General features: G+C 42.6%; 1 protein-coding gene and 1 pseudogene across 1 annotated transcript; one reads left to right on the top strand and one right to left on the bottom strand.

The window, feature by feature from the left end:
• The first annotated feature begins 36376 nt into the window (after nucleotides 1-36376).
• LOC149457932 (ankyrin repeat and SOCS box protein 9-like) lies at nucleotides 36377-91968 on the top strand. Its single transcript, XM_089682977.1, has 7 exons — nucleotides 36377-36814; nucleotides 70433-70512; nucleotides 71576-71683; nucleotides 80737-80887; nucleotides 85386-85520; nucleotides 87218-87409; nucleotides 91727-91968. Exons 1-7 carry the CDS (start codon nucleotides 36715-36717, stop codon nucleotides 91849-91851), a joined length of 891 nt encoding a protein of 296 aa, XP_089539103.1. The 5' UTR covers nucleotides 36377-36714; the 3' UTR covers nucleotides 91852-91968.
• Nucleotides 91969-136327: 44359 nt separating this feature from the next.
• LOC149457931 (U2 spliceosomal RNA) lies at nucleotides 136328-136443 on the bottom strand (annotated as a pseudogene).
• Nucleotides 136444-144179: the final 7736 nt, after the last annotated feature.

Here is a 144179-nt window from a genome sequence, read left to right as displayed (position 1 = left end):
GGCACGGGCTGGGGGGGAATACTAAGAGCTCAGTTTTGGAAAGGTTGAGTTTGAGGAAGTGGAGTGACATCCAAGCCGATATGTCTCTTAGTAGGCTAGCGATGCGAGTGGAAACTGAAGGGGTGAGGTGAGGGGTAGAAAGATAGATTTGTATCTGTCTATAGTGTATATTTCACATTTAATTTTATTAGTGGAGCGCGACATATTTGTATCAGTTTTTGATTATAGTGACACACTTGTATGTTGTAGGAGACCCACTTACTTGATTTTTATTCATTAATATTACACACACAATTATATTATTTAGTACATATTTCACTTATTTATATTTTTATAAATTCATAGTGGTGTTTTTTAATTTCTTTCACTCACCTTACAAAGACATGTATGCACAAAATACACTATAGTAGCTCACAAGAATCATGTTTTTATATCTTTCACTACGGTAATGCACGAGGAGAGTGCGTCCTTTTGTGTTTTCTTTTGTTAGTACCAAGATTCCCCGATCTTTAGAGGGGTGTACCCAGGGGAGGACTGACAACTCATGGGGCCCCAGGGCAATAGAGGTTCATGGGGCCCCGTGTCCTTGCCCAAACTCAAAAAAAGCCTATGAAAAAGGTACCAGGGGCATCTCATGGGGCCCCCTACTGACCCCAGGCCTTTGGGCAGTGCCCAAGTTTCCAAATGATCAGTCCGCCCCTGGGTGTACCCCAGCAAATGACTGCAGAGCATGAAGATTTGAGGGCTGGTGATGTTTTTATTTTGATGATATTCTTTTTTGTGCTTAAAGAAGCTGCATGAACAAAATACGGAGCAATTTTAGATAATCTTCTAATAGTTATTGTATTAGGCTGTGTTAGTACGATGGTTTTGGAGCTTGCACCTTTAAAAACTAGCTGGAGTGAGCTATGGCTCCCACTGCATGTCTGATTCACATTTCTAGTGTTTGTCAAGCATGCAATACCAAAGTCCTTCACAGGATGGCAGCAAATATACTGTACTTGAATGTACTATACAACTGCACAGCTCCAGTCACCTCTGGTCAGACTTAAAGGATTAATTTGAGTAGTTGCAGGTGGTGCAATGAAAATGATTGCTTTTGGTGACATGGATGGATATAGGAAAATCCAGTCTGCTAGCTGTCTTTGTGACCTGAAATAACTTCTGTTTCAGAAATTACTAGAATAGCATTCCTAGCATTGGCACGTTTGTGACTTTGCTACAGAATGTACACAATGTAATCAAATTATTTTTTAGTTCCAAAACAGACAATAGATCCTTGTATAGGTATACAATAAATTATGTGAAGTGAATGATACAAATATGTGAAAGTGAAAAACTGCACTGTATGCGTGAACAATGTATAAACCACAAATAAACAAATAAAAACAAAATGCTGCTACTTCAAAAGCTATCAAATATAACACATACATGATCTCTCAAAGGTGATCCAGTAGCACATGATTATATATGTGAAAAGGTGTGAAAAAAAATATATAAAATGAAAAATAAAGAGAAGTGTATAGTCCCAAGAAAAGTCCATGGTGACCCTGTACTAGAGGGGGGTGATGAAGTTTTTTATTTTTTTTTTTTACATTGATTGCTTTTACACCCATAAAGGCTGTAAAAGCAATTATTTCTCCTCTCTGGCTGCATTCTTGCAGCCATTGAGAACTACTGTGTGAGCTGTGATTGGTCACAACTTGTCACATGGTACAAGGCTGTTGTGAATAGCCTTGTACCATGTGACCTCTGTGATCATTCACAGGTTTCACACGTAGTAAGCAATGTCAGCAAGTGACATCTTGCTTACTACTCTGCATGTGATCACTGATTGGCCAATCAGTGATCAAATGATTGGGACCTTGCACAGAGGTCAGTTATGATGATCGGTGTTCCACTGTGTCTGGAGGACACAGCGGGCACTGGATCGCGGTGCTGCACGCTCCTAGGGAGCGTGCACAGTCCATAATGGCGGGTGCTGTTTATGAACGGCAACCTGCGCCTGGACTGCCACTGTCCAGTCGTCTATATACAATGGTCGGACAGCAAGTGGTTAAGACTTCGTTCACATTTACGCAAATTGCTTTTTTGCAGTTCATTTTGCGTTTTTCTGCATGCATTTTTTTCAGGTTTTTTTTTTTTTTTTTAAAAGTAAAATTTTTTTTTTGCTGGGCAGAATAAAAATGCAAATGCAGAAAAAACACACAACCATGCATTTCAGCAGATTCTCCAATGAACTATATTGAACGTGTTCCATAGGAAACCATGTTAAATGGACTGTAGTGCGTTTCTGCAAAAAGGACTAAAAAATGCATTGGTGTGAATGGAGCCTAAAGGTCTCTCCTGGTGAGCCACAGTGTGATAGAAGGCCTATCAGTTGAGTTGGAAGCATTCATATCAAAGTCTGTTGTTCCCCTTGTCAGCAAAAAGATATCTGCTGATGCTACCAGAAAAAAGATGCTTACAGCATGATTGTGTGTTTAATGCTTGAAATTTTCAGAAATTAGAACTACCCGTGTTGCTCATAGTGACATGTTTTAAATGTAGGCAGTACTATTAAATGAAAAAGAGCAGCTAATGAGTTGCTATAGGCAAAAGAGCAAACGTGCATATTAACCACTTGCCTTCCAGAGGATTTACCCCCCTTCCTGACCAGGCCAATTTTTGCGTTAGGCTTTGCGTTACTTTAACTGACAATTGCGTGGTCATGCAATGCTGCACCCAAATTAAACGTCCTTTTTTCCCTCCAAATTGAGCTTTCTTTTGGTGGTATTTGATTACCTGTGCATTTTTTTATTTTTTGCACTGTAAAAAAAAAAAAAAAAAAACCGACTGACAATTTTGAGAAAAAAAAAACAATATTTTTGACTTTTTGGTATTAAAAATGTAAAAATTAAATTTCGTTGTAAATTTAGGCGAAAATGTTTTCTGATACATGTCTTTACTAAACAAAAATCCCAATATGTGTAAATTAATTGGTTTACGTGAAAGTTATAGCGTTTATGGAGGTGTATATATACTGGGGTTTTTTATTTTTACTAGTTATAGCGGGACTGCGGTGGGCATTCTGACACCGGGGGGAACTGACTTGGTGTCACTGACATCCCCAGTGACACCAACACAGTGATCAAGAAAAAAAAAAAAAAAAAAAAAAAAGCACTGAGTGTACTAATTGCACTGGGCAACTGGGCAGGAAGGGGTTAACATGAGAAATGATCAAAGGGTTAACTGTGTGCATTTTACTATGGGGCCGTGTGTTTGTGCTTCACTGTAATCACACTGCTTTGCATGGCTGTGCTGTGCATAGCCACCCAAAGAAGTGTGCATGACCTGACAGGGAGGAGAAATGTTTTGTTTACAAACAGTTTTCCTCCCCATCGGAGATGCTGGGCAGTCACCGGGTGCTGGCGAGTAATCATCGGCCGGGACCCAGTGATTGACAGCCGCGAATGGCGGCGCGGATAGGGCGCGCTCTCCCTACATGCAAAGTCACGTGTATATACATTATTTTGTGCACCCGTGCCACCCTGTAGCAGTATTTCTGCTATAGGGTGGTTGGGAAGCAGTTAAATATCATTCACAGGTGCATATATTATGTGCTATCACGTATGTCACAGTACAGGAATAAGAGGACACGCTTTACTTCCACTTTTAGTCTAGGTTCATATCTACTGTATGAGTCTTCCGCAGCATTTTGCGCTCTGCAGAAACACACAGCAGTCGATTTAACATGATTTCTTAGGGGACATGTTCACATCTCCGCATTTTCACCCGGTGCGTTTTTGGTTCTGGAGACTCCAATGGAGAAGCTACAGAAAAGCATGTAGTGCCTTTTTGTTGCATTTTGATCTGCCTAACAAGAAAAAACCCCCCCGTAAAACGTATCAAAAATGCTGCGTAGGTGTGAACCTAGCCTTAGGAGGCGTGTGTTTTTACCAACCTATCTGGGAGGGTGCTACATCTACATAACCCTGACTGTATATTATCTTTTGCCCGGGTCAATGTGGTGACACTGGATAGAATCACTTTGTATAACGCATGTAGGAGTGGGAACGCTGCTTATATCAGTATGTCGATGGATTATGGTGCTAAACCAGAGCGGGTTTTTCCTCTTCATGAAGCAGTCATAAGAAGTAACATACAGTAGTTAACCGCTTGCCGCCCTGCCACTGTGTATATACGTGTGCAGGGCGGCAGTGGAGCGCAAAACCACGTTTAAAAACGGGTTCCGCGCTCCCGACACTTTCGCCGGCAGGGGGCGCACGCGCGCGCTCCCGCCGACCCGCGGGTGATCCGATTCGATCCAGGAGGGATCAATCATTAGATTTCAGCCAGTGATTTCTGGCTGAAATCGGATGATCGGTCCCTGTCCTATCCTGTCCTGTGTTGATATTTACACAGGGCAGGATATGATGTCATTCTTCTCTGCCTGGACACATTCCGTTCCAGACAGAGAAGAAGAGACATTTAAACGTGAGTAAAACAGCACACTGACAGTTAGAACACAGTCTAGGACACATTTAACCCCCTGATTGCCCCCCCCCCAGTTAACCCTTCACTGCCCTGTCACCAGTGTCACTGATCAGTGAAGCGATTTTTATTGATCACTGTATCAGTGTCGCTGGCGACTTCCAATAGTGCTAGCGCCCCTCCCAGATAGCGCCAGTTTGCCCGCCAGTACACCAATAAAGCCATTTAACCCCTTAATTCCCCCCCCCCCAGTTAACCCCTTAACTGCCCTGTCACCAGTGTCACTGATCAGTGAAGCGATTTTTACTGATCACTGTATCAGTGTCGCTGGCGACTTCCATTAGTTTTAGCGCCCCTCCCAGATAGCGCCAGATTGCCCGCTAATACACCAGTAGTCCCGTCTAACCCCTTGATCGCCCCCCCCCCCCTGAGTTGACCCCTTCACTGCCCTGTCACCAGTGTCACTGATCAGTGAACCAATTTTTACTGATCACTGTATCAGTGTCGCTGGTGACTTCCAATAGTGTTAGCGCCCCTCCCAGATAGCGCCAGTTTACCCGCCAGTACATCAGTAATCCCATTTAACCCCTTGATCGCCCCCCCCCCCAGTTAACCCCTTCACTGCCCTGTCACCAGTGTCATTGATTACAGTGAACAGATTTTTACTGATCACTGTATTAGTGTCACTGGTGACTTCCGATAGTTTTAGCGCCCCTCCCAGATAGCACCAGTTTGCCCGCTAGTACACAAATAATCACATTTGACCCCTTGATTGCCAGGAACACGCTTACTTGCACGCTAAACCTTCATTGCTAGTATAGTGTCTGATTGGATCAATATCTTTGATCAGATCAGCGCTATACCAGCATTCACATTACTTTAGTATCCCCAAAAACGCAGTGTTAGCGGGATCAGCCCCAACACCTGCCAGCACCTGCGTTTAGCCCCTACGCCCCCCCCCCTTCTCCCCCAGCAAGTGCAGTGTCAGTAGATAACTGTCACTTGATACATATTACACACAAAACCGCAGTGTTCACAGAATCAGGCCTGATATCTGTTAGCACTTGTCGGTAAATTTTGTGTAGCGGTTCAAGCAGTCCCTGACAGCCAGGCGCTCTTTTTCCCGTGAGTCGCACTAGGTACCTGTAAATTTAGTGGCCAAAATGTCTAAGCAAAGGTACACTAGTGAAGAGGCCTATAGGATTCTGAGCATGTCAAGTGAGAGCGAAGGGGAAGACTCACTGGCAGAACCAGGCTCAGAATACGAACCTATAGACAGCAGCGGCACCCTGACAGCTAGCTCAGACGACGAGGAAGTGGTCCCTGCTAAGGTCAGGCGTACCCGATCCCATTCACAGGTTGCTGAGGTGGTACAAATGCATGATGACTCTCATATGCAGCAGAGTGCCAGTACTAGTGCCGCAGTATCTTTTGGTGAACTGGCGAGCACCAGCGGCCTAGTACGTCCTGGTCGTAGGCATACCAGCACTGCAGTATCACTTGGTGACGTGGCGAGTCCCATAAGTGCAGTACAAGCTGGTGCGGTGGCGAGCACAAGTAGTGTCCCGCGGCCACCAAGAATTCGCGGACAGGCCCGTAGAGCCCCTAGTGTCCTTCTGGATGTGCTTGCAAATCCCGATTGGCAGCCCACAAATTCTGCAGCACCCGTACTTCCCCCATTCACTGCCCAACCCGGAATTCAGGTGGAAACAGCAAATTTAAATACTCCCCTTAATTTTTTTGAGATGTTTTTCACAGAAGATCTTTATGCATTGATTGTGGATCAAAGCAATTTATATGCACGACAATTTATCGCCGCCAACCCAAATTCAAACCTTGCCAGACCATTCGCATGGAAACCCATTACGGTTTCCGAATTTAAAGTTTTTTTGGGCCTAACCCTCAACATGGGCATTAATGATAAAAATCAATTGCGGTTGTATTGGTCCACCGACCCTCTTGTTCACATGTCCGTGTTCTCTGCTGCCATGGCCAGGCATAGATAGGAGATGATAAGGCGTTTTATGCACTTCTACGACAACTCAATCAGTCGTCCTCGGGGTGACCCTGAATTTGACCGGCTCCACAAAATTCGGCCCCTCGTAAATCACTTTAACCAAAAATTTGCACATGTGTATACTCCCCAGAAAAACATCTGCATCGATGAGTCCCTCATTCAATATTCTGGCCGCCTTGTAATCAAACAATATCTCCCCAGCAAGCGTGCCAGATATGGGATCAAGATGTATAAGACCTGTGAGAGGGCAACAGGCTATACATGTAAGTTTTGGATTTACGAGGGAAAAGATAGTTACTTGGAGCCCCCCGGATGCCCAGACTACATGGGGAGCAGTGGCAAGATAGTTTGGGACTTGGCGTCATCCTATTTCCATATGGGGTACCACTTATACGTGGACAATTTTTTTCAAGCGTGCCACTATTTAGACATTTGTTCAATTTGGGAATTTGCACATGTGGCACTGTGCGATCTAATCGCCGAGGTTTTCCCCAACGGCTTGTAAATACCCGTCTTAAAAAGGGGGAAAAAGCCTGCTTGAGAAATGAAGAATTGCTCGCAGTGAAGTGGAAGGACAAACGGGATGTTTACCTCCTGTCTTCCATTCACGCAGATACGACCGTCCAAATTACCACGGCAGCTGGTGTTGTTGAGAAGCCCCTCTGTGTCCACGATTATAACCTTAACATGGGAGGGGTGGACTTCAATGATCAGATGATGCAGCCGTATTTAGTTTCCCGAAAATCCAAACGCTGGTACATAAAAGTGTCAGTTTATTTATTTCAATTGGCTGTATATAATGCTTTTGTTCTCCATAAAGCAACTGGACATAGTGGATCATACCTAAATTTCCAGTTAGAGAACATCAGGGCCCTTTTGTATCCAGAAGGTGCTGCGCCCCAAATCCCTCTCCCAGATGCAGTTAGCCGTCTGCATGAGAGACATTTTCCCGACACCATTCCTGGTACCCCAACCCAAAGAAGAACCCAAAAAAGATGTCATGTCTGCAGCAAACGTGGAATTAGGCGTGACAGCCGCTATTGTTGTCCCTCCTGTCCTGGCCAACCTGGCCTCTGCATCAAGACCTGCTTCCGCCTCTACCATACACTAATGAACTATTAGTATAGGGTACAGCACGGCACAGATCAGGGCTCATTTACACAGGGTCTCAAAAGATGTTAGGTAGTCAGGAAACTGGCTATCGCAATTGGAGAGACCCTACCAGCTGTTTAAATGTTTAAAGTTTGGAAAAAAAAAAGTTAAAAAAAAATAAATAAAAGTACAAATACCCCCCAAAAAAATAAAAAAAATGTAAAAACCAAAAATAGTTATAGTTTTTTTTGTTGTCATTTTTGTGATTGTTCGACTTTCACTGGTTTATTGTTGTTTTATTGTTAACCATTTCTGTTTGCAGGAATGCTTTCAGCTGTAGCGCTGACCTGTTTATTCTGACAGCAACAGGAACTTGCTCTCAGAATAGACATAAGTCAGCGTGGGCAGCGCTGTTGGATGAGATTTTTCATCCGCAGTTATAAAAACAATATATGCGAAAGCATGGGGGCCTGGGGTGGCCAGTGGGTGGATGGCCCCCATGCTTCGGCATATATATTTTAGATTTGTTGGCACATTTCATATGTGCCCACCATTAGAAGTGGGTGGATTGAGGGAGGTTTCTAATGGTGGGCATACCACCACACACTTTTTCTGGCAGAGATTTCTTCTCTTTTTTTTCATTCAGCCCACAGGCTGCATAAAGAAAAAAAGAACATAGCATATACACCCAACAAGGACCAGTGACGTACTCGTACATCACTGGACTTTGAATGGTTATATCAGGGTGATGCATTCCTAGTGGTTAATTAGCTGCAGAATTGCCTTTACAAGCAGCGGGAGAACATGGCCACCCCTCCCCCTCCCTGAGATAGCATTAAAAGTGATTAAAAAAAAAAAAAATTAAAGGGACAGTGTAAAAATAATTAAATAAATCAGAAAAAAAAAAAAAAAAAAAAGACCCTCGTCCATCCGCGCACGCGCACACCTGTGGTCGTGAGCGTTGACCCTTTCCCAGTATGGAAACAGCGATTGCACCATGCATGTGAGGTATCGCCACGAACGTCAGATCAAGGGCAGTAATTATAGCTCTAGACCTCCTCTGTAAATCTAAAATGGTAGCTTGTAAAGGCTTTTAAAGCGTTGCCTATAGATATTAAAAATGTATGCAGTTTGTCGCCATTGCACAGTGCATGCATAATTTTAAAGCATGTCATGTTTGGTAATCTATTTACTCAGCATAGCATCATATTTTATATCATACCAAATAATTGGCCAATATATTGTGTTTTTGTGCATTAAAATTAAAAAAAGTGTATATTTTTCAAAAAAATTGCGTTTGAAAAATCGCTGTGTAAGTAATATGTGAGATAAAAAATTGCACCACCCACCATTTTATTTACTAGGGTGTCTGCTCTAAGAAAATATATAATGTTTGGGGGTTCACTTTAATTTCCTAGCAAAAATACAGATTTTTTTAATGTGAACAAAAAGTGTCAGAAAAGGCTTGGTCTTCAGGTGGTTAGAAGAGTGAGTGATGTGTGGCATAAACCTCTAATGCTGGGCATAAAATGCCCCCACCCCTCAAAATGACCCCTTTTTGGAAAGTAGACACCCCAAACTATTTGCTGAGAGGCATGTTGAATCAATAGAAGAATTTATTTTTTTACCGCAAGTTTTTGGAAAATGAAGAAAGAAAATAAAAATATATTTTTTCTTTTCTTTTTTATATTTCAAAACCTTGTGAGAAAAAATTAGATCTGCAAAATACTTACCATGCCTCTTTTTAAATTCCTTGGAGTGTCTACTTTCCAAAAAGGGGTCATTTGGGGGGGTTTGGTGCTATCTTGGCATTACAGGGCCTCCGAAACTGATAGGTAGTGGGGAAGTGAAATGAAGAAGTTACGCACCTTCAGACTTTCAAAGTGCTCATTGGATTTCAGGCTCCTGTATGTGGCTAGGCTTCCAAAAAGTGTCACACGTGTGGTATCCTCATACTCGGTAGAAGTAGCAGAATGTATTTTGGGGTATAATTCCACATATACCCATGGCTTGTGCAAGAAATAAATCATTTAAATGACAATTTTGTGTAAAAAAAAAAACAAAAAACAAAAAAAAACGTTTTTGTCATTTTCCAGAAACTTGTGGAAAAAAAATAAATCTTCCATGGACACAATATGTCTCTCAGCAGATAGCTTAGGGTGTCTGCTTTCCAAAAAGGGGTCATTTGGGGGTGTTTGTTCTATCCTGGTATTTTAGCACCTCAAGAGATGTGATGGGCGGTCAGAAAGTAAAAGCTGTGTAAATTTCAAATTATCTATACCATAGTTTGTAGACGCTATAACTTTCACACAAAGCAATCAATATACACTTATTGGGATTTTTTTTACCAAAAACATGTAGCAGAATACATTTTGGCTTAAATTTATGACTAACTTTGAGTTTACGATATATTTTTTATAGCTGAAAGTAGAAAAAATTGTTTTTTTCTCAAGATTTTCGTGTTTTTTTGTTTGTAGCGCCAAAAATAAAAAGCGCACAGGTGATCAAATACCACCAAAAGAAAGCTGTATTTGTGTGAAAAAAGGACGTAAATTTCGATTGGGTGCAGCATTGCATGACCGCGCAATTATCATTTGAATTAGTGCAGCGCTGTATAGCAAAAAAAGGCATAAAATACAGTATCTATACCATAGTTTGTAGACGCTATAACGTTCACACAAAGCAATCAATATACACTTATTGGAATTTTTTTTACCAAAAACATGGAGCAGAATACATTTTGGCTTAAATTTATGACTAACTTTGAGTTTACGATATATTTTTTATAGCTGAAAGTAGAATATATTGTTTTTTTTCAAAATTTTCGTGTTTTTTTTGTTTATAGCGCAGAAAATAAAAAGCGCACAGGTAATCAAATACCACGAAAAGAAAGCTCTATTTGTGTGAAGAAAAGGACGTAAATTTTGTTTGGGTACAGCATTGCATGACCGCGCAATTATCATTTGAATTAGTGCAGCGCCAAACAGCAAAAAAAGGCCTGGTCATTAAGGGGGGTAAATCCTCTGGGGCTCAAGTGGTTAACATATGGTAAAGCTAGACAATGTTCGTTTTCCTTTACTAATGGAAAATTATCTGCTGATAAAATACAATTTCGATAAGATACAGAAGACAAGGTTGACGTATAGATGTCCAGCCTCCAGTTGAATGCTAAAGACCAGACGTTGTGGTCCACATAGGCCTGACATTAGCACTGTAGGACTATCAAGTAAAGGCACTCATACAAATCCTGCTCCCCACAGTACCTTACAACTTTTTATCATTGTTGTATGAACAACGGGACAAGGAGGCCATATATCTTCCTCATCACCTCCTCCCACGCTCGCCTCCAGGACTTCTTTAAAGCCTCTCCTATCCTCTGGAACTCCCTACCACAGTATGTCCTGTCAGCCCCTACCCTGTCTGCTTTTAGGCGATCTTTGAAAACGCACTTCTTCAGGGAAGCCTACCCCACCTCCACCTAAGAACTGTACTTGAATCACCTCCGCCAGATCATCCCCCACAGCTATCACCTTTTGTTTCACCTCACCCTTCTTTTAGATTGTAAGCTCCATGAGCAAGGCCCTCCTAATCCTTCTGTACTGAAATGTATTGTAATTGTACTGTCTCCCTTATATTGTAAAGCGCTGTGCAAACAGTTGGCGCTATATAAATCCTGTATAATAACATATTGGTTAAAGCACAGCAATGGGCAAACTACGGCCCGGCGGACCTTTTAATCCGGCCCGCGGAGCTAGGCTCCCGCTAGGCTCCTCTCACAGTCCGCCCTGAAGACCGGTGTAGCATGAAAATCTGTCTCCAATGAGGATCTGTCCCCCTCGACGTATCTGCGCATGTGCTGGAGATCGCCGATCGGCTGCTAATGCCTGAAACTGGCACATGCGCAGATACGTCGAGGGGGACAGATCCTCATAGGAGACAGATTTTCATGCTACACCGGAACGGCACGGGAATACGGCGAGAGGAACGCGCGGAGTAAAGGTAAGTGAATTGACACGGGGGGGACTTAATATGGGGAATGAATTACTATGTGGGGGATGAATTACTATGTGGGGGATGAATTACTATGTGGGGGATGGATTACTATATGGGGGATGAATTACTATGCTTACTATGGGGGAATATTACTATACTTACTATGGATGACACATACACATCATTCATCTACTCTTGGTCCGGCCCCCGGGTCCAATATATGAACCCATTGCGGCCCTCAAGTCAAAAAGTTTGCCCACCCCTGTTAAAGCATCAAGAATGACTGATTCAGAGAGTGCTAAATGCTCCTTACTGCATACAGAGATTTTACAACCTTTACTATACTAGATCTATTCTACGTTCTGCAACCATTATTCAGCTGACTGAGAACAAGAATACAGTGGATCTAAAAGATGGATAGATTTGTTGGCACTCATCATTCTCGATGGGCATACTTCTCCCAAGACTGATGGGAATATTTGCCTTAGATCTGTCTTAGAAAAGAACACTCCAGCACTCATACACATAACATTGCTTTGATCCAACTAGGTGTTATTTGACCCTTACCTGTATAGAAGAGGATGAATTGCGTCCTGCTTCCTTCTAGATGTTCACAGTTCTTAAAGAATCCTCTGTGGGCTAATGAGCACCTGTGATAAGCTGGAGCTCCTGCCTGAGGGAGGTCACAGGTGTTCTAATTATCACCTTCAATCACAACTATTGCTTGTAATAAAATGTCTGCCTATGGCTACCCAGAGGCTAGGTCCACACCTATGCAGGTTGCGTTTGAGTCATTTCTGCAATGCGTTTTTGCCACATTTTTTATGCTTTTTTTTAAAAAAAAAAATTTTTACATTTTTTTCTTGTTGCTAGGCGGATTTAAAACCCAAAACGCATAAAAAATGCTTTCTACAGCGTTTCCATTGAGGTCTATAGAAACAAAAAGGCAGCTTTTTCCATTCAAAAAAGTCCCTGACCCTTTCCAAAAATTGCACCGGGTGAAAACGCGGAGATGTGAACATGTCCCATAGGAAATTATGTTAAATTAGGTGTGAAGCAGGCCATACATGTGTCAAATTCCAAAAGAATTTTCTTTCAAAAATCTTTTCTTTACACCTATGCAGGTTACGTTTGAGCTGTTTCTGCACTGTGTTTTGCATTTTTGCACTTGTTTTTGCTGCATTTTTGCTGCGTTTTGTATTTTGCTGAGTTTTTTTTACATTTATATTTATTTTTCTTCTTGCTAGGCAGATTTAAAACGCAAAACACATGAAAAAACACAGTAAAAATGCAATATATGCTTTTCAATCACAACTATTGCTTCTAATAAAATGTCTGCCTATGGCTACCCTAAGGCTAGGTCCACACCTATGCAGGTTGCGTTTGAGTCATTTCTGCAATGCGTTTTTGCCACATTTTTTATGCTTTTTTAAAAAAAAAATGTGATTTTTTTCTTGTTGCTAGGTGGATTTAAAACCCAAAACGCATAAAAAATGCTTTTCTACAGCGTTTCCATTGAGGTCTATAGAAACAAAAACGCAACTTTTTGCATTCAAAAAAGTCCCTGACCCTTTCCAAAAAACTCACTGGGTAGAAACGTACAGGTGTGAACATGTCACATAGGAAATCATGTTAAATGGACAGTACTGCATTTCTGCAAAACACAAAACGCTGCAGAAACGCTTAGGTGTGAACCTAGCCTAAGGCTAGGTTCACACCTATGCAGTTTGTGTTTGATCCGTTTCTGCAGTGCATTTTGCTTTGTGTTTTTGCACATGCATTTTTGCCGCATTTTTTATGCATTTTGTTTTTTTTTCAATTTATTTTACTTTTCTTGTTGCTAGGCAGATTTAAAATGCAAAACGCAGCAAAAACGCACTACATGCTTTTCTGCAGCGTTTCCATTGAAGTCTATAGAACCAAAAACTTAACGTTTTGCGTTAAAAAAGTCCCTGACCCTTTCCAAAAACCGCACCGGGTGAAAACACGGAAATGTGAACCTGTCCTATAGAAAATTATGTTAAATGGACTGTAGTGTGTTTCTGCAAAATGCAAAACGCTGCGGAAAACACTTAGATGTGAACCTAGAGTAAGAATTTTCATTCTAATGTTGCACCATTAGTGGGCCACGGCAACGGACGATTTTCTATCGACCATTGAATTTGAGTGATCAGGCATGTTGAAAATTTTTTGAAAAACAAAAACAAACGAATTTCTAACCAATGGTGCGAAAATCACGAGAGAAATGTAATTGAAAAATGATCATGAGCTGTGACCTGGAAAGAAAAGAAAATTATTGGCCACAAAAATTCTTTTCTGTAGCAACATAAGGTGAAATTAAAAGGCTTGGTTGGTCGAATTTCAAAATCAATGGTGGCACCATCGGGTTACAAAATGCACAAAATTTCTGATTTTCTAAAGAAAATTTGTTTAGAACTCAACCTATGTATGGCCTGCTTAAGATCTATCATCCTTCTGCTTTTGAATTTGAATGGGCTTCCCTGCATTGAAAAATGCAGGAAAAAGGTCCCTGTACCTTTCCAGAAATTGCAGCCTGCACTGGGAGACTAGTGACACCCACCCACACTAGTGTGAAACAAGCTTTACACCCCGGTCACATCGGGTGTGACTTTGCATGTGATTTGCATGCAATGCGACTTGCAAATTGTATGCCAATTCGCACCCTATTGTCCACTATCATAGCGGTCATATCATTGCTGTTCCGACTTGGTCAGAGCCGCACCAATTTCTACAGTAGTGCATGCACTACTTTTGTTTGCAGTTTGCAAAGACACAGTTGTCAGATGTCTTGCAAATCACAACTGAAATTGGCAGGTCATCCGATTTTGAAATTGTGCGACTTCACTGCAAGTCGCGCAATTACAAAATTGGCTTTGATGTGACCAGGGGCTTAGTCTAGATTCACCCCTATGTGTTTTCCATTACGTTTTGCAGAAACCTACAGTAGTCCATTTAACATGATGTCCTTTGGGACAGATTCACATCTCCATGTTTTCACCCGGTTTTTACCTGGTGCGTTTTTCAGGGACTTTTTTAAATCAAAACGTTGCGTTTTTGGAACTATAGACTTCAATGTAGACACTGCAAAAAAGCATGTAGTGCGTTTTTGCATTTTATTCTGCCCAGCAAAAAGTTGAATAGAAAAAAAACTAAATGCAAAATGCATCAAAAACGCATGTGCCAAAAAAGCACTGCAGAAACAGATAAAACACAAACTGCATAGGTGTGAACCTAGCCTTAGAGAGATTGTTAGGGGATGGCATATGTAAACAGCAGTTCAGGACACACTGAAATGTCTTACATATGGGAGTGTCTACACTAAATGCATTTAAGGATTGGTAGGAACTTGTGGAAGGAGATCATTATGCTTGATAAAATCCTGTTCATGTCATACTGGTTAACGTTAGTAGCTTTATTATTGGGGATACCTTATCAAGTATTATTTTACGTTAAGCAATGTTTTTCATATTTTCTGATTGTTACAGAATTGTTTTCTTTATTCTCCGTCACAGGTTCCCAGCACAGGAGTGATTTCCAGTGCGTGTGGGAAATATGATATACCTGTGCTCAAATCCCAATAGCTTTTACATATATATAATTAATCAGGTGCTAAAGGAGTGTGACCACATGTTAACACCAGAAATTCTGGATGAACCCTCTGCACATTGCATTAAACGGTATATACAGTTCAGTCCATATACAGGTGAAATTCGAAAAATTAGAATATCGTGCAAAAGTTAATTTATTTCAGTAATGCAACTTAAAAGGTGAAACTAATATATGAGATAGACTCATTACATGCAAAGCAAGAAAGTTCAAGCCATGATTTGTCATAATTGTGATGATTATGGCTTACAGCTCATGAAAACCCCAAATCCACAATCTCAGAAAATGAGAATATTACATGCAATCAATAAAACAAGGATTGTACATAGAACAATATCGGATCTCTGAAAAGTATAAGCATGCATATGTACTTAGTACTTGGGCCCCTTCTGCAGCAATTACTGCCTCAATGCGGCGTGGCATGGAAGCTACCAGCCTGTGGCACTGCTGAGGTGTTATGGAAGCCCAGGATGCTTCAATAGCGGCCTTCAGCTCATCTGCATTGTTCGGTCTCATGTCTCTCATCTTTCTCTTGGCAATGCCCCATAGATTCTCAGGTTAGGGGAGTTTGCTGGCCAATCAAGCACAGTAATCCCACGGTCATTGAACCAGGTTTTGGTGCTTTTGGCAGTGTGGGCGGTGCCCAGTTCTGCTGTAAAATGAAGTCAGCATCCCCATAAAGCTCGTCTGCGGAAGGAAGCATGAAGTGCTCCAAAATCTCCTGGTAGACGGCTGCGTTGACCCTGGACTTAATGAAGCACAGTGGACCAACACCAGCAGATGACATGGCTCCCCAAATCAACACAGACTATGGAAACTTCACACTGGACTTCAAGCATCTTGCAGTGTGTGCCTCTCCATTCTTCCTCCATACTCTGGGTCCTTGTGCCTCTCCATTCTTCCTCCATACTCTGGGTCCTTGGTTTCCAAATGAGATGCAAAAGTTGCTCTCATCAGAAAAGAGGACTTTGGACCACTGAGCAACAGACCAGGTCTGTTTTTCTTTAGCCCAGGTAAGATGCTTCCGACGTTGTTTGTTGTTCAGGAGTGGCTTGACAAGAGGAATACGACATTTGAAGCCCATGTCCAGAATCCGTCTGTGTGTGGTGGCTCTTGATGCACTGACTCCAGCCTCAGTCCACTCCTTGTGAAAGTCCCCAACACTTTTGAATGGCCTTTTCCTGACAATCCTCTCCAGGCTGCGGTCATCCCTGCTGCTTGTGCACCTTTTTGTTCCACACTTTTCCCTTCCACATAAGTTTCTATTAATGTACTTTGATACAGCACTTTGGGAACATCCAACTTCTTTTGCAATTACCTTTTGAGGCTTTCCCTCCTTATGGAGATAAACTTTTCTCTCAGGATCAGCGTGCTCTGAACTGACAGAGAGCAGAGCTGCAGTGTAAACACTGCAGTCGTGCTCCCTGTCAGTGGGTGCCGGTAATCACCGGGACCCGGCGGGTAATGCCCGTCCGGGACCCGGTGATTGACACCCACTGCCGCGATCGGTGGGATGGGTAGGGCGGGCACGCACCTTACGCGTGCCCCCTACCTGTTTTGCAGACCAACATTTAAAAACGGCGTTCTGCGCAGCGGTGCTGCCCTGCCTCAGTAAAAACACTGTGGCTGGTCAGCAACCAGTTAAATGGTTTATCCTGCCTATACATAAACCAGTTTAGATCAGTTTAATAACTCAAAAAAATAGCCTCGGTAGGAGGAGCAAATAACCCTCTAACCCAAATTTTATCCCCAAGGGGGGTTAAATGGTCTGACAGGAAACTCTGCATGCACCATGACTATACAGTATACGTGTATGCAGTCATGAGACATTTTGTCTATCCCTTGCATAATGAGGAAAGTGTATGTTCAATAAGCTTAGCAAAAGTTTGAATAACCAATCATGTGCAAATTAAAGTAAATACATAAGAAAATTATAAATATTTACACACACAGTACTGTACTGTATAAATACGCTTCGTTTATTTACTTATCTAATCGCACATTCACTTTGCAAGGTGAACATACATTTTAAGTGAATAATCTCTATTTCTTTAGTAAATCAACCTGATTGAGTGAAGGTACTGAATGTCACTGTCATTATCAAGGGTATAGCCAGGCAGACACAAATGTATTAATTATACCTGTTTGATTCCCTGGTTAGGTGCGGATGTGAATTGTGGGAAACCTATAGACACACCTCTCTATTCTGCTGCTTGCAAATCACGTGAAAAGATAGTCAATTTGCTTATTAATGATGGGGCCAATGTGAAGAGTAAATATATGGAAGTAAAATACCCCATAGAACTGGCAGTACCCAGGAAAGCAGTAGAAAGAACATTGCTCATTGCAGAAAGTATTTAAAGTAAATGAGTAACTTTTTTAAAGATGTGGATTAAGTGCAGAAGGGTCAGAACTTGTGTTTGTTTACAGCTGCCTACCTCCAATCTGATCCGCTAAAAAAATGTAAGGGGATCCGCCTAGGTTTGCCACTTCATCCCATTAAAATTGAACACATATTAATCACACAGGTTCTGGGGCTAATTTAATGCAGATAAGGCACCAAGTGAGTGTAATTACCACCTTAACCCCTTGGCGCTGGCGCCTCCCGGCCCTTTAAGGGTTCCAGATGCTGGGAGGCAGGGCAGGGTTTTAGGGTCATGTGACCGCCGTGATTTGCTATCACAGTGGTCACATGATCAGGAAAGGCCCCGATCGAAAGAGGAGATTGGGACCTTTCCGTGAGTACCGAACGTGTGTGCTGGGAGCACGCAGGGTGCGCACTCTCAACACATATGTTTTTTCTTAATAGAACGCAAATGTGTGGCCGCTCGGCATCTAGGCCCAGACACTGGGAGGCCGCACATTTGCGTTCAGCCGGCGCCAAGAGGTTAATCAGCCACAGAACCTGTGTAATCAATATGTGTTCAGTTTTAAAAGGATATGGTGGCAACTCTACATTCATCCCCTTCCATCTAGATGGCAGTTGCCCATAGAGCACTTCAAGCTGTGTTCGTGTCTGCTCTGCATAAACTGAGCGGACACAGACCTGTCATCCGCCCGCTCTGCTCTGATCAGCAGGGGATCAGCGGAGAGATCCCCTGCTCAGTAAAATGGAGTCCACACCCTGGGAAAAGGGTCTTACAGAATCCTGGTTCACAACAAAGCACAATATAAACAAAGCCCAGGGAGGCTGGAGGCTATAGGGCAACAGTCCTATCTAAAACGTACCCGATCATTCTGGCTTTTTTCAGTGACTGCAGGGACAAGTAAAAATTACACTTCTCAGTGACACTTGTAATGAAAGAAATATGTAGCTGTCATTGCTGAACTACTAATGAAAATACTAGTTGTGTTGGTTTGTCTGTCTTCAGTAAAGTAGCAATAAATCACTGACCCGGTACAAGCATGCAACAGGTAATTTATAAATCCTGGTATACAGTTATCTTTTCAGAAGTAGATCAGCTTCTTATTTCTACATAACTGGTTTTTCATGTCATACATTTTAGCTGAGTGTAGCTGTAGGCTACATGCACGTGGGTGGTCTGTCCCATTATTGTCACATCCCAGCATACAGCCCTAAATGTATTGAATTGTAACTTTACTGTCTGCCCTCGTGTTGGCATTGTATAAATCCTGTATAATAATAATAAATGTGAATCCCGCTCTCATGCGTATTTCAGCCTGCCATCGATTTTGACAAGCTGCTAGCAGAGGGGCTGGATGCTGCACCTTTGCCTCCAAGACAAGGATGTGAAGCTTACAGGTCAAAACCACCTGTGTGTAGGAGACCTTAGACTGCAAAGTAGAAAGTAATTGATTCTTTGCTCTCACAATCTCTAAAATCCCACAAGACCTCTGACACCCCAATATCACTGCAGACTGACGGGAAGAAGGGAGATCGCAGGCATCGCACATCACATAACAGTCACACTAGAACCTCTGGCTGTCAATCAGTCCATCATACTGACTTTTATAAGCTGTAATAGCAATATGCATTCAGACAGACTCACCACTATACATCATAAGTAATAGTTTTTCTAACTTGACCTTCTTCACGTAGCCTCAGAAGCAAAAAATACTATTAGAACATCATTTTTAATGCAAGGTCTGCTTTAACCACTTTCCCTCCAGAGGATTTACCCCCCTTCCTGACCAGGCCATTTTTTGTGATACAGCACTGCGTTACTTTAACTGCCAATTACGTGGTCATGCAACACTGTACATAAATTCACACAAATATAGCTTTCTTTCGGTGGTATTTGATCACCTCTATGTTTTTAATTTTTTGCGCTATAAATAAAAAATCTATTTTGACAAAAACAATATTTTTTACTTTTTGCTATAAAACATCCAGTAAAAAAAATGTTAAAAAATCAAATTTCGTCATAAAATGTCTTTGCTAAAAAAAATACCAATACATGTAAATTAATTGGTTTACGCAAAAGTTATAGCGTCTACAATTGGCAGTATATATACTGGAATTTTTTTTTATACTAGTAACGGCAGCGATCAGCAACTTATAGTGGGACTGCGGGACAGCAGGACTGTGGCGGGCATTCTGACACTGGATGGGAACTGACTAATTGCCACTGACATCCCAATGACACTAATACAGTAATCAGTGCTAATAAAAATCACTGACACTGTACTAACGGCACTGGGTAGGAAGGGGTTAATATCTGGGCGATCAAAGGGTTAGGTGTGTGTTTTACTAGGGAAACATGCTGCTGTGTATTTCTCTGCTGTGCAGAGAAATACACAGCAGCATGTTCTTACTGGCAGGAGAGAGATTTGTGTGGTTTACACACAGGTCTCTCCCCTGTCAGTATTACTCGGCGGTTGCCGATTGCTGGTGGGGAATCTCCGGCCCGGGACCCAGTGATTGACATCCGCAGCCACCAATGGCAGCGTGGGTATGGTGGCGTGTGTATTCCCCCTACCCAGAAATGCAAATCACGTGTATATATACGTGATTTTGTGCAGCCCTGCCACCCTGTAGCAGTATTTCTACTATAGGGCGACAGGCAAGCTGTTAATAATATTTCGGAATTAAAATCCTGCATTTTTTTTTTTAAAACTTCTTTAAAGTGGTATAAACCCAACACAAAAAAATTTCATCTATTGCAGTAATTCAATTATTTGCTTAGTCTTTGTTTCATTTATTTTCACCTGGAGATCCTGACAATAGTCTGTTATTTTTCAGCTAGCTTTAACAGACCAAGCTGTTTAGAAAAAATGGCACTTAGTGCTCGTTTATTCGTGCGGTATCCCTTGCCGCTCATCTGAAAAGCGGTCCACAGTAGTTTACTTTATATAGAGGGGTTTGACAGGTGGCTGGGAGGCTCTTTTTTTTTGCTCCTCGTTTTAACTCTCAAAAGACCGCACCACTATGTGCATAGCACACTTTTACATGGTAGTTGCTCCGCAGTTCCCCTAATGTGTGTTGAATGTGCTGCACTCAGTGATGGTACTACCCACCAAATGTGACAAGGTTTAATTTTTGCCACAGGGCCAAAGCCCTGAACAGCTGCATGTACTTGTTCAGATGGGCTCCACCACCTGCTTTTATTGCCCCCTGTTCGCACATATGAATGAACTCTTAGAAGGATGAGATAAACCGCTTAGCACTGACATGGGTGCTTTCAATGGTCAGCTAATTTGTATTTATGCACATACTCGGGGGGGTGTACAATTAGGGGAATCAATGGTGTAGAAGGATCTGAAAGTTCTGGTAGATCACAAGCTTAATAATGGCATGCAATGCCAAGCTGCGGTTTCTAAAGCGAGCAAAATCCTTTCTTGTATTAAAAGAGGTATAGACTCCAGAGAGAGAGATATCATATTACCCCGGTACAAATCATTAGTAACACCTCATCTGGAATATGCAGTTCGGTTTTGGGCACTAATTCACAAAAAGATCATTGGGGAACTGGAGAAAGTACAGAGAAGGGCAACCAAACTGATAAGAGGCATGGAGGAGCTCAGCTATGAGGAAAGATTAGAGGAACTGAATTTATTCTCTCTTGAGAAGAGGAGATTAATAGGGGAAATGATCAACATGTATAAATACATCAGTGGTTCATATAGTGAACTCGGTGTAGAGTTATACACCTTGAGGTCACCACAGAGGACAAGGGGGCACTCTTTATGTCTGGAGGAAAAGAAATGTAATGTCCAAACACAGAAAGGTTTCTTCACAGTGAGAGCTGTGAAAATGTGGAATAGACTCCCTCAAGAGTTGGTTCTAGCCAGCTCAGTGGAATGCTTTAAAACTGGATCATGATCATTTTTTATGTTGCACGATATTTGCATAGCTATTAACCAAATGCCTATTATCAGGAAAAACTAAACTAAAGGGGATTTTAGTGCAAACAAAAACAGTATTAAAATGTACATTGCTGTCAGGTTCATTAGTTGTAGAGGGATCGTGGAATAGGGAATAAATGTTCTACAAACAATTCCTGCTCTCACTGCAGGAGCCATTTAGCACACTCCTAGGCTCCCCTGTTCCTCCAGGGAGGTGCTGCTGGCATCATATTTATGTGAAATCCCTTCGCTGGCTCTAAAAATCCACCCCCCTCCCAGTATACCAAGTAGTTTTTTTGTGTAAATATACCTTGGTAGACAAAGGGTTAAATGATAGGCCCAGTGATTAGAAAAGCTACTTGCCCAGACCTTATGTACACACTGCAAACGTAGGAAGATTTCATTTCTGTGGCTTGCATAGGAATGCACATTTTTTTTAGCCCGCCATTATTATGTGTACTATCACATACTACCAGTAATGTATTAAGAATTTGTGCTAGGCAACACAAAAAATACACCGCCCACCAGCCACCCCCCCCCCCCCGGACCCCACCAGCCACCCCCCCCCGGACCCCACCTGCCCTCCCACATGTGACATCCCCCAGCACCACACCCAACGGCCCCCGCAAACCACCCCCTTGAAAAGAAATTCCCCATCCCTGTGACTGCCTTCTCGGAATCTAATGGCCGCTCCCAGGGCTCTCAGGAGAACGGCCTGCGTCTCTCTCTTTAGAGAATGCCCATTATATTCTATGGTTGGTGCATGCAAAAGTATATCGGAGTACATATATCATACTACTGCTGGTGGCAGGCTGTAAACGTTTCCTGACCTCTGCAGGTTGCAAAAATGCGCCTTGTGAGTTCTGCAAGTATATTTGGGGTTTTGAGAAGATTTGGGATGTTCTAGCATAAACTGCACCTATCTGCTAAAGGAATCCTGTAAAGAGAAACATGTACAGTAGCTTACCAGTGGTGACCTCCTTGTGAAATTGCTAATTGAGGTTCTTCATTACTTTCTAAGTCACTGATTTACTAAAGGAATACAGAGTGATTACTTAACAAAAAGAAGCTGTATGCATTTTATTCAATCAATCACATGCAAGCAAAATCCTGTCTAATTATTCTTACCAGGGCTTTTATTCTCAGAGAATGGGTGCAGGAACTCACCCCTTGTCTCCGCCCCCTACCCACCTACAAGAACCATCCTTTGGTTCCACTGCCTACAGACCTACCAGTACCACCTCTTTTATTGAACCAAGTATCATTTTGTGGTGTGAAGTAATTTGTATGGAATTTACTAAAAAAAACATAAAAAATAGTAAAAAAAAAAAAGATCCCCTGCTGCCAGCAACCAAATCACCACCAGCAACATAGACCCCCTCCAGCAACAGTAGATCTCTCAGCATCCAGCAACAACAGACCCCTCCCTCAACAGTAGATCCCCCAAGCAACAATTGACCCTTCAGCAACAATAGAACCTTCCCTCATGAAGACCTCCCCAGCAACAATAGATCCCCCAGCAGCCAGCATATATAGACTCTCCAGCACACCCCAGCACTCCTTGCCATTACATACTTTCAGTGCTGGAGGTGCTGCGTTCTTGCTAAAAGAAATACCTGATTCTTACACATGATAAGGTATTTAAAGTGAATGCAGCTTCACCTGGCTCTCAGCAGCAATGCACCTACTGTGGGGGATATCCTATAGATGCAGTATTTAAGCAGGAAGGCTAAGATGTTTAAACTGCAATCCCCATGTTCACTGTGCAGTTCTGCATTCGTGTTCACATGCATTTGTAATGCATTGGCAGTACTTTTTTGGCTTGATTTTTTTCCTTCACAACAAGAATCTTAATTTAGCATGCAGACATCTTTTTTCCTTTGCATTTATGCACATTCTTGTGTGAAAAAAATGTATGCAGCTGTACTTTGTACTTTTTTAGGGATACTGCATTGCAAAGCAATGATGTGAACTAGGCTCATTGGAATAATTGCTTTTTTTACTTTATATACATTTGGAGTATATTTAAAAATGCAGCCAGCTGCATCTGGTGTGAATGGGCCCAAAGTGATTGCAATAAATTGCAGAGCTCCCTTTAGTAATGTATCTACATTTATCTATATTTAATAGAATAGCAAAAATCTGGAGGATCAGGCTTGGAACAAATTTGTGTTGTTTTTTTCTGTTTCAAATAACTTGGTTTTCTTTCATTTGTTATTGCCTGTTAGAATAAAAGAGGAAGGCATGTCACTGTGAATGAGTCTGTAATGTAAATTACCTCTAATGAAGGGCGTTTTCGTTCACAATGACCATGATAACATCCCACTGAAAAAAATCCTGCAGGGCTTGAATTGATGAGTAAATGTTGGTGAACTCTGAATGTGCTTGGTATAATTACATGTTTTTGTAGTTCTATTCTGCAAATGCTTATCTCTTTAAAACCAGTTTATAGCAGGTTGCAGAAAGCATAGGTCAATATATGACATATGCCTGTCCTAACACATAGCTGCCCCTGGTTTTGAAGATTTGGTGCCTGGGGTGTCTGACTGACAAAAATATTGACTTCTGTAGAGTGTGAGCAGCTACACATGGATCGAAATTCAGCTGTTTCCTGCTGAACCGGCCAAATTTCAATCCATCTATGTGTAGCACCCTCCTAGATAGCTAGGGGGAGCTAAAGTTAATTGCTAGTTAGAAGGGCTGAGTAGCAGCCTGGATGTGATAGCTAGCAGGGTCAAATTTGGGTCAGGGCTGAGAGGCTCTGCAGACTAGCTCTCTGAGACTTTCCCCTGCACTAGAATTTTGTTTTAGAAGCAGTGGGAGGGGGGAAGGAGTGGCTAGTCTGCACTATCAAGGGATCCTGGCCAATCCTTAACAGGAAGCTTGGCATGGGGCCAGGACAGCACTCTTCAATTAAGAGTGATTGAACCTGCTCAGTAGCAGGAAAGTTCAGGTGGAAGATGGAGAGGAAGTGAAAGGCTTGAGAGCAGGAGCTTGGGAGGGGGCCAAGAAGGAGAGTGGCTCACCTACAGGCAGAGGATCTTGGAAGAAGAAAAGCTTGGGACTTCACCGGCCCCCAGAGTGAGGACTGTAGCAAACTTCCGCATCAGAGATGGACGCAGATTCCCCCTTTTATTAAAAGTATTCATTTATTCTTTATTCTCCTTCCCCCTCCCTTTCTGAGAGGCACAGTGACAGATGTGTGTGTTAAAAGTGTCACAGGCCAGATCCCAGCAGGGAGCCACGTGGTGCTGCTCTGCCAGAGAACATGTGTAATTTCTCACCTCGTAACCAAGATAAGGCAGCTTTTCCCAGGAATTGAAAGAGATTGTAACCTCATAAAACCTAGCAGCATAGGTGACAGAATTAAATGAACATTCCTCAAGTCAGCTTTTCCCATTTCATATCTTGAAATATGGAAGACTTACATAAAAACTGGGCACCTCGTCAGATGGCCAACGCGCAGACGGACGTTCTGATAGGTCTCTTCATTCATTTTACACGCTCAGGGAAGCAGAAACATAGATCTCGTGAACCGTGCGGCCTACAATCTCATAATTCATATCTACATGATCCTTAGACTTATTTGCATAATAAAATACCTGCGGAGAGATTGTCGCTTGTGCAGCTGGAAAGTTATAGGCCAAAATATGGATTATGAAAGATGTTGATTCTAATTCAGAGTTCCGCCCGACAATCCCTCCCTAAACAGAGTATTGGTCAGTTACTCAGAGCCACCCCCGTGCTGGAGGACTTTAAAAACACAGGCTAGCAGGCCTAATAAGTAAGTTGAAGACATCTCCCATTTGTAACATCAATACCACCTGGGGAGACCCTTTCACTCTGCAACTTGGATCTGCTTACATCAAAGGCTTAAATGGCAAGTAACTTAACCCTTTGAGTTCTCCCTGTTATCTCTTTGCTGTGCTATGGTTCTTTGTGTGTATCTATATATATCTTAGTTACATCTTTTTCTGTAAATATTTTATTGCACCTGTTTGACTCTTTTAGTAATAAATCTTTCTTTCTGAAAGTGTTAGACTGTTTCTAAAGCGCTTAATTGCAATTTACGAATACCTGCCTCTAAAGAGACGCTACTGTGTTTGTCTAATCCTCTGCCCAATCGGCCTGCGGTAACCGTATAGGACAGACGATTTTTCAACCATTATAGTGTATATTTGATAAAGAGAGTTTCCTTTTTCTCTGTACAAAAAGGGGTGGTGGCAGTGAAGGGTTAGTTGCGTAATTAACCCAACCCAGTAACAAGCGCATCCGGGCTGCAGGCACAGATTGAAATCCATTCGCTAGAAAATCGCTGTGTAGGGTGCAGCTGGGTGTGGCATTGTTACGCACGTCACATCGCAGTCTGGATCGGCCAGTCCTTCGGTCACGTGTTTGGTGAGAAGGTCTGGGGTCTGACGCCGCGATCGTGACAAGGACCACCTATGCAGCAGGGAAGGAGTGACCCAGCAGAAGGCCTGAGAGCAGCCACCGACCCAGCAGCAGCATTGGAGAAGGACTGAGTGAGTAGATCTGCACTTCCTGGGCCAGTAAGAAGAAGGAGCACTCTGGTGGGAAAATGGATTTGCTGTCTTACCCGGGATTGTTTCACACTGCAGTGGCAGGCACTGAATCCCCTTCCCAGTGATTCACCCAGTACACCTGGATGAGGAGAGGATTTATCTGGGTTCTGGGGTGGTACAACAGGGGATGCTGGCTAGCTCTCCAAAAGAAGATTTTTTTCTGTAAAGACTTGTACAGTTGCTAAGTAGTTTGTCCTCTGTTGCCATTACCCTTCGGCATCCCATACACCCCTTACCACATCCAAGTTAAATCTCCTAATAACATTTAAAAAAAAACCCACCAAAGCTCAAAGACTGGTTACTGTCTAATGGATGCAAATCTGTGTGGAAAATGCATGTTCCCTGGCTTTGCAGGACTATAGGGAGACCCAAATCTCTAGCGACTTCTAAGAGGGTAGCACTACATATGGTCAGTTTAGGGTTGATCTGGCCCAAATATTCTCATCCCATGGCTGAACTCTTCCTTTTGTGCTGTTTCCTCCTGTGCAGTCAATCTCCATAGGCTTTAACACACCATCCTCTGATAAAGGAGACCCTCAGAAGAACAATGTAAGACACTAGAAAGAAGTCAAAATTCATATGCATTTTTTTCAACAAATATGTTTTTACATGTGTGTACAGTGAAAGAACATTGAAGTTTTCAGCTTAGGCTACATTCATGCTTGAGCGTGGGAGGAGGGCAGTTGTAAGGTGCAAAATTTCATTAAAAAGAAACTTTATAGGGTTTACTTACTAAGCCTGGAGAGTGCAAAATCTGGTGCAGCTCTGCACAGAAACCAATCAACTTCCAGTTTTTTTTGTCAAAGCTTAATTGAACAAGCTGAAGTTAGAAGCTGATTGGCTACCATGCATAGCTGCACCAGATTTTGCACTCTCCAGTTTTAGTAAATCAACCTCTATGTGTGTTTTCAGGCATTCCCCTTTAAATCTATTGAGGCCAAAACATGTGATCATGCCCCAAATAAGCCCCTGTACTTTTCTTGAGCATATTACACAGATGTGAATGGGCACAATAGAATAACATGGAAATCTGAGTGTGTAGCTTTGAAGTGCATCTGGAAACATGTTTCAAATGAGAATGAGGATTTAGTGTAAGAGCAAAGGCCCAAGAGAGGAGAATATCCTAAATTTACATAACTTTTATCATGTGTTGAGTTTGAGATGTGGACTAGTAATGCATCAAAGCAAATGTCAATGAGGATAATACTATAGGCTAAGTAGTGATGAGAGCTGTATAATTCAAGGTTTATCAGATTAACTGGTGTTTAAATTCATCTCTTGCTACAGGTAAAAAAGGACTAAGGGGGAATACAACAATCGATGGGCATGTTCCTTAGTGACCATTGGGGTATTAACACCTCTTTATTTATAATTTACTCCCTTATTGTGTAGCATCCGAAGAGACAAATTAACTTTGCATCATTGAATCAGTATGTAATCAAGCTTCTCTGCTCTCCTCTGATGTTGTTATTATAATGTCAGTGCTCCATCTCATTAACAAGTGAATCAAGACAGTGCAGATTAAACTTCGCTCCATCCAAAATCATAATGCTGTGCCACATAGAAAAAGAAAGTCACTTGTTGGGCCATAGTCATCCACCAAACCTTAAGTAATGTCAAGTCACCTGCGTATATAATGTTTCATCTAGTGTCAGAAGAGGTGGAGTGCATGTTGTCCATGGCAGCCAAATCCAAGCTGTCATATTTCTAAGTCTGAAAACTGAACATCATACTAAATAATTGACCAAACTGTGCAGATAAGCCTTGACAGATCCCAATTTTCTTTTATAACAATGATCTTCACTACTCCCTGTCCACCATTCTCAGTCAGAGATCAGTTATCTGCTGGGCAGCCTAATAGCAAGAAGAAAAAAAAGTAAGTCACAGGTTACCCATTCCAAGTGTTTTCACCTGGTTGTCTGCAGTACAATCTAGCTTAAAAATACTTGCTGATGTCCAAAATACATTGCAGCAAGTGTTTTTGTGTCCTAATAAAAGCTAAAACTGTGGACAACCAGTGTGCTTGATATCTAGACTTTCAGCACTATGTCAAGTAAACTGTTTGCAGAACCTGAAATGACAAAGGTGGCCTCTTGTACAGTTTCTGTCTGAGCACCCCTGGACTTTGAGGCAGGGTCTGCATGGTTGAAGGAAAGGCACAAATGCCAAGGTGTAGACACTGTGAGCTGGAACTTTGCAGGGCTGGTATCTGATGAGCAGAAGTACAGCTGGCAATGCACTGTGGAGATTCCAAGTCCACTTGAGGGTGAGTCAGGCCCCAAACCTTGTCAAATGATAGTCGAGTGGAAGGGCACAAGGGAGTGAGCAGAATCAGAGTCAGGAACAGGCAGAAGTCGACAACAACCAGGCAGTGAGGTACATATTTACTAGGTAAAAACAAAGTCTGTAGTCCAAGCTGGGGTTGGTAGCAGAGGCAGACAAAGGTAATCTGATAGCACAGAGAGGAAGCAGTTTTAGTATTTCGGTCCATTTAAAGGGACGAGAGGCGGTGGCAGGAAGGGGTTAAAAATATAATTGAAATGGAAATGGCCAATTGTAGCCTCCATCAGCAGCCCATGTAACAGAGTGACCAGCTGGAGCACAGAGACAGAGCTCCTAAATCTCATTCTGTTCTGGTGGGTGCTTCTCCATTCACCAGGATAATAGTATAATGAGTAGTCCACACACTGCTTGTCATATTCCTCAATGACCTTATTAAAAACCAGTAAATACCACCTTCTTCACAGTCAATGGACCTGACATACTTTACACTAACAAGCACTTAGGGTACCTTTAGTGCTTAAAAGCAATATCACATAGCCCTCTATGTGCTTTAGGTGCACTTTAAATGCTCCTACACCATAAAGGTGTAAACAGGCTCTCAATCATATCTGTGAACAAAGGTAGCCATTTCATCACATATCCAGGAACATTTATATTTTTGTAGGTACCTCTATGACTCTAGCCAATGGTCTCAGTTGATCATCATTGGTTACCCCAAGAAAAGCTAGCATTCAGAGCACCATGCCCTTCATATGCACAAACATGGTATGCTTAAAGCTGAATGAAACCATCTTATCCTTTACAGCCAAAGAAGCTGCCATCATTGCCTCTATTTGATATTGCTATGGTATTGTACATGTTCTTAGGTGTGACACCAGCTATTTTATTGCTTGGTAGTTTGGTTGGGAGCACAAACAATTGAATTAGATATCATACACAGAATACTACTTGCATGTTTGTAGTAAGATCTATCATTAAAATTACCTTTGGCAGCCTGTTCATACAACGTATGTGTATAGTTGTCCTGCTACAATCTAATGTTCTGTAGGCAGTTGAAGTGTTTGTGTAATAAATGTCCAGCTTGTCACACAGTGAAGATGAATACATTTTCTAATATTGTTTTCAATCTTAAATATTAAAAGACTTTTAGTATAGAAGTTGCAAAATTAAAACAGAGTTTACATACAGTGCTTTGAAAAGGTATTCATACCTCTTGAAGTTTTGCACATTTTGTCATGTTACAACCAAAAATGTAAATGTATTTTATTGGGATTTTATGTGATAGACCAGGGTTTCTCAACCAGGGTTCCTACAAAGGTTGCCAGGGGTTCCTTGAGCAATGAGCAATTTTTTGCTTCTCAGTTAAGTTCCCACTGACACCATTAATCTTTTTAGCTATCTGTAAGGGGATAATTCTTCCCAATGACCACAAGTGTAAGGAACATTCTTACCTCTGACTATCACACTAATGTATCATGAATTGTAGATAAAGCCATTTTCAGCAGGGGTTCCCTGAGACCAGAAATATACATCAAGGGTTCGTCTGCGTTGAAAAGGTTGAGAAAGGCTGTGATAGACCAACGCAAAGTAGCACATAATTGGGAAGTGGAAGGAAAATGATAAATGGTTTTCAAAAATTTTTACAAATAAATATCTGAAAAGTGTGGCTTGCATTTGTATTCGCATTGTATTTGCATTTCTTTTACAATGGAGTTTATTGGTAGTGTCAACAGAAAATCCAGAGACAGAAAGTATGATAAGGAGGAAATAAACATACAATTCCTCCAATTAACAGACAGCACAATAAATGCACTGATTTACAAACAAAGAGGCAAGCAAGAAGTGCAAGTACAAAATGTGAGTAAAGGAGAAGATACAGTTGTGTTCAAAATAATAGCAGTGTGTTGACAAAAGTGAATAAAGCTCAAAATCCTTCTAATAGCTTTTATTTCCATACACACAAATGCATTGGGAACACTACACATTCTATTCCAAATCAAAACATGAAGAAAAATATATCAAATTTGTGTTGTTCCTCTAAAAAAAATTGAAGAAAAGTGATTAGACTGAATAGCAGAGTTTGTATTCTTCTTTACAAACTCAAACATTCACTATATAAACTGAAAAATGTTTGAAGATTTTGCTTTCCTTTGAATCACTTAATTAATATTTAGTTGTATAAGCACTGTTTCTGAGACCTGCTGTACGTCTGTGTTGCATGGAGTCACCCAACTTCTGGCACCTGTGAATAGGTATTCCAGCCCAGGATGATTGGACTACATTCCACAGTTCTTCTCTATTTCTTGATTGGGCTGGCCACTCCATAACGTCAATCTTGTTGGTGTGGAACCAAGATGTTACACGTTTACTGGTGTGTTTGGGGTCGTTGTCTTGTTGGAACACCCATTTCAAGGGCATTTCCTCTTCAGAATAAGGCATCATGACCTCTTCAAGTATTCTGATGTATGCAAACTGATCCATGATCCCTGGTATGCGATAAATAGGCCCAACACCCAGTATGAGAAACATCCCCATATCATGATGCTTGCACAACCATGCTTCACTGTCTTCACAGTGTACTGTGGCTTGATTTCAGTGTTTGGGGGTCGTCTGACAAACTGTCTCCGGCCACTAGACCCAAAAAGAACAATCTTACTTTCATCAGTCCACAAAATGTTGCACCATTTCTCTTTAGGCCAGTCAATGTGCTCTTTGGTAAATTGTAACCTCTTCAGCACGTCTTTTTTTCAACAGTGGGACTTTGCGGGGGCTTCTTGCAGATAGCTTGGCTTCACATAGGCATCTTCTAATTGTAACAGTACTCACAGGTAACTTTAGACCTTCTTTGATCCTGGAGCTGATTGTTGGCTGAGTCCTTGCCACTTTGGCTATTCTTCTATCCATTCGAATGGTAGTTTTTCACTTTCTTCCACGTCTTTCAGGTTTTGGTTGCCATTTTAAAGCATTTGCGATCATTTTAGCTGAGCAGCCTATCATTTTCTGCACTTCTTTATATGTTTTCCCCTCTCCAATCAACTTTTTAATCAAGGTACGCTGTTCTTCTGAACAGTGTCTGGAACGACCAATTTTCCTCAGAATTTCAGAGAGAAATGCACTGTAACCAGCATGTACAACATTTGCTGCCTTCCTTCCTTAAATAAGGGCAATAATTGCCACCTGTTTTTCAAAGAATGAATGACCTCACTAATAGAACTCCACACTGCTATTATTTTGAATATGCCCCTTTCAATGAGTGATTCAATTACACAGAATCAGCAGCATGCATGTCATGACTGTTGGGTCTGTTGGATTTCTATTACTCTACTACACCTGCTAGTAAATTATTTGCCATGTAGAAATATAATTTCTACCAAAAACAGTGATTGAACAGGTTAGTGATGTCTGACTGCTATTATTTTGAACACAACTGTACATTACAAAATGCAGTATTGATTAGCATGCGAAAACCTATCATTCCTCGGGTAAGTCCATAGGTGAACCTAAAAACCGCATATAAAGCATAATGCATAAGCCCATAGGAGAAGTGTGAATATACCAATCCCTTGGGCCTAAAAGGGTCCAGTGATTATACAAAACACTTCAACTGCAAAACACAGAAAAAATCACTCGCAGTGCAATTACAGAATGAAAGAGTAGAGCAGAAGGGAGAGGAGAGTAAAAAAAAAAAAGGAGGGGGTCCCAGGGAAGCACAGTAGAAGGTCATTATAGTGACAAAAGGGCATTGTCAAATCTGGACAGCTGGGCTATGTTAAGCCAGGGTTGCCAAACCCGGAGGAACTTTGCATGTGTGTACAACAGAGCTTTCAACCTCTTATGAACCATTATAAAGTTCATCTGATTTTTGACTGCTTCAAAACTGAAGAGGGGGGTCTTCCGCGCTTTTGCAATCGCCAATTTGGTGGCTGTGAATAAATGTGATGCCAATTGTCGTTCGGGACGGAGTAGACCTTCCAATGGTTTAAACAACAGCGCCTCATAAGGGTTGCATTTAATATTTTGTTGTATTTGCATTTCAAGGGGTATGAATACTTTTTCAAGGCACTCTACAGTTGTGCTCAAAAGTTTGCATACTCAGTCAGAAATTGGAAATATGACTAATTATGCAAAAAAAAAAAAGTCTTTTTCTTTAAGGATAGTGAGCATATGAAGCCATTTATTATCACACACAGGTTAAAATGGCAATTAAAGGTTAATTTAAATTGCAGTTAGTGTCTGTGAATAGATAGTCAATGAATTTGTTAGCCCTTGCATGGATGCACTGAGCAGGCTAGATACTGAGTCACGATGAGCAGAAAAGAACTGTCAAAAGATCTGCATAACAAAGTAGTGGAACTTTATAAAGAAGAAAAGGACATAGAAAGATATCCGAAGCCTTGAATATGCCAGTCAGTTCTGTTCAAGTACTTATTAAGAAGGGGAAAATTTGGGGATCTCTTGATACCAAGCCAAGGTCAGGTAGACCAAGAAAGATTGCAGCCACAACTGCCAAAAGAATTGTTCGGGATACAAAGAAAAATTCACAGGTAACATCAGGAGAAATACAGGATACTCTTGAAAAAGATGGTATAGTTGTTTCAAGGAGCACAATATGAAGATACTTGAACAAAACTGAGCTGCATGGTCGAGTTGCCAGAAATAAACTTTTACTGCACCAATGCCACAAAAAGCCTAGTTACAATATGCTTGACAACACCTTGACATACTTCACAGCTTTTGGCACACTGTAATCTGGAGAGACACCAAAATAGAGCTTTATCTTCACAACTATAAGCTTTTTGTTTGGAGAGGGGTCAACAAGGCCTATAGCAACAAGAATATAATTCCCACTGTGAAACATGGTGGTGGCTCACTGATGCTTTGGGGGTTTGTGAGCTCTAAAGGCACAGGGAATCTTGTGAAAATTAATGGTAAGATGAATGCAGCAGGTCATCATAAAATACTAGCAGACAATTTGCATTCTTTTGCATGAAAGCTACGCATGGGACTCTCATGGACTTTCAAGTACAACAATGACTTTAAGCACAAGCCTCTAGTGTTTACAGCAGAAAAAGATGAAGGCTCTGGAGTGGCAATCACAGTCTCCCAACCTTGATATCATGGGGCCACTCTGGGGAAATCTCAAATGTGTGGTTCATACAAGATGACCAAAGACCAAAGACTTTGCATGAAATCTAGGCATTTTGCCAAGATGAATGGGCAGCTATACCACCTGCAAGAACTCTGGGTGTCATAGACAACTATTACAAAAGACTGCACGCTGTCATTGATGCTAAAGGGGACAATATACAGTACAGTATTAGGAACTAAGGGTATATAGACATTTGAACAGGAGTCATTTCATTTGTTTACTTGTTGCCATGTTTTGTTTTATGATTGTGCCATTCTGATATAACCTATAGTTGAATGTGAATCCTATAAGAAATAAAAGAAATGTATTTGGCCTGCTCACTCATATTTTCTTTAAAATTGGTACATACCAGGGGCGGACTGACCATTTGGAAACTCGGGCACTGCCCGAGGGCCCGGGGTCAGTAGGGGGCCCCATGAGATGCCCCTGGTACCTTTTTCATAGGCTTTTTTGAGTTTGGGCAAGGACACAGGGGCCCCATGATCCCCTATTGCCCAGGGGCCCCATTAGTTGTCAGTCCGGCCCGGTACATACTGTATATTACGAATTCTCTAAGGGTATGCAAACTTTGGAGCACAGCTGTATATATAATGTGCTGACATAAGTAATGAGTAACACATGGTAGTGCTTGATGTGCCCATTGCAACCAATGTAGAAGATAAAGAGGAAAGGGAGCACTGTAGGATCAATAGGGGAGAACATAGGGGAAACTGAGAAGGGGCAGGGGGATGGAAAGTGAAGGGTAGGGCACGGTTCAAGGAGAAGGAGGAAGATTGGACAGTGGGGACTTTTGGTAGCCACACAGAATAGCAAGAGGCGAATTTGTTCATTAGAGTTCGAGTAGGTGGTAGTTGAAACCGACTGATAGGAGATGTGAGACTCATGGCTCCCAGACCCTATGGATCCTTTGCCTTCAGCTTTTCATTGATCAACATCCAATGTAACCTAGTTTTGACCTCAATCATCAGCAAGGTTTTGGAGAGACACACTTTAGCAATTGCCTGATTCATTGCTGGAATTTGTCTATTTTTAACCACTTGCCCTCCAGAGGATTTACCCCTCTTCCTGTGATACAACACTCTGTTACTATAACTGACAATTGCCCCACAAATAGAGCATTCTTTCAATGGTACTTGCTCACCTGTGTGATTTTTATTTTTTGCGCTATAAAGAAAAAAAGACCGACAATTTTGAAAAAAAAACAAACAATATTTTTGACTTTTTGCTATAAAACATGTCCAGTAAAAAAAAATTTAAAAAATCAAATTTCAACATAAATTTAGGAAAAAATGTATACTGCTGCATGTCTTTGCTAAATAAAATCCCAATACATGTAAATTATTTGGTTTACGTGAAAGTTATAGTGTATACAAATGGCGGTATATATACTGGGATTTTTTTTTCTTTTTTTATACTAGTAATGGCAGCGATCAGTCACTTATAGGGTGGCTGTGGGACTGCGGTGGGCATCTGATACTGGGTGGGAACTGAATAACTGCCACTGACATCCCAATGACATTAATACAGTGATCAGTGCTAATAAAAAGCACTGACACTGTACTAATGACACTGGACAGGAAGGGGTTAACATCTGGGGTGATCAAAGGGTTAACAGTTCATATAGTGAACTCAGTGTAGAGTTATTCACCCGGAGGTCATCACAGAGGACAAGGGGGCACTCTTTACATCTGGAGGAAAATAAATTTAATCTCCATACACGAAAAGGTTTCTTCACAGTAAGAGCTGTGAAAATGTGGAATAGACTCCCTCAAGAGTTGGTTCTGGCCAGCTCAGTGGATTGCTTCAAAAACGGCCTGGATTCTTTCTTGGATACACAGAATATAACTGTTTACTATTTATAGGTAAAGTTGATCCAGGGAATATCCGATTGCCTCTCAGGGAATCAGGAAGGAATTTCGGATCATGCTTTTTTTGCCTTCCTCTGGATCAGCTGTGGGTGTAGGAATATTTTTTTTTTTTTATGGTTGAACTGGATGGACTTTTGTCTTTTTTCAGCCTGACTAACTATGTAACTATGTAACCTATATGTAACAGTGTGCTGTGTGCTGTTTTACATAATGTGCTGTGTGTGTACTAGAGAGACATGCTGCTGTGTATTTCTCTACTGTACAGAGAAATACACAGTAACATGTCCTTGCTGGCAGGAGAGAGACCTGTGTTGTTTACACACAGGTCTCTCTCCGGTCAGCTTTGCATGGTGATCACCGGGTTCCAGTGGGGAATCTCTGGCTGCGACCCAGTGATTGACATGCCTAGCCAATAATGGCGGCGCGGGCAGGTTGGTGCGGGCAGGGTAGTGCGCGCATGCACATCCTCTACCCAAAAATTAAAATCATGTATATATATATATATGTGCTATTGCGCAGCCCTGCAGCAGTAATTCTACTATAAGGCGGCGGGCAAGCAGTAAAGTTACACGATCTGTGGCCCAGTCTGGCCTTGACCGGAGAGTGTTGATGTTGAGGGAAATAAAGGAAGGGGACAAGAAGGTGAAACATTATTATAGACTTTCTAAGTATGAAGAAATAAAAAAATATATTTTTTGCACAAGAAAATGCTTCTCTGATATGAACAGTATTAAATGTATATGTATACACAACAACCAGCGACAAAACTATATTTCAAACTTCGATCATCCTGAGTGAATTCTTTATGTATGGGTTTTACCTTAGAGGCGATATTTGCACTCTTTTGTTAAACATTTTTTTTCTTCAGCTTTCTGTCTAAATACCTCAGGCTGTTTTTTTTTTTTTTTAACAGAAGTTGCCTAACTGGATTACTGTGTTCCGTCCTCCCTCCCTCTCTCTCACACACTTTTTTTTTGGCAGATATATTTCTGTATTTGAATGACACAAAGTACATGCCAGTTATATTCTACAGCTGACCGATCGTAGCTTTTGAAAGGATGTGACATCAATGCAGCTTTTATGTTGGGGAACGGCTGAGTTTCTCTGTTACAGTTGGGACGGACTGATGAATTTCATATTCCTGAATTCATTTTCTCGGGTTACACAGGTAGGGCTTGGCTCCACAGGTCTGTGACCTGAAGCATCCAACAAGACTGCAGGTTTCCCCACTGGTTTCATACGTCACATATGTAGCTAGGCATTCACGTTCTCAGAGGAATCCACACTCTGAAGGTGTCGCGGAGATCTTCTTCTCAGGTTGCAATGGATGCTGAAAGAGGGAACCGAAGTAGCGATGCATCTCAGAACATTAGAGGCCAGTTTACATCATCAGTCGCCTACGCTTCCAATCCTTTGATGAGCGGTGAGTATCTTTTATCTCTGTTGGCAAAGTCATGGGAACCTAGACATATGCTTACATTTATGTGTACATACTTTGCATATCTACCTCAAGAAAAGCCTTGTGGTGAGAGATCTGCCACTCCTTACTTGATTTGCGTATTTCCAGGGTTTGTGCACTCATTCCTGGACTATTCGCAGGCACAGCAAAAGGCTTGTACCTTTCTGCATGGAGAGAAGGGAATGTATAGCACATGGCTGCAATGGTTTCCCAAGATTTTATTATGTTATTAACCTGTGCCTAAAACAATTATTGTAAATTTATCTCAAACTCTTCTTGAGGTTATGAGGCTGTTGAAGTGTATGATCACAATAATGTTGACTAATTGGTCAAGATTGATTAATTGATTGATCAGATGACTAATCAGTCAGAAATTCAATTGTCTCAAATGGTCTTTTGCTCAAACACAAGGTCGTTAATTTACTAATGGCATATTGGCAGTGCATTTTGCAAAGTGAATTTTTACTTAGTTTACTGAATGAGGAGAAGTTGTGCTGATTTCAATCATCCAATCATGTGCAAATAAAAATTTTGTTTTTTTAAACTTTCCTTGCGCATGACTGGGTATTCTTTGCAATGTGAGCCCGCTATACTCCAATAGTTAATCTACCCCAAGGACATTAAAACATTTTTGGGTAAAATGTAACAGAATTTTCAAGCTAAATCAATTGTTTCTATTATTGATTGAGTCCTACATTAAGTGCAAAAAATAGTTTTGAGAGATACAAAGCTTTCATCCAAATGATTGGTATACTGCACAATCTTAGCTTTATGGTGAGTGTAAAAAATTAGCATTTGTTTGGTTTCATATAAAGCTGTACCTTACATGTAAGGGCTCATTCACATGGGCACACCCATGTTTTCTGCATGAAAGAAAGGTCTTGCTGGCAGAGCTGGAAAATCCTGTGTAAAATCCTCACCTACAGTACTCACATATACAATATGTAAGTGTGTAAAATCTGCAGCTGTCCTACTTTTTTTGCATGGGACTAAACGCACCGCACATTTGTGTACATAGACACAGCTGTACATATGGGCTCATTTGTTTCTAGTTTGATTACTATCAGTGTTGTGTTTAGATGCAAACAAAAAACTGTATATGCCATATGCATCTAGTTGCACTGGTTTTTTTTCTGCTGTTGTGAATAAACTCTATAGATAGTCCCTGTTTTATTTTTCCTGGAAATGTCTCTGGTTTTTAAATCTAATCCTTCTTTTTAGCTGTATGCAATTTTAAGCTCTGGGTTCACATATATTCGAACTGGATTCTTTAACTGCATCCAATTCGCATGACATGTGAGCCAAACAGGCTTTCTATGGAGCCGGTTCACATATGTGTGGGCCGACCACAATGCGATTTTAAAAAGAATCAGGTATGATTTTCAGGATTAGATCTCTATGAGATTTTCACTGCTGTCTGGACTTTCTTTTCCAAGTGACCCCCATTCCCCCTATTTCTTTCCCTGGTGTCACAGATTTAACAAATAAAAGGGAAATCTCTACTTTGAAAGTCACAGACAGCCATACACCCTGACAGTATTAACCTTTCTCTTACTCTATTAAAAAGTAAAATCAAAAGGTTTTGGGTTTTACAGTGATGGTAAAGTTGTTCTGTTTATTACCTATTGGTAAGCCTACAGTTTGGCTTACCTGTAAGTACTGCAAATATATCCTAAACATGCACCGTTTAGGAGACATTTACTTCTGTAGAAGCCGGTGACGTCACATACCTGTGCCATTCCTTCAGAACTTCTTGCCATGGCCAGGAGTCCCGCGCATATCTCTGGGAGTGACGTCATCGCGGCTCGGCCAGTCAGACGGCCGTAGTCCACGAACCCAGAAGGAAGACAGGGTGAAGATGGAAGCCCCGTCAGTGGTGACAGTGCACCGATGGAGGACTTTGTTTTAAGGAAAGTATTCTTTGTGATTCATGCTAGCACATTATAACATTGCCTTGCAGGGGAAAAGGTTTTGTTTTTTCTTTTTGTTTTTTTTTATTTACTACTGCTTAAAGTTTCATTTTATTCTATTAACTAATACTCTCTTTATTTTTTTATAACATTTTTTAAAGGAAAACATAATGAAAAACTATGTCCACATTGTTATAGGTTGCATTTACAGCTAGTACAAGGCAGTTATAGTGCAGTCAGGATTATGCACAGTGCATTAGCCCATATTAACCAATCATATCTCATTTTTTGTCAATTTAAACATCGGCTGACATACACATATTCTATACAGGAAAGTCTCATCAGTGCATCGCTAAGAAGCATGAAGTACAGGACAACCTACTTTAAGGATATATTTATAAATGATAGGCAAGAATTAGAACAATATTATAGGGCCCACTGGCTTTTATAAGGCAGAGTTTGAATCTTTCACTGATTACCTGATCGAGATTGGACCTTACTACTTACCATCTGCCTAGGTCTGTGCAAACAGATCAGGTTGCTTGCAAGCATTTTTTCATTTAACTGGCTTTTAACCCCTTAGTGACTGAGGGCGGTAAAACAAATGTTAATGCCAGAACATAATTTTGCAGCTTTGATATGTGTTAGTAAAACCATACATATCATTGCAACTACTTGGTGGATTATATCTCTTTTTTGTTCAGGACAAATTAGACTTTTTCTGGTGGTAAATGGTAATGGCTATCTCCTGATTTTTTTGGGGTTTTTTTTATCAAAGGAATATTGGCCCAAAATAGTAAAAACATTTTTTTTTCGAATGTATCTGTATATTTCTTGCACCTACCATACCCTACAACCAAAGAACAACCTAAAATAAATTATCCTGCTCCTGGCAATCGCAGTGATACCACATAGGTGTATGTTAGTTGTCGTTTGTACCCATAGTATGGCCCAGAAACAATATTGTGCATTTTGCATTTTACCTAAAACCTAAAACACACTGACACTAATTTAAAAATCTTGCCCAAAATAAACTGACCATGACCTTTGACCCTTAACCCAAACACTAACCCTGCCACAGACCTAGATCAAACCTTGATTTCTTTTTTTTTTCTTGTTTTCTTTTTTTTTCATGTACTTTTATTTCTTTCTTTCTCCCTGCAAGGGAACATATCTCTCCCTCCATTCAGAGAGAAAGAAAACACAGGGACGGGGTGCACAGTGACTGATCACTGTAATAGCCAATTAGATGCTATCACAGAGATCAGGTGACCAAGAACCAGGATTCCTGGGTCCCGATTGTTAGTACGGAACCAGGGGCTCCCAGTGAGAGTCCAGTCTCTGTACTGGAAGCTCGCTGTTTGGAGCTCTCTCAGCACAAAGATACGTACGCGTATTTGCGGCCCGAGGAATGAAGGCCCACCTCAGTGAGGCCGAGTATATGTTGGAGGGAAGGGGTTAAAGTATTACCATTTATTATATGATAACATGTACTTAGGCTACAAAAAGAAGTCTATATAATATCCATAACCACAGTTGTATCTTTTTGGTCTTTTGGCAGCTGACAACATAAAAGATTCAAATATGTAGTAGCCCTCTACTATCTGGGAGCAGTAAGGGACCCCCAGTGGTCAGGCAGGCTGACATTTCACCTTAGGGTAGAGTCCTTGACTTTTAGTGGTCTTGAGAACTGGTTGGTGGTAGTCATTTTAGAGTCAAAGTTTAGAATTTAGTTGCCATCATAAACCCGAGCACAGGGCACCCAAACAATCACAGGGTTCGAGCCCGGACACCCAAAGAACATTGCAGACTCCAGGAAAATCATACACACAGCTGTCACAGGGAAAGGACCTTTAAGCCAGAATTTTGTGTTTCTTGAGCATTAGAATGTAGCTCAAATCCAGCACAGACTCCCTGGGTGGGACACCAGACTTCCTGTGAGGTCCAAGCCAAATTCCAGTTTCTCAGGCATCCCCAGTTAAAGTTTCTTCCTGGTGCTCCTTTCTAGGATTATAAAAAGAAAAAACAATGTTTAGTGTCAAACCAATCACATAAACTAATACATAATAAACAAATCAATGTATAGCTACTCACGATCTCCACAGCAAAATAAGCATGTCAAACAGTATGCGGCACTGCTGGATCTGGCTCCAGCGTGCGCAGTGATGTCAGTACAGGCTCCGCCCCAACATAGGTTTCATCCGAAGGGACATTCTGAAGAATCGCTCCACTCTTCCTTGAAAACCACCTCCAATAAGGTAGTGCAAGCCTAGGACCCAGACCCAGGCCTTGTCTTACAAACTCATGGTTGCCGTTTCTAAGCAGCCTAGGAGAATGAGACCTCCAGCACACACCCTCCCTCAGGCAGGAGTCCAGGGGGGATGAAAGCTTTACAAGGTCATAGCTTTTGGCTTGTCATATGCTTTAAAGTGGTTGTGTTAACAATCCAAAGAGGTCTGAATCTGACTTTATTATCTGGGGAAATGAAAAACAAAAGAAGTTTGATTGGGTCCTATAGGGAAACTCTGCACTCAACTGGAACTTCCCTTTCACGTTTAAAAATGGCAGTAAAACAGTTAACAGTTTCCATCGCTATTTATGAGTGACTTACAACTTTTTTTCCTGAAAAAAATCAGAGTGTTTGCTGTTTTAACAGATGCACTATTTATTTTACGCGCTGCTAATCATTCTGTGTAGGTAAACTATAAACTCATGTGACAGCTGGTACAGTCAGCAGAATCAAGGAAAACAGACTTCCACTGGAGCAGCTGATAAGCAGATTCAGAGTGTACATACAGTATCTTCCTGTGAACTACTTGTTCTCATCAACTACAATTAAATTGCTACATCTATGATGAAAAGTTTTGGTAAAAGCTACAGTTGGCTATTTTTCTCTTAAACTGCAGTGTAAGCAATCTTTCCCAGAAATGCAACTCCCATTTAGTAAACAAAATTCGATTTTAATACTTAACTCTTTCATTTTTTCTTTATGCAAAGTGGGTTCCAAAGAGACATATAATTTTGCTAAACCTGCAGTCACAAAAACTTTCATTTAAATATAGTTTTTCAACATTCACAATTGATATACTTCCCCTTTGTGTGTATTAAATGCCTTTGCAAATCAAGTTAGTACCTTATAAAAGTAGCAGTGACATCACCACTGTGTTGTACAAAGTGCAAAGCTGTGGGAGGGACTCAGCAGGCTCCACCCACCACAGGCTGCCTACAGAAAGCTACAGGAGGAGGAGGAGGAGACAAGACCAGTCACTGTGCACAGGGAGAGAGAGCAGCCAGGGGCGGACTGACAACTCATGGGGCCCCCAGGCAATAGGGGATCATGGGGCCCCTGTGTCCTTGCCCAAACTCAAAAAAGTCTATGAAAAAGGTACCAGGGGCATCTCATGGGGCCCCCTACTGAACCCGGGCCCTCGGGCAGTGCCCGAGTTTCCAAATGGTCAGTCCGCCCCTGAGAGCAGCAGTGACCGGTCTTTATTACAGGAAGTTTTTACACAGAGGTAAAGTTTCTCACTGAATTACTGCACAGATCTAGAAAAATGCAGAAACACACAAGATTTAGGAAGAACTCCATGGGTTAACTGCTTTTTTTTTCTAGGGGTGAACACAGAGCTTATACTCACTCGACCATTCGATCCTCCGGTAAACCGCGCTCCCCAACATCCAGCAGTGGGCTGTTCCTGCCGTCCTAACGTGTAGAGCCGGTCTATGGGCGTGATGACATCAGGAACAGTCCACTGCGCAAGGCCGCTAGACCACAGGGGGGGGGGGGATGTAGAAGCAGCAGGGACCAGTCTTGCGCTCGGAGGATCAGTGGATTAGGTGAGTATATCTTGGCTCTTTAATCCCCTAGACCAAAACGAGCAGTTAACCCATGCAGTGCGGGCACAGTTCTTTAAGTAGCAATATACATGACTCTTATTTGGACAATAATTGCTTATACCAGAGTTCAGCTTTAAAGATGATCAAATGGTTGTTGCTCCTTAAAATACCACTAACTTCAGGCTGGCAATAACTAGAAGTTTTAATGAGGCACCTATAGGGGAGAGGACGAAGAGGAGCCCTATGAGGTAGCAATAAAATAATGCTTTGTGAGATGTAATAGCACTTCCGCCTGGCAGTACTAGGGTCGTTGGTTCGAATCTCAACCATGGTACCACCTGCCTGGAGTTTGCATGTACTCCCTGTGCCTGGGTTTCCTCCAGTTTCTTCCCACACTCCAAAGACATGCTGGTAGGTTAATTGGTCCCTGTCTAAATTGGCCCTAATATGTATGAATGTGAGTTAGGGACCTTAGATTGTACACTCCTTGAGGGTTAGGGACTAATGTGAATGTACAATATATATATATACATGTAAAACACTGCATAAATTGACAGCGATATATAAGTACCTGTAATAATGATTTATGAGAAGGATCTTTTAACAGGCAACAGTCCATTTCATGCAAATCTGTAATTTGTTTAAAGTGGACCTTGCGTTTTCCTGCAAGGTCCACTTTGAAGCTAATTTCAGGGCAGCACAGTGGATAAATGATTAGCACTCCTGCCTGGCAGTACTAGGGTTGTTGGTTTGAATCCCAACCACGGCACCACCTGCCTGGAGTTTGCATGTTCTCCCTGTGCCTGCTTGGGTTTCCTCTGGGTACTCCGGTTTCCTCCCACACTCCAAAGACATGCTGGTAGGTTAATTGGATCCTGTCTAAATTGGCCCTAGTATGTGTATGTATGAATATAAGTTAGGGACCTTAGATTGTACGCCCCTTGAGGGTTAGGGACTGATGTGAATGTACAATATATATGTAAAGAGCTGTGTAAATTGATGGCGCTATATAAGTACCTGAAATAAATAAATTCAGGGCTAAATAAATATTGTCTAAATACAAGAGGCATGTGTATTCTTACTTCAGTATTGGTCTTCTTTGTGTAAGGGCAGCACGATGGTTAGCTCTTCTGCCTAGCATCACATGGGTTGTCGGTTTGAATCCCAGCCATGGCACCACCTGCCTGGGGTTTGCATGTTCTCCCTGTGCCTGCGTGGGTTTCCTCCAGGTACTCCAGTTTCCTCCCATGCTCCAAAAACATGCTGGAAGGTTAAGTGGCTCCTGTGTAAATTGGCCATAGCATGTGTATTTACGCATGTGAGTAAGGGACCTTAGATTGTAAGCACATTGAGGGCAAGGACTGAAGGGAATATATATGTAAAATGCTGTGTAAATTGTTGGCACAATATAAATACCACAAATAGATAATTAAATAAATAATATTTCTTCCATATCTGTGTGGTAATCCAGCCTTTAAGGGCAGAGGTTTCCTGGGATGAAGACCAGTCACTGTCACTATCTCTTATTCTGCAAGGTGACTGGTGTTGTATCTACCCCCTCCTATAGTTCTCTGAATGCAGCCTGTAATGAGTGGACCTGTGGCATGCTGTCCCACAGCTCTACTCTTTGCTCAAGCTATGTACAGCATAGTGATGATGCCACCACTACTTTTACAAGGTAATATCTGGGTTTGCAAAGGTACTTGGTGCACACTAAAAGTTGTATTAAATATCCTTGTGACTATTGATATATATATTTACCCATTGTAAGCACCCCTGTCAGAGTTAACTGGATTGTCCCAGCCCTCCACCTGCCACTTTTTCTAGACAGCTTGGTCTTGTAAGGAAGATGGAAAATAAGGGACTTACTGACAGGATCACCAGGTAAAAATAAAGGAAAAAAGCCTAAAAAACTAAAACCACCACATCTAATATATCACATTTTGTTAGGGGGTTTAATACCGCTTTAAGTGCAAGACTAGGAAGAAGAATGCAGAATTGAATCCTGCAGCTTTCATTAATAAGCGAGAGCCAAATTCTCAGTGCACACTTTGTACTGTACACTCAGGCCAAATCACCTCTGGGACAGCAAACATTCAACAACTTCCGCAGAGGCTCATCCAGCAGAAACCTCCTGGTCGTCAGACATTCTGTGAGTGACACTACAGAACTCATTCTCACCACACACCAGGACTATGGACTCCGTCAATTGCATTTCTTATTAACCAGCATAAAGACCATGCTTCCAGGACTCAGAAATGAAGTGAATATTTCTTGCATTCTAGGTAGGTAAGAGAGAATATAGTAGAAAGATCAGGAAAATGAGATTCAATGATAACATGAATAGTAAAAATGACGTGTCTGCATTGTGGAAGCAGTGTTTGGTGGAAAAGCTACTAGTACTACACATGGGACTGTTCACACTTGGCCACTTTCTTCCATTTCACTGCATGAAGATGCATGTCAAGTAGAAATCCCATTCTTTGGCTGTTTAACATGTACGGCCTTGCAAGCTAGCAAAAATACTCTAATTCCCATCACAAGCATTTGTTACTCTGCCCCCCCCCATTGTGTTGTGTCCCCAGTGCACTTCTCTCCTCCCTGTAACACACAGACCTCAGATGCAGTGCTGCAGAAGACTGTGGGATGTCTTTCCTCCCAGGCTCCTCCTCATCTTGACACGTCAGAGTTGAGCAGGAGCCTAGGGGAACCTGATTTCCAACACACTTGACAATCAGCTGGTGGGGAGAGATGCTGCTGCTCAGGGGCGGACTGATCATTTGGAAACTCGGGCACTGCCCGAGGGCCCGGGGTCAGTAGGGGGCCCCATGAGATGCCCCTGGTACCTTTTTCATAGGCTTTTTTGAGTTTGGGCAAGGACACAGGGGCCCCATGATCCCCTATTGCCTGGGGGGGGCCCCATGAGTTGTCAGTCTGCCCCTGTTGCTGTTACAGGTATATGGGATCATGGTTCGGGGACAACACTGGCTGTTATATAGGAAATTTATAGGGTTTTGCCTCACCCCCACATTCTTTTCTGGGAGGAGATGGGGGCTGGTAAGCAAACTCTGCACAGTCCTGATCTGACAGTCCATATCCAGAAGCGATGCAGTGGCAGGAGTGTGAAGTGGGAGGGGAGAGAGAGCACAACCTGCACCTCCTCCCGGATTTCTCCTCCTCTCCAGATCTGGCTTGTCTTGCCCTGAGCTAAGGTGACAGAAGTAGTGATTCTGCTGCCACCACTTCTGTCAGCTTGTAGCAGCAGGAACTCTCCTTGCAGCTCCTCACCTCACATGATACCAGAGCCCCCTCCTGCCCACCCCTTGTTCCAGCCCTGGTTTTGTTGCATGATATTCTAAGCACAACAACACTCAAGATGAAGAATCCTAATATTCTTAGTGGGCCTTTTCACACCTGAGTGTTGGGTCAGTTGATGCCTGTTGCATGAAGCTTGAAAAAGTACATAAGCTTCTTTCAGGCAGACTTTCTAGTTTTTGTGTGTTTATGAGGCACTCCCATTCGAAAGTCTTTTGGGTTAAAAAAATCACAATTATGCTCCTGTACAACAATTCATGCATAGAAACATACCAAAAAATGAGTGTACAAACATGCAAAAAAATATCCTTTAAATAGTCTGGCTACAATTATATTGAGTGTGAACAGGGGCTTATAGGTGTTTATTTTATTTTATAACAAGGATAGTGAAACAGGTGAAGTTTGAGCACACAAAGGTGAGTAGGAACACCCAAAACTCCAAGGTGAACATTCTGTAATTTTACCAGGGAGATCTCAGTGTTGAAGTGTCCAGAGGCTGATTTAACATACTAGACACAAACTACAACTAAAACCTATATTTTGGGAGCATTGCCCTTTTACATCAATTTTTTCATGATAAAGTTTTGATACTGAGGGATAACAGAACTCATTTCCTGTTAGTGGATATGATGAACACATATACTGTATACTTACATTATATAAATATATACTGACCGGCCACTTTATTAGGTATACCTTGCTAGTACCAGGTTGGACCACCTTTGCCTTTATAACTACCCTAATTCTTTGTGGCATAGATTCAGCAAGGTGTGGGAAACATGCTGCAGATTTGTCAGATACACATGCATGATACAAATCTCCTGTTCTACCACGTCCCTAAGGTGCTCTATTGGATTGAGATCTGGTGACTGTGGAGGCCATTGGAGTACAGTGAACTCATCATCATGTTCAAGGGACCAGTTTGAGATGATTTGAGCTTTGTGACATGGTGCATTATCCTGCTGGAAGTAGCCATCAGAAGATGGGTACACTGTAGTCATAAAGGGATAGACATGGTCAGCAACAATACTCCGGTAGGTCGTGGCATTTAAAGGATGCTCAATTGGTACTAAGGGGCCCAAAGTGTGACAAGAAAATATCTCCCACACCATAACACCACCACCACCAGTCTGAACCATTGATACAAGGTAGGATGGAACCATGCTTTCATGTTCTTTACCATCTGAATGTCGCAGCTGAAATCAGGACTCATCAGACAGGGCAAAGTTTTTCCAATCTTCCATTGTCCAATTTTCATGAGCCTGTGTGAATTGTAGCCTCTATTTCCTGTTCTTAGCTGACAGGAGTGGCACTCAGTGTGGTTTCTGCTGCTGCAGCCCATCTGCTTCAAGGTTTGATGTGTTGTGTGTTCAGAGATGGGTTCCATAGGGTTCAATATTGAGTTGGCCCACCCTTTGCAGCTATAACAGCTTCAACTCTTCTGGGAGGGCTGTCCACAAGGTTTAGGAGTGTGTCTATGGGAATGTTTGACCATTCTTCTAGAAGCGCATTTGTGAGGTCAGGCACTGATGTCAGATGAGAAGGCCTGGCTCGCAGTCTCCGCATTAATTCATCCCAAAGATGTTCTATCAGGTTGAGGTCAGGACTCTGTGCAGGCCAGTTAAGTTCCTCCACCCCAAACTCACTCATCCATGTCTTTATGGACCTTGCTCTGTGCACTGGTGCTCAGTCATGTTGGAATAGGAAGGGCCCATCCCCAAACTGTTCCCACAAAGTTCGGAGCATGAAATTGTCCAAATGTCTTGGAATGCTGACGCCTTAAGAGTTTCCTTCACTGGAACTAAGAGGCCAAGACCAACCCCTGAAAAACAACCCCACACCATAATCGCCCCTCCACCAAATTTTACACTTGACACAATGCAGTCAGACAGGTGCTGTTTTCCTGTCAACCGCCAAACCCAGACATTTTATCGGATTACCAGACAGAGAATCATAATTCGTCACTCCAGAGAACACGTCTCCACTGCTCTAGAGTTCAGTGGTGACGTGCTTTACACCACTGCATCTGACACTTTGCATTGCACTTGGTGATGTAAGGCTTGGATGCAGCTGCTCGGCCATGGAAACCCATTCCGTGAAGCTCTCTACGCACTGTTGTGCTAATCTGAAGGCCACATGAAGTTTGGACGTCTTTAACTATTGACTCTGCAGACAGTTAGTGACTTGTGTGCACTGTGCGCTTCAGCATGCGCTGACCCCGCTCTGTCATTCTACATGGCCAACCACTTCGTGGCTGAGTTGCTGTTGTTCCCAATTCCACTTTGTTATAATACCACTAACAGTTGACCGTGGAATATTTAGTAACAAGGAAATGTCACGGATGGACTTATTGCACAGGTGGAAACCTATCACGGTACCACGCCTGAATTCACTGAGCTCCTGAGAGCGACCCATTCTTTCACAAATGTTTGTAGAAGCAGTCTGCATGCCTAAGTGCTTGATTGTATACACAAGTGACCATGGAGGTGATTGGAACACCTGAATACAATGATTTGGAGGGCGGGCCCAATACTTTTGGCAATATGGTATATATATATATATATATATATATATATATATATATATAATCATTTTGTACTAGGCCACGCTTCTTCACTGTTTTTTTATTTAGCTCATATTCTTTTGTTTATTGAGAAATGTTTCAGTTTTACAAAGCGTTTTTGTGTAAGAACATTAGGAAAATAAGAAAGCAGTATAGTGTTGATAACAGATGTAAATATTGTATACAGTGTGTTCCTTTGGTGGGAGATGATCAAGTTGCATAGAATGCAATTGATAAACTGTCTTGAAACAAAGTGGTAACAAAACTCGAGGGACAACCCCATAATTATGGTTCTTGAGGCACAAATCTAAAAAAATTGATTATAAGGGTGTGAATGTTCAGATATTCATGCATGAGAAGTACCTACATCACACCATTTAGTCCAATTCACAATGACATTTGCTTTCCAAATTTTCTTTTGCACTAAAGGATTGAAAAAGAAACTGATAGCATACATGCTCCAACCTTAGAAGGTCCATCAAGTCTTCTTTGAAGTAATGAAAGAACAGAATCCAAAGCAAAGTAAAAATGTTGACACAGGTTTTTTTTTCGTGTGGATCTGATCTAGATACAGAAACTTGTGACTACTGTAAAATGGGTGACAATATGGATTGCTGCAGTTCAGATATCTCCAGGCCAAGGACATTGGTCTTCAGTTTTTAATCTTTCCCTACCCCAACATCATTACCCCACTTATCACCAATATCACAGGTTCAGGCAAAACCAAGAGCGTAATCAGTCCAAAGAATGTAGAACATCTGTAGACTGCAGCAAATTTGTTTTCATTACTTTAAAGGTTACCTCCAGCCAAAACTGTTTTCAGTTAGGCTACTTTCACACTAAGGAGTTTTTGAATCCTTTTTGCATTAAAAAAAGCACCTGAAAAGCTCAAGAAAAATGTTTCCTTATGTATGTGAATGTATATCTATGTATATTTTCATGCTGAGGTGTTGCGCTTGTGGTGCGCTGTAAAAACTCCTGCTTGCAGCATCTTTGGGGCATGTTTAGTGAGTTAAAAAAACACCTCAAAAGCAATCAATCAATGAAATCAATGGAAAACACCTGAAAAATGTCTGAAAAGCTCCTCAAAAACACCTCTGAGAAGCGCTTTTGGTGCAGTTTTTAAGTCACGTGTCCTTTAAAAAACGCTCAGAAAACGCGGTAAAAACGTCTATGCATTTTGGCTGTGCATTTTCTGCGGATCAGTGTGAAAGTAGCCTTAGAGCAGGGAAGGTTAGAAACTATGTCAGGTTTTTGTTGATTCCTCATTTCTCTCAATTGTCCCTCTAAGCCTTAGAGTCTAAGGGATTGTCCAGATCCCTCTGTCTTCTCCTCGCTTGTCCCTCTGTCTGGTCCAATGCAAAGACCTCTCTGAAATATACAAATATGACTACCAAAAACCTCACAAAGCACTGATAATTCATCCACCTTCAATATTATGATGTTTGAGAGTGAGTTTGAGCCCTGGTTCTCACTGATGCGATGCAGAATTCGCAGTGTTTTCTGTATGAATTTCGCACCGCATCAGAATCGCACCCTGTTAATGCGAACCGCTTCGGGTGTGTATGTTAATAACACCCAAAATCGGTCCGCAAAATGCGGTGCAATGTGCAGAATCGGATTGTATAGGTGTGAATACCCATGCGATCCAATTCTAGTGCGGACCAAAAAAGAGTCCTGCATGTTTTTGGTGTGGGTGCGGTGCGATTAGAGCCATACAAAATGTATGGCTCCAATCGTACCGCACACAAATCGCATGTGATTTGCACAGGAATGCAGTGCGGTTCCTGTGCGAATCACATGCAATATACCGCACCGCATATATGTGAACCCAGGCTAAAGGTAAAGTAGTGATGAGAAAACAGCACTTGATGGTTAAATCAGATATTGTGTGCAGATGAATCCTTTATGCTTCAGGTAAGGGCATGCAAGGGAGTGTCCTCTGTCTACATTCTTTGTACTTAAAGGCTTAAGTTCACCTTTAAGAAAAAAAATTTTTTTTTTGCAGAAAAAAATGTGCATTTAATTTTGTTTTCAAAGGAGCCTGCAAAGCATCGCACCAACGATCACTAGATCCCAGATACATCAGGCTCTTGCAAACCCTTCGTGTCAGTTCACACTGATGCATTTCTGTGCGATGCCCACACCGCATCAAAATCACACCCTGTTCATGTGAACCGCTGCGGGTGTGTATGTTAACGACACCCCGAAATCGGTTCACAAAACGTGGTGCGATTTGCAGAATCGGATCACAGTGGTGAGAACACCCATGCAATCTGAATCTGGTGTGGACAAAAAAGGGTCCTGCACAAGTTTGGTGTGAATGTGGTGCGATTTGAGCCATACAAAATGTATGGCTCAAATTGAACAGCACAGAAATCGCACTGTTTGATTTGCACAGGAATGCGGTGCAATTCCTGTGCAAGTCACATGCGATGTGCAGTGTGATCCGCCACTTCCTTCCGCTTCCTGTCCATACCTCCTTTTTGGATTTCAGTTAGAGGTCTAGAGGAAGTGTCAATGGACTACAAGCACGCTGATCATCCCCATATGGAAGAAAAATATATTTGAAATATATCTTAAAAATATTCTTCCCAAATATATTGACATATATTTGAAATACTATCATTTTGGCCGTATTCAATATATTTCAATAAATATATATATATGTACTGTATATTGAAATGCATTTTTATTACAAAAATATTCTGTATGTCTTTTTAAACACAAATCTACATTTTTGGAATGCATTTACAAATATATATAAAAATATATGTTAAAATGACTTTTTTATATGTTAAAAAAAATCTGAAGAATATATTTGAAAAAAATATATTTTTAAAAATATTTTTCATATATTTTGTAATATATAAAAAGCGCAGTTCAACATACAGTATATATATATATTATTTATTGAAATATATTGAATATGGCCAAAATTGTAGTATTTCAAATATATGTCAATATATTTGGGAAGAATATTTTTAAAATATATTTTTCTTCCATTTGGATCACACTCGTGTTCCAGTGAGAACTACATAGTAGTATGTGTTCACAGCAAATCTGACCCATCAGAGCCTAGGGAATTTTACATTTGAAGATGTGTTTGTAAAGACTTTGTCCATAAAAAGCTTAGATTTTTCTTGTCTTGAAGTCACTGAGATCCATGAAAACAAGCGAGCTGATCCTTCGGCTGCGGGCAGGCTCCAACATGTTAATTAACAATAAGCCAAAAATAGTAGGCATTCTCTGACACAATTCCTCACTGCAAGCATAGTTGTTACAAGAATGACATGTCTGATCTGCTGTTTATCCTGTTTTTCTGCTCATCTTGTTGCTGCTAAAGGCCAATGAACTTAAAGTGGTATTAAACTAAAAACCAAAAATGTAATACTGTATATTGCAGCTTACCAATCACTAGATGTGGTGTCTGCATTAGGTTTCTTTTAAATTTTTTTTTCTCCTCTGTTTTCACCTGGTGATCTGGCCAGTAACACATTTCCTGTATTAGGTTCCATGCACATGGGGTGTTTTAATAACGCTGGAAACGTTAGCTGTGTAAAGTCATGTTAAAAACGTGAGTTTTTCACCGTTTGTTAGCATTTTTTCATTAGCATTTTGCTGTATTTTTTAGCTTTTTTTTACCAAGAAAATTTTTTTGTTTTACTAAAAAAAAGGCCAAAACACCATTTTGCCGTGTTTTACCTCATTTTACCATGTTTTGCAGCATTAGAGCATTTTTACAGCTAAAAAAACTCCTCTAGAAACCCACTAGTTCTGGGTTATTTTCCAGCCAGAAAGCGCTGATTACAGTCTGTGTGTGCATGGACACATAGGATAACATGCTGGGGAGTTTACTGGCTGTAGAAAAAAACGCTAAAAGCCAAAAACAGCAGCTGTAAAAACGTCCAGTGTGCATGAGGACTTATACAGGCCATACATGAGTCGGATTCCAAACGATTTTTCTTTAGGAAATCAGAAATTTCATGCGTTATGTAATCCAATGGTGCCACCATTGATTTTGAAATTCAACCAAGCCTTTAACCACATGCCGCCCAGCCACTGTAGGAATACGGCGGCATGGCGGCATGGCTGGACAAAACCACGTTTTAAAACGTGTGTTTTTAAAACAGATAGGGGGCGTGCGCGAGGCGCGCCGATGGCCCTACCTATCCCGCCGATCACAGCTGCGGATGTCAGTCGCCGGGTCACAGCTGGTCGTTACCGGCTATGTCTTGGCGATTAGAGGCAATCAGTGACAGAGAGCACATCTGCAGTAGCTGTGCTTTCTGTCAGTTCCCTGACAGCTCCTGACACGCTGATCGGGACAGAAGAGTTTCTCTCTCCCGCTCAGCGGTGTTCCCTGCAGTACACACCCCCGCCCCCTAGTAAAACACTCCCCTCACACAGTTAACCCTTTCACTGAATAATAAAGTTAACCCCTTCCTCCCCATTGCCATTAGTACAATGTGTCAGGGCTCCCAGGTGTGACCAGAGGTGTGTGACTGACGCAGGGAAACGCAGACTTCAGATATGTTATAAACAATATAATTTATTAACACTAACCATACAAACATAAACGCAGTGCAATACAAAACATAATACAGTGCAAACAAACCAAACCAACCACCCACAGATAACAGTACATACAAGCAAGCGTCGTCAGGCAGGCCGGGTCAATATCAATAGGGCAGGTAGGTACAGGGGGAGCAAGTGGAGATGGGTCGGGGTCACAGGCCAGGTTCAGCAGGTAGCTAGCAGCGTAGTACAGAGGGTCAGGCAGAGGGATGGTCAGGGTCACAAGCCAGGGATCAGAACAGGTAGCAAGCAGCGTGGTACAGAGGGTCAGGCAGAGGGATGTCAGGGTCACAAGCCAGGGATCAGAACAGGTAGCAAGCAGCGTGGTACAGAGGGTCAGGCAGAGGGATGGTCAGGAGCGAGCCGGGATCAGAGCAGGAGAAGTCAGCAGCGGTTCAGATCAGGCAGGGTCAGCAAAGGAACAGAAACAGGATGCAGGACAGATACAGGGCCCAGGACAAACACAACACCAAGGCAGAGTCTGCAAGTCTGGCCATCCCTTAAATACACCAGTATCATCAGTTCCAGGTGTTAGCTGGCTGAAAGGTTGAGTCTCTGATTGCTGGGAGCACCCGCTGGCCAGCCCTGGTACTGCAGATCAAAAGGCAGGTGAGTCCCACCATTGCTGGCCAGTCCATTCCTGACACAATGTCAGTGTTTTTTTTTTTTGCACTGATCACTGTATTGGTGTCACTGGAGATGTCAGTGACCCCAAGTCAGTTCCACCCCAGTGTCAGAGTCCTGCAGTCCCGCCATAAGTCGCTGATCGCCGCCATAAGTCGCTGATCACCGCCATTATTAGTATTAAAAAAAATTAAAAATCCCAGTATCTTTCCCGCCATTTGTAAACGCTATAACTTTCACGTAAACCAATTAATTTACACGTATTGGGTTTCATGTAGCAAAGACATGTCGCAGAATTCATTTGGCAGAAATTTATGACTAAATTTGATTTTTACATTTTTTTTACTGGACATGTATTATAGCAAAAAGTCCAAAATATTGTTTTTTTTCCTCAAAATTGACAGCCTTTCTTTTTATAGCGCAAAAAATAAAAACCGCACAGGCGATCAAATACCATCAAAAGAAAGCTCAATTTGTGGGAAAAAAAGGATGTAAATTTAATTTATGTACCGTATTGCATGACCGCGCAATTGTCTGTTAAACTAGCACAGCGCTGTATAGCAAAAAAATGGCGTAAATTGCAGTATCTATACCATAGTTTGTAGACGCTATAACTTTCACACAAAGCAATCAATATACACTTATTGGGATTTTTTTACCAAAAACTTGTAGCAGAATACATTTTGGCCTAAATTTATAACTAACTTTGAGTTTACTGTATATTTTTTATAGCTGAAAGTAAAAAATATAGTTTTTCTTCAAAATTTTTGGTCTTTTATTGTTTATAGCGTGAAAAATAAAAAGCGCACAGGTGATCAAATACCACCAAAAGAAAGCTTTATTTGTGTGAAAAAAAGGACGTAAATTTTGTTTGGAAGCAGCATTGCATGACCGCGCAATTATCAGCTGAATTAGTGCAGCGCCGAGTAGCAAAAAGAGGCCTGGTCATTAAGGGGGGTAAATCCTCAGGAGGGCAAGTGGTTAATTTCACATCATGTTGCTGCAGAAAATAATTTTTGTGGTCAAAAATATTCTGTTCTTTTCTTTTTGAAATCTGATTTCTTTTTATGAGGAGGTGAGAAAAACCTTGGACAGAGGAGTGGCGGTGGATGTGGTATACTAGGATTTTGCAAAAGCGTTTGCAAAATGGTGGAGAAGGATCTGGGAGTTCTGGTAGATCACAAGCTTAATAATGGCATGCAATGCCAAGCTGTGGTTTCTAAAGCGAGCAAAATCCTCTCTTGTATTAAAAGAGGTATAGACTCCAGAGAGAGAGATATCATATTACCCCGGTACAAATCATTAGTAACACTTCATCTGGAATATGAAGTTCAATTTTGGGCACCAATTCACAAAAAGAACATTGGGGAACTGGAGAAAGTACAGAGAAGGGCAACCAAACTGATAAGAGGCATGGAGGAGATCAGCTATGAGGAAAGATTAGAGAAACTGAATTTATTTTCTCTTGAGAAGAGGAGATTAAGGGGGGATATGATCTCCATGTATAAATACATCAGTGGTTCATATAGTGAACTCTGTGTAGAGCTATTCACCCTGAGGTCATCACAGAGGACAAGGGGGCACTCTTTACGTCTGGAGGAAAAGAAATGTAATCTCCAAACACGGAAAGGTTTCTTCACAGTGAGAGCTGTGAAAATGTGGAATAGACTCCCTCAAGCGTTGGTGCTGCCAGCTCAGTGGATTGCTTTAATAAAGGCCTGGATTGTTTCTTAGATACACAGAATATAACGGATTACTAACATTTATAGGTAAAATTGATCCAGGGAATATCCAATTGCCTCTCGGGGGATCAGGAAGGAATTTTTTTTCCTGCAGGAGCAAATTGGATCATGCTATGCTGAGTTTTTTGCCTTCCTCTGGATGAACTGTGGGTATAGGATTAGAACTTTTTTTTTAAAGGTTGAACTGGCTGGACTTTAGTCTTTTTTCAGCCAGACTAACTATGTAACTATGTAAGGTCACAGCTCATGCTCAATTCTTTTTCGTTTATATTTCCCGCACAATTCTCCCATCATTGATTCGAAATTCATTTGTTTTTCAAAAAATTTCTAACATGCCCGATCACTCCAATTTGATGGTCACACAAAAATTGTTTGTTTCTGTGACCTCCTAATGCTGCTAAATTTGAATGAAAATTCTTGGAAAAGATTTTTGAAAGAAAACTCTTTTGGAATTCAACCCATGTATGGCTGGCTTTAGCATGCCTACACTCTGGATGAAGGTGCACAGGGGCAGCTTTGCACAGCAGCATTGTCAATCTAGGGGTAGGGGAGTGCAAGATGTACTAGCAGATTTAGATACACTAAACAAATTAAAGACAAACTCCAGCTAACACTTTACAAGCAGTTATAGTAACAGCTTTGTTCCTTTTGGGATAAATAAAAGCTGACCATTGTAAGCACCCCTGTAAGTGATAAATGGTTTGTCTCAATCCTGTAACTGATACCTTTGCAGGAGAGTTTGTTTTTTTAAAAAAACAACAACAGACTTACTGGTCAGATCTCCAGATGAAAATAAAAGAAAGAAGGCCTAAACAAGAAAATGAATGCATTCATCACATAGAAGAATTGGTAAGCTGCAATATGAAAAATTTTTGCTTTTGGAATCAATACTGTTTTTATAGAAACTACTATGACTGAATTGTTTGTAGAGGTTTATGGCTGATGAATCCATTGGAGTGGAAAAAATAGGCTGGCTAGGAGTTTTGATTCTACTGGCTTCATAGAATGACTTATTTGGTAGTAATACAATGATGAGGATGACCCTGGAGCATGCACCTTTAAAGTACAACTATAAGCAAAAAATTTTTTTGGCTTTGGTAGAGTGGAGAGGGATTAGGATACCTATAAGGTTTTTACTGCTCTGGGAATTAGGAAATTGGCACTGGAACCTAGAGCTAGAACTAAACGATAGACCCATGTTCAAACTGCTGTCACTGTTATGTTAGCATGATCCTTAAGGAATGCCCGATTGGTAGGTAGGCTGCTTCGGTAAACTGAGGGGTTACCACTGTAATCCTGGCTTGTGTAGAAAAAACTGACATGGAGATTGAAGTGGCGCATCATAAAATTGTGGGCAGTATGCTAGGAACTGGCACATCCTTGCTGTTTACTCCGTGCTGTAAGCCTGTGCAGTTCCTTGGGCTACGCCAGGCGAAATGGGCAGGGTCCCTTTCCATACATCCGGGATGAGGTGAAAACATCCTAAGGTATGTCCCCTTTAAGGTAGGTCCCAGTCCCAGTAAAGAATGTTGTCCCATGTCACTGCACATCTTGACTATGAACTGTTGCAGTTCAGGAGGGACACCACTGATCCCGTGTACTCTTTACCAGCCCAGCATACCTCTGCCACCTCACTCCCAGTGACAGAATGGGGGCCCGCTATGAACCTAGCCTGGACCTTATGTGTGCACTTGATTAGCTCCTCTTCCCCTTTCCCATACCATGTGGTGAGACTGAAGGTCGCCACAACACCACCAGTTGCTATGGGAGATGATTTGCTAGGGAGGGAGCCAGATTCCTGACTCCCTCCCTACCGACATACAACTTACCATACCCAGGCACCACGCTTTAAGTCAAGCTGCTATTCACTTGACACCAGTCCTTTGATTACCCATAGCAACTGCTCACTCTTCCTTCACTCTGGTGCTGAGTTAACCTCTTGTGACTGACTCACTCCATATCTGGTATGTGCTTTAACTGACCCAAGGTAGTGTAGTATATCTGCCATGTGACTGTCATGCACCCTTTTAGTAATTTCAGATCAGGCCCAAGAAAGTTTAACAAACTTTACTGAGAGTTCCACAGCATAATAGGTTAAGAACAACACAGTTCAATACATCCATCCCTCACTAGCTAGAGTGTGGCTGCCCAGGCATACCCTGCAACGGTGAGAGTTCATTCCTTGGTACAAGTCCATGCCGTGGCAGGAGAGCCCCTGGAAGCTCCTGGGTGTCTGTCAGCTGTAAAGTGTTACATCTTCCTCTGCAAGTCTCTTGCTTCTGTTCCCATGTGTTTGGAGTCCCGTGAGCAGAGTCCTCCCCCTTTCTATAACAGCACATAGGAGAGGGACTGAGCCCAGAAAGAGTGGGAACTACAGAGCTAACATTAACCTTTCCCTAACCTGGGCAGACTAGCTAACTCTGCTAATACAGAACCCACACCTGCAGGCAACCTGCCTGCAAGGTTACAATCAGAAAGAAGTTTATTGATTGTATGTAATAGTCAATTCATTTGGGTGCCCAAAATCCAGCAGTATCTGGTGATTTAGCCGATGTGTGTGCACACCGCAACACAGTGTCATTCAGCCCTTGGTTTGAAAATGTCGTGCCTGTGTTTCCATTATCTGTTATCACGGAGAGTGAAAGTGAAAGAAATTCCAAAATTTTGGGTTGTCACCAAAACAGGAACTGAGGGAAAATCTTCTAATGAGGACCCTGGTGGCTTTTAGGGACTTCCTCACCTTGGAGAGATTTCCTTTCACTTCCTGTTTTGGCCATAGGACAATGGGTAAAATGAGAGCTTCCTAATGGGATGCAGATGGGAAAAAACTGACACGGGTTAAATCCCTTCCTTACTATATCCAAAATGAAAAAATGCCTTTAGTTCTACTTTGAAACTTCCAAATAGGATTATAATATCTAACACGCATGTAAGTAGAGGTCTCATACCTTGAAAGATTTCACTACGCTTGCTGCGGCTGAATATGTAACAACTTGTTCTGTGCCAATCCGGGCTGGGAGAGGGGATAACTGCTGAGAACTTCACAATAACTGCTGAACAGACATTCAACTGTGTCTAACAAAATTTTCCACTCCCAATCACAGCTTCACCTCAGATTCCCACTTCTGGAACATCTTCTTTAACTAATAAGTGTACCTTTGTGCAAAAAGAAATATGCTTCTCATACTGGTCGATTCGAAACCAGCAGCCCAAAGATGAACTTCTCCATAAAACACATGTCTTAAGTGCAGTATGTGAAAGCATATACAATAACATGGTTCCTAACTGTCACTCATTTAGAGAAACTGTCCCTGTTCCCTCATCAGTAGTCCCTCTTTTTTGATCTGACATACAGCATAGACCCCTATAACAGAAGGCACTATAGGGTTGATTTACTAAAACTGGAGATTCTATTGCAGCTGTGCATGGTAGCCAATCAGCTTCCAACTTCAGTTTATTCAATTAGGCTTTGGCAATAAAACCTGGAAGCTGATTGGTTTCCATGCAGAGCTGCACCAGATTTTGTACTCTCCAGTTAGCAGGGGCGGACTGACAACTCATGGGGCCCCCGGGCAATAGGGGATCATGGGGCCCCTGTGTCCTTGGCTCAAAAAAGCCTATGAAAACGGTACCAGGGGCATCTCATGGGGCCCCCTACTGAACCCGGGCCCTCGGACAGTGCCCGAGTTTCCAAATGGTCAGTCCACCCCTGCCAGTTAGTAAATAACCCCCTGTATAACTACCAACTGTACTATAACCTTTTATCCATCGTCTCTATTATCTGTTATTTTGAGTAACCAGTAAAAAGAAAATGTAATGAAGTAATTTCATATGTGGGTTTAAACAGGAACTTCCCCCTTATCTTAAAAATGACAACAAAGCCACAGTTAAAAGTGTTTAGTTATCAATCTACAAACAGATATCTATAAATTATTGCAGGCTTTTTATTCTTTGCTTACCTTCATATAATTTTTTCACACAAACAGAGCTTCCTTTTAGTGGTATTTGATCACTTCTGGGTTTTTTATTTTTTTATTATGTAAATGAAAATAAGACCAAAAATTTTGAAAATAAACTCTGATATTTTTAACTTTTTGCTATAAAACATATCCAATACAAAATAATAAAATAAAATGTCTCAATAAATTTACGCCAAAATGTATTCTGCAACGTCATTGGTAAAAAATCCCAATAAATGTATATTAATTGGTTTGCGTGAAAGTTATAGCGTCTACAAATGACATCATACAATGCCTTGAAAAAGTATTCATACCCCCTGAAATTTTCCACACTTTGTCATGTTACAACCAAAAACGTAAATGTATTTTATTGGAATTATATGTGATAGACCAACACAAAGTGGCACATAATTGTGAAGTGGAAGGAAAATAAAAAATGGTTGTCAAATTTTTTTACAAATAAATATCTGAAAAGTGTGCATTTGTATTCAGCACCCTTTACTCTGATACCCCTAACTAACATCTAGTGGAACCAATTGCCTTCAGAAATCACTTAATTAGTAAACAGAGTCCACCTGTGTGTAATTTAATCTCAATATAAGTCCCCAGTCACACTGGAAGCGAATTGGAATGCAATTTTCATGCCATGTGACTTGCAAATCGCATGCCAAGTCACATCCTATTGTCCGCAATTACAACGGTCGGAGCCACACCGATTTCTAACGCAGTACATGCAATACTTTTGGTGCAATTTGCATAGACATCTGTGTCAGATGTCTTGCAAATTGCACCTTAAATCGGCATGTCATATGTCTTTGAAATCGTGCGACTTCACTGTAAGTCGCATGATTTCAAAGTCGAGTTTGGTGTGATTGGGGTGTAAATAGAGCTCTTCCGTGAAGCCCTCAGAGGTTAGTTAGAGAACATTAGTGAACAAACAGCATCCTGCAGACCAGGCAACACATCAGACAGGTCAGGGATAAAGTTGTGGATAAGTTTAAAGCAGGGTTTGGTTATAAAAGAATATCCCAAACTTTGAACATCTCTAGAGCACTGTTCAATCCATGAAAATGGAAAGAGTATGACACAGCTACAAACTTATCAAGACATGGCTGTCCACCTAAACTGACAGGCTGGAAAAGGAGAGCATTAATCAGAGAGGCAGCCAAGAGGCCCATGGTAACTCTGGAGGAGCTGCAGAGATCAACAGCTCAGGTGGGAGAATATATCCACAGGACAACTATTAGTCGCGCACTCCACAAATCTGGCCTTTATGGAAGAGTGGCAAGAAGAAAGCCATTGTTGAAAGAAAGCCATAAGAAGCCCCGTTTGCAGTTTGTGAGAAGCCATGTGGGGGACACAGCAAACATGTGGAAGAAGGTGCTCTGGTCAGATGAGACCAAAATGGAACTTTTTGGCCTAAAAACAAAACGCTACTATGTGTGGTGAAAAACTAGCACTGCACATCACCCTGAACACACCATCCCCACCATGAAACATGGTGGTGGTAGCATCATGTTGTGGGGATGGTTTTCTTCAGCAGGGACAGGGAGACTGGTCAGAGTTGATGGGAAGATGGATGGAGCCAAATACAGAGCAATCTTAGAAGAAAACCTGTTAGAGTCTGCAAAAGACTTGAGACTGGGGTGGAGGTTCACCTACCAGCAGGACGACGACCCTAAACATACAGCCAGAGCTACAATGGAATGGTTTAGATCAAAGCATATTCATGTGTTAGAATGGCCCAGTCAAAGTCCAGACCTAAATCCAATTGATAATCTATGGCAAGACTTGCAAATTGCTGTTCACAGACGCTCTCCATCCAATCTGACAGAGTTTGAACTATTTTGCAAAGAAGAACGGGCAAAAATGTCACCCCCTGCAAATCTGGTAGAGACTTCCCCAAAAAGACTTGCAGCTGTAATTGCAGCGAAAGGTGGTTCTACAAAGTATTGACTCTGGGGGGGCTGCATACAAATGCATGACACACTTTTCAGATATTTATTTGTAAAACATGTTGAAAACCATTTATCATTTTCCTTCCAAAAATGTTGAAAACCATTTATAATTTTCCTTCTACTTCCCAATTATGTGCCACTTTGTGTTGGTCTATCACATAAAATCCCAATAAAATACATTTACGTTTTTGGTTGTAACATAACAAAATGTGGAAAATTTCAAGGGGTATGAATACTTTTCAAGGCATTGTATGTACCGAAGTTTTTATTTATTTATTTTATACTAGTAATGGCGGCGATTAGCAACTTATAGTGGGACTGTGATAGTGCGGTGGACGATCTGACATTAACTGACACTCAGAGGGAACTGAATAACTGCCACTGACATTACCAGTGACACTAATACAGTGGTCAGTGCTAATAATATGCACTAAGACTGTACTAATGACACTGGGTAGGAAAGAGTTAACATCTGGGGTAATCAAAGGGTTAACTGTGTGCCTAGGAAGTGTTAATGTGTGTACTGTGTGATGATTTTACCAAAGGATCTTGTTTTTTTTCCGGCTTAGAAGGGAATGGAAAAAACAACAAGATCGCCTGTCAGTATACAGATGTTTATCATCACAGAGCTCTGTCTGTGAATCACTGAGCCGATCAGTGGGTCCATGCAGTCAGTCATTGGCCGGGACCTGCTGATCGACTTGTGCTGTAACTCTGCAGCAGTATATGCACGTTATGTGGTCAGCAAGCAGTTAATGACTGTAAGATGATTTCATATCAGCATTGATCTATTTCGGTGACTCAAATTATTTAGAGTCAGGGGTAGCCAGGCTATTAGCAGTTTTATCAGTGGGCTAATAATGGTAGTCTATATATTCCTCTAAATACAGGTTTCCATTGTTTCATGTTATAAAAGATGGCTGTCATTAGCAGAAGATGATGGGAGTATTTCCCTCCTGTGATTCAACTGAGGTCTGCTTTTAGCATGGCTGGTGCCTTCTAAATTAGAGCTTAGACCCTGCACAGAGCTCCGCCTAGAGGCTGCAAGTGGAAAATGTGAAATATTCATATGCAATCAGGATCGTTTAAAAAAATGCATTAAGGAAAATATATTTTTTTAAAATGCTCAATATTATTTTATACCTTCGTATTCTTTAAAACCCACAGCAGTAACAGAAGAGTTTGTGTCCCTTGCATTTTCCCATGAACAAGGGACATGCTAATAATCACATGGTTAGTAAATTATAAATGTTCTGATCTGATGCCAGTGTCATAAAATAGAGGAACATATTCTGCTATGTGAATGACAGAGGAAGTCTCACTGTCGGAAAATGTCTGCAAGTTATAAACAGAAAACAGTCTGCAGCAAAACAAAAAAAAAAAAGACATAAAAGGGAAAAGGAGTGTGCAAAGGGAACCCGACACAAACCAATGTGGGATACAATCACCACATCTTTTATATTGACCTCTGGTAAAGCTACCAGATAAATGTTAACCTAAACCAGATCTTACCAGTGACAAATAGTACTGCAGATGGTCCATGCTCAGATAGCTCTCCTAAGGAAGGTTGTTTCCTTGCTGTAAAAATGCGCATATAATTCTCACTGTTCTGTTTCAAATGCCGCTTTATGCATTGAAATGCCTCCTTAAACCCAGTCTGCTCAGAAAGTATGCTCACCTGTTGACTTGCAACCATCCACAGTCAGCTTAACTCTTCAGCAAGTAGAATCCAACACAATTTTCCTTCAGCTATTTGCAGTACAGAGGATGTTTTTCTAGTCTTTTGAAATGTAAGAGGACAATGACTTTCCTAAGCACCATCTGCAAAGCACTAACACTGACTGAGGGAAAATAGAAGGAACAGGGTGGATCTAGAAAGGACTGAACCTAGAAGCATTACTCTAGGAGAATAGTTAGGATTTGGTCCTCTGGGAGGTACAGTACCTCTTAGCATAAGAAATAGGTAAAAAATCTCTGTGTAGCAAATGTAAAGGGGGAGTATTTAGTCCTAACTCTTCAGCTAGATTGGGGCCCAGTTGTACCGCTGGTGCACATGAGAATAGTCAAGCCTGCAGGCAGCAATGAGGTTACTAGATGGCTGTATGTTCAGTTCTTAAAAGGCTAAGTCTCTCTAGCAGCAGATAGTGAATTCTCACAGCAGCAGATCACCAATCCCAGGGATATTGCTGCTCACTATCTGGTCACACACACATCCATCAGTCCACTCTCTGCTCTGCACCCAGGTATCACGTACCTGGTGACAGAGGCCAATGGAGAGAGGGCTTCCCTTGCAGCTAAGTTCCAGACTCCCCTGAAGGTAGGACAGCGGGAGTCAGGCCCTGAGTAGCGTAGGTCGCCTGTGGGAGTGCTTGTTTGGTGGTCCACCCAGGAGCACGGCTGATGCGCTGAGATGGGGCCTGCAGGCAGGGAACACCTGTGTGAGGTATGCAGGTCTTCCAGAGAACAGAGGATCACAGGATAACCAGTTCGAGCCAAGGTCGGGTGCCAGGTGGGGATCGAAGCAGACGTAGTCAAAAGGAATAGCGGCGATCATACACAGAGAGCAGGAGAGAAGATCTCTTAGACAAGCCGGGGTTAGGTTGGGGTTAAACAGAGCAGACAGGTCCAGGAGCAAGCAGAGTTGTTAACAGGAAATCACAAGTCAGGCTAGCAAGGGAACAAAGGTACTAGGGAGCCAGGGACCAACCAGCACCTGAGAGTAGTGCAGGGCTTCTTTATAAAGGCCATTTGGCACCAAATTTGAGCCAATGTGAACTTCTGCGACCATGCAAGGTACTGGCAGGGGTGCCAGGTCTCCTAACACCTCTGCCAAGGACAGAGCCCTGACACCAGGTGACTCAGGCTGTTGGCACTTGTGAAACTCAGTACTCTGGATCCCACTAAGGCCACTGACATGCAGCATTGGTAGTATGCATTCTCTGGACTCCCTTACTGCAAAAGGAAGCTGTGTCCTGTGAAGCCTGGGAAAATGCAGGCCTTTCCCCTCCTCCGGGCAATCTTCTCTATGGGGAATGTAGTTTAAAAGCTCTTGATTAAAGTAGAGTCTCTCTACATTTGATTACAGTCCAGTGTTGCCTGACTCAGTCTATTAAACCCTTCCTTCTCAGTAGCTCCCTCCTCTCACTGATATAGCCGTTAACCAGTTCAAGACTGCGGTGCAGCAGCTACAGAAAGCAGCTACAACCATGGTTTCTCTAACTCTCATAGCACCAGGCTATACACATAGTAAGGATGTAGTGGGCCAAAACCTCCACTAGATGTCAGAATACTACTGAACAATAATAACCTGATGCTGTTCAATACAACACAGCAAAAAACATGAAAGTGGGACAGAATACTCAGAAAATTACCTATTTGCAATCAGTGGCACTTAAATTGATCATACACTATCAGATTTTTTTTCAGCCTGCAAATGCTTTCATACAATGGTGTTACCACACACATGAGCATATTCCCCGAATACAGAATTTTCACCTTTGGAAAGTGCAACATAGGCACATGTATGTGTTTACGCCGATGTGCGATAGCATCAATGTATATGCATATATGGTTGTGTACTACCATTGGCTTCTATGGCAACTCCCCAGACATGGAAAAATGGCGGCATTTTACGCAAGAGTTTATTTTATGCCTCAAACTATGCCTGAGGTCTTATAGAAAAATAGTGATCTATGGGAGCACTCAAGCATGAGAGGTGACTTAACCTGCACCTTGGGTTTCAGGGCTCCTAAGCACACTACTGCTAGTTTAGTTCTATTAAAGAGACAGCAGAGTCATGTTTAATGTGGTAACTGCAGTAGTTTTCATTTTTCAATCTAAGAGCATTTTCATCAAGTACAGAAAATACCTGCTGATCTTACTAGGCATGCAGTGTGCTTGTTGCTTTCTTTGAGCCTTAGGCCCCCTGTCTGCTGATCCCCCGATGTACAGAACGGAGTAGGCGGGTGACAGGTCTGCCCTGTTTATGCAGAGTGGACACAGACACGGTCCGCTCTGCTCTATGTGCAGTCAGGTGAAAACAGATCTAAAGTACAATAATCTATCCCTCATCATTGTATATATCAACAGAGAAAGTCAAAAAAGATTGTTTACTTAACTATATATTGCTTTCCTATGTATGTTGTGTTCTGTGTTCTATTTTATCTGGATGAAGCACAAAGGTACTTTACTGCCCTCTAGTGTGCAAATACGTAACTGAAACACCCAGCAGTTTAGTTTGCTGTTTTAGGTGCTGCTCTTCCTAAGCTGAAAGGAAATGTACAATATAGTCATTGAGGGCAACTTGCATTAGTATGCTGAACCAGATGTCCATAGCAACCAATCAGCAGTCTGATTTAGCTTAAAGCGGAACTCCACCCAAAAGGGTAAATTCTGCTTTAAAGTGTTACTAAACCCAGGACCTGCATTCTCTATACCTGGTCACCCGCAGTACACAGAACATGAAATGCAATTATTTTACTAAATATAAACTGCTAAATACCTTTTCTAATCAGCAGTATATTGCAGTCTTGTGACTTATATCAGTGTCCAGCAGAGCACATGCCAAAGCTTGTAGGAGGAGTTTTCATTTTGCTCTAGGACAGGGGTGTCAAACTGGCGGCCCTCCAGCTGTTTCCAAAGTCTCATCATTCCTCTGCCTTGGGACGTCATGCTTGTAACTGTCAGCCTTGCAATGCCTCATGGGACTTCTAGTGCATGGCTGGCAGTTACAAGCATGACGCCCCAAGGCAGAAGCATGATGGGACTTGTAGTTTTGCAACAGCTGGAGGGCCGCCAGTTTGACACCCCTGCTCTAGGAGGATACATGACCCCTGACTTCTGTCTGGACAATGCTGATTAGCCCTTTTCTGATCACATGCACTCTCCCAAGAAAAGCAAACAAAAAAAAAAAACCTCTCTAGCAATACACACCAAACCAAGCATGTGCACAGCAACTCCACACAATATGACTAAGGCTCCATGTACACGAACATACCCTGACTGCCGGACGTGAGAAAACACAAATTGCAGCAACTGTGGTTCCGTGATTTTGCTGCAGTTTTGCGTTTTTCCGCGGTCGGCGGCCAAAACATTCCTATCCTGAGCGCAATTCTCCTGCATTCTTTAGAGGGAGGTTTAACCTCACCTAAACGTGGCAGCTCGTAAACTCTGTAAAAGTCTATGTGTACATGGACACATAGGCTTTTATGGACTTGAGTTTAGGAGCTGCTCGTGTACATGAAGCCTTATAATGAGAAAAGAGGGGGACACTGGAAGAAGGGGGGCATCAGAAAAGTCAAGATCAAACAGCGTTTTTACACAATGTGGAGGATAACCCCTTAGGTCACACAGTGAGTATAACAAGCATGCTTTACTGCATATACAGACTGATTTTACAGCTGTGGGTTTAGTAACACTTTAAGTTCTTCTCCCCCTGCCATGTTTGGCATGTTATTTTGTTTGAAGGGGGCAGCAGGTACCTAGTTTTGACAAGTACCTGCCCCAATTCTGCTCAGATTGCCTAGGCAGGAAATTCTCCTCTTCCCCTCCCAGCAGTTTTCAAGAAAATGTAATAGGTCCCCAAAGACAGTGGGACTATTCACAAGGAACAGTGTAGCTTGCACATGTGCAGTGGACAGCCGGCTGTGAAGCCTAAAGCCACATAGCCGGCTTGCCACAGTTAGGATGCCGTTGGTGGAAACCCAAAGGGTAGTGAAGAACTAGCTTGGGTGAGGACAGCGCTAGACCCCTTGGACAGGTAATTGTCCTTTAATTACCGGATTTGTAGCTGCTGACTTTTAATTTTTTATTTTATACAGAGTGGACCTCCTCTTTAAAGCGTAGCTCCACCCAAAAGGGGAAGTTCCGCTTTAAGGTTTTGTCTCCGGCTCCCCGTTAAGGATTGGCACCTTTGGGGAGTGGGGGGGGAGCTGATACCGTACCCGTTCCCACTTCTGGTGCAATCACCTAAGACGATTGGAAACTGAGGTTGTCCTCCCCACTCCCTCCCTGTAGTCTTCTGGGACATGTGACAGGTCCCAGAAGACTACGGGGCCATTCACAAAGAGCAGCACTACTCGCGCGTGCGAAGTGGGCACCCGGCTGTGAAGCTGCAAGCTGTCATAGCTGGGTGCCCACACTGAAGATGCCAGCGCCAGGGAGAGAAGATAGCTGGTGAAGCCAGCTGTGGTGAGGACACTGATGGACCCTGGCACAGGTGAGTGTCTGTATTTTAGTCAACAGCTATAGTTTTTGTGGCTGCTGACTTTTATTTTATTTATTTCAGGTACTTATATAGCACCGTCAATTTATGCAGCGCTTTACATATACAGTATATTGTACATTCACATCAGTCCCTAACCCTCAAGGGGCGTACAAAATAGGATCCCTAACTCACATTCATACATACAAGGGCCATTTTAGACAGGAGCCAATTAACCTACCAGCATGTCTTTGGAGTGTGGGAGGAAACCCACACAAGCACAGGTGTGGGAGGAAACCCACACATACAAACTCCAGGCAGGTGGTGCCGTGGTTGGGATTTGAACCAGCGACCCTAGTACTGCCAGGCGGAAATCTTAACCATTTAGCCACTGTGGACCTCCTGGACCTCCTCTTTAACATAATTTTAATACATTTCTCAAAATGTTTTAGCTATAAAAGTGATTTTGCTTGTAATATATTTACAAACCCTTGCTGTGTTAACTTGTAGTCTGACAGTAAACCATTTCTCATATTCAACTAACTACAGCTGCAAGTCTCCTCTGGCTGCATGTCCTGGGTCTAGCTGCCACTGAGAAGACAAGTATCTTCTGTCTGGATCCAGAGACTGTGTGCTCTTCCTGAACACAATTATTGGATTGTGACAGTAGGTCTGTGACCATGACCCCTTCTCCAGCAATGGCAAGAGTTGAGGCCTGCAGGAGTTGCTATGTGAGTAGAAGAAACATTTTACAGCCAGGTTACAAGATGGTTCAGTAGAGGGTTGTAAGATGGAAAATTGTTCCCGGGGTTTATATCTGCTTTAAATTTGGATAATATAGGCATCTAGTGTGCTTGACCTAAAAGTTCTAAAACTCTTACCAACAGAAAGTATGAAGTACACACAAAGAAAACCTACGGGATCTATGTATAAAACCTTGCTGTATGAATGTGAGAAACATTCATTCATCCCAAGAAACTTGCCATAGTTTTTATAATATAATTATCTGCTATATCATAAGTGCCATATAGCGGTCATAACGCAGTATGTTTTCTGATTGCACTCTAGCTACTAGATGGAGTTTGCTATCATAGGAGGTAATTAAATTACACAACGGCAAGTTGCCACATTCTTACAGCAATATTTTTATACACAGTCTGCAAAGCAATGACCTTTTCTGTGAATAAGGGGTAATCAGGGGCTGGGCTTGAGGTAATGAAATTGTTATTTGATTCTATGTCCTTAATAAGAATGCTCTCCTGTTAGCTAACTTAAGTTTTTCAGCTTCGAATTTCTCATAAAAGGCGTATTTGTATGTCAGTCATGTCATTATGTAAGTCTTGGAATTCTGTTATGAGAGAAAGAAGTGTAAAAAAAATGGACTATACCAGTTCAGACATGAAGACACCACTACTACCTCCTCTCTGGTTCTTCATACCACCACCTCTACTGTCAAAAACCTAGTTTTTGAATGTGATAGCACTGGTATACCCCTGCTCCCTCCCCATGTGTCAATGCTCATACTTTACATTTTTTTGTTTCAGCCTTGAAATTGCATTGTCTACATTTTAGGACTTTCAGGGGCGTCTAGGGTTCTCCGGTGTGCAGTGGTAAGCTGGGGAATTAGGTCTACAGTGGCAGTTTATCGAACCTATACTCTTATTGTCAAGCAAATAACAGCCCTATGGTTTTATATATTTTTTCTAAACATTCAGTTACAGTTGTTGACTTCTTGTCATACTTAACATTTCCTGTATTTCCATTAGTTGGGTTTTTGTCTTGTAATAATAACAAAAACTTATTTCAGCTGTATAGTATAATGCAGGGGTGCTCAACCCATGGCCCGTGTGACCTCATGCTCTAAAATGGGGAGTCTGCAAGCCTTGATCGCGGACTGCCAACTCATCAACTCACCATCCTAGGGCATCAGAGTGCATGGAGCTGGCGCCAGCAGCAGAGAAAGCAAGTGGCTGAAGAGGGAGCAGGCAGAGTGATACCTGGAGAGCGATGCCAGCAGAAGCTGGAAGAGAAAAAAGTCAGATGATTGAACATCACATAGTTTTGCAATTAGCAGTTAACAAGGGGTTATTAGGCTGCTTTCACACTGATCGGCAAATCCCGAATGTAGGAGTTTTGGTGCGCTTTGCAAGATACAATAGAAGTCTATGGCAAAGTGTAGCTAACCTGCAAGTAAGCCAGAGGTGCACTGTGCTGCACTCGGTAAACAATAGCGCATCAGTATGAAAGAAGCCTTATAGAGGGCTCAGGACAGTAAGGGATCATTTACATTTACGGTTTGAGGGATGGTAAGACCCCATAGTTGAGATGTCTTTTTATCACATAACCCAACCACTTGTGTAGCATCAGGGGTCGCAGTGGCAACTATGCCCCATGCTCCATGGGACCCGTGCTGCCTCCCTGTCACTTTTTGTTTTACATTTGGACAGGAATGGCAACAGTGACAGCATATACATGAACAGATCCTCTGCATTTTCCTCCTGCAACCGCTGAAAGCCGGCTTCTTTTCCTCTCCCTCCCTCCTACTAGCATTCAGCAGCTGTAGGAGGAAAATGTTTATTATACTATTCAAAATAAAAACTTCTGAACCATTTAATTTAACTGTGGACCATGACTGGTAACCAAATCACTTCAGTGGCCCTCGCTCTTCAAAATGTTGAGCACCCCTGGTCTAATGAAAATAATTTCCCTTTTTTCAATCACCTAATCTTATGTCTGCATTGTAGTGCTTTGAAATTTGTAAATAGTGATTACCATAATCACTTTATTTTTGTCATTAATCACATAGCTTACACACTGGCAGAGTTATAGCAGGGTTTTAGCATGTAAACTGCAGTATGTACATCAAATTTAACACCAGATTTCTTTCTTTACAGACTTTATCTCAGACTGGTCACTGTTACATGAAGCAGCAATATACGGGCGTCTTGGTACCTTAACAAAACTAATTGCAGAGGTAAGTAAAGGGAATTATAATTTGATTTTAGTTTATAGTTTTATTCCTTAGGTAAAGCAGGTCAGTGGTGACAAAGGATTAAGGGACAGTTGGGTTTAGGATTACGTTTTAGGAAGCTGTGTTTAAGGGTTAGATTAAGGGTTTAAAGTTAGGAGGATAGATAGGTTTAGTGTTAGGATCATTTTAAGTGTTCATTTTATTATTATTATTATTATTATTATTATTATACAGGATTTACTTAGCACCAACAGTTTCTGCAGCGCTTTACAAAATTAATTTTCAGAATTATCTTTGATGGTAAGGAGTTAATAAAAAGGATTAAATTAAGGGATAAATCTTAGCGCATGTTAAGAGTAAAAGTTAGGCATACAGGATAGTTCATCCCTGTGCAGGTGATCCCTTGTGCTGAAATGTTCCAATACTCCTTATTAGAAAAGATAGTCCTAGCCAACCACTCCAAAGCCCTAAGCACAAACAAGTCTCCAATCACAGATTTTACATGCCAAGGTACCCTGAGTTGATGGGCACAGGCTTCCTGTGAACTGCGGCTTGGTTTCTGTGCTCTTGGATCTCTCCTATGCCGCTTTGAATAGAGATACTCTGAAGATGAGACTAATATCTTAGAAGCATTAACAGCACAGAGAGATAGGGTAAGGGGGGAGTAAGTAAAAGAAATCCTAGAATTTGCAATGCACTCCAAGCCACAGCTCCTGGTGACCATAAATGATAGGAATAAGTGAAAGGGATGAGTGATAGTGCAGAGGGCCATTTGGGATAACAGAAAAATAAGGTTTGCTTTGGGCACTAAAACCCCCAAACTCCATGTCCAGAGCTTGGTTCCAGGCACCTAAGATGAATGTTCTGAATAGACCAAGCTCTTTGTGTTAGAATATAGAAAACCACTAAGTCCAAGTCCAAGCATTATGTCTCCTAGAATCTTTATCTTATTTAATATGAAATTTTACCAAGCATGTCTCAAGTTTTGCTTTGTAGAATCCTTAGATTGCTAGTGCAGACAATGTTATTTCATCTTTCAATAGGTTTTCCTATCTTTCTCTCATAGGGACTTAGTGTAAACCTGATTACAGCCGATCACGTAACTCCTTTACATGAAGCTTGCCTTGGAGGTCATCCTGGATGTGTCACCTTCCTGCTGAAACATGGCGCACAGGTAATGACATTCTTAAATTTTGTTAGCGTGTGAATGTATATAATAAGGTCTAATCAGAAACTCCCCAAAGCATACTAGAAAAATGAGAGATTTGAGAATACTGGGGCAACTAAGGAGAAGCAAGACTCAGAAACTTGGAGCCCAAATGGTGCTATTACTCATCACAAAATGTGATGACACTCAAACAAGAAACCATATTGGATTTTATTATTATCAACACCAATTTTGCTTCAGTTTTCTTTGCACCATTTTTTGAAAGATGTTGTCAGTCACCTGAGACATTACTCTCCGTTCACTAGCCTTGGGCCTGCTTTTCATCTCATTGTAACAAATGATCTTTCTTACCTGTCCTGTACTAAGCAATACATCATACCTGGAAACCTAGTAGCTGTGCTATTGGCAAGAGGGGACAGCTATATTTGATTGCATATATGGGCTCATATGAACAAAAAATGTTATTCTATCCTTTAATATTTTGCATCTTAGTTGGCAGGACTGACACTTGTCAAGGATTGGTTATGCTCTTTGCTATGGGCTGTTGTGTATTTATATGCCTGAGCTGCTCTGTACTCTCAGTCTGGTGCACAAAATACACATCATAATTCTACAATTACTACTATTTTTGTCTCTAGAATTTTCTTGTCACTATGGTTGAAAACAGACATTGATATGACCCCACTAGCGATTAGGTAATCAAACCAAAAATTCTACTGATAAATTACCCAGAACTTTAGTCTCGGTCTTGCTAAGCAGATAAACAGGAAGGAGGTTCCGTATTTCTCACTGGGCTCTGATGGAGTGGTCGTGTGTAATCCCTTTTTTTTTCATGCCTAAACCTTCTCCCTACAATCCCCTTTATCCATATCTCTTCTGGGCAAAGGAATTTGCCCTTGCCACATACAGTCAGGTCCATAAATATTGGGACATCTACACAATTCTAACATTTTTGGCTCTATACACCACCACAATGGATTTAAAATGAAACAAACAAGATGTGCTTTAACTGCAGACTGTCAGCTTTAATTTGAGGGTATTTACATCCAAATCAGGTGAACAATGTAGGAATTACAACAGTTTGCATATGTGCCTCTCACTTGTTAAGGGACCAAAAGTAATGGGACAATTGGCTTCTTAGCTGTTCCATGGCCAGGTGTGTTATTCCCTCATTATCCCAATTACAATGAGCAGATAAAAGGTCCAGAGTTCATTTAAAGTTGTCAAGGTCCTACCTTTTCCCAGAGGTTATGTTATTCCATGTGCTGGCATCCATCTTGGATTTCTGCTGAGCATGATGGGAATCTTTTATGCCTTCAGGTCTCTGAGGTCCATCCCCCAGAGGGGTGTGGCTGAGTACATATAAGCCTGGGATCTGCACATGCTCTTTGCACTTGTGACTTGTGTCTTTGTCTTGCTACAGCTCTGTGTATACTCTCGTGACTCTTCTGGTATTCTGACTCGGCTTGTGACTAAAACCATTCTCTGTGTTTCCCTTTGATCTGACCTTCCGTTGCTGAACCCGGCCCGTGACCTGTGATTCTCTGTCTAATGTTCTGTACTGTTTTGTCCCGTTGTTGTTGACCCGGCTTGTCTGACTACGCTATTGTCATTCTCACCAGCTACACGCCATTGGCGGCGGCCATTACCACAGCCGGGGTGTCTCGGGGGCCGCGACCTGGTTCCTGGCTGCGTCAAGTCCATCCCCACCATCAGGGGCCCTGGTGAAGGGCAGCCTGGGACTTAGACTCCGCGCCCTGAGGGACTTTGGTCTGTTGGTGGTGGTTGTCGTCAGCCAGTGCATTACCCTGCCACTAGGCCTACCTGTCCGTTCCACAGCCCTGCCCTGACATTACACAAGTGCCATGAATCCTGACGGTGCAGGTACGCCTTCACTTCCAATGTTGGTCGCCAGACTGGATCAGCAGGATCTCCTGTTGGATCAGTTCGCTCAGGCGTTGCAAACTCTGCTGGCACGCACCGTGCACCTTACTCCTGGTGTTATTAGGCCGGTCGTCACTCCGGTGGTCGCTCCCACTGCTGTTCCGCTTGTTGCGCCTACCGTCGTGGCTGCTGCGGCATCCTCGGCGCCCAGAGGTATGACTGGTTCAGCCCCTCTTCCACAGCACTTTGGGGGTGAGCCGAGTCAGTGTCGTAGGTTCCTCATCCAGGTGGGGATTTACTTTGAATTAATACCCCACGCTTTTCCGACTGAGAGGTCAAAGGTGGGTTTCCTAATATCGCTACTCTCAGACAAGGCCTTGGCCTGGGCGAATCCCTTATGGGAGAGGAATGACCCAGTGATTCACGAATTTTCCGGTTTTGTCGATGCCTTCCATAGGGTATTCGACCTACCGACTCGCTCCGCCTCGGCTGCCAAGCTGCTCATGTCTATGCATCAGGGTTCACGGACCGTGGCCGAGTACGCCATAGAGTTTCGTACCCTGGCAGCAGAGGTGGGTTGGAACAATGAGGCTCTGGTGGCTGCGTTTTCTCCAGGTCTTTTTGATGCATTGAAGGACGAGATCGCAGCCAAGGAATTGCCTGTGGAGCTGGAAGCACTAATTTCCTTCCTGATCCTGATTGATACCAGGCTCAGGGAGAGGCCTTCACTCAAGGAACGCCTGCGGAGGCCTTCCAATCGACTGGCACCTGCGTTTTCTGTCCCACCCATTCCTCCCTCTCCTCCCACACCTCCTGGGGATAGATTGTCTGGTGGTGAGCCCATGCAGCTGGGGTTTGCTCGCCTTTCCGAGGAAGAGCGGGCCGCTCGGCGTCGGGAGGGTCGCTGCCTGTACTGTGGTCTTGGTGGGCACTTTCGGCAGTCCTGTCCAGTCCGTCCGGGAAACGCTCGCACCTGAGATCCTGTCGGGGACAGATCTTGGGTGGAGTCTCCTCATCCCCGGCGTTCCGCAGAGATAAGCCACTGATCACCGTTGTCCTCTCTTGGGCGGAGGGCTCAGTGACGGCCCAGGCGTTGGTAGATTCTGGGGCCGGCGGGTTGTTTATGGACAGCTTGTTTGCTGCCCAGCACTCCATTCCCCTGCAGGCTCGAGTTACCCCATTGGTTCTCGAGGCGATAGATGGCAGGCCCCTGCAACCACCGCAGGTTACCCACGAGACTATGCCAGTTGAATATTGGGGCTGTAGCTATTGGGGCTGTTCACAGGGAGTTGGCCTGTTTCCAGGTGATTTCTTCCCCGCACTATTCGGTGGTTTTGGGGTATCCCTGGCTCCAGATGCACAATCCAACCTTCAATTGGCAAACTGCCGAGATTCTCTCGTGGTCTCCACAGTGTGGGGCCGGGTGCATCCGTGGGCCGGTTAAGGTGTTGTGTGCCTCCTCGGACTCTGCGTTGCCCACTGATTATGGGGAGTACCAGGACGTGTTTGATAAGGTACGCGCTGGTGCCTTACCTGCTCATCGTCCTTACGACTGGGCCATATCCTTGCAACCCGGTGCCACTCCTCCGCGTGGCAGGGTGTATCCTCTCTCGGTTGCGGAGAATAAGGCCATGGAGGAGTATGTTGCGGATGCGCTTTCCCGGGGGCACATTCGTAAGTCTACTTCCCCAGCAGGAGCGGGCTTTTTCTTTGTAAAGAAGAAGGGTGGTGTATTGAGGCCTTGCATTGATTATAGGGGTCTCAATCGAATCACCACTAAGAATGCATACCCGATTCCCTTGATTACTGAGTTGTTCGACCGCCTTAAGGGGGCAACAATCTTTACCAAACTTGACCTTAGGGCGGCGTACAACCTCGTACGGATCAAACAGGGGGATGAGTGGAAGACCGCGTTTAACACCAGAACCGGTCACTACGAATACCTGGTGATGCCCTTTGGGTTGTGTAACGCGCCCGCAGTTTTTCAGGAATTCATAAATGATGTCCTTCGTGACTTCTTGCAGCAGTGCGTGGTAGTTTACTTGGATGACATCCTGGTTTACTCTGCCTCCATGGAGTCCCATATCCAAGATGTCAAGCAGGTGCTGCAACGATTACGTGAGAACGAACTTTTTTGTAAGCTTGAGAAGTGCGAATTCCATCTATCCCAAGTTGCCTTTTTAGGCTACATCATTTCTGCGGAGGGATTCTCCATGGACCCTCAGAAGGTTTCGGCGGTTCTGCAGTGGCCTCGTCCCAATGGTCTTCGGCCCATTCAGCGCTTTTTGGGTTTTGCCAACTACTATCGGAAGTTCATCAGGAACTTCTCCACGCTGGCAAAACCTCTCTCAGACCTAACCAAGAAGGGCAGTAATCCTCACGAGTGGCCATCCAAGGCCATCGTAGCTTTTGAGGCTCTGAAATCCGCCTTCGCTTCGGCTCCGATACTGTCTCATCCTAATCCTGGATTGCCCTTCGTCCTTGAGGTTGATGCATCCGAGACGGGAGTAGGCGCTCTCCTGTCTCAACGTCGGTCGCCCGATGGACCCCTACTTCCCTGTGGGTTCTACTCCAGGAAGCTTTCCTCTGCAGAGTGCAACTACCAGACTGGAGATAGGGAGTTGTTGGCAATCATTCTGGCTCTCAAGGAATGGAGGCACCTGCTCGAGGGCTCCGCGGTTCCAGTCCTCATTCTTACCGATCATAAGAACCTGACTTATCTTTCAGAGGCCAAAAGATTGACACCCCGTCAGGCCAGATGGGCCTTGTTCTTGTCACGCTTCAACTATGTGGTCTCCTATTTGCCTGGTTCCAAGAATGTCAGGGCTGATGCATTATCGCGGCAATACTCTGAGTTGTCCAGGGAGGACTCTGAGCCAACCTCGGTCATACCTCCGGATCAGATCCTGGCTGCCATTCGTACCAGTCTGACTTCTCCCCTTGGGGAGCAGATTTTGGCAGCTCAAACTGACGCTCCTCCCGAGAGACCGGAGGGTAGATGTTTTGTACCCGAGGGGTTGCGCACCCGTCTGCTGCGTACCTACCATAACTCCAAAACTGCCGGGCATCCGGGGAGGAACCAGTTGTCTTGGGTCGTCTCTTGGTTGTTCTGGTGGCCAACTCTCCGTGCCGACATCGCCTCTTATGTAGCGGCATGTTCGATCTGTGCCCAGAATAAATCTCCACGGCATCTTCCAATGGGTCTTCTGCAACCCATTCCCAATGGGGAGCGTCCTTGGTCACACCTGGGCATGGACTTTATTGTAGACCTCCCTGTGTCTCGGGGTCATACGGTCATCCTCATGGTCGTCGATCGTTTTTCCAAAATGTGCCATTGTATTCCACTCAGGAAATTACCAACAGCGCAAGAACTGGCCACGGTCTTTTCCAGGGAGATTTTTCGCCTGCATGGGTTGCCCAAGGTGATTGTCTCGGACCGCGGGAGTCAGTTCGTGTCCAGATTCTGGCGCGCCTTCTGCTCCCAGTTGGGTATTAGTCTCTCCTTTTCTTCAGCCTACCACCCGCAGTCCAATGGGGCTGCGGAGCGTTCCAATCAGGCCATAGAACAATTCCTTCGGTGTTATATCTCGGACCATCAGGACGATTGGGCCGATCTCCTGCCTTGGGCAGAGTTTGCCAGGAACTCAGCGGTCAACTCCTCCTCCGGGATGTCCCCCTTCATGGCCAACTATGGGTACCAACCCGCGATATTACCTGAGAGGTTCTCACCACAGGACATTCCGGCTGTGGAGAACCATCTTGCTGCCCTGCGTTCTTCATGGGGGCAGATCCAGAGGGCTTTGAGGGACTCGGCTCAGCGTCAGAAGTTCCAGGCTGATCGCAGACGGTTGCTTCATACCAGGTCGGCGATCGGGTGTGGTTGTCTACTCGTAACCTCAATCTTCGGGTGCCCACACCCAAACTAGCTCCCCGTTTTGTCGGTCCTTTTCGCATTCTCCGCAAGGTGAATCCGGTGGCCTATGCCCTTGCCCTTCCACCTGGGATGCGGATCTCTAATATCTTTCATGTATCACTGTTGAAACCTCTGATCTGCAATCGCTTCACTACCTCTCTGCCTCGGCCCCGTCCCATTCGGGTTGACGGTCATGAGGAGTATGAGGTGAGCCGGATCCTGGACTCTCGATTGGTGCGCGGCCGATTACAGTTCCTGGTTCATTGGCGCGGTTATGGTCCCGAGGAGCGTTCCTGGGTTCCTTCCGCGGATGTCCATGCTCCTGCCCTCCTCCGCGCGTTTCATACCCGCTTTCCTCAGAAACCTTTTGTTGAGCCACGGAGGGGGAGGGGCCCTTGAGGAGGAGGTACTGTCAAGGTCCTACCTTTTCCCAGAGGTTATGTTATTCCATGTGCTGGCATCCATCTTGGATTTCTGCTGAGCATGATGGGAATCTTTTATGCCTTCAGGTCTCTGAGGTCCATCCCCCAGAGGGGTGTGGCTGAGTACATATAAGCCTGGGATCTGCACATGCTCTTTGCACTTGTGACTTGTGTCTTTGTCTTGCTACAGCTCTGTGTATACTCTCGTGACTCTTCTGGTATTCTGACTCGGCTTGTGACTAAGACCATTCTCTGTGTTTCCCTTTGATCTGACCTTCCGTTGCTGAACCCGGCCCGTGACCTGTGATTCTCTGTCTACTGTTCTGTACTGTTTTGTCCCGTTGTTGTTGACCCGGCTTGTCTGACTACGCTATTGTCATTCTCACCTGGTGGTGGTTGTCGTCAGCCAGTGCATTACCCTGCCACTAGGCCTACCTGTCCGTTCCACAGCCCTGCCCTGACAAAAGTGTGCTATTTGCATTTGGAATCTGTTGCTGTCAACTCTCAAGATGAGATCTAAAGAGCTGTCACTATCAGTAAAGCAAGCCATCATTAGGCTGAAAATACAAAACAAACCCATCAGAGAGATAGCAAAAACATTAAGCGTGGCCAAAACAACTGTTTGGAACATTCTTAAAAAGAAGGAACGCACCGGTGAGCTCAGCAACACCAAAAGACCCGGAAGACCACGGAAAACAACTGTGGTGGATGACCGAAGAATTCTTTCCCTGGTGAAGAAAACACCCTTCACAACAGTTGGCCAGATCAAGAACACTCTCCAGGAGGTAGGTGTATGTGTGTCAAAGTCAACAATCAAGAGAAGACTTCACCAGAGTGAATACAGAGGGTTCACCACAAGATGTAAACCATTGGTGAGCCTCAAAAACAGGAAGGCCAGATTAGAGTTTGCCAAACGACATCTAAAAAAGCCTTCACAGTTCTGGAACAACATCCTATGGACAGATGAGACCAAGATCAACTTGTACCAGAGTGATGGGAAGAGAAGAGTATGGAGAAGGAAAGGAACTGCTCATGATCCTAAGCATGCCACCTCATCAGTGAAGCATGGTGGTGGTAGTGTCATGGCGTGGGCATGTATGGCTGCCAATGGAACTGGTTCTCTTGTATTTATTGATGATGTGACTGCTGACAAAAGCAGCAGGATGAATTCTGAAGTGTTTCGGGCAATATTATCTGCTCATATTCAGCCAAATTCTTCAGAACTCATTGGGCGCCGCTTCACAGTGCAGATGGACAATGACCCAAAGCATACTGCAAAAGCAACCAAAGAGTTTTTTAAGGGAAAGAAGTGGAATGTTATGCAATGGCCAAGTCAATCACCTGACCTGAATCCGATTGAGCATGCATTTCATTTGCTGAAGACAAAACTGAAGGGAAAATGCCCCAAGAACAAACAGGAACTGAAGACAGTTGCAGTAGAGGCCTGGCAGAGCATCACCAGGGATGAAACCCAGCATCTGGTGACGTCTATGCGTTCCAGACTTCAGGCTGTAATTAACTGCAAAGGATTTGCAACCAAGTATTAAAAAGTGAAAGTTTGATTTATGATTATTATTCTGTCCCATTGCTTTTGGTCCCTAAACAAGTGGGAGGCACATATGCAAACTGTTGTAATTCCTACATCGTTCACCTGATTTGGATGTAAATACCCTCAAATTAAAGCTGACAGTCTGCAGTTAAAGCATATCTTGTTCGTTTCATTTCAAATCCATTGTGGTGGTGTATGGAGCCAAAAACGTTAGAATTGTGTCGATGTCCCAATATTTATGGACCTGACTGTACTTCTATTCACTAATTAATGCATTAACTGTATAACCAAGCCTGAGAGCTTATAACAATTTATAAACAAAGGTAACTGAACATAAAACCCAATGATTCTGCTTTATAAACATATGTGTTATTGCCACTGGAAAGTGTTCCACACTGCAGCCTGTCCTTCAACTGACTTAGTACTATGGGATTGCTAAATAGTACTGGAAGATAATATTATTATTATTACATTGAATTTATATAGCGCCAAAGGGTTTGCTCAGCGCTGTACAATAGAGGGGGGGGGGGGGACGGACAATACATGAAACAGCACAGCAATATCAAACAGCACACGAGGGGTTAGAGGGCCCTACTCTTTCGAGCTTACAATCTAGGAGGAAGGGAGTAGTGGCACAGGATGAAGTGGCTGTGGGGGATGGAGTGGTAGGGGGAATGAAGGAGAAAGGTTGTTAGGTGAGGGTGGGGTAGGCTTCCCTGAAGAGGTGGGTTTTCAGGGAGCGCCTGAAGGTGAGGAGGGAAGGCGATAATCTGATGGATTGGGGCAGTGAGTTCCAGAGGATGGGGAAGGACCTGGAGAAGTCTTGCAGTCGAGCGTGGGAGGAGGAGACCAGGGAGCAAGACAGAAGGAGGTCCTGTGAGGAGCGAAGGGTATGGGTAGGGTGGTACTTGGGAATCAGGTTGGTTAGGTAGGTAGGGGCAGTGTTGTGAATTGCTTTGTAGGTCAGAGTCAGTAGTTTGAATTTGATGCGTTGGGTAACCGGGAGCCAGTGGAGGGAATGACAGAAGGAGGTGGCAGAGGTGGAGCGGTTGGTGAGGTGGTTGAGTCTAGCCGCTGAGTTCAAGATATTGAAAGTGGTTGGGGTCCCTGAATAGGTCTGCATCCACTACAGCTCCAATTCCTATGACAAAGTTTATCTTTTTGTATACAGATTCTTTAAAAAAAGACTTTATGTTGACTCATTCTAGTATGAACTGCAGCAATCTTAATTAAACCACTAGATAAACTCCTAAGTTATATTTATCAATGGCTCTGCTTGCATCCCTCTAAGGTCAACATTCCCGATATTGACTGGAAAACTCCAATATTCAATGCTTGTGTCAGTGGCAGCACAGCCTGTGTGAACTTACTTCTTCAGCATGGAGCCAGCCCGCATGCAGTATGTGATGTAGCATCTCCACTACATGAGGCATGTAAAAGAGGTAATTATTTACAATATCTGCTTTCCTCAGAATTATATTCTATATCATTGTATGTACATGTGGAAGAAAACAGACATTGTTTAACTGGTTCCCTGCCGCCCTATAGCAGAACTACTGCTACAGGGTGGCTACAGCTGTTGATCACCGGGTCCTGGGTAGAAATTCCCCGCCGGCACCCAGCGATCGCCGAGCATCAGTGACAGGGCCAAGGTCTGTATGTAAACAACACAGATCTCTCCCCTGTCAGCACCGACATGATGCTAGTAAAGCACAACACAGCACACAATGTGAAACACACACAGCACACAGTTAACCCTTTTGATATCCCCAGATGTTAACCCCTTCTTACCCAGTGCCATTAGTACAGTATCAGTGCTTTTTATTAGCACTGATCACTGTATTAGTGTCACTGGGGATGTCAGTGGCAGTTAGTCCGTCCCCCCCCAGTGTCAGAATGCTCGCCGCAGTCCCACTATAAGTCACCGTTTGCCGCCATTACTAGTATAAAATAAATAAATAAAAATTCCAGTATATATACCGCCATTTGTAGACACTATAACTTTCACGTAAACCAATTAGTTTACATGTATTTGGTTTTTGTTTTAGCAAAGACATGTAGCAGAATACATTTTGGCCTAAATTTGTAATGAAATTTGATGTTTTAAATTTTTTTACTGAATATGTTTTATAGCAAAAAATCTAATCAAAATTATCGTTCTTTCTTTGTTGATAGCGCAGAAAATACAAAATGCACAGGTGATCAAATACCACCAAAAGAAAGCTCTATTTGTGGGGAAAAAAGGACATAAATTTAATTTGGGTGCAACATTGCATCACTGTGCAATTGCCAGTTAAAGAAACGCAGCGCAGTATCACAAAAAATGGCCTGGTCAGGAAGGAGGTAAATCCTCTGGAGGGCAAGTGGTTAATAATGATTAATGTTATATTTATTACTGAGTTTTGTTTTGAGAATTTTTTCTTCACATTAAACAGTGATTCCATCTTTTTGAGAAATCTAATATTACATAGTAGGGCAGTGAAATGATAAACCATTTAAATAATATTACCTTCCCCATCCATTATGCTTGTATGCTTATGTGCTCAGTTTTTCAAATTCTGATTGCTACTATTTTGGAAGTGTCTATAGAACACTTGCATAGATAAAGCATTCCATGCCATTTTGAAATAACCCATCTTGTAAGCAGCAAAAACAAGCCCATACTGAGCCATTTTATGCTCACTTTCCAAAGACCAAATTTGACGATTTTGAATGTATAGTCAAGACCAGGAATGTGTAAGTAAATAGGTTTATACTGGCACTAGGGTCAGGGCATCACATCCCTAAAATTGAGAAAAAATGTTAACTAGAGTGTTAAAAGACTGTGAATTTTCAGGTGTCAGAAGATTTAGGCTTTGTGTTGATCTACCATGATCCACCATGAAAAATCTACATGCATGTGTATGAAATACAGTAATGAAAATATGCCTAACTGCAGTCGCTTTTTATTTTTGATAGAATAGAGAGTAGTTAAAATTTTGCTCAGCCTTTTATTTTAGTCTGAGACCTCACTGGGGAAATTTTCCTTTGCTTCTGGTCCCTGAGACATGCACATAGTTTGTGGGATACTAAGGGCTTGTTCACACTTGCTTTGGGTATTTGACGGGCTGTTGCATTGTTTTGTCTCCTCACTGCCTGTTTTGCCCCTGTTATCAAGACTGTCATCACTTCCTATCCCTGCAGAACATGCGGGGAGATCTCACCAAAAGTGACAAGGTAACAATAAAACCATGACAGAGGCTAAATGTTCCCAGAATATATTTGTCTAGGAGAATGTCTGTAAGTTGCTCTCTCGCTGGTATATGACTTCAGTGCAAATTCGTTCCCTCTGCGTCTCCCTCATGTTTTTGTAGATGTCGGGAACCAGGCACCCTTTTCCATATTTAGTGGTCATGCTCGAAGACTCTGTGTTTCTGGACCCAAGTCTACTCTATGCTTAGATCAATTTTACAAGTTTCTTTAGTGTGCGACCCCTGGGAAGCTCTGCTCCATAAGCCAATCCTGTCTTTGACTAAAGCCCAAAGGAAGCTGGAGGGGTTTGTGTTACTGATGGCCCGGCAGACTCTTGGAAAGGCTTGGTGCCAACCGTTTCTCAACCTCCCTGAGGTCAGGCAACGGTTTATGGGAACCATAAGCCACAAAAAGCTTACCATTATACTGACTGACTCCCATATCCATTGATATCCTACAATGACCATCTCAACCTGGACTGCCCATTTGATGGATTGGATAGCCCACTTCTATGCTTGGCTATGGTCTGAACCGTGTGGGAAACCTTCCTTGGCAAACCCTTTTCTCTTACTGTCCCTGAGGCCTTCAGGTGGAAGCTTCCTATTTTTCCTCTACTCGCACTTGGAGTTTTCTCTTGGGCTCCATCCATTTTCCCTCTTTTCACTCAACCGAGGCCATTATCTCTGTCCATTGCCCATATTTACCTGTCTGCCCATTGTAATGCTGACGTTAAGGCCTGTTTGTGATTTTGTATATATATACTGTATATACCATTTTTTCACCTGATGGGAATAATCCCATATATTCGCCTTTTTTGTTTTGTACATGTTGTGTTATCATGTGTAGTACATGATGATGTGTACATTTCTGTTATAAAATTTGAAAATCAATACAAATCTTTGTAAACAAAACAATAACAGAGGCTCTAACCTGTTAATGCTCTAGGCTCTAATGCAGTAGGTATAAGGGGGAACTGATGATGGGGGGGGGGGGGATGAGCTGCATGCAGAAGGTTTTTTACCTTAATGCATGGAATGTATTAAGGTATAAAACCTTCTGCCTTTAGAGCCACTTTAAATCACACAAAAAAAAATTCAACAGATTTCTTTTAAGATTGCGTAACACGTGGAATTAAAGTGTAAAAATAAAATAAATTTCACTTTAAATTCTTTAGAAAAATATACAGTACTTACAGAGAACGTAGTGTGCTCTAGCATGGTGTCAGCTTAACAATGCAGTGATGGTGTCAGCATTCCCAAATGTATTGCTTGGGTTGTGTCGCAGATGTGTACTTTTTATTTTTTATTGTTGCAACCTTGGCAATTAATTCTTTTTATTACATCTCACGACCTTGATGCTGTGTAAATTTCATGGGTTGTAACATTAAGAACATGAAGAACCAGCTGGCGTTGCAGTACTACCAATTTTCCCATTGAACTGCTGTGTTCCTCTGCCAGTACAGCTCCATTAGCAGAGACATAAATCTCCAAGAATGATAAAGCAATGACATAAAGGGCAACTAATTGCTGATACAGCCAATATGGGCTTAAATGGTGTGATATTAAAGACAACTTACTAGGTCTGTTCTGCACAGACCTTATTACTTTAAAAGAATCTCTGTCCCTGTTAGTGACTTTATTTGAAGCTACCAAGTAAATGGAAAGAGTTGACTCCTGTTTCTCAGAAAATGAACTTCTTTTGTTATCATACAGTTCTCATATTTTACTTCTATGTGACATGAGCTATATTCAGATCCTAAAGGAGAATTGTAGCAAATGGAGATTGACAGGAGAGGACTGTAGTTGCAATTTGTAAAATACAGTGACGTTAAATTACTTTATGTTGCCACAAGCAGAACTCCCAACTGTCCCCAATTTGGAGGAACTGTCCACCTTTTAGAACCATATCCCTCAATCCCTCTTTCCTCTCCAGTTGTCCCTCTTTATTGCTCTGATGTGTAGACAGGGCTGGATTTACATCTCAGGAGCCTATAGGTAGAGAATTCTAGAGCGCTCCCCTCTCCCCCCCCCCAAAAAAGACAAAGACCGACTATTTTTTCTTAATAAATATTTTTATTTAAATATTTTTCGATGTGTAAAGGGGAATGCTGCAGACTTTGTTGTAAAGGAGAACACTGTGGACTGTGATGTAAAGGGGAACTCTGATGTAAGGGGGTCTCTGGTCACTAGAGCCCACCCTTACACAAGATTCCTCAGAGTTCCCCTTACATCAGTGTCCTCAGAGCTCTTTTTTACATCAAAATCTGCAGGGTTCCCTCCTTACAGTGCAAGTGCTCTTTAAGAAAGAGCCTGGTCACTGATTGGTTGAAGGGCCAGATTGACTAATTGGCTTCATGCCAACATTCTCATTAAGGGGAGAAAATTCTGTGCTGGAACAGGGCCCTAACTTCTATCTGCCAACTGATACTCTACTTTATTTCCAACATTACAGATTCTTTGATAGCACCACTGTAGACAAGGGAAACACACGCTCTTCACTACATCCTAATCTCCGTCACAAACACCCTTTCTCTTAATTAGCAGAAGATTTCCTCCCAGTCATAGAACACAATCCCAGTTTCTATTCAGTGATGTTAGGCATGGGGCAATCTACAAAAGCATGCCTTCTAAGTCATTGAATGGGAAATTCAATATCAGGGTTTATAACATGGGTATTCATTGAAATGTCCCCCTCTGTTGTGTGTTTCAGGTCATACGGAATGTGTGGAATCTCTGGTGAATTCTGGAGTTAGTATACAGCAATACATAAAGCATCTGGGCTCTCCACTTTATGTGGCCTGTGAGAATCAGAAAGTGGACACCGTTAAAAAGCTTCTTGAGATGGGTATGGAATCATTATTATTATTATAATACAGGATTTATATAGCGGCAACAGTTTACGCAGCGCTTTACAATATAAGGAAGATATTACAATACATTTCAGTACAGAAGGAATCAGAGGGCCCTGCTCATGGAGCTTACAATCTAAAAGTAGGGGGAGGTGGTATAAAAGGTGATAGTTGCAGGCAATGTTCTGATGGAGGTGGCTCAAGTACATTTCTTAGGTGGAGGTGGGTAGGTTTCCCTGAATAAGTGAGTTTTCAAAGATTGCCTAAAGGCTGGCAGGGTGGGGTCTGACTGGACATATTGCAGTAGGGAGTTCCAGAGCATGGGAGAGGCCAATGAAGGGATTGTCAGAGAGCGGCAACGGTCACTGATCAGTTGGTAAGGTGTGTGAGTCTAGCAGCAGCATTCATAATAGACTGAAGGGGGGATAACCTGTGTAATGGTAGACCAGTGAGGAGGGAGTTGCAGTAATCAAGGCGGGATAAAACCAAGGTGTAGATAACTTGTTTTGTGGTGTCATTGTTCAGAAAGAGGCAGATTTTGGAAATGTTCCAGAGGTTGAGGCAGGATTTAGCCAGTGATTGGATGTGCGCCCAAAGGAGAGGTCAGAGTTTAGGATTACACCTAGCACTCTGGCATGAGGGGAAGGAACAATGGTGCTGATCATCTTAACGGTAAAGTCATGAGTGGGGGATTGGGGAGGAGGAAATATTACAAGCTGAGTTTTGGAAAAATTGAGTTTAACGTAGTGGTGTGACATCCATGCTGACATGTCACTTAGTAGATTTGTGACACATGAGGAGATTGAGGGGGAGAGCTGGGGAGTGGAGAGATAGATCTGGGTTTCATCAGCATAGAGGTGGTATTGGAAGCCATGGGAGGTTACCAATTGGCCAAGGGAGGAAGTGTAGAAAGAGAAAAGGAGGGGCCAAAGGACAGAGCCTTGGGGTACCCCAATGGAAAGAGGCAGAGGAGCAGGAGTTGTATGTGATGCTGAAAGTGTGCTGAGTAAGGTAAGAGGAGAACCAAGAGAGAGCAGAGTCACGGAGGCCAATGGAGTGGAGTTTACTGAGGAGCGGGTGGTCGACTGTACCAATGGCCATTGATTTTAGCATTTAGTAGGTCATTAGTGAGTTTTATTAGGGCAGTTTCAGTGGAATGTTGTGGGCAGAAGCCAGACTATAGGGGATCAAGAAGGTTGTTGTCGGTGAGGTAGCAGTTCATACGGTTGTGAACAAGGTGCCCGAGAAGCTTTGAGGTAAATGGTTAGCAGGGAAATGGGTCTTAAGTTATTCAAACAGGTGGGGTCCAGTGAGGGTTTTTTAAGTATGGGAGTAACCAGTGCATGTTTGAGCGGGGAGGGAAAGGTGCCCATGGGGAGCGAGAGGTTGAAGATGTGGGTTAGAGAGTTTAGGATAGAGCAGGAAGGAGGCTGCAATAATCTTGAGGGGACAGGATCCAGGTGACAGGTGGTGAAGTGAGCCTTGGAAAGGAGTTCGGTAACTTCCTTGGTGGTAACAGGGTCGAAGAAGGAGAGTGTTGAGCGTGGTGTTGGGCCTGGTATGTTGGTTGGAGGAGGAAGCTTGACACTGGAGATCTCATTGCGAATTGTGTCGATCTTGATCATGAATACAAACATCCCTCTTTTCCACTGAAATTGAAATTATTTCAAATATAATCTGTTTTATCCACTAGGAGCAAGTGCAAATATTGGTAAAGATCTGGACACTCCGCTACATGCTGCCGCAAGAAATGGCAATGCCAATTTAGTGAACCTACTTATTGACTATGGAGGAAGCACACAGAGCAAAAACACGGATGGAAAACGACCCTCGGAGCTCATCCCTTCACATAGCTCATTGAAGGAGATCTTTTTAGAAAGAGAAGGTAGACTTTAATCCAAAGTTCACGAGGACCTGTAGCAATAACAATTTGAAAGTTTCAGAAGAAGATATTACCTATAGGAGGTTAAATACCAATTCATTTTGATGGTACTAAAAGAAAATAGTAGCAAAACTTGTTTTATTGATGACAACAAAATACCTCTGAGATGTGCTATTAGAGCGTAAAGTGTAAGTCCAGCTTTACAAAAAAAAATCACACCATGCTGTTCCAAGTGGGTATAGCAGTGTAGTGTGTTAAACCTACTCTCCAGAAAGGCCTTTCTTTCTGGTTAAACTGTGAAGTCCACAACTGCATTTAGAAGTTTCTTAAAATCCTCTGCAGCCAGCAATGGCCTCATCCTGAGTTATTGAAGGGATGAAGCAGCTGTTGGGACCAGCACCCCCTACTGCCATGGAAGGGAACCCTGTCTTGCGCTTTTGGGATGCACATGGGCATTTTGTATTGTCACCTCTGATGAGCTCAGCTTCTGCTACAGGAGAGAGTACATACTTTGTATATTCACCCCAAAAGAACTGGATGGCACTCTCTCCAATGACACTAGGGGTTGTTGGTCTGAAAGGCTGCTTTGTGCCTACAATAACTTGGGATGGGGCCATTGCTGTGGACTTCATTGTTTAAATATAAAGGAAGCCCTGGCTGGTAAGTAGGTTTAACACACTATGCTGAATACCCATATGGGAACAAAGTCTGTTTTTTTTTCTATAAAGCTGAACTTATACTTTAAAGCACGGGTGTCAAGCTGGCGGCCCTCCAGCTGCTGCCAAACTACAAGTCCCATGAGGCATTGCAAGACTGACAGTTACAAGCATGACTCCCAAAGGCAAAGGCATGATGGGACTTTCACAACAGCTGGAGGGCTGCCAGTTTGACACCCCTGCTTTAAAGTGTATGTAAACTGTAAATATATTCTTCAGCATGTTTGACATCGTGCCTTATTGTATAGTCTTCCTAAACCCATTGATTTATGAAACTATGTGAAACATTCTTATCTGTCAATCCTACCAGTAACAGCACTTCATATTGCAGGCCGGCAATCCTAGGCCACTTCCTCACAATGAAAAGAAACATTGTCATCCTACTGTGTGGGCTCCTTCAGTTTGGCCATTGGGCGCCTATCTGAAAAAACATACAGGCAGCCCAACCGCTAACTAAAGGTGTGCACATGGGAAGCTGACACTGCTTCTACTAAGTGCAAGGCAGCAGCTTAGCATTGTCAGTCTGTAAGAGAGAGTGTTGTAACTGACAGGATCTCCAGGTAAGAAACTTTGCAACAGATTGAGAGAAATGGTATACAGTGGGGCATTATGCCAAACATGCTGGAAAATAGCCTCTGGGTTCACATACACTTGAATGAATTTAGATGCACTGTGTCTCAACCTGTAAGTGACCTTCTTGGTAGAGGCAGGACGCTTTCCCTGATGTATGTGAGCCTCCAGTAAGTAGAACAGCATGCTGCATAGTAATGACTCACCAAATCTCCTGAAGCTAGTAGCCAGAGGCAGCAGTGCCTTAGATCTCACACTGCAGATATACAGTAACAAGTCTTTAGGCACCATCATATACCAGGATGTGTACTGCTATTCTCACAAGAAATTCAAGACATTTCAGAGTACTGCTTAGGCACAATTAACAAATCTAGATTTTCTCTATAATATAGCAAAACTCTACTTTTTACATTCCAGTCCACCTTAAAGTGGAACTTCACTGTATCTGAGCACCACAAACCAAAAGCACTATGTAAATAATTTTTAATATTCAAAGCAAAGTCACCCATCCATCCATGTCTCATGCCTTATTTTGCTGAGAAATCACTTAGAAAATCACTCCCTAGTATTTCTAGCTGTGAAAATCTTGAGTAAGGGCAGAAGTCATGTAGAATTTACTTCCTGGGATCCATCTTCCCTTAGCTCAGGCATGCAGACAGGAGGTTGTGATTAGCTGAGAAAACCCCATCTCCCCTCATGAAGACTCCTGGGATGACATCATTTGCCTAGGCATGGAAATTAGGAAGGACTTAAGAAATGTTAAAAACAGTTTGAAACAAATAAATATGATATACTTTACTATATATTTACTAAAGTGTTACTAAACCCACAACAGTAAAATCAGTCTGTATATGCAGTAAAGCATGCTTGTTATACTCACTGTGGAACCTAAGGGGTTAATTCTTAGCATTGTGTAAAAATGCGGTTTGATCCTCTCATTTTTCCAGTGCCCCCCTCTTATCTCCTTATAAGACTTATGTATGGAGACAGTCTGCACATGCTCAGTTTGGTGTGTATTGCTGGAGAGGTTTTTTTTTTCTCTTGGGAGAGTGCATGTGATCAGCACAGGGCCAATCAGCACTGTCCAGACAGAGGTCAGGGGTTCTGCATCCTCCTAGAGCAGAAAGAAAACTCCTTCTACAAGCTTTAACCACTTGACCTCCAGAGGATTTACCCCCCTTAATGACCAGGCCTCTTTTTGCTACTCTACGCTGCACTAATTCAACTGATAATTGCGGTCATGCAATGCTGCACCCAAACGAAATTTACGTCCTTTTTTCACGCAAATAGAGCTTTCTTTCGGTGTAATTTGATCACCTGTGCACTTTTTATTTTTCACGCTATAAACAAAAAAAGGCCAAAAATTTTGAAGAAAAACAATATTTTTTACTTTCAGCTATAAAAAATATATAGTAAACTCAAAGTTGGTTATAAATTTAGGCCAAAATGTATTCTGCTCCATGTTTTTGGTTAAAAAAATCCCAATAAGTGTATATTGATTGCTTTGTGTGGAAGTTATAGCGTCTACAAACTATGGTATAAATACTGCAATTTACACCATTTTTCTGCTATACAGCGCTGCGCTAGTTTAACGGACAATTGCGCGGTCATGCAATACGGTACATAAATTAAATTTACATCCTTTTTTTCCCCACAAATTGAGCTTTCTTTCGGTGGTATTTGATCGCCTGTGCGGTTTTTATTTTTTGCACTATAAAAAAAAAGGCTGACAATTTTGAGGAAAAAAAAACAATATTTTGGACTTTTTGCTATAAAACATGTCCAGTAAAAATAAATGCAAAAATCAAATTTAGTCATAAATTTCTGCCAAAATGCATTCTGTGACATGTCTTTTCTAAAAAAAAAACCCAATACGTGTAAATTAATTGGTTTACGTGAAAGTTATAGCGTTTACAAATGGCGGGCAAGATACTGGGATTTTTAGTTTTTTTTTTATATACTAATAATGGCAGCAATCAGCGAATTATGGTGGTGATCAGGGACTTATGGCAGCGACCAGCGACTTATGGCAGGACTGCGGCGGACATTCTGACATTGGGGGGTACTGACTTGGGGTCACTGACATCCCCAAAAACACTAATACAGTGATCAGTGCAAAAAAAAAAACACTGACACTGTACTAATGGCAATGGGGAGGAAGGGGTTAACTTTATTTTGCAGGGAAGGGTTATAGGAGTGAGGGGAGTGTTTTACTAGGGGGCGGGGGTGTGTACTGGACAGGACAAGGCTGATCGAGAAAGAGAAACTGTTTTTTCTTGATCAGCTCATCCTCGAGCTGACAGGGAAGTGACAGACAGCACAGCTACTGCAGCTGTGCTGTCTGTCACTGTTTGCTGCCGATCGCTGGGAGACAGCCGCTAAGGACCGGCTGTGACCCTGCGACTCACATTTGCAGCGGTGATCGGTGGGACAGATAGGGCGGCGGCGCGCCTTGCGCGCCCCCTAGCTGTTTACAAAACACACGTTTTAAAACGTGGTTTTGCCTGCCAGTGCCACCCTGCCGCCGTATATCTACAGTGGCAGGGCGGCAAGTGGTTAACCAGTGCTCTGCTGAACACTGATAGAAGTCACAAGACTGCTCTAACTGCTGATGAGAAAAGGTATTTAGCAGTTTATATTTACTAAAATAATTGTATTTCCATGTTCTGTGTACTGTGGGAGACCAGATATAGTGAATGCAGGGCCCTGGGTTTAGTAACACTTAATGCTAGCAGCATAAGGATTCAAACTAATCAATGTTCATTGAGAGAGTGACGTTCTGGTTTAAGAGTTGTGTAAATAATGAGAACCTGGGTTCCAAGTAGAACAACTATCTTTGTCTGCAATGTTTACCCTCTGCCATTCATACTTCTATATGTATATTAAAAAGGATTTCTTTGCTGAATATTGCTATGGTCGATTCGTGCAGATTGTACTGTAACACATATTACATACCAGATTCTTGTGCTATTTGTGTTTCTTCATTTGTTTGCTGTGCTTATCCTCTAAACATCTGTGGAATTCTTTTTCCCAGGTCCGCTGACTTTGAAGCAGATTTGTCGTCTATGTATTAGAAAGTGCTTTGGACAAAAACAGCACCATAAAATATGTCATCTTCTCCTTCCTGAAACACTAAAGCAATTCCTTTTACACAGATAAATTACAATCTTGAGTTATAGTTTTTATAGTGTATAGTTTGTAACTCATATTGGTAAACTATGAACTGGAACTGACTTGAACAATTTTAATAAACCTGCTGTATTTTTATTTTATAAATATGTGTTGAGTTTTTGTTTGTTTGTTTTTATATGAGAACACATATCTTATAGACTCAATCAGGTTCCATAAATTAAAAGTATAAGAAATGTGTAAGAAATGTAAAAGGGAAACTATAGTATACTGGTATATGGTTTACACATTTTATATGTTGTTTTGTTGTTGGTATAAAACCCTTGATACTGATTTAGCAAAACATTCTTGGATTTCTAAGGCTAGGTTCACACCTATGCAGTTTGCATTTGACCCGTTTCTGCATTGCGTTTTTGTACCTGTGTTTTTTACGCATTTTGCAGCATTTTTAAAGCGTTTTTTTTTCTTGTTGGTAGGCAGAATTAAATCGTAAAAGGCATCAAAAATGTGGCAAAAACACACTACATGCTTTTCTGCAGCGTTTCTACTGAAGTCAATAAAACCAAAAGTGCAACTTTTTGTGTTCAAAAAAGTCCCTGATCCTTTCCAAAAAATGCACCGGGTGAAAACACGGAGATGTGAACGTGTTCCATAGGAAATCATGTTAAATGGACTGTAGTGCGTTTCTGCAAAATGCTGCGGAAAACACTTAGGTGCAGGGGCGGACTGACCATTTGGAAACTCGGGCACTGCCCGAGGGCCCGGGGTCAGTAGGGGGCCCCATGAGATGCCCCTGGTACCTTTTTCATAGGCTTTTTTGAGTTTGGGCAAGGACACAGGGGCCCCATGATCCCCTATTGCCCGGGGGCCCCATGAGTTGTCAGTCCGCCCCTGCTTAGGTGTGAACCTAGAGTAAAGGTAAAGCCAAGCACTAGGCACTCATCTGGTGACTGTCTCAGTTTAACTGAAAATCCAGCTGGGACAGAGAAGAGATCAAAGATAGTGTGTTATAAAAAAATATGAAAAGATTTTGTATTTTTTAAACCTGAACATAATTAATACATTAGGATAAAAAAAAATCATGATACATTAAAAGGTAAGGTCACCTTTTCACAAAATCCCTGCTGTACTTACTGCTTGGATGATTATCTTTCACTGCCCATGCTAACTGCTGCAGTGGTCTGGGCATTTGAAAGCCGCACTGCACTGTGCCATCTTTTCTTCTGTCAGAGCAATTCTTAGTAGTCAGCAAGTGTTTGTGCTGCCTAATGCCCGTTCACCATTGCATGCATTATGGTGCTACAGAGCCTCTGGACTGTGTACTGCATTTTCCAGATGCCCTCACTGCTACACCAGCATGAGCAGCAGAAGATAATCAAGAAAGGGAATAAGTGAGGCGGGGTCCGGGGGGCGGGGGGAGGGGCGAGGAGTTAATTCACCTTTTTTTTTTTTGTAAAAAGGTGAACTAACCCGTTAAAAAAAGATGTCAGTATCCTTTATTTGTGTCTGCCTCCTGCCACCGCTCAATGCCCTACTCTCCTACTCTCCCTCCTACAGGCATTCAATGGACAGATCAGTTAGTCTATATGCCAACCCGTGGTCCGTCCTATCCATCTTCTTTCTGCTGCCCCCAGGCCCCTTTCCTCTCTCCTGGTTCCCCTGTTCTCTCTCCTGGCCCCTTTGTACTCTCTCCCAGCCTCCCCCTTCCCCACAGCATTGCAGGCTTCACCCTCCATCCGGCTGCTGTGGGGGTTCTGTCAGGATGGAGAGTGGGGAAGGCACCGGTATATATGTCACCACCAAAGCCCCCCAACAGGGCTCCTAAAGAAAGGTGAAAAAAAATTGTAAAAATAATAAATAAAATAGAATGGTAAAAAATTATTAAAAAATAAAATAAAAAAACTACTGACATTGGTGGAGGATCTACCAGGGTTTCAAAGGTCGCACTTGCAACCGAGCCCTGACGTTCCGCTACCGGGCTCCAAGGCAAGGGCCCCAAGCTCAGGGCTAAAATGTGTGGGCCTATATTTTCCCAATATGGGCCTGCAACAAAGTATGTAAACTAAGAATATTTGAGAGTGCCAATGCTTTTAAGTGTCTATGTTTATTATAGTTACATAGTTTGTATGGTTGAAAATAGACACAGGTCCATTCAGTTCAACCTATGTATGTACATTATGTGTGATTGTTAAACTCTAACAATTCCCATAGCCCTGTATATCTTTTTGTGGACCAGCAAGTATCTGGTACGTTGCTGGTTTTCGGTTGTTATACCAGAGTGATACAGCTGCAGGCATCAGCCCAGTTGGCTCTCTTGTACAAGCAATCTGAGTGGCTATATCATGTACCGGGTAGCAGAGCCTGATATGATGAGGAAGGCCTCTCTTACACCTCTGACTCGGGGCCTCTGGTAGTGTTAACAGAAGGTGCAGGAGTGCTGAGTGGCACAAGTGCTTGTAAGTCTTGATAGAGGCAGAGCAGGTGTCCATGCTGGGCAGGTGAAGTCGTCAGGGGTCTTCAGTAAGGCAGGCAGACTGGCAGGCAGCTGGGCAGCAGACTAAAGGAGACTGATACTGGTGAGCGGGCAGATGAGACAGTGTCTGGTAGCAGATAGTAGATCGGCAAGATCAGCAGAGTGGTAGGGCAGTTACCAGTGGTGGGAGCCAAGTAGGAGAGTTAGACAGACTGGGTCATACACCATCAGGATGGATCAGGTATAGGGCGCAGGCAGAAGTGTGGTCTAGGTACAAGCTGGGTCTGAAAGCCGATCAGTGGATCAGAAGCCAATGGAACAGACAGAAGCTAAGGCCAGAGGACAAGCCAAGGTCAGTGCAGGCAGAGTTCAGGGGGTAGTCAGGACAATCCAGGTCAGCAATGGAAATCAGGATACAAAATCACAGGAACACAGCATGCACAAGAGGCTGAAGACAAAGCAGCACTGATCCAGAGTACTAGCCCAATTTTAAATAGGCCATTTGGCGCCATCATCTGTCACAAGTGCATGTGTGCACCTGCGCTCATGAATATTTGCACGGGTATGTGCACCAATGTGCGCGTGCATATACGCATGCACATTAGCATGTGCCCAATTTCGGCGAGCATGAGAAGGATTAGCTTTTGCACAGAAGTCTGTCCAGAAGAGCAGACTTGTCTATTAGGAAGACCTTCTTTCCTTGTTGTTCTTGTACAAGCAGTGGGAGGGAACGTCTCCCCCTCCCTCCACCTTTTGTGGCTCTCTCGTGATCTCCAGTCAAACCAGTAGACCCAAGCAACCAGCCGGCAAATCTGCCGGGATCAACTTTGATCGGCTCCCCAAACTGGTTGTACAGAAGTCAATCCATTAATCAACTTCAGTACAACAAGCCTGGTGGATTTTTTTGTAGGCGATTACTGGCAATGGCTACATCTGCTAGCAGTACTCATTGTGTTCTGCCAGCAGGCAAGGCTCCCCACTGGCAGAACATAATAGCACTGCGGGAGGAATTCACTGACTGTGTTGATGGGGGAAATAAGCAGTTATCTTTCCTTCCACATGTGGTGAAAGGAAAGAAAATAGTATTATCTGTATCATCTGTATCATTAAGAGGATCTTAAAGACTAGGCTCAGACTATCACGGAGCCTAAACTGTTGTTCAAGTCAGCAGTAAGCCCCCAGCCCCTTGCACTATGTTCAATTCCCACAATTTAAAAAGGAAATCACTTGTGATGCACAAAATAGTGGAAGTACATATGTTCAGTGAAAAAAATGTTGTCACTTGTTACTAAATGAACAAATTCCCTTGTGTATGGCTCCCTTTTTAAAATGCGCTCAACAATGAACTCAGGGATCTGCAAGGCACATAAATGAAGAGGTGAGGTGCCGAAATAAGCTGGAACGTTTGGTATGTGAAACAAGGCCAGTATGATTTAGTAAATCTTGGTTTGTGAAAGTTGTCCTTTCAGTATGCCTTTCATTTCACCCTAATACATGACTGGACAAATCCCAAGATTGTTTAATTAAATAATCCTGGATTTTTTTCACTAACTAATAAAACCTATGCTGCATAACAGACAGCAGCTGAAAAAATGATTAAAATAACGTTAGTAACCTGCAGCAATGATTTCAATGTTTTCATTCTTTGTTTTAATTTTGTAGGTCAATGTAAAATGTTTCATTGTGAAGCAGTGGTGTTTCAACATGGCATAATTGTTAATTTACACACTGAAACCTTTTATGTAAAAGAGTCAAAATATTGCAAAAGCTGCTAGTATTTTGGATATATGGAGTCAATCTCCTATCTTACTCAAAAAATCAGACAGGGTCCACTGATAAGGTAATCCTCTAAGACCTAGTTTACACTGGATCCAACTTTGAAATCGTACAACTTCACTGCAATTTTTCTGACAGCTCCATGTCAGCCACCTCTGGGTATGTGCTGCCCATACCCCAGGCTATCTCATAAATTTGACCCCCACTGCTCAGGACTGCTTTCCTTTTCTTTCCTCTGTGTGGTCAGGACCTGATGCAGTCTCCTACCTCGTTGGATTAAAGATTTGGCTGTCCATCCAGTGTGGGTCCTCCTGGACGTAGCCCTCTTTGTGCCTGCTAAATGCTTCGGCTGTGTGGGGTCCCTGCTGCTGATTTTCGGGGCTGTAGTAATCAGACTAAAGGTCTGCAGTTGCGGGGTGGCATTGTCTCCCCTCTCTGACTGTTTGGAATATTGTGGAACCTCAGGGATCTCTCAATGCTTCTATAAACAAATCTCTGGTCCAAACAAGATGGCAGTGCGCTCTATGGTGGTTTCCATAGTGTGGCCTCAGTGCCATACAGAGCATGTGCAAGGTTAGAAGCCAATGGGAAATCTTGGGGGCTGAGCTAGGTGGCTTGCTACCAAATTTGCAGAGTGCTCAGTGTAGTGTTGCCTTGCTATAAACAGTCTTGTGCATCTTCGGGAGGCTGCCATACTCAAAGAGAGTGAGGTAAGGCTGTGAGCCTGCTGCTAAATCTGTGTGTTCTGTGTGTGAACTGAAGGTGACCTGTTCCTCCTGTGCTTCCTTACCAGCCTACACCATCTATTGGTGCACATGAGACAATGCCAACCCCAAAAGACCAGCGTAAGAGAATCACCCATTGCTCTGTTGGATTGCCATGCTTCCTGAGATGACACAAGTTTTAACCCTTCCTTTGCCAGTTCATCGTCTCCCTGCTCAGAGAAATGCCATTCAAGACAAGATCAACACTCTAAGTCCAGGGACAGTTGGCACAGAGACTCGGAGCCCCTCCCACCACCCCACAACCTGCACCACAAATCTGCTGGGCTTGTCTGAATGAGTAACTTCCAGGGAAAACGGTTTGTGAAACCTGCTTCAAAGATGCAACCAGGGACAGGGACACAGGGAAGGGTGAGATGGTTTCTCTTATGAAGCAAACTTTCATAGATACGCTAAACTCATTTGCTGAACAGCTACAGCTGCATCAACAAGCCCCTTCTTCATCCCATGTGGCTACTCCTTAATTAAATACTGGGGTTGAAGAGACTTAGGCACTACCTAGGGTGGCGTCCAAAGATTGATCTGAAGAAGAGGAGGACGCAAGTTATGAGGGGTTCAACTTCAATCTATCACAACCCTTCTTGAAAAATGTCAGAGAAGCCCTGCACTGGGAGGATATAGTGGAAGAGCTGCTGAGGAAACAGTGTCATTACTTTAACAATATGAGGAAGGAGGAGCTCACCTTTCCTTTTATGGATAAAGTGTAAAGGCATAATTAAAGATGAGCGAAAGCAAATTGAGAAATAAATCTTCTTTTCTCGAGAATCGCTTTGTGAAGATGTACCCCTTTAGGAAGGAGTATGTCATGCATCTGGAGGACCCACCAGTGGTCAATGCAGCTCTCATGCATTTGGCCAGGCATGTTATGTTGCCACTGGATTACGCTGTTTCGTTTAGCGATGTCCTCGACAGGAGGGTGGACTTAGACCTTAAAAACCATCGGTAGCCCTAGTAGCGACTTTCAGGGCCATGGAGGTCTGGATAGACAAGTCAGAGGCAGAGGTTACTAACAATCTTGGTAAAGCTGAGATCATTACCTCATTTAACAACCTAAGGCTGACAGCCGGGTTTATGGTGGAGGCAGCTATTGACTTAATTAGATACCTTGCGCATGTGATGCTATAGCCTTATGGCTCAGACCTTGGGTGGCAGACCCCTAATCTAAACAAGGTTGGTACAAAATCATTTTTGAGGGCCAGTCCCTTTTTGGTGACAAGCTGAACACAGTGATTGCCAAAGCAACAGAGGGAAAGTCTGGCTTTATCCCCCAGGATAGAAGACTACTCCGCCAGAATAACCCAGCCTTCATTAGGCCCGCTAAAACAAGGGGAAATAAGCAAGAGTCTATAGGCCAGAGAGAGAATTCCGCAGACCTTGGAATGCCCCCTCTGGGGTGAAACCAAAGAGAACAACCACTTCTGCAGGCCAGGATCCCCGAAAAGCCCCAGAAGTAGTTTTGATGGTTTCCCCATCTGTATTCATCCTGTTGGAGCCAGGCTGCACAGTTTTTGGACAGAAAGTATGGACAGAAAGCATGCAAGATCACTGGATATGGTTATCCACCATAAAGACAGGACAATTCTGGGAATTTCTGAAAAAAACAACCACTCTCCCTTCCTGTGGCCCAAAGAGGGAGATTCTGTTTCAGTATGTGGACACACTTCTCCAACAAAAAGCAATACAAGCAGTTCCCCGGGAAGAGCGCTTCTTAAAAGTCTACTCTTTGCTATTCTTAGTGCAGAAGAAGTCGGGGGGCTGGAGGCCAGTAATAGAGCTCAGATGGCTAAACTGGCATAAGAAGAAGGAACATTTCAAAATGGAATCATTACAAATCAGTCTGAAAGGGGATCAACCTGGAGACTGGCTCCTCTTGATAGACTTTAAGGATGCGTATTTTCACGTTCCAATCGCCTCACGTTTGCAGAAGTTCTTGAGATTTGTGGTGGGCCTGTCAGGAACCATAAACCAGGTGGAGACAGAAAGTGCACCTTTAATAAAATAGCAATAAATAACACAGTTCAGGAATGTACTCAAAACAGAATCCAGGGTTTGGATGCCAGAGCAGGTAATCAGATGAGCCAGGGTCAGGAAACCAGAAGTCAGCGTAGTCAGGAGCCAAAAATCAGGAACAGGAATTGGAAGAGAAGTCAGCCAGACCAGATTGTACACAAGCAGAAACACATTGATCATAGACCACGTAAGGGCAAGGAGGAAATGAGCTAAGCTGCTAAAATAGCGAAAAGGGCTGGCTGTAGGCCGGACGAATGAGGCAGGTAATGGTATCCAGGTGATTCAATGTGCAGACAATGAGTGTGTCAGGAATGGACTAGCCAGCAATGGTGGGACTCACCTGCCTTTTGATCTGCAGTACCAGGGCTGGCCAGCGGATGCTCCCAGCAATCAGAGACTCAACTTTGCAGCCAGCTAACACCTGGAACTGATTATGCTGGGGTATTTAAGGGATGGCCAGACTTGCAGACTCTGCCTGGGTGTTGTGTTTCTCTTGGGCCCTGTATCCTGTTCCTGCTCTCTGTTCCTGTCTGATTCTCTGCTACCTGTTCTGATCCTCTGCTACCTGTTCTGATCCCTGGCTTGTCTGACCATCCCTCTGCCTGACCCTCTGTACTACGCTGCCTGCTACCTGTTCTGATCCCTGGCTTGTGACCCTGACCATCCCTCTGCCTGACCCTCTGTACTACGCTGCTAGCTACCTGCTGAACCTGGCCTGTGACCCTGACCAATCTCCGCTTGCTCCCCCTGTACCTACCTGCCCAATTGATATCGACCCGGCCTGCCTGACGACGCTTGCTTGTATGTACTGTTATCTGTGGGTGGTTGGTTTGGTTTGTTTGCACTGTATTATGTTTAGTATTGCACTGCGTTTATGTTTGTATTGTTAGTGTTAATAAATTATATTGTTTATAACATATCTGAAGTCTGCGTTTCCCTGCGTCAGTCACACACCTCTGGTCACACCTGGGAGCCCTGACAGAGTGGCTGGTAATTAACCACTTGCCCACCACCCCATCGCTGATGTACTGCTACAGAGTGGCTTTGCTGGGCAAAACCATGTAAATATATACATGATTTCTAATTTTTTGGGTAGGGGGCGCGTGCACGTGCCGCCCTACCCATGCTGCTATTGGCTCCTGAGGATGTCAATCACCAGGTCCCGGTTGGCGATTTTCGGCCAGGACTCAGTGATCGTCGGTGAAGCTGAGAGTGGAGAGATCTGTATGTAAACAACACAGATCTCTCTGCTGTCAGCATGGACGTGCTGCTTTCAGCACAGCAGAGAGATAGAAAGCAGGAGGTCTGCTTAGTAAAACAGCACACAGCACACAATAAAGTTACTCCCTAACACACAGTTAACCCTTTGATCGCCCCATATGTTAACACCTTCCTGCTCAGTGTCATTAGTACAGTGATCACTGTATTAGAGTCACTGGAGATGTCAATGGCAGTTAGTCAGTTCCCACACAGTGTCAGAATGCCTGCCTCAGTCCTGCAGTCCCACTATAAGTCGATGATCGCTGCCATTACTAGTATAAATAAATAAATAAAAATTTTAGTATATATACCACCATTTGTAGATGCTATAACTTTCATGTAAACCAATTAATATACCCTTATTGGGATTTTGTTTTAGCAAAGACATGTAGCAGAATACATTTTGCCCTAAATTTATGACGAAATCTTATTTTTAAAATTTCTTTATTGGTTGTGTTTTATAGCAAAACGTCATAAATATTGTTTTTTTTTCAAAATTGTCAGTCTTTTTTTATTTCCAGTGCAAAAAATAAAAACCGCAGAGCTGATCAAATACCACTGAAAGAAAGTTGTGTGCAGCGTTGCATGACTGCGCAATTGTCAGTTAAAATAACGCAACAACGTATCGCAATTCCTTGGTCACGAAGTGGGGAGTAACCTTCTGGAGGGCAAATAGTTAACTGACAGCTAAGAAGCTTTTGAGCACTGAAAAAAAAGAGCTGCTTGTTAAGTAGCAGGAGCTCAGCCCTGACAGTAGCCCCTCCTTGATGACCCCTCCCCCTCGGGGGGGGCACCAGGCTTGAGGGGAAAACATAAATTGAAAGCATGGAGAGGGACAATAGCATGTACATCCGAGGATGAGACCCAAGAGCGTTCCTCCGGACCGTAATCCCTCCAGTGAACTAGATTGTATGCATTCACAAAACCTACGGGAGTCAATGAAAGATTGTATCTCATATTCCTCATGGCTGTTAACCTGAACTGGGTGAGGGTGTGGTACTGAGGTGGTATAGCGGTTAAACACCAAAGGTTTTAATAAGGAAACCTGGAATACATTGGAAATACACATGTTGGAAGGGACATCTAATGCATATGCCACTGGGTTAACCTATGGAGTATGCGGAAAGGCCCAATATACTGAGGTACCAGTTTTAGTGAGGGAACACGGAATTTGAGGTTATAGAAAGACAGCCAGACCCTCTTCCCAACATCCCAACTTGGTAGGAGGGTGCAGGTAGGCGTCGGTCAGAATGGAGTTTTTACCTCCAGGGGAGTGTTGCAAGGATTCTTGGATCTGCATCCAAATGGAATGGAGTTCCCTAAAATATTCGTATAATGCAGGAATTCCTTGCAGAACGAATGTTTCAGGCAACATGAATGTGCCAGCACTGGGGTAGCAGCAAAAGCGGTCTTGAGAGATTCAAAGGCTTTAATGGAATCCGAAGACCAATGCTGTGGGTTGTCCTCCTTTCTGGTCATATCAGTCAGGGGTTTGACCAGAGAACAGAAACTGCGAATGCATTTCCAATTGACAAAGCCAAGAAAACGTTGTAGAGGACATAGACCTATGGATTGAGGCCACTGTAAGACTGTAGATAGTATCTCTGGGTCCATCGAAAACCCGGTAGCAGATATAACATAACCCAAGAATTTAACCTGTTCACTATGAAACTCACATTTTTCCAACTTGCAATAAAGGTTGTTCTCTCTCAACCTCTGTAGCACACAGGAGATGTCTGTGTGGTGGTTCTCTAGGGACTTTGAATATATGAGAATGTCATCGAGGTGAATCACCACACATTGCTGCAGTATATCTCGGAGGACATTGATAATAAATTCCTGGAAAACTGTGGGAGCCTTGTAGAGACCAAAGGGCATTACAAGTTATTCGTAGTGTCTCCACCTAGTATTAAATGCATCTTCCATTCTTGGCCCTCACTAATCCTCACGAGACTGTATGCCCCTCTCAAATTGAGCTTAGTGAAGACTGTTGCTCCCTTGAGGCAGTCAAATAATTCCTTTATCAATGGGATTGGATAAGCATTTTTAATAGTAATGTGATTGAGACCCCTATAATCGATACAGGGTCTAAGTTCACGGAGCAGTAGAAGAGGATTTGCAGTTGAACCCCTGAGATAGTGAATCCGCAACATACTCCTCCATAGCCTTATCCTCCAAGACTGTTCTTTATATTTATATTATTAAAGTTTTTTTTTTTTTTATAGATAAGTCTATGTGTGTGTTTATTTGTTTTTTGGGCTGTTGGGGTGGAGAGCAAAATTGTATGAGGGAGCCCACAAAAATCTCAGACTCTATTTAACCACACCCCCTTTAAGCCATGGCCAACATTTAGCATAATTTAAGCCACACCCACTTCTAAGTGGTTATTTTTAATTTAAGCCACACTCACAATTGATGCCCCACCCCTAATTTATATATCACTCTGCCTGCACTGGCTTAGTGTCCCTAAAATGTTTTTGGAAATGTTGGCAACTATGGATGCAGTGGTGTAAAGCACGCCACCACTGGACTCTAGAGCAGTGAATTCATGTTCTCTGGAGTGACAAATTATGCTTCTGGTAATCCGATGGACATGTCTGGGTTTGACGGTTGCCAGGAGAACGGTACTTGTCTGACTACATTGTGCTAAGTGTAAAGTTTGGTAGAGTTGGGATTATGGTGTGGGGTTGTTTTTCAGGGGTTGGGCTTGGCCTATTAGTTTTAGTGAAGGGAACTCTTAAGGCGTCAGCATACCAAGACATTTTGGACAATTTCATGCTCCCAACTTTGCAGAAACAGTTTGGGGATGGCCCCTTCCTGTTCCAAAATGCCTGCACACCAGTGCACAAAGCAAGGTCCATAGAGACATGGATGAGCGAGTTTGGGGTTGAGGAACTTGACTGGCCTGCACAGAGTCCTGACCTCAAACCGATAGAACACCTTTGGAATGAATTAGAGCGTAGACTGCGAGCCAGGCTTTCCCATCTGACATTGTGCCTGACTTCACAAATGAGCTTCTGGAAGAATGGTCAAACATTATGTAAGCAGGTAGATAAGTGCTGCCTTAATATATCCACAACATAGGTGAATCAATATAGTGACACCATCAAAACTCCATACTGGACTATTGATGGTGTCACTATATTGATTCACCTATGTTGTGAATATGTTCTGGATATATTAAGGCAGCACTTATCTACCTATGTTTACATAATCTTGAGGGACAATACCCAATGTAGCAACGGCAGCCATTATTTATTTATTTATTACATTGAGTTATATACTTAGAATGATTTATTTTGAACACATAAACACGAGTATATTCACTTTTGTTTTCTAGAAACGTTTTCACTAATCTTAAGCACAGGACATAAGCTCTCAATTTGTTAATGGTCAAACATTCCCATAGATACAGCCCTAAACCTTGTGAACAGCCTTCCCAGAAGAGTTGAAGCTGTTATAGCTACAAAGGGTGGGCCAACTCAATATTGAACCCTACGGACTAAGACTGGGGTGCCATTAAAGTTCATGTGTGTGTAAAGGCAGGTGTCCTAATACATTTGGCAATATAGTGTATGTGTGACTGGGCCCTTAGTGTGGACTTCTCAGAAACGTGAAGCCCGGCCTTTATTTATATGACTATGGTAATATCATTTACAAACACCAGATGGCACTATCGGTTAACTACATTTTTCAAGAACAAATTAGCATTCAATGGTTTCCTTGCTACTTGCAGACAATATAAAGATTGTTTTTTCCAAGTGATGTACAGTAATGGGCTTTTTTCAGGTCGATATTAACATAGATGTGCTAATTATCTGATTTATCGTGCTAGCAAGGAAATAATGCCTAATGCCCTCTTTATCTGCTAAATCAGTAAAAAATGTTATGATTCTTTCATCAGTAACACAAAATAAAATTCTTGTCAGGCATAATCCTTGCATTAAAACATGGCATGATAACTCTGAATTGATGTTATTCCATCCTTATTATCGACACCAGATATAAATAACCATTAGGAACCAGAGACTAGGAAAAAAACTAGTTGAACTTTATTGATGTGTACACTTAATGTGGCAGTTGATTTGTAATGAGAAGGAGGCTTTAAGCCCAAGGACAGAATTCACGCTAACATGTATTGACAGCAGGAGAGTCACATTACCTGGAAAGCTCACAGTGGATGAGCAGTGCAAGAACTAAAGGGTAATTGCATGTTTGCCAGTGTTGGGGTGGAAAGTGCTGTTCACAGGCAAAGTCATGTTAGTATACAGGACAGAACCTTCATTTACAGAATGTGATCTGATCGGATTCATTGCATGTTGTTACGATATCCAGCAGTGTCGAGGAAGATGATATTTGAAAAACTCTCTGTAGTGTTTTCTGGCTCTTTCTGCCTTGTGTGACACAAAGGAAATACTATATTTTTTGGTTTTCCTTTGTGCTACATTTTCAGTATTATATGTGATTCATTAAAGTCTAAGTTTAGGTAAAAAAAGAAAAAATCAGCACAAGGGATGGCCCTTACATTTGATACAAAGTGTCCCTTGTGCTGGTCTCAGCTGTCCTAGTTGAAATCAGATATTCTCTGCCCCCCCCATACTCCGCAGCCATACCTACAACCAGGGGGTGTAAATATACACTGTGTGCACAATCATTAGGCAAGTGAGTATTTTGACTAAATCATAATTTTTATGTATATTGTCCACCTCCAAGCTGTATAAACTTGAATGCTTATTGGATTTAAGCATATCAGGTGATATGCATTTGTGAAATGAGGGAGGGTGGGGCCTATTAGATCAACACTCTATATCAGCGGTTCTCAACCTGTGGGTCGCGACCCCTTTGGGGGTCGAACGACCATTTCACAGGGGTCGCCTAAGACCATCGGAAAACACATATTTCCGATGGTCTTAGGAACCGAGACACCGCTCCTCTGTCTCAGGCGATGTGTGGGCAGGATGACATGCTGCCTCTGTCACCTGGCCACACCTCCGGGATCACTCAACAGCTCTGCCTCCTCGCCGCTGATTGGCCACCGGAACTGTAGCTCAGGAGAGGCACACAGGCGGCCAATCACCGGCGAGGAGGTGGAGCTTGGAGAGGATTAGCCGAGCGGCAGCGCGCGTAGATCAAAGAAGATCGAGGGAGCTGCCGGAGCAAGTGAAGAGGAGAGCGGCCAGAGAAGGAAGACAGCTGACAGGTAAGTGCAAATTTTGCTGCTACAGCCAGGTATGCTGGCTGTAGATGGGAGAGGGAGAGAGCGAGCCCAGGCTGGAGCAGGGGTCAGCAAGGTAAGTATCATTGGTGTCAGTGGGAGGAATAGTGCCCCATCATTTGTGTCACTAAAACCAACGATGGGGCACTATTTCTCCCACACATACACCAACGATGGGGCACTATTCCTCCCCTCGCTGACACCAACGATGGGGCACTATTCCTCCCCCCACTGACACCAACGATGGGGCACTATTCCTCCCCCCACTGACACCAACGATGGGGCACTATTCCTCCCCCCACTGACACCAACGATGGGACACTATTCCTCCCCCCACTGACACCAACGATGGGGCACTATTCCTCCCCCCACTGACACCAACGATGGGGCACTATTCCTCCCCCCACTGACACCAACGATGGGGCACTATTCCTCCCACTGACACCAAGGATGGGGCACTATTCCTCCCCCCACCGACACCAACGATGGGACACTATTCCCCCCCCCACTGACACCAACGATGGGGCACTATTCCTCCCACTGAAACCAACGATGGGACAATATTCCTCCCACACTGACACCAATGATGGGGCACTATTCCTCCCACTGAAACCAACGATGGGACATTATTCCTCCCACTGACATCAGTGATGTGGAACTATTCCTCCCACTGACACCACAGATGGGACACTATTCCTCCCACAGACACCAATGATGTGGCACTATTCCTCCCACTGACACCAATGATGGGACACTATTCCTCCCACTGACACCAATGATGGGGCACTATTCCTCCCACTGATACCAATGATGGGGCACTATTCCTCCCACTGACACCAATGATGGGGCACTATTCCCCCCACTGACACCAATGACGGGGCACTATTCCTCCCACTGACACCAATGACGGGGCACTATTCCTCCCACTGACACCAATGATGGGGCACTATTCCTCCCACTGATACCAATGATGGGGCACTATTCCTCCCACTGATACCAACGATGGGGCACTATTCATCCCACTGATACCAACGATGGGGCACTATTCCTCCCACTGACACCAATGATGGGACACTATTCCTCCCACTGATACCAACGATGGGACACTATTCATCCCACTGACATCAGTGATGGGGCACTACTCCTTCCACTGACACCAATGATGTGGCACTAGTCCTCCCACTGCAAAATTACAGTTATGAAGTAGCAACGAAAATAATTTTATGGTTGGGGGTCACGACAACATGAGGAACTGTATTAAGGGGTCGCGGCATTAGGAAGGTTGAGAACCACTGCTCTATATCAAGGTGTGCATTATTATTAGCCAGCTTCTTTTCCTCAGGCAAAATGGGCCAAAAAAGAGATCTACCTGACTATGAGGCTCCATGCACACTGGGTGTTTTGACAACGTTGGTAACGTTAGCTGTGTAAAGTCATGTTAAAAACGCGAGGTTTCAGCTTTTTTTTGCGTCTTTGCATTAGCGTTTAGTTTCGGCGTTTTCCCGTGGTTTTTTAGTGGTTTTTTTACCCCCCAAACTATTTTTTTTGGTAAAAAAAAAGTCAAAAACTCCTCTAGAAACCCACTAGTCCTGGGTTTTTTTTTCCAGCCAAAAAAACGTCCATGCCGAAAGACGTTGATTACAGTCTATGTGTTCATGGACACATACGATAACATGCTGGAGAGTTTAATGACTGTAGAAATAAACATCAAAAGCCAAAAACAGCAGCTGTAAAAACGTCCAGGACAGAAAATTCAAAAATTGTAAAAAGTCTTTCAGAGGGATGCAGCACTCTTGAAATTGCTAAGATTTTGGGGTGTGATCACAGAACCATCAACCACAGACACAAATTAGCTGCCAAAGATTTGAGAAGAAGGAAACGTGAAGCTACCAGGAACCCATTATCCTCCAGTGCTGTCATATTCCAGAACTGAAACCTACCTGGAGTGCCCAGAAGTACAAAGTGTTCATTACTCAGAGACATGGCCAAGGTAAGGAAGGCTGAAACCTGACCACCACTGAACAAGACACATAAGTTGAAACGTCATGACTGGGCCAAGAAATATCTGAAGGCAGATTTTTCAAACGTTTTATAGGCTGGATCAGTAATGGGCACAGAGCTCCACTTCGATTCAGACGCCAGCAATGTGAAGGTGGGTTACTGGTAAGGGCTGGTATTAAAGATGAGCTCTTTGGACCTTTTTGGGTTGAAGATGGACTCAAAATCAACTCCCAAACCTACTGCCAGTTTTTAGTAGACACTTTCTTCAAGCAGTGGTACAGGAAAAAGTCTGCATCTTTCAAGAATTCCGTGATACTTATGCAGGACAATGTTCCATTGCATGCATCAAAGTACTCCACTGTGTGGCTAGCCATTAAAGACCTTAAAGATGAAAGAATAATGACATGGCCCCCTTCCTCACCTTACCTAAACCCTATTGAGAACTTGTGGGCCCTTCTTAAATGGAAAATTTATGGTGAAGGAAAACAGTACCCCTCTCTGAACAGTGTCTGAGAGGCTGTGGTTGCTGCTGCACAAAAAGTTGATTGAAAAAAGATCAAGAAACTGACAGACTCCATGAATGGAAGGCATCAGCGCCAAGGGGTTAAAGCAACTCCTAACCAGGGGTGGACTGACCATTTGAGTACCCGGCACTGCCCGAGGGCCCGGGTCAGTAGGGGGCCCCATGAAATGTCCCTGGTACCTTTTATAGGCTTTTTTGGGTGTGCTTTGAGTGTGGGCAAGGACACAGGGGCCCCATGATCCCCATGAGTTGTCAGTCCGCCCCTGCTCCTAACCATAAAGGTCCAGGCCCAGATCTTACAAGCCTTTTTCTCACACAACCATAGATGATACCCTTATTTCATAAATTACTTTAAGGTAATACCATACCACAAACAATGTCTCACTTGAATATCTTGATGTGGCACTTCCCCCCCTTCCCAGTTAGGTTACTAGGATGTTAAGTAAACTTAGCTCTTTTTGGCTCCTCTGTAATCACTGAAACAGTTGTAGATTACATTTGGCTGTTCTGGGTTTTACAGGCTGCAAGTTTGATTACTCTCATCTGCCTTCTGGAACATAGGAGATTGAGCAAGGCAAATGAGCAGCATGAATATTCATTGTGCTGCAGCTAATCCCTGAGGGAGGAGTCCCCAACCTGAGGGGCTCTGCCGCTCTGGGCAGATTGCTGGAGTTGCTGCATGTTCATTGAGGTCCCAGCTGTGGCATAGCTGGGGGGCCAATTTCAAAAGTCCTTTGGATCCAATCAAGGGATTTTCACCTAAGGACCTGGTCTGAAGAGCTCACTAAAGAGTGCCCAGTGGAAGTTGGAAGGAGACATGAATCTGTCCTGTGGCATTGTGAGCATTAACCTCTCCCTCATTGAAGAGTATCCAGTGGATATTGAAAGGAGTCATTCGGTGATCCTGTGACATTGTGAGTACAGACCTGAGCTCAGGGTCCTGGGACTGTGTGCTGCTTTCTTTGGGTAAAAGTGCCAGTGGTAGCCCTGCCTGGGATAACTTTTAAAAAGGGCTCAGTTCTGCCATGTTTACTTGTTCTTGCATAGAGACTATTCAGAGAGGCTTAGCAAAGTGTAGTGTCCTCCTGTGAACATACAGTGAATCAAGAGCATCCCATATCATCGTACACCACATCCCATCCAAGTTCTTCTGCAATAAAAATCCTAAAAAGACATCTCCTACACTGATTACTGAACTAAGAGTGAATGAACTGTTACTGTGTGCCTGGCTGCCTCTTTACTAGTTTTGGGAATGAACCAGTTAAATTACAGTGACTCCTTCCCAAGACCTTTCTATCATTTGATAGTATTGCCTAACTCAGGTTTAAATATCTTTACTTGCATCATGGCATCTAGATTATTATCCCTGCTCCCATCTGTTATCTAAACACCAAGTAGGGTTTATAATGCATCGCCAGGCTGTATACGATACCTGAAGAGTGTTAGATATTGTGGACACCATCAAGCAACAGGACACCTCAGCTTTGTTGCTTAGTTAAGATGCGGAGAAGGTATTTGAACGTCTTAGCTAGCCATTCCTGTTTGTTACTTTAAACTATATTGGAATTTAAGACCTGTTTTTCAGTTCTATTCAATCCCTCTACTGCCAAGGTGAAACATTTGCATTTCTCCTTGCTGCTACTATTAGGAACAATAAGGGCATCTCTGAGATAAAAGTAAAACATTTACAATATCACTATACACCAATCATATTCTTTTAAAACACACAAACCCATGGACCACTTTACAAACCTCCAGAATACATTAGGTAATTTTGGTGCCTTGTCAGAGTACATAGACAGCAGCTTTGCCTCTTAATATCGCCCCAGGTTGATTGAAGCTTCTCCAAACCAACTTTCTATATTGATGGAAAATGGATTCCATAAAATACCTTGGAATCCATATTACATCCACATATAGTAGCCTCTACAGGCAGAATTTTTCTTGAATTCTTAAAGAAATCTATTAACGCCATAAATGGAAGCCCATCAAATATATTTTTCTTTGGACATACAACGCTTATGAAGATGTTAATTTTACCAAAACACCTGTACTTTTTTGAAACATTACTAGTTAGACCCCTGTGCAGGGTCTTAAACAGAAAAAGCACAGAACTGACATAATCCACCGGAACATGGTTTTCTAGAAAGGACAAACACAAGCTGGTAAAGAGTCAGGTGCTTGGCTAGAGACAGAAGGAGATTTGGGGCACTGTGCTGCAGAGCTCTCTGTGATCCCAATGGACTTCAGCTGAATGGGTTACCATTACCTCACCTCCATCCACTATGGGAAGCTGACAAGCAGAAGGATCTCAAAAGATTTGATTGGCAGCATTGAATCATGGGAGATGAAGTTCAGGAAAGTTCACTATTGCACTGAATGGGTATTGGACTACAATTCCCAATGTGAGCCGGGTATAAAGAGAGAGAGAGCTGTATTTTTACAAGCTGCACACAGAGGGATTTCCTCTTTGCTGCAATGAGACTGAGGTATGCACATTACTGCTTCTGTGTGCATCAACCTGCTACAAACCTGTGGCCATGTGTAGAGGACAGGACTCACTCCAGGCAGAACCAGAAGTGAATTGACATCTGAACAGTGGGACACCTGTTACTGTATCAGTAGGTCTGGTGAGAGGACACTTCTGCCATTAGCCTGTTCTGCTAGCAGAGACTGAGTACATAGTTATCATTATTTACTACATGCAGACAATACTGGGACTGTACTCATGTGCACCACCATAAAGATTTGGCCCCAACACTTACTGCCTAAAGAACTAGGGATAAACACTGCTCACTCAAATAGCTGCTTCACAAGAATTTTGGCTATTGTCCATAGTATGAAGTACCTCTTTAAGGAGTTTTAAATTTCATTGCTGCCATTCATATAGAGTGCACTCTAAATTGGATCTAGCCTACTGCAGTGTGTTTCAACCTTTTTTTATCCAAGGCACCCTTTAAAATTTGGCAGAATCTTGGGACACCTGTCAAAAATGTAAACAAATGTAAATGTTACATACCATCAATGGGAGACCTGAGCCTGGGACGATGCACACAACTGATCTATTCTGGCAGGAATGGATGAGAGACAGACACAGAGCTCAGTACCCCTGAGGATTCTTTGCAGCACCCCAGGCTGCCGTCGCACCCCAGTTGAAAAACGCTGCTGTTTACAGAGAAGCTATCACAGTATTGATTATCATTGCCGTCACTGTTTTCTAATGCCATTACGTATTGCTAATTTTGTGGATTACCAAGGATACTCTAATTTAGCTGCATAGAACTCCATTCTATGTGTGTATACCTTAGTGAACATATTCACAGTAGCAACTCAGCACCGCTCAAACATGACCCACTAAAGAGCTAAGGAAATCGGTGACCTGGATTAAGTGTCTCCACACTTGTGCAGCTTCAAAGTCCCTAGTCATAGCATATCATATACTGTATCTTAGTCATAGCATATAGTGAACATATTGTTTAGTGCAGTGTTTCTTAACCTTTTTTCAGTCAAGGCACACTTTAAAATTATGGAAAATCTCACAGCACTCTATTATAAAATGCAAAAACCTAACTTAATAGTTTTTTATAAGGCGGCAACATCCGCATGTGTCGGAAACTCAGCATCAGAGGCGATTTATTCTTCCAAAGGAAATACACTTTTGCACACTGGTACTGACTAGTGTTCCAGTGTTTCTCCTCTCCCCAGTTTCTCTCCCTCAGTGCTGATGGAGAGGGGCAGGGGAAGGGCAAACAAGGATGCTGTGCAGGCACCTGATGTCCTCCTTAGCAACTGATGATGTTATTGGTTGTTTGAATGTCAGTGCTTATGTGGCTTTGTGTAACAAAAAGGTAGGCTTCATCCATCTGGCTTGTATACAATTTCTGGTCAATTTTTAGGCGTTCTGCCAAGGCACCCCAGAAGAAACCTGAAGGCACCCTGGTTGAAAAAGGCTAGTCTAGTGAACTGTGATTGACCTAATCATTTACTTACTTATTGTGTGCATATTGCTATTTACTGCAACCCATGACAATATATTGAGTTTATTTACCACTAAAAAGTCTGATGTTTGCTTTTGGATATTGAACCATAGTTATGTACAGGCTATCTATATTTTTACTCCCAGTAGCAGGCAGAAGAACAGAGGACCCAATGTACCAAGCAGCTCCTGCAGGGGTAGTGCTGCAAGTAGATTACTTTATTTGACCCTTCACAAATAGCTCCATTCATTCCCACCATTCACTGTGGGAAATTGACAATTACATTTGCACATTTATCTCTCTTACGTTTTACAACATCATTTGAATTTCTATTGTGAATTTTGTGCTAATTACATATTTTCACGTCAACAGTCTTAACAGTCTTGAAGGCAGTAACAGAGCTATAAAACAACTGTGTAGTCAGTTCCTAAGGGCTCATTCTCTGGTGGTAGCAACAATTAATGGCCACAATGCCCTCTCCTCAGACCCAGCAACACAGGGGCAGTGGTCTCTCTGGTTAGGTGTCCGATCATTCCGAGTTGCCTTAGGCGACTCTTGTTCTCAGCACAAGGTGACTGTATTCAGGAGATGGCTCAGTTCCTAAGCTCACAGGTCACAGCTCTGCGCTCTCTAGTCCTCAGCACTGGCAAAAGGCATTCCTGTGGCACAGTATCTCTCTCTATTGCCTCTTGGATGGTCCCCACAGCACAGTCCTCTCACTCTCTCTCTCTCCACACTGTATTGCTCTCCAGTAGGATTTGCCTGGGAAAGTTCTTCGTTCTCACCTTTTCTTAAGCATAGCTAGGTGGGCTTGCAGTAGACCCCATTACTTTCAATGGGCATCTGTCTCCAGGGGACTACATGTCACATCCTCCTCCAGTTTTTCCTGCTGCTTGTCAGGAGGGAGGAGGGAAAGTGGGAGAATCTTCACATTTAACTGCCTCTGAAGCTGCACAGTGGGGAAGCTCAGGGTGAGAGGAGGGAGCTGCACCCACAACCCGGCACTTCTCTCAGCCTGCAGAACAGCACATAGACGGCTCCAGCAGCAGGAGGGGAGTGGAGAATTTCACAACCACTCCAGCTGCCACTGCACAGGTACCCTAGTGCATTCTGTTTTGATTTTATTAGTAGGAACTGCTCAAATTCTGAAGAAGGGGGAGTCTTTTTTGCCAGAATACATGTTGGCTGTATTTGATTCTTTTAACCAATAAACATCCAAAAAGTCCTTCACGTGAGATGAGCTTTTGCACTAAGTGCTCCTCAGTACACTTCCAAAAATGTACCATCTGTTAAATGCTTCCTTTGTCGCTATCAGAGAGATAACATCCTAGAACCAGACAGGGGCCAACCTATATCATATTTCAACCAAAAATCTGCTTCTTTGAAGGAAACAAAATCACTCTATGGTAGATTCATTGGAACCAACTTTCACTTCTGTCTGTCAAGCATTATCACACACACCATGTGAAAGTTCCAGGACTGATATGAATAGGCTCTCCTACAGGGCAAAGACTCTCCCCTGCCTCCAGGTGAGAGTGCATTTGTCAGGTTAGGCATTAAGTGCTGCATTGTAGAAGAAAGCAATTTTACTTTTGTGCTTTAGAAGCACTGCGTTTTTTGAGAAGCTCTGGTGGGTGAACAGGGAAATGCAATAAAAGTATGTAACAAAGAACACCTGCTGTGCAAGAAACAAACAGTGGGTTCATTTTAAGATTCATTAATGTCTACAGATAATAAGTAAATGTAACAGGCAGCAAAAGAGGATTTTTTTTGCATAGTGACCACGCAGTTAGCACTGTAGCAAGCTGCTACAAGCATACAATTTCTATACGTTTCTTTGTAGCTCCAAAGCATGCTGGTAGGTGGATTAGCCACTAACCAAATACATCCTTGTATGCAGACTCATAACATAGACCCCAGCATGAAATCCTGGTGTGAAATGTGTGATTAAAAACATGTATGAAAAAAGAAATCTAATAGAGAGCTGCTGCTATGGGCTCCCTGATTCATAAATCCATGGATTGTACATAAAACAAGTATAAATACTGGCACTGAAAAAACATATAACCTTCCTATAATTGTTCGATAGTCCCAATGCTTATATTATAGTAAACTTTCAAATTATTAAAGTTCAGTATTCTTAATTCGATGTATCTTCCAATTAACCCATCCACCTTCACGCACTCAAACCCAAAGAAATGGACTCTCATTGGATAATGATACCCATATAACTTGATGGGTTCTTTCAAGCCTGATATTAAAGGATATGTTCACCTTTGGGAACATGTTACATGTTTCACTCGTTTTTAGAGTGGAACATGTAACATGTTCCCATAGTCACAGCCGCTGTCTACAGACCCACTCCCTCTGACAGATGATACGGGAGAAGTCTCCCCATACTATCTGTCAAATTTGAAAACAGTGCGGCCATGCGGGGTGCGACGGGCGCGGCGTCAGACCCCAGCCCTTCTCACCAAACTCGTGACCGAAGGACAAGCCAATCTAAAACTGCGATGTCACGTGCGGAACAATGCCACACCCAGCTGCACCTTGAACAACGATTTTCCAGCTAATTGGACCACAACCGAGGTACCGGCAGCCTGAATGCGATTGTTACTGGGTCAGGTTAATTACGCAATTAACCCTTCACACTGCCACCACATCCTTTTTGTACAGAGAAAGAGGAAACTCAGCAATACACTAGGATGATTGGTTACCTGTCGGTATACCGCTATCTCCACAGACCGGTTATACAGAGGGTTAAATACTCATAGTAGCGTTCTTCAGCGGCAGGGATTCGTAAGTTACATTCAAGAACAGTTCAACACTTTCAGAAAGTAAGATTTATTACCAAAAGGTTAAAAGGGTGCAGTAAAAATATTTACAGAAAGAAGATGTAACATATATATATATATAAATATATATATATATATAAATATACAGAGCATAACAGCACAGCAAACAGATAACAGAAAAGAGTTTAAAGGGTTAAAGTACTTGCCAGTCAGCCTTGGTGTTAAGCAGCTTCAAATTTCATGACCAAAAGGATGCTTTGATCTCCCACTGTTAGTTTTCGATGTTAAGGCAGGGAGATCTTCTTCTCTCTCTCTCTCTCTCTCTCTCTCTGCGAGATGTTGAACGCAGGAGGTCCTCACTTCTCTGTCACCACAAAACATAACAGCCTCTTTTTTCTACTCAAAATCAACGGGGTGTCTCTTCCCACAACGGACAAGCCAAGCCTTATTTGGCAAAGAATTGTTAGGCAGGGGCTCAGCATCATACGCTGATTGCATTCCTGAGGGAGGGGGAATGAGGGGATGACATTAAGACATCTTGACACAGTGAGAGCCATGCCTGGCTCTGGTGTCCAGGCTGCTACACCTCCCCTCCCCCTCTAGGTGACTGGATATTAGTTTAAGAAAACTACCAAAATGCAGAAGTTTGGAGCAAAATGGAGAACTTCACCTCTCCCTGTGTGCATGATTGTGACACGCGGCTCCACCCATGTGGCTGCATCTTTCATTCATGGACTTCAATGAATGAATGAACTGCAGCTTTAGCGGCTGTCCGCTTGCAGTTTTCAATTAACTACCACGGTGCGGACCAACTCCTTGCTCTACCTCAGAAGTGCGTGCGCACGAAACGCGTCAGGAGGAGCCTGTGGACGCCGTTGACACTACGCCGCCGGTGCCATGTGGAGGCCCGGCGGCCACCTTTAATTTTAAGAGGGTCAGTGGGTCACTTTCACTTGCCACCTGATTACATGTTTTTTACTTGGTTTTTTTAAATAAATTGAAGTAATATACTACACTATGAGTATCTGTCTGTGTTCTCTGTGAGGGGTCTCTCTCCCAATTTCACAGCCACAGAGTGATTTCAATCCCAGCCTTGGTTCCATTGAAGAGGAATATCCTATCCTGGGAGCTTCCTGGCCTGCAGGATTTTGCTTTTCCACAAGAGGGCGTTATCATCATCCATTTCAGCACATATCCATTTTCTGACCAGAGGGAGAGAGGGGAATCTCCAGGATTTCTTACACACATGCGTACTTCAAATGCACTTCTGGTTAGTTTGCATTCTTTCCATTGACACTGGGAATTAATGAGCACCTTTTCAGGACTATTATTGAGTTGATTTGCATGATTTGATAATTTTACAGCGCTGCATTTTATATGTAAATGGCTCACCAGAGACTGCTTAGTCTATAATGAAGGCCTCTGGGGTTTCCCCCTCCTTCTTCTCCCTTCTCCTCCCTTTTCCCCTCTTTCCTCTATGCATTTTCAGCACTGTTTATTTCCTCTTCTCTCTTCCTCTTCCTGGTCACTAGCTCATTATATCCTCCTCAGCCATTTACTGTATGCTACATACTGTAGTAATGGGATTCTGTTGACGTGTAATTTTTCTCCCCCTTACATATTCTGTTCAGCGAGTTCTACTATTGGTGGAGCTGAAATACTTCTTTTGATTTTAAAACCTGCCTGCATGGGTAGTGCTGGACTGTCTGTGACAAAGCCTTGTGTGTGTATCACTTGCTAAAAATTATCAATATTCCTACTGTAGCTCTCACCCCCTAAAGGGCCCGCTGTTTGTCACAAGGTTCTTCCCAGTACCAGCAGCCAGGCACACAGTCACAATCACTCTTTTGGCTCAATATTGAGTCTAGGGGTATGCTATTTCATTATTGTAGAACTTGAGCTTGGACGGGTATAGGGTAACTGTGGGATATTCCAACAACATTAAAAAGTAACTTGAGGACACTAATCTTCCTCCTGAAGAATCTGAGCAGAGTCCTTGGAGCAGCAAATAATTGGCTGAGCAATACTAGGACACCATGAACAATGTCTCCGTTAAGCAATGAAACCAAAATGATGCAGCACTACATCATTTTGGTTTCATTTTTATTTCCACAAGGTACATGGTTAGGTGCTAGCAGCTCCCACTCACCTAATTTATCACATAATAGTAGCGCAGGAGATCTTCATTATTTTTGTTGACTATCCTCCTTTAAGCAACCCTGACTCTAATGCAAGAGGGATAGTTGCAGCACACAGTCAGAGGGATCTTTCAAGCTACTCTGTACTCACTAATGTTCTTGGATAAGTGGATGCCTCCTTCCAATATCTTCCAGACACCTCTCCTGTGAATTCTTCAGACCAGATCCCCAAAATGATGTCCTTCAGTTATCTCCAACAAACTTCAGCAGAATAGGCTCCTCCATAGCTGAGACCTCAATGAGCAGAAGAAAAATGGCAGAGCTGCCCAGAAGGGCAGCACCCTTCCAGGCTAGGATCTCCTCTGGAACAAGAAACCCTCTGTTCCAGGCCCCAGGCTGTTCATGTTTCCTTCAAATCCCAATCTGAGCATTGTTCCCAGGGATTGGCTACGACTGCACCAATATTCAGCTGCTGATTTGATTCTCCCAGCCCGCTATTTTCCAGAACTCTCCAGACAAGAATGCTGCAGATGGGGAAGCAGTCAACCCTGTAGCCAGTGAAATACAGAACAGACTGAAATAATCACATGCTGCTAAAATGATTACAGTGAGCCAAGAGCTACATTTACCTAACCTAGCACAGAGGGCCAGTGCTAGACTACCTTGTGCCCTAGGCAAGACCATCTACTTGTGCCACACCCCCCCCCCCCCAAAAAAAAAAAAAAAAAAATATATATATATATATATATAATTTTTAAAACAGTAGAAAATATTAAATCAACAAAACATAAAACTTGTAAATTTCTTTTCATGTGCAAAAATAAGTGCCATAAGATGTCACCAACACCAATATAAAGACAAAATCAGTGTCATGGATGGACAGTATCTCTGGCTGGGTGACAGTTGCAGTGAGTGGAGGATGATGGATCCACAATCTGACAGATCCCAGGCTGGAATTCACCAGGCAATGAGGAGATAAAATGCTGTGACAGCAGACAGCTGAACTGAGCTCTCCCACACAGGGACAGATCCGACACAACACACCACCACCAACACTGACACTGATCAGCAGATCCAGCAGGCTGTGGGATTATGATGATCTCATCACTCACTGACATATTACACATGTGATGGATGTCCAGCCAACCGGGTCACACTCACACAGACACGAGACATCAGAGTCAGACATTACCTTCCTCCACAGGTGCAGCTCTGCCTTTGCTGATGAATGGGAAGAGAAGGGCTGGAAATGCACAGTGACCAGCAGCCGCCAGTCAGCTTGCAGTAAGGGACTGAGTCTGAGAGCAACACTGGAAGGAGAGGCAGCTCAGCTGCTACACTGGCCCCAGACACCCAGCATCTTCCTCTGTCCTTTCTTCCTTCCCTCTGCTGCCCCTCCTTTCAGCTAAAGGATCATTCATAATGTAGGTGTGTCCCACACAGAGAGAGTGCTGGCCTGTGCTGTCCCCAGGTGCCCCTAGGTGGCACTGCACCCTAGTTGGCCGCCTAGTTTGTCTAGTGGAAGCACTATCCCTGCTAGAACCTATCTAGGAGGGTGCAACACTACATTCAGTGCTTGTATGCTTATTATTCACTGATTCCCTATACTTATTGTTTTTCCTCTTACATGCAAATCTTTGTGCTGTTACACTTTGTTATTATTTGCAAACTGTAAAGTCATGGTTGTTACTATACTGATTCTTCAATAAAATTAAGTGACAGAAATCAAAACAGTTTGGTCCATACTAAAAAAACAATGACATTTCCAAGGACAAATATTTGCCATACAGGAGCTGACTGACCATTTGGAAACTCGGGCACTGTCAAGAGTCCTGGGTCAGTAGGGGGCCCCATGAGATTCCCCTGGTACCTTTTTCATAGGCTTGAGTTTGGGCAAGGACACAGGGGCTCCATGATCCCCTATTGCCCGGGGGCCCCATGAGTTGTCAGTTCGCCCCTGTTGCCATGGCCAAAATTTTAGAATGCTGTGGGGCTGTTTCTGGAGATCCAAGATCCAAGATCTGGGAACTGTGCAATGGGGTGCTCTCCATCCAAATATAAAACAGAAACAGAAATATAAAAAATGAAATAACTGAATCCTAAGCTCCAATAAAGGTCAAAGAAAACATCAGCACAGCAAAGTGAACTTGAGCCAAGTTATACAATCAAACTGCTTAGTGACATAAATCTGGAAAGATACGAGGTCTGTTTAGCTAGTGCTGAACTGCGGGGAGAAATCAATCTTTCAGATACCTCATCCTGCCCTATTACTGGAGCGTAATTGGGGATGAAATTTTACCTTGCCAATATATTTATTCATTTGGCGGCAGTAGCCAGGAGCAGACACATAAGAAGGGAAATGTTATTCACTCCTGGAAAATTAAGTCCTCACATTTGATAAACCTGCATGTTCACAGCACATGATTCCTCTGGCATTTTGCCTGTCTATATCGATAGACTATCACTGAATAAAGAACACTGTGTGATGTCTCCGACTGAGAGCAGCAATTCATCTTCTTAGTGTCTTCCCTTAAAACGGATATGATGTTTCTTATAATTATGTTCAGTATCTCTAAACGCTGTAAACTCACCAGTGTCATCTTGCCTCGTGGAAAATATATTTTAAATGAAGGGCCAGACATATGTCAAGTCATTTCAGGGCTCATGTCAGCACCAGTTAATTTCACACTCACTGTTCATGCCCAGGAAGGTCAAACTCACCATTTGTGGAAATATGTAGAAATCAAGGTGAGACCTGGTCTATGAAATGTATTTTTTTTAACAGTAAGACTTTATACAGTACACGCACATTGCCCTTGCTGTGTCCACCACTGAGTGTCCTGAATTTAGTGGCCTTGGGCACATGTACAGTGGGGACCAATGGTTTTACACTGATTGCATGCTCAGACAGAAAGTGCACTTAAAATCACACCTTTAATGAAATGGCAAAAATAACATGGTTCAGGAACGTAGTAAAAACAGAAGCCAGGGTTTTGATGCCAGAGCGGGTAATGAGAGAGCCAGGGTCAGGAAACCAGACGTCAGCATAGTCAGGAGCTAAAAATGAAGAACAGGAATCTGAAGAGAAGTCAGCCAGACCTAGATGTACACAGGAACAGGTAACTGGAACTAGAGGCTTATCTTTAAAGATAACTGGGGACACAAAGACACCATCTAAGGTCTGTCCCCTACAGGACCTCAGGTGTGGGTGTTTCCAAGACGGGTTGGACAAGACTTCAATAAGTGACCTGTTTGGCCACAGTAAAGGCACAATTTCTTCCTTCTCCTAAAGGCACTCTGTTCGGCAGAGAGATGTGTGAAGCCCAGTGGCATGGGCTCTACTTCACGGGAGGACTTTGCCCAGGAGGAATGGGAGGTCAGGGAGGCATTGGTAGGAATGCAATGCTCAGACCCAAATGTACAGGAGGTTTCTGAAAGCGATCCTTAAAGGAAGGTCTCTCTCAGAGTCTGGTATCAATGAGAATGGCAAACGAGATCAACTCCTCAAGATTCTTAGGTATATCTCGAGCTGCAATCTCATCTTTAATGTTATCAGAGAGGCCATGGGAAAAATCAGCCATGAGAGCCTCATTGTGCCAACCAACCTCTGCTGCCAGAGTACGGAATTCAATAGCATAGTGGGCAACAGTTCTTGTACTCTGTTTAATGGACATGCGGCTCTTGGCAGCACTGAAAGAAAAGCGCTGCTTGTTAAGTAACAGGAACCCAGACCTGACATCTCCCTGTGCTAGCGTGGGTTTCCTTTGGGTACTCCGGTTTCCTCCCACACTCCAAAGACATGCTGTTAGGTTAATTGGCTACTGTCTAAATTGGCCCTAGTATGTGTATGCATGAATGTAAGTTAGGGACCTTAGATTGTACGCCCCTTGAAGGGAGGGACTGTTGTGAATGTGTCCATTCCCTCAATCTCAATCCTGTGAAGGATTGGGGCACTAGCTAAGCAGGTACCAACAATTTGCCCTCTGTGAAGCTCAGTAAGCTCAGACATCACTCTGTATTAATAGCGGTGCATGCAGTGAATGACGAAAGTGAGGCTTTCCACCTGTTAGCTAGGTGTCTCATCACACAGAGGAAGTAAAAGAATGTTATATCATTTCCGCTTTCAATGCAAAACATGTCATCACATTCACACCTGCAAATCATGTAGTGTCTCCATTTTTTTTGTCTAACCCCTGTATATGTAAACTGCTGCATAAATTGATGGTCCTATATAAGTACCTGTACTAATAATAAAAAAAATAAAGGGAACATTTGCTTTCCTTGTCACGCTGGTGGCCACAGGATTCTACTCTAAGAAGCAGCAAAGGCCCACATTTAGCAAAATCCCCTTGTGGTTCAGTAGCTATTATATCAGGGCGCATAATTAGAATGATCAAAACCTGATCCATTCTTTAATTTAAAAAACTGAAAATTGTTACTGAGATATTTTTATTGGATTCATTTTATAGCAGAAAGTAAAAAACATTGGGTTTTTTTTCAAAATTTTTGGTCTTTTTTATTTATATAATAAAAAAAAAAAAAAAAACCCATTGGTGATCAAATACCACCAAAAGAAAGCTCTATCTGTGTGAAGAAAATGATATAAATTTAATTTGTGTACAGTGTTGTATGAACGTGCAATTGCCAGCTAAAGTAGCGCAGTACAGAAAAGCAAAAATGGTATGGGAAGGAATACAAGAAGAGTGATGAGTCCTTGGGCACACACCAACCAGTGCGGCCTACTCATCTGCATCCACAGTCATCTACAGCTGTACAGAGTGGGTTCACCAGTCATCATCTGTATCCACAGTCCTGCAGAGCTAGTTTGCCGGTCATTCTCTGCATCCACAATCATACAGAGTGGGATCGCTGGAGTTCAAGCCACCGAACCATGAGGGATCCCTACGCTGTCGATATCGACAGCTGAAGCAAACAATTGGTGAGAGGGTTGCCAACTCACCTCACACTTTGCATCACAGAATATAGCAAGACTCTAGTTAACACAGTTTGCCATCTGATCTCTTAAACACTGCTTATTATCAAGAAGTGCTTTGGATTACCCTAATAACTCAGAACCCTAATAACTCAGAACCACTCAATTTCCTGTCTGCATTAGTTGCTGGCACTCTTTCTATTGTTAAGCCTGCTCGCATTCCTTCTACCAGAACCCTTCTTGACGGGCCCCAACCACGCCATCAGAAGTAGTAGTCTGCCTGTTTCACAGTGTTTACATAGACTTTTGTACAGGGGTTCAAATTTAGAGTCCAGACCTACTAGCCGGTCACAAACTTACTCTCCACCAGTTGCCCCACCCAACCTTGCCCAGGTCTTCCCCCAACCCCACCCCCGGCACGCCCCAACAATGCCCCCTCAAAAGCTTATGAAATAACATTTTTCTTTAGAATAAAGAGTCCAAAATATAAAACTGTACACAGTAATGTGTATACATGTGACATGTATACAGTAATGTATATCCCAGCTCCCCTGTACTCCATTATAGTGATATGACATGTATACAGTATTGTATATCCCAGCTCCCCTGTACTCCATTATAGTGATATGACATGTATACAGTATGTATATCCCCCCTCCCCTGTACTCCATTATAGTGATATGACATGTATACAGTAATGTATATCCCAGCTCCCCTGTACTCCATTATAGTGATATGACATGTATACAGTAATGTATATCCCAGCTCCCCTGTACTCCATTATAGTGATATGACATGTATACAGTAATGTATATCCCAGCTCCCCTGTACTCCATTATAGTGATATGCCATGTATACAGTAATGATTACTGGGAGCTGGGATATACATACTGTATACATGTCATATCACTATAATGGAGTACAGGGGAGCTGGGATATACATTACTGTATACATGTCATATCACTATAATGGAGTACAGGGGAGCTGGGATATACATTACTCAGTAATGTATATCCCAGCTCCCCTGTACTCCATTATAGTGATATGACATATTGTATACAGTACTTACTCCTAGTCCCTCCTAGTCCCCCACGGCGGTGGAGAGGGTGTCTCTTCTCAGCAGAGCCGAAGAAGCCGGAAACCGGAAGTTCTAAGCTGGAACTCGGCTTCACAATGAGGCTTGGAGCACAGGTGCAGTCGCTCCATGCTTCATCTGTGCTCGCTGCTCGCCACAGAGGAATTTCTCCTCGCATTTGGTGAGCGGGCGAGCGGCTTTTTCAAGCCCTGCTTTAGTAATTCTCCACCTTACTGAACACTGAAATCCTGGAGGCAGACTTGGAGTAGGCAGAGCCACCCCAGAGTCTAAAGGGCAGAATAACCTTGGGGGGTTTATACTATCAGTTTCCAGCTGTCCTTATGTTAATCTGGGTGGCTCTGTTGCAGTTTGAGCTGGTTGGTAAAAAAGAACTTGGGCCCAGGTTCTTGTAGCATTGTTTCTTAACACAACCCTGGTATAGAGGTACTCTGTGTAGGAGCTTGTGTTATCTTTTCTTTGGTTGGTAGTTTGTATAACTCTGTAACATTTAACCAATTTACTACCAATAGAGATAGTATTTACCTAATCTGGTGTCATTCAGTAGAAGTGGTGTGTCAGAGTGGTAAGGTTTGCAATCCTGAAGAAAGGGAGTCATTTTCAAAGGACTTGTCAAGTCAGCAGCTCCCTAGGGGGTGCACTACATACTCATGGCCTCCGAGAATGTATTGTGTCTTTCTTTATTAACAGTACTAAAGTTCTTTAGCTCTTGAATCAACTTTTCTTTATACACTCACTGGTCACTTTAAGCTTGCTCATTGCAAGAAGTCTAGTAGCTCATCAAGTTTACATGCTGCTATTGCTTTACAATCAGAATATACACTCACCAGCCACTTTATTAGGTACACCTGTTCAATTGCTTGGTAACACAAATTGCTAATTAGCCAATCACATGGCAGCAATTCAATGCATTTAGGCATCTAGACGTGGTGAAAACGACTTGCTAAAGTTCAAACCGAGCATTAGAATGGGGAAGAAGGGGATTTAAATGACTTTGAACATGACATGGTTGTTGGTGCCAGACAGGCTGGTCTGAGTATTTCAAAAACTGCTGATCTACTGTGATTTTCACTCACAATCTTCTCTGGGGTTTACAGAGAATGGTCTGAAAAAGAAAAAATATCCAGTGAGCAGCAGTTGTGTTGGCGAAAATGCCTTGTTTATAACAGAGGTGAGAGGAGAATGGGCAGACTGGTTCAAGATGATAGAAAGGCAACAGTAATGTTAATCAAAATCTCTGAGGAATGTTTCTAACATCTTGTTGAATCTATACCACGAAGAATTAAGGCAGTTCTGAAAGCAAAAGGGGGTCCAACCCGGTACTAGCAAGGTGAGCCTAATAAAATGGCCAGTGAGTGTACAAGTAAATCTAAAAAAACAAAAAAAGAACCAAAAAAACCCCCAAATTGATTATTTTTTGGTTTCTAGTTTTTGACTAATACAGATACTACTAAAATTCACAATATTATTTATTCTGATCATGTCCCAATAGCTATGTTACTTGATTTTAGGAAGGTGAGTATATGGTAGTTTTCAACTATTTTGAAAGGAAGTGAATAGTTTGAACAGGTCATGATCAGTAAAATACAGGGATTATTTGAAAATATTACATGTAGAAAATCTTTAATTATTTCGGCACACCTTAAAATGGAACTTCAATCTCTCTCAGTCAACATTGACTATTTTAATCCTTATGCTGCTAGCATTAGTAAACAGATAGGAAAGTATATCATATTTACTAGTTTTAAACCTTTTTACATTCCCTCCATTACTTCCTGTTTTCCAGGCTTAAGCAAGTGATGTCATACATCCCAGGAATCTTCAGGAGGGGAGGAGGAGTTTTCTTAGCTAGGCACACCCTCCTGCCTGTATGCCTGAGCTAAGGGCAGATGGATTCCATGAAGAAAATACTACAAATTGTTCTGCCCTTACTCAAGATGGCCACAGCCAGAAATGCTAGGGATGTTTTTCAAATTGATTTCTCAGCAAAAATAAAGCATGGAGATATGGATGGGTGAGGGAGTTTGTGCTGAATATTGAAAACGAGTGAAATAGTCTTTTTGATTTGTGATGCTCAGATGCAATGTAGTTCAGCTTTAAAGTTCGTACTTAGGAGCACATTGTTGTTTTTGTTGCTCACTATAATGTGATGAAATCAGTAAGGTTGGGAGAGTTATATAAAAGGGATACAGAGACATATGATGGATTCTCCATGGCTCATTGAAAAAGGGATTATTAACAACATTTGGAATCAAAAAGAAAGGCAAAGGAATGCTTGATAATACAGGGGGATGAAAGGATTATTAAGAACTTGGCAAGGTGAGCCAGATATGAAAATAAAACAGGAACCTCCTCTCTAGATTGGTCAAAAACAAAGAAAACAACCAAAACATTAATATTGTTAGAGTAAAAAAGAAACAGAGACAGATATTACATATGCATTGAAAAGATATTTGTGCAATTGTATTTAAATCTTTATAAAGACAGTTTTCCTAATGACTGTAATAAACAACAAATTTGGGCCAGATTCACATTACAACAAATAAGTGATACCCAGGTGGACAAATGCTAATATTACTCAACAGGGAGTTGCAGTGATAATTAAACATCTTCAAGATCTTATGACCCCTAGACCAAATGGATATAGTTCTGAATTTTATAAATATTTGATAGAAAAATAACTTGCATTTTAATGGAAATGTATAATTCCTTATTTTGGGTGATAAACCAACACAAAAAGAGTTCATTATGGCCAATATGGTGCTGATTTTGAAACCAGGTATGGGCCCAGAGGAAGTGTCTTCCTAAAGTCCCATTTCTTTGGTAAATGTTGATCTAAAAGTCTTGATGTCCATGATGGCAAGGCATCTAAAGAATCAATTGGAAGTCTGATTCGTAAAAACCAGACAGGATTTATGCCAAGCCGCTCATCATTAAGGAATATAAAACAACTCTTAGCAGTAATTGATTATTACTCTAGTGAGAAAAAGTCTGAAAGAAGGGTGTGCCTGGACATAGATACTTTAGTCTTCTTGACAGATGCTGAGTTGGCTTTTGATATTAATGAGCAGGGGCGGACTGACCATTTGGAAACTCAGGCACTTCCCGAGGGCCCGGGGTCAGTAAGGGGCCCCATGATATGCCCCTGGTACCTTTTCATAGGCTTTTTTGAGTTTGGGCAAGGACACAGGGGCCCCAAGATCCCCTATTGCCCGGGGGCCCCATGAGTTGTTAGTCCACCCCTGTTAGTGGGAACATATTAATGAAACATTGCAGAGATTTGGTTTTAACCCTTTCACTTTTACACACTCTGCAGCTGAAATGTGTGTTTACTGTACAAGCCTACTGTCAGTTTTCTTGTGGAAGGGATTTGAGTGGCTCTAAAGCTGTGTTTCAATGACTGTAGTGGAGTACAGGGGAGACATCAGGGTTCTAAAGAGGAACTGTCACAGTTAAGTATGCTATCACATATAGTATATTTTATACTATCACATAGGGGAAATAAGGTTTATAAAAATGAAAGTGACAATAAAAAAAAATTAAAAGCCCTCCCCCTGCCCCTATGATGCTATGAAACCTTTGTGTACTGAAGTTTGTAGCTGTTTCACGGACACACACAATTGGAAGGCTTTACATTTTTCATATTTATTTACTCAGCACAACCTCATCTTTTATATTCCACTAAAATAGGGTACTACATTGCATGTGTGTGAACTAAATGAACTTTAGTGTTTTTTTAAAATTAAAATTTACATTGTAATAAGCTATTGACCCAGTTTTGTAGGGCAAAAAAATTGTAATTACCATCATTTTATTCTCCAGAGTCTCTGTTTTTGAAAATATATAATGTTTGGGGGTTAAACTAATCTTCAGTCCTAAAATGTGCATTTTAACATGTGTGCAAAAAAAGGCTCAATCAGTGAAAGAGTTATAGGAAATTATCTACACTGCCTGGGGGGGGGGGTATATTAGATCTCCAGTGCCAAGTTGATAATTAATGAACATCTTATGAGGCTGAGGTTTGTAGGAGGGTAAAACAGGGGAACCCAATTTTACCTTTAATTTTTTGTATCTTGCTGTAGAACTTTAAGCAGTCATACTTAGAAAATGTCTTCCAAGCATTGCTATGGGAACCAAAATAGTCAACGTCTCATTTTATGCAGATGACTTGTTATTATATGTCTCCAAGTCTAGTACATATCTGACAAAATGATGCTATTGATAAAGGATTTTGGTCCTTTACAGGCTATAAAAGTAACATAGGTAGATCAGGATATTAATGTTTGAAGTAAGAAAGTGGGTAAATTCTGGTGGGTAGGGAGTGTGTCCACAGGTTCCAGTTTTAAGGGTTAAACTTCGCCAATATTTGAGAAACTGTGTAAATGTTCAAATATTTGTTGGTGATAGATGCAGTGCTTAGAGGAATACACTCACCATTAGAGTAACATACAATATAATACCTACCTTTCACCATCAAAAAGTAATAGCTTTGTATAATAAGAAATGGAGGCATACCTTTTCTGAAATGAGGGATCTAAAGGGAATATTGGATAGGTTTTTTTTATTTTTTTTTTATATTTATTTAGAGATGCATAAGAATATACAGCATATCAAACAGTACAATGCTTGTGTACCAACAAAAATTCGACAACCTGAAAGAGAAATACATGACAAATAAGTGGAACAACATATCCGACAACACAATGCTTGTATCAAAACCTCTGGAGATCCAAAGGAAAAGGCTGAGGGGATTAAGTGCTCAAACATTATACTAGATTGTCATTGGAGGTACAAAAAAACAGGAGTCTACAGTATGTCGGGGCAGATCAAGGATTCATGGTACTTAAACGCCACAAGCCAGGGTAGTGTGCATCCAGGTTTTTAAGGAGTATATGAATGAATAAGTAAAGGGAGGATAAGAAGAGGGAGAGAATGGGAAAAAAGGGGGGAGAGAAACGGTTGGGGGGGGGAGTTGGTGGAGGAAGGGGAGATGGGTGCTTTGAGGCAGGTGGGGGGAGGAAGGGAAGGGAAAAAGGGGTCCAGCGAGGTTACATGTAATGCAAAGGCGAGTATCCCCATTGGGGCAGCCATGGCAGAGCATTATCTCATGTGTATTAGGAGTATTCATAAGAGAAACAAAACTGTTCCCAGTAAAACCACCTGGTCTGATGTTCTTCTGATTGTTTTCAGATGGCAGATGTCAGATGTTCCATGCTCTCAAGGTCGTTTGCTCTGGCGAACCATTGTGCTGAGGTCGGGACAGAATGTTGCTTCCACATGGCAGGGATACACGCTCTGACTGCAATGAGTAGGTGCTTAAGCAGGGATTTATGATATTTTTTCCAATAAAAAAGGGGTCTGGTTGAGGAGGACTGCTGCAGGGTCATCAAACAGGGAAATGTCTGTGAATTTCTGTAGTAATTGCACGGCTTGCTGCCAAAATGGTCGGATATTGGGACATTCCCAAAAAATATGAAGAAACATGTCTGAATGGGCTCCACATCTCCAACCCCAATCAGACATTTGTGGGAACAGTTTGGCCAATGCCGCTGGAGTCCTGTACCATCGAGTCACAATTTTATAGGCTGCCTCCTGATATTTGCTGCACAACGAAGATTTATGAGCAAAGAAGAGGATCTGATCTTTTTGTGTTTCGGAAAAGGTGGTTTGTAAATCTCTTTCCCATTTCCCAAGGAACAGGGGATCAGAACTAGCATGTAGTGCCAGTAAGTGTATGTAAGAGGAAGATTTTTTTCATATCGGTCCAACTCCCAGGCAAAGTTCCTCAAACTGCGTTAGGGTCCTCTGGAAGAGATGTGGTTTGTGTAGTGTGCATAGAAAATGCAATAACTGGAGGGCCCTCCAGTGGTTCAGGAGCTGGGGTCCTGAGCTGGTGAATTGGATAAGGTTTTTAAAAAGGTATGATCTTAGAGAAATACAGTATATTTTAAACTGATTCAAAGAACTTATAATTCTATGATGAGACATGATAATTGGAAGGAAGAAACTAACTTATGCTGTTTGAAATATGGACCTTTTGGCTCTAATCTAAATATATGTTATTCAACTGTAGAAAAGTTAAGAGAATGGGGAAACGAATTGCGGAATGGTCAGGTGACTTATTAAGAGATGTATTAACCTGGCATTTGGATTGATAATTTTTCAACAAAACCTATCGGAAAGGTATGGTAAATTATTAATGTTGGTTATACTGATTACATAACTAATATTTCATACCAAATTTCTAGATTTTTGACAGTGAAGTTTTATGGAACACTGGGAATTAGGGTAAAAAAAGAGTCAGTTTTGAAATTTGGTGGGCAGTACACAGGAGTTGAAAATCAGAATACAATCAAAATACAGTGTTGGAGCATGGGAGATCACTGCATCTGCATTGTTTGTGTTGATGCAGCAATCTGTCAGGTTTTTTTTTTCAACCGCTGGTTGAAATTGTATGAAGTTTTAAAAAAATAAAGTATTATAAAATAGGCTCCTGTATTACTATTCAGTAGAAGAGAATAGTGTTTTTCAGACAGCCCCTTATAGCTTTCATAAGATTTGTAAGCATTCTGCTAAGTTGCTTAGCATCAATACATGTTTCATCAGCAGAAGTTATTGCATTGCATAGTTCTATTCTATATGTAGCACCCTCCTAGATAGGTACTAGGATGTGTATAGTTAGTTTAGTCATAGCTGTCAGGTAAATTCAGTGTAACATTCTGCTTAACAGAGTGCTGTGATTGATTAGTTAGGTCTGCTTATGCTGTTCTGGTGCTGTTGGAGTTTGCCTGAGCTCTGCCTGCCTTCAGTAAGCTATGAGAGCCTTCCAGAACAGGGGTAGGGGCTAGGCAAATGCACAGCGTGAATATGGATACAGCCCTGGCCAATTGCAGGGGAGTTGCCCCATTGAATGTTGGAGTGGTATTTATATTCTGAGAGCACATGGGTTCAGTGTCTTTCGCAGGGGTGGATTGCACCATGCCAGGCTGGAGGCGGGCTGCCTTGCCTGGCACTTGCTGCCATGTGGCCTCAGGTGGGTCGATCTGAGGGTCTGAAGTTAGGGAGAATGATCCTGGTTCTTCAGTAAGCTGACTGAGGGGAGCTGTCTACCAAAGATCTGTCTGATATCACTGGAGAGAGTCGCATGGAAGATTGGAAGGAGGCAACTATTTTGTACATGGACTTGTGAGTACAGACTCTGAGAGATCTTGCGGACCCTGTGTGCTTTGCTACCCCTCTGGTGCTTAATAGTCGTGTGGGTCTGAGAAAGGGAACACTGGCTAGTGTTCTGAGTAGCTTGTCCGAGTGTTGCTACTGTAAAAGGACTTTGCTCAGCTACGTTACCTTTGGCCTGTCGCAGTCTGTCATAACTGGCTTATACCTGAGGAACTCAACCCTGTAACTACTACTACTGCAAAAAGGGACTTTGCTTACTTCTAAACTACTTGCTGCTATATGTTAAAAAATAAATCAGCTATACTTCAAAAGTGTTCAACTAAGAGATCAGCTAGATGTCCTCAGTGTGAATAGTTCTGATTTTGGAGTGTCCTACTACAATTTCCGATCCCTATCCCCAGTTCTACAATAAACTCCAAAACAAAACATCCGCTAGACTGGTCATTGAATACAAGAGGCCAAAATGTGTGTGTGCCTGGCTGCGGGGCGAAGCAAAGGGAAAGCTCATGGAAAACATGCAAGTGGCTCCTTCAGAAGTAGTGCTACACGTATATCAGATAAACTATCAGTCATTTCTGACTTGTATGATTCAAAACTATATATCAGTTTCAGGGGCGGACTGACCATTTGAGCACTCGGGCACTGCCCGAGGGCCCGGGGTCAGTAGGGGGCCCCATGAAAGGCCTCTAGTACCTTTTTATAGGCTTTTTTGGGTGTGCTTTGAGTGTGGGCAAGGAAACAGGGGCCCCATGATCCCCTATTGCCCGGGGGCCACATGAGTTGTAAGTCCGCCCCTGATCAGTTTCAAGGAAGGCTTAACTGTGTGTTTGGGCCCAGCAGATATCTCTACCTGTTGTATATTAGATTAATTTTGTGGAAGAGAAGGCTGCTCACTGTCTATCTGTAGAGAATGCACATATTCTTGCTGAAACATGCTATTATTTTTGTTATGCAGACAGGTTATGCAAAGAACCAGGTTTATTAGCAGAGAAGGAAACAAATACAACCTATCACAGCACAATTCCAGAAGCAGGTCAACAACAGTCCTTGTAGTTCAGCAGGCAAATTCAATACACAGAACCTCGAATGTATACACAGCTGTCCAAATTGAAGAAAGACTGGCTTCTAATGAGTAGGAACAGACACATGAGAATATTACAGCGGACTGTAATCTTTTCCTAGTCGCTTAGAAACAGTACTATGCAAGCAGATTTTATGGTCTATATTGCAAACAGGTTTGATGCACAGGAAAACATTGGAGAGTGTTTAAAGGTTTCAGAAATGATCTTCTTACAGTTCAAACTGCCTCTTTATGCTCCGATATACTGTACCTCCATAGATCTTAGTCTGTTCAGATCATGTGACCACTTACTGATTAAGAAGCAGCCACAGACAACTTAAAGCGGTAGTAAGCCACATTGAAAAAAAATATTCCCCCTGACTAAGCCTTGTGACCCTGTGGGGCAATGCGTAGGGGAGGACGTCACTACGTTTGCAGTTATTGGAGGATCAAGGAACCCGAGATGAGCCATATGGATCCATGTTATGTATATTACGCTGAATATATATGGTGCCATTCAGCACCTTTTTTATGTGAGTGACCATTTTAAGTTTTAAATAAATCAATGTTTTATAAAGATAAGACACTATTAGCCTTTCATTTTTTATGTCGCCTTATGTCGATCGGAGGAGAAAGGAGTAGTAAGAGGTGTGTGGAAAAGGTGATCTGTTTATTTTGAAAGAAGATTCCTCTTCATGGTTCATTGTCATCCCAGTCCATTAATGGGACATAAGCGCATTATGACCAAGCATTATACAGTTGCAAGAAAAAGTATGTGAACCCCTTGGGATTACGTGGAGTTTTGCATGAATTGGGCATAAAATGTGCTCTGAACGTCATCTAAGTCACAACAATAGAAGAACACAGTCTGCTGAACATAATACTACACAAACATTAGATGTTGCCATGGTTTAATCGTACATAACATGTAAACATTCACAGTGCAGGGAGGAAAAAGTATGTGAGGCCCTAGCTTAATGACTTCTCCCAGAGCTAATTGGAGCCAGGAGTGAGCCAACCTTGACTCCAATCAGTGTGATGATATTGGATGTGTTGCTGACAGCTGTCCTGCCCTTAAAAAACACACACCTGTTTTGGGTTTACTGGTTTCAAGAAGCACTGTCTGATGTGAACCATGCCTCACAGAAAAGAGCTCTCAGAAGACATACGATCAAGAATTGTTGACTTGCATGAAGCTGGAAAGGGTTACAAAAGTATCTCCAAAAGCCTTGATGTTCATGTGTCCACGGTAAGACAGACTGTCTACAAATGGAGAAAGTTTAGCACTGTTGCTACTCTCCCTAGGCGTGGTCGTCCTATAAAAATGACTGCAAGAGCACAGCGCAGAATGCTGCATGAGGTAAAGAAGAATCCCAGAGTGTCAGCTAAAGACCTACAGAAATCTCTGGCACATGCTAACATTTTTGTTGACACATCTACAATAAGAAAAACATTATACAAGAATGGAGTACATGGGAGGACACCACGGAGGAAGCCATTGCTGTCCAACAAGAATATTGCAGCACGTTTGAAGATTGCAAAAGAGCACCTGGATGTTCCACAGCTCTACTGGCAAACTATACTGTGGACAGATGAAACCAAGATTGAGTTGTTTGGGAAGAACACACAACACTATGTGTGGAGAATAAAAGGCACAGCACACCAACATCAAAACCTCATCCCCACTGTAAAGCATGGCGGAGGGAGCGTCATGGTTTGGGGCTGCTTTGCTGCCTCAGGGCCTGGACGGATTGTTGTCATTGATGGGAAAATGAATTCCAGAGTTTATCGAGACATTTTGCAGGAAAACGTACGACCATCTGTCCGCCAACTGAAGCGCCGCAGAGGATGGGTGATGCAACAGGACAATGACCCAAAGCATACAAGTAATTCAACAAAACAATGGCTGCAACAGCACAGAATACGCCTTCTGGAGTGGCCCAGTCAGAGTCCTGACCTCAACCCGATTGAAATGCTGTGGCATGACCTTGAGAGAGCCATTCACACCAGACATCCCAAGAATGTTGCTACACTGAAACAGTTTTGTGAAGAGGAGTGGTCCAAAATTACTCCAGATCGTTGTGCAGGTCTGATCTGCAACTACAGGAAACGTTTGGTTGAGGTTATTGCTGCCAAAGGAGGGTCAACCAGTTAATAAGTCCAAAGGTTCACATACTTTTTCCTCCCTGCACTGTGAATGTTTACATGTTATGTGCAATTAAACCATGACAACATCTAATGTTTGTGTAGTATTATGTTCAGCAGACTGTTCTCCTATTGTTGTGACTTAGATGACATTCAGAGCACATTTTATGCCCAATTCATGCAAAACTCCACGTAATCCCAAGGGGTTCACATACTTTTTCTTGCAACTGTATTTGAGGTCAAATTACTCAGGTGAGGGCACAATTGCAATGTTTGGTGAAGGAGCACAGATATTGAAATATGAAGATGTGCATGTTTTCATAAGAACACGGATATAGGTTTGATAAGAGGATGTCACAATATTGATTATGTTTCAATTACAACTGAGAGGACTCACAAACTTCAAATCACTATTATATTTGTTGTATTTGCATTTATTATTGCATGTGTAATGTTTATTGAATTTTGAGAAGTGCGGCATTATCATTTATTCTATATTTTAGCACATTGATATGGGTATTTGTAGATGTGAGCTGCTTCTCTATTGAATTGTTGTTTTGCATTACTTTGTTTAGCTGCTTGCAAGATTTTTGGTTATTTGTTAGGACATACAGTAACTTTCATTGATGAAAGCTGTGAGCCAAAAACCTCTAGCAGTGAGCTTCCGATGCTGAAAATGTATTGTGTTTTATGCTGGTGTATCTGACGAAGGGGGCACTTTTACTTCATGTAAAGTGGAAGCCCTTATTAAGTTGGCAAATGTTTAATCAAAGATGGAAAATGATAAATAGTCGAAACATGCTACTTAACCAAACCTGACTCATCTGTATGTTTTGCCATGTTTCCTATCTGAGAGCATCACAGAGTGTATCAAGAGTTGCTAGGGAATTGTGCTCTGAATAATGCAGTTTGATTGAGGTTTTCTTTTAAGAATTGAACTTGTTTGATGAAAAAGAATTCTGAATATCTACAAGCCAATGGGATCAATCAGTGTTGTTCTGAATACTTTGTTAGCCAATGCAGATGGTACTAAAAGGAATGCTTGTTCATCTAACCTGGTTCTTCAGTGGTTTTATACAGATATCCATTGACTTTGACAGGACACATTTTGAAAGACAGAATTTCAGTGAGATTGCTGGAATAGATTATTATCTCATTTCAGTGCTGATAATGCTTTTCTGAATTTGTGATGGTCTGAGCACACATAGCAAGTATACTTCTGAAATATATACACAAAGCAAAACTCCACACAAAAATTGATGATTCTGTTCTGGGTGGACTGGTCCTTCACAAACCAGAATGTTGTCTTTATGCAGTTGTTTCATACTTGTTGGAGGGCAGTGGCCCTGTTAACAGCATCACTGACCCAAACCTTAATATGGCATATTAGCTAGTGAATGGCTGCTTTAATTAGGGCTTAAATCATACAGGTGTTTAATTCAAAGGAGCCTATAAAAAGAACCAGCTAGCAACAAATAAAGTATGATTATCTAAGAGCTCTCGTGGTGACATATTGTTATTTTTCATGTTTTAGGTAGAGGGTGACCCTGATGCTATAATAGAGCAGCTATGGTCACCGATCCGAAGACAGATTGTCTGGTGATATGTTACCGGCTACTTATCATGCTATCTCCACCAGGAAAAAGCCTCCCATCCATCCCTATATATCATTGCAGACCATGACCAGATATGGGATCTCCTGTAAACCCTGAAGTGAATGGCTTTCAAGTAATATGGTGGATCCATGGTGCTATCAAGCATCGAGAGATATTTTGATCCAAGCTGAATTCTACAAACAAAATGAATTCATCATAAACGTGTGTTTTTAAATCTTTGGATACATAATGGATGGGGTCCCATGTAAAAGCTGTAGTCTAGATACTTAAAAATGACATTGTTATATTTTCCTTTTCTCCATTTCTTTTTTTTTTTTAACTTTTCATTTAGTAGTCAAGGTATTGAACAATGCAATACAAAACATATGAGAAGAAACATTAACAGCTCCATATGAAAATCATCACAGGGTATTCAAGATCATGGCAACATTGTTTGACATAAACAAATACAGGGTGGAGGTGTATACCCACAGGATATTGCGCATGAAAAAAAAGCAGGGTCTGATCTCTGTAAAAGAAGTAGGGAGTCCAAATCTTCCAATATTTGTCCTCCCTTTCCTGCAATATCATATTAATATTTTTAATTTCATGAATCTCCTCGATCCTCACCTTCCAATGAGCTATGGTGGGGGGATTGTACTTTTCCATAATTCCAGAATACAGGCTCTTGGGGCTACGAGCAGGTTTTTTTTTTTTTTTAAGTCCGCAAACGTGCAACTATAACGAAAAAACCCATAAGTGTTCACAAAAAATGTGCAAGTGCAAAACACCACACGAAAAAGTGCACTTAGGGGTGTGTTTGTCCTACCCCCGGAAGGGTTGGACCGTTCACCCGATCCCCCGGGGCACGAAGCTCCTGACAGGGACAAGGTTCCCATTTGGTCCTCCTGGCCAAAAGGCCTGGTGGACCACCGTTCCTTATGCCCAGCCTAAGCCGGACATCCAGTACTAGGCAAGGGGGTTCTCCCGAAGAGAAAACCCCCTAGGGATCAGGGGAGGAAGGAACCGTAGGGCCACACATCCTCCCCCTAGACTTCAGGTAAGGCCCGAGGACCCACACCCTCCATCCGTGAAAAACACACACATAAGAACAGAAAAAGTGACAAGACGTGGGAGTGGTTAAATTAAATAAATAGAAAATAAAAAAGTGGTACCGTGCCAAATAGTGCACAGACCAGGCCCTGAGGCCTGTAGCAAAAATTGCCCCGGACTTAGCCAAAAGACCTGGTCCTTAGGGCGCTGTGCAAAAAGAAGTGAAGAAACAGTGGCCATGTGTCATTTTCACACCGTGGGGTCCCACACCCAAGTGTTACTAGTGACACCCCTGAGAGCGTCTTCCCCAGGGGGCACTGAGTTTGCGGACTTTTTGCGTCCCCAGCCCCAGGCCAGACCAAGGTAGATCCGTCCGAATCAGGAGGTACTGGGTCTTTCCAGCTTCACCAGAGGAATTACTCCCAAGGCCCCAGAGCTCATCATGGCGCTCCCTGGTTTCTGTCCCTCCGGTTCAGCCTTCCGGACCCCCATCATACCAGTGAGGGTACTATACAACAACCATCCCCGCAAAGCTAGAATGGTCGGGAGCACCCCCACTGGACACTGATAAGAACAGATACTACACTTGATCTTAGCCAAAAGGCCGAGAAGCGGGGGGCTACGAGCAGGTGTTTGAGTAAGGAATGTTTGAATTTTTTATTGGATAGAGGGGTGATATTCAGGAGATGAGCAGCTGGGTTTTTGTTGAAAGTCACTCCTGTTAGGGTCTGAATTATGGTTTCCACTGCATTGCCAGAAAATATGAATCAGAGTCCCCACAGATTCCCCACAGATTCGCCACAGCACCAACAGGTATTAGGGGTCTGAGGAAACATACGGTTCAGTATACATGGAGTTCTCTAACACTGTGTGAGGATCTTATAGCATCCCTCTTGGTATCTACAGGCCAGGGAAGCTTTATGGGAGAAGCAAAGGATTGTGTCCTTCTGGGCCTGTGTAAAAGAGGTGTTGAGATCCCATTACCATTGATGTAACAAAGGAAGGTTGGGCATATTACTTCAATCAATTAGAGTATACAAATGAGATAATGAGTGTAACAGCGGTTGTCCAAGCAGATTTGCTCAAAGTGAGTGGATTGGCGCAATATGTGGTGGTTGGCCAAAAGGGACCGAAAATGTTTAGTCAGTTTCGCACGGCTGAGGAAATCAAGCGAAGAGCGAAACTGTAATGTGACATTGTGGCTCATCATGAGTCTGTGATTGGAGGAAAAATGGGGAAGTCTGTAATAATTCAGGTTCATAAGCCCCTCAAATTGGGGCTCTCCCATACCCGGGTGGAATGTCAGAGTGCCAAGTACAGGAATCAGAGGACTTGGGTATGGTGAGAGAGTGGAAGTTTGAAAAAGAGATGTAGTACCTCGTAGAGTAGCTCCTATCATAGGGTGCTGCATAACCTCTGCAGGGCAAGAGTGAGAGGGAACCCATGGGAGTCCCACCAAAAGTGGGCCCATCGTGCTCTGTTCCAGATCATCTCAAGGTTTATAAGGTTGCGTGACACACCTTTCCATAACTCTAGTCAGATGTGAGGCTTCATAGTATTTTGCAGGGCCTGGGAAAGCAATCCCTTCTCCTTATCTTTGGGAAGCACCAATATGGATCTGCAAACTCTCACCGATCTGTCAGCCCAAATGATGTGAAGAAATCGTGCCCTCAAGTTTTTCAGGAAACTCTGCAGGAATTTTACCGGCAGCATTTGGAATAGGTAAAGAAGACTCTGCATCATGCTAATTTTTAGGACATTAGTCTGTCCAAACAAAGTAAACATCTCCTTGTTCCAACACTGGAGATCAGATTTGAGTTAGCGAAACATAGGTGAAAAATTAAGTTAAAAAATCCTGCGAAGGACACAGGGAACATTTGTCCCCAAGTAACGTATATGGTATGATGTCCATTTGAAGTTAAAGTGAAAGCTTAGTTGAAGTCGCATCACAGGGTTACTCCCTATTCTTCATAAAATTTACACAAGGCTCTTTTTTGCCAGTCCATATACTAGTGACCAAAAATTAAGATTTTGCAACATTTTTGGTTATGGGTTTAGATTGACTTTAATTAAAGAATTCTCTAGGTGAAAGTTGAAATGTACAGTCTGAACACACCTCATTATGATTAGCAACATTTTTACCTCTGTTCTTCACAATGTGTAAGTGTTACTAAACCCAGGACCCTGTATTCAATATATCTGATCTCCCACAGTACACAGGAAATGGAAATGAAATTATTTTAGTAAATATATACTCTTAAATACCTTTTCTCACCAGAGTATTGCAGGCTTGTGACTTTATCAGTGTCTGGCCGAGCAGTGGTTAAAGCTTGTAGGAGGAGTTTCCATTCTCCTCTTACTGTCATATGAGGCTGCATGACCTCTGATTCTCTGTCCGGACAGCGCAGATTGGCCCTGTGCTGATCACATGCACAATCCCCCCCAAAAAAAACTCTATCAGATGGATTGTGGACTGTGGAAAAAGGGGAGCATCAGAGAAGACAGGATCAAATGATCAAACAGCCTTTTTACACAACGTGAAAGATTAACCCCTTAGCTTCCACAGTGAGTATACAAGCATGCTTTACTGCATATACAGGTTTAGTAACACTTTAATATGTAGCCCAGTGCCTGACACCTTGAACGATTCTGAGTTTGAGCTTTCTGCATGTGCCACGTCATATAGACTGACTGCACAGCTTACGTGGCTAATGAACTGTTCTGATGGCATCATAGGAATTGAGCTTTTTTTAAATTTTCATATGAATGTTGAGTGTAACTGCCAGCACAAAGATCTTCATTTGGAAGCATGGGGACCCCATACACAGTGCATAGAGGATGTTTTTCTAAAATCGCACAGCAGTTATGCATAGCTCCTAAATGACTGGGTTTTGTAAGAACAGTTTCTCTAGTAGACCCAAATACCTCTTCCACCTCCTCTCAGTAACTGTTCCTTTCTTAGAGGGATCGCATATTTTCAATGTTATTGAACAATATAAATGCATTGCAGCACATAAAGAACCCTTAACTATATCCTTGAAATGCATATTTAAAAAATAGATTAAATAGGTTGGAAAGGTGAAGTAAAGACGTCACCTACTCCAAAAATTTGTTTTTCTTGTATAATTGTCTATAGAAGAATAGTGGTATTTGTAGGTTGGTTTATGTTTTTTGTTTTGAACATTTAAAAATGTGGTTTTTTTTTTTGCTTATGAAATGTTGACACTGTTTGTATGGAAAGAACATGTACAGTATTATGTTTAAAAATGTTAGCACTTGAAGGTGTCCACATAAATCACTGTACAGGAAGTCCATTTCCATCTGATTGCTCCATAGGAAAAAGCAGGTTGTGTCTGTGTCTGCTCTGCAGCAGCAGAGCGGACACAGATCCCCCACTGAGCAAAAGGATCCGTTGATGGGTCCACCCCATCTGAAAGGGGCCTAAAAGAATTTCCTTTTCATAGAACAACATAATCCTTAGCCTCAGCAGTCTTATCCAATCAATATCTATTCCTTTGCAGAGTACTGTCCGTGAATTTGCTTCCAAGAGGTGAGGGTAGTGGGTAACCTCTTCAGTGTTCTGCTGCTCCTTTGCTGGCCAGGATGGGTTAGGATCATGGACAAAGCTGTATTGATCAACTGCAGTATAGACTTCAAGAAGGTCCAGGTAGGGGTGTGCCAATATACAGAACAAGGATTTTTGCCAGCAGATTACAAAGGCATGTCAATTTTCATGAGAATGCACATGGATGTGTTGTGTGAATGTCTGCGAGTGTAGGTGCATTGACATGAATGTCTGATTTAGGACATAGCCCCTTAAGGCCTTTTTAAACTGTTACTAAACCCACAACAGTAAAAATCAATCTGTATATGCAGGAAAGCATGCTTGTTATACTCACTGTGGAACTTAAAGGGGTTTATCCTCTGCATTGTGTTAAATTAATGTTTAATATTGTCTTCTCTGATCCTGCCCTTCTTCCACTGTCCCCGACTCATCTCCTGATCGAACAGAGCCTTGGGAGCAAGCTGCACATGCTCAGTTTGGTGGGTATTTCTAGAGATTTTATTTTTTCTTGGGTGACTGCATCATGTGATCAGCGCAGGGCCAATCAGCACTGTCCAGACAGAGGTCAGGGGTTATGCAGCCTCATATGACAATCAGGGGAGTATGAAAACTCCTCTTTTAACCAGTGCATCTGCTGGACACTGAAAGAAGTCATAACACTGCTTTAACTGCTGATGAGAAAAGGTATTTAACAGTTTAGATTTACTAAAATAATTGCATTTCCATGTTGTGTGTACTGTGGGAGGCCAGATATAGTGAATGCAGGGTCCTGGGTTTAGTAACACTTTAAGGAATAGCAATGAAAGAGGAAAATATTGGATGATCTTCAGTGGTTTTCTGTGTCCTGATTCTACATTTATCCCTGATTTCCCAATGCTTACCTGGCATGTCTCTGGATTTTTCTCTGTCCTGTCCTCCTGTTGTGACTCGACTTGATTCTGACCTCCACTTGCTTTTTTAAACATGATCCTACTAATTACTTGTTGCTGACCTTGGCTTGCCTCCTATGATCCCTCGATATACATTTTGCTGACCTTGGCTTGCCTCCCAACTACGCCTCTTCCTTCGATCTTGCCTGATATCTGCCTTCTAGGTTGTTACCTACTGGCCACCTCCAGCCTGTCATGGGTTTTTCTGCCTCTGTCAGATGCTTGTTGCAGTCTGCTCCTCTGTGGCTTCTTCACCCAGTTCTCCACTGGACTCCTCAGCAGTCTACTACAGTACTTCTTTGCCAAGGTCTCCAGCAGAAGTGATCACCTGTGGACTGGACTTTTGGCACCTGTGCCCTGTCACTCCTTATCACCATTTCCAAGGATGTTTGGATCAGTGCTGTAAGGGAAACTGTCGCCTTACTACAGCCTCTAACCAAGTACATGATAGTCTCCAACGGAACTAAAGTGCCACTAAAGGCATTTTATTTAACTTTTTTAATTTTGGATAAAGTTGAGAGGAATTAAAAATCTGTCAGATTTTATTGCTGTCTATGCCCCCATTTCACCCCCTCTTTTTGTCTTTCTTACTATTATCATTGAAAGTGAAAGTAAAAGAAAATCCCACATTAAAATAGAGCGGAAATCTTCCAATGCAGACACTAGTTCTGGTGACCCTGGTTACAGGTCTGGATTCCCTCTCTTTGGAGGGATTTCCTCTTTCTTTTTTTTGCTATGAGACAGAAAGTGTCAGGAAGTCTCCCCAATGGGACACAGAAGGCAAAAACCAAAAAAAAAAAAAACAACAGGGGTTATAACCCTCTCCTGCTCTATCCAAAATAAAAAAAATGCCTTTAGTGACACATTATTGATCATCTTATTTGACAAAAGCAAATGTTGGAAAGCATTTAGGGCTTGTTTACACTTTCTTCACAATGTGACATTGGACATGCTTTTTTTGAATGCCAATCAAAGCGCTTGGCACTAAATAAAATGGTAAGCTTACAGTCCTGTTCACACTTTGCCTTTGTTTTGCTTTGCTACCCCATGTCACTTTCTTGGTGCTTCAAAGCATCTCCAAAACTTCTATAGAAGTCTATGACAAAGCTCGCTAACAGCACCTGCTGATTTTGAGGGGCTTTTATTTAGAGTTAGCTTCTCTTTATTTTGGAGGTTTTGCAGGTATGAGATATCCTAGGATGCACTGGGAAACCAACAAGTGAACCGGAAAAACCTCATCAGCATTCACATCTGGTTAATGTGTATGTATTTTGGAAGTGTCTGGTGCAGATGTCCTATCTGGTATCAGCATGGAGCAGCAGGAAGGTGAGTGGGGTCCAGACTGGAGTAGAGCAACTAGCAGATAGTACACTCTGTGGGCAACATGGGAACTCTATAGTGGAAGGTGAGCGGGGACTGGAGAGAGAGGAGGATCAGCAAACCAGAAGATCAGCAGAACTGGTAGCCTGGAGGAGGAGAAACTAGCAAAGTCATATATGGTGCACATGCAGCATGGGAGCAATATAGTGGGAGGTGAGCGGGCATCAGAGAGAGAGGAGGATCAACAAACCAGAGGATCAGCAGAACTAGGGATTACTACTAAGTGGGGGATAAGCAGAGCTGGGGGTTACTACTGAGTGGGGAATCAGCAGAGCTGTGGGTTACTACTGAGTGGGAGAGCAGCAGAACTGAGGATTACTATTGAGCGGGGGATCAGCAGAGCTGGGGGTTACTACTGAGCAGGAGATCAACAGAGCTAGGGGTACTATTGAGCAGGGGATCTGCTGAACAAAGGTACTAGTAAGCTGAGAATATACTGGACAAGGATACCAATGAGCTGGGGATCTGCTGAACAAGGGTACTACTGAGCCAGGGTTCTACTGGGCCCCTATAAAACAAATATAAAATCAACACACACAGGGCATTTGCCAAGCTTCATTAAAGCTTAAAAAAAACGCGACAATGAAGCATCACCGAAGAATCGCAGAAGCATAAAAAACACATCAAAAAGCATGCTTAAATGGTATTGGATTTTACATTTTGGATTGGTAATGGACTTTACTGTTACCTACTAAGTAAACAATGTGTGCAACAAGTTGCCTGCATAAGGATGTCACATGGAATATTGGAAAAATGAATTCATACTTTAGTTGTATTGTTCTCTGTAGTAATTCTAAGTGATATGTTACAGTGAAGAACATTATTTTACAGTATCTCTGGGTGTGCATACTAAAGTTGAACTCTAGCCATAAGTAAAACCTCTCTACTTCTTCCTTATCGTACCTTTATCACAAATGGGATGCAAGCAAAAAAAAAAATGGTACCAAAATGGTGGTAGCTTTTTTGGTAAGTGAGTGGTAGAAGAACACTTCTCTATTCTGTATTGCACAGGTGTATGTTATCATACATGCTGCAAGACTACATACATTACTTCTAGGTTGATGACTAAAGGGTAAGTATCCAGGGCACCAGATTCCCCTTCACAGCTACTTAATCTAAATCAGGCATGGCAGGGCTGTCATGCAAATCACTCCTGAGGTCTATGCACGGCATTCATGGGATAATGATACTTGTTTTGTGATCCATAGCTGTTGCAGTTTGTTGACCATTTTTACCTTGTGCCAGAATACTAAGGGTTGAGAGCTTTTACCGGCTATTTATGGATGGGGTGAGTTCTCTCCAGTAGAAAAAACACACAGGAGGGAGATAGACAAAATTGTGTGGTATTCGTGTTCCCTATAATGAATTTTAAAAAAGAAGAATAAGGCTTTATTCTTTTCCAATAATATATACAGACAGATAATACAGTCTAAATAAATCCAAGTAACAATCTCAATATGGTGGGTAAGAACAATCATTCACTGGTACAGAAGTTCTGGTCAATAACAAAGGAGTATCTTGGCTTTAGCTCCATATAATGATTTCCATCTGTGCCTCCAGTTACATTTTCATATACACAGGCCTTACTCAGAATACTCCATGCAGTTCCTGGAAGCTTTGAATGAAATGCTAAATAATGACAATTAGTCCTTGACTTATAGTCTGGGAAAACTCGTATACTATAACACTTAGTCTGCTGGATAGCTCCAGATACCGATTATATTTATGTTCCTCTTGTACATTCATAAAACATAGCACAATCCAATCTTTGTTGAAGCTGAGCACAACTTATAGGAAAATAATAAATTGTTTTCAATTACTGTAACTCAATGTCATCAGTAATAGGCATGGTCAATGACAGCAGAGAGAGGTAAGCTATTACTTTTTAAGGTTTTTCAGACACTGATTACTTTGGTACTCTGTAGCAGACCAAAGCAGCATGGGGCTCTATGAATATAAATGCCAGTTGAAGACTTGTGCTTCTATGGGTGCCATTTTGTTTGAAGTGTCAATATGTCATGTGCAATGGTTTTGCACAGAGCAGCCCTAATCCTTCTCTTCTTTGGTCACCCACTGGCACTCCTGGCCCCTGCCCCCTGCTCAGTGCCCCCATAGCAAGCAACTTGCTATGGGGGCACTTGTGTGCTCCCTCCCAAGTCGGCTCTGTGTGTCCATTGACATACAGAGTGCTGCTGGGCCCCACCCCCCCTCCCTCTCCTCACTGGCTGTGATCGACCAACTATCCAATGAGAAGAGAGAGAGCTGCTGGTCTTGTGCACATCGCTGGATTGAGATTGGGATCAGGTAAGTATTTTGGAGGGCTTTAGAACCACTTTAGAACCAAAAGGATTGATATCTCTGTGCTTTTATCTGCTATTTTGTAAGGTTTGGTGTCAGGGTTTCTGCAAAAGCGTAGTGATTACTGTGCTGTTTTATTGACTTGTGCATCTCTCAGTTGAAGAATGACAGAACCCAGCA

Source organism: Staurois parvus, unplaced genomic scaffold, assembly GCF_062004578.1.
Source record: "Staurois parvus isolate SC_StPar_1 unplaced genomic scaffold, SC_StPar_1.0 ptg000299l, whole genome shotgun sequence".
NCBI classification, from domain to species: domain Eukaryota; kingdom Metazoa; phylum Chordata; class Amphibia; order Anura; family Ranidae; genus Staurois; species Staurois parvus.
Note: the sequence above shows the minus strand (reverse complement) of the source record. Positions and strands in the feature narration are given on the sequence as shown.

Excerpts from the sequence above, each read along its gene's own strand:
- LOC149457932 (XM_089682977.1), top strand. The coding sequence starts at position 36,715 with ATGGATGCTGAAAGAGGGAACCGAAGTAGCGATGCATCTCAGAACATT. Across the intron at positions 80,888-85,385 it reads ACATGAGGCATGTAAAAGAG|GTCATACGGAATGTGTGGAA; the intron begins GTAATTATTTAC and ends TGTGTGTTTCAG. Across the intron at positions 87,410-91,726 it reads GATCTTTTTAGAAAGAGAAG|GTCCGCTGACTTTGAAGCAG; the intron begins GTAGACTTTAAT and ends TCTTTTTCCCAG.